A 144,179-nucleotide genomic window follows, 5' to 3' on the forward strand; every position below is an offset into this window, starting at 1 on the left:
AGCTGATGCCACACATATTTGTTTCTGATTAGCAAGTTCATAACATAGAGCTGTGGTTTCCAAAGTATTTGCAGTGCAAACCAGCTTTCTCCTGCTGAAATACAAACTCCTAATACTCAACTCACCTTGCATGGACGCTCTTTGCTTAGAGAGAAAGGGCTTTAACCTCTACTAGCCAGGTGAGAGTAGGGATGCTTGAGCATTTCAAAGGGAGACACTTTTTTTATGTGGATACTGGATAGGGAGACATTTTTCTTCCTCTCTCAAAATACTAGAATCCAATGGGGTCATCTCATGAAACTGATTGGTGGGAGACTCAGGACAGATAAAAGGAAGTCCTTTTTCACATAGCACGTAATTAAACTATTGAATTCACTACCACAGGATGTAGTGATGATGGTCACCAATTTGGATGGCTTTAAAAGGGGGTTGGATGAATTCCTGGAGGAAAAGGCTATCAATGGCTACTAGTCCTGATGGCTAGGTGCTACCTCCACTACCAGAGGCAGTGAGTCTATGTACACCAGTTGCTGGGAACATGGGTGGGATGGTGCTGTTGCACTCGTGTCCTGCTTATGGGTTCCTGGATGACAACTGGTTGGCCACTGTGTAAACAGAACGTTGGACTAGATGGACCCTTGGTCTGATCCAGCAGGGCTCTTCTTTTGTTCTTATGTTCTTAAAGTAAACAAAACTGATCTGCACTTCCCAGACTAAGGTCTGAATTGGAACAGAATTATCCTTCAGAATCAGTTTTTGCAGTTCTCTGAACATTGAGACAGTTCTTGGCTCAAACAAATATATCAAACCATATATTAAAATGCCTATTTTAGGATAAAAATATGTTTAGAAATGCACATTTTAAGATACAATGTTTAGACATGCATATTTCATGAGAAGATAATTCAAACATATGATTTTGTTTCTGCTGATATGATTTGTAAAACATTGCGGATTGATGCAGAAACAGGATGGATCAGACTTGTGAATGAACACATGTGAAACTGACATGGACTGGAAATGGATTGATCCATCCATCCCTGGGTTGAATGACTAATATTCCAGATCATCGGTGGATTGCTCATTACACTGCCAGTACTCAACCACCACCACTTTGTTGATGTTGCTAAGACTACAGAATTGAAATGAATTTATGAACATTGATTTGAACCTGTTTTGAACAGATTGTTTAGCTGTGGAACTTGCATAGGAATAATAAAGAACAAAATGATAATGAGTGTTGTTTTCTCATCAATGGGTAGGCAAATATAAATGAATACATGAAGCTCCATCTAGTCCAGTAGTGTCTACCCTGACTGCCTCTCCAGGGTGTCTTTTCCAGTTTAGGCACCTGAGAGCCTTTTCGCCTGGAGATGCTACCTTCTGCATGCAGAACATGTTCTGTTCCATTGGGCTACAGAACCAATCACAAATAGGTATCATGTTGGGATTAAGACTGAGGATACCGAAAGCAAAGGAGAGCCCAAGTCACCTAAACAGTCAACCAGAGACCCCTGAAGGTTGGTCCCACTAATTGCCTCAGAAGTTGATGTCACTCAACCCCACTCACCAGAGACACCAGAGAGCCTTCTTAGGGATGTGAAAATCAGCAAAACTTGAGCTTGTGGAAGTTCTCCAAATTCCATCTCAAAGCTTGTTCTCACTCAAGTCCATATCAGAGTGTGAGCTTTGTTTTTTGTTCTGTTTTATTTTCTGCATGGAAATCCATGTGTATATTTGTGTATATTTTTCCAAATCTATGCACCAGTTGCATGCATCTTTGACATGTATGCATTGTTACCCCATTGATTAAAGCATATTTCTGTGCATTTTTCAAAAGTGTGGATTTTTTCATGCACATTTTCAAATGTACGCATGCTATTGAATGCATTTTGGGGGGTCTGTCTGTGATCACACTGCAAGCTCAGAAACGTGTGGACTGCAACCACAGATGGTGTTCAAGACAAGTCTGTGCTCAGTCTGGAAGATGTGAATTGGATAAAACCTAGTACAAATGAACTAAAATTAATTTCCCATACATTCCAACTGCCAAATGCCGGACTAGATGTACCCTTGGTTTGATCCAGCATGGCTCTTATGTTCTTATCTCGTAGGGAGACCAAGGCCATTTAAGGAGCCATATGGCTCCTGTCCCCCCATTTTATCTTCACAATAATCCTATGAGGTTAGTCAGGATGAGAGTTAATGACAGGCCTAAGGTCCCCCTCTGAGCTTCATAGCTGAGTAGGGAATTTGACATGAGTCTCCTCATGTTAAATGTTCTATCGACTATAGCATCACTGGCTCTCAATTGTTTCACTTAAGCTTGCAGGATGATTCAAGGACTCCTCATTGCTTCCATGCTGAAATGCTCAGAAACTGAAAGCACAGGATAAGTGGTATGTGCTAACTGACTCTGACACTTAGATATCCAAGGCAGCTGTCAAGAAATGATGGTTTCTTCTGTTTACTCTTTTCTGAACCAATTAGCAGACCGGGTTGCCAAGAAGAACTTGGAAGCCATTCTGTACTTCCTTTCTTGCCTCCTGTTCACCAGCATACCTCTAGAGAGGAAACCCCATCTCTTCCTTCCTTCCAGCTGATTAGCAGCTCTTCTTCATAGTTCAAGAAAGGCATCATGTCTAAATAGCAAAAAAAGAGTCCAGATTAGAATGGGCTGGATTCAGTTCCTGTGTATGTAGATACCACTCTCTGATTTCCATGAATAATGGATCCAGTTTGTAGCAAGCCTCAATGAGGCCTACTGTCAGGGGTGTTTCTGAATGCAGGGAGTGGGATAGCAGTTCAGATTCTGAAAGAGAAACATCAGACATGGGGGAGGTGTTTTCCCAGGCCAGTCCAAATGAGTAGGCCTGCTTCTCAGGTTACAAATGTCCAGATGGCTGAGCATGAGGGTCCCTCTTCATTGCCCCCCCCCATGAGAAGCAGCAAACAGGAGGAGGTGGGGTTTGGGGAGGATGACCTAACAGATGCCAGATGCAGGTGCAGAACAAAGAGGGAGAAGGCAGGGGCAGAACTTAGATGGTCTACCCGATTGGCCCTGTGTGAGGATCTGCACTCAGAGGCCTCACAAGAGGAGAAGGACCTCCCCACCTTAAGTTAGGCTAGCCAGACTGCCTCCCTCTTCAAATGGCAGGCAACTCTCATAAATTCCATTTGAATCCCCTGAAGGCATTCCTTGTAGATGGAGAGTCGCTGAGAATTTGCATCTGTATGACCCTATGAAGGGATTAAAAGCTATAGACTGAAGCCTCTTGTCTGTGTATGTTTGGGCATTGAAGTGAAGTGGGGGATAAGGGAATCCTGACATCTACACAAATTCAATTAATTGAAAGAAAACTTGGAAGACTTTGCTGAGATCGGATAAAGGTGTGTTCTCCTACTTTTATGTATGTATGTTGAGGTGGGGGGTACTAGAAGGGAATCATATCTGAGGACAAGTTTTCAATTCAAACACCTAAGGGGAGTTTTCACATGGTATATTGAATGTCCATGAGGCCAGAGGGCATGAACATGCTCTGTCATGTATGTATGTAATCCACTCTATAATCCACTCTATAAGGACATGTATGTATGTATGTATGTATGTAATCCACTCTGTAATCCACTCTATAAGGACATGTATGTATGTACGTATGTATGTGTGGATTACATATCTATACTGCCCAATAGCTGAAGCTTTCTGGGTAGTTCACGACAATTAAAACTACAAAATACAACATAAAATATGATATAAGATTTAAAAGTTTAAAGGTACAGTAGAAATGTAAAACCAGAATAGAACCTAGCAGCAATATAGAAATTTAAAATTCAATAACAGATTTAAAACAAAACTAAAATACTAAAATGCCTGGGATTTTTATTTTAAAGATCTTCGCCTGGCACTGGAAAGAGCACAGTGTAGGTGCCGGGCAAACCTCTCTGGGAAGCCCGTTCCATAACTGGGATGCAACAGCAGAAAAAGGCCCTCTTCCTGGTAGCCACCCACCACACTTCCTTTGGCAGGGGCTCCTGGAGTAGGACCGCTGAAGCTGATCTTAGGGTCTGGGCAGGTACATTTGAGAGGATCCTTCAGCCAGGTAACCTGGCACCAAGCCATTTAGGGCTTTGAATGTTTGAACTGGGCCCACATCCTGGCTGGCAGACAATGCAGATGAAAAAGTACTGACATGATATGAGCACACCGACCAATCCCCATTAACAAACTTGCTGCCGTATTTTGGACAAGCTGAAGTTTCTGGACTGTTGTCAAAAGTATCCCTACTTAGGGATGGGTGGGCGCACCCCCCATCTGGGTTCTCCAGGTGCCCACCCAGGCCCTGCCCCCACTTGCAAGCACCTGGACCCATGCTCGAGCTCCCCACTGCTCACTGAGCTGCCCACACTCACCCCGGTGGCCTCATTTTGCTCCGCAATCGTGATGTGGGATGTGGAGGGGAGGGGATGGTGATAGCAAAAATGTGCATATTTGCGTATATGCGAAATGGGGCCATGAATTGCCCATATGCACAGGATTACAGGCATTTGCTTGCTTGTAATCTTGCATATATGGGCCATTCACGGCCTCACTATGCATATATGCAAATATCCACATTTTCGCAATTTCCATTTTCCCCCCAAAAATGGCTATCACAGAGCTCATCAAGGCCACCGGGGTGAGTGAGGGTGGCTCGGCGAGCATGGGCAGAGGGTGAGTGAGGGCAGGGGCTCAGCAAGGGTGGCTCAGGGGTGCGGGTGGGGGGTTCTGATGGATTATGGATGGAATCAGGCACCCGCACCATCCCTAGCCCCACTGTAATGCGTTGCAGTAATCTAGATGAGAGGTTGTCACAGCATCAATATCTGTAGCTGGGCTCTCTCTGTCCACATAAGGATGTAGTTGGCATCAGCCTAAGCTGATAAAAGGTGGTCTTTGCCAACAAGTCCACCTGAGCCTCAACTGACAGTGTTGAATCCAAGAGCACCCCCAAACTACAAACCTGATCCTTTAGGGGGAATGCAGTGCTTTCCAAAGCAGGTTGAATATCACATAGCCAGGCAGGTGAACCACCCACTAACAATATCTCTGTCTTGTCTGGATTGAGGCTCAGTTTATTGGCCCTCATCCAGTTCATCACTGTGCACAGGCACTGATTCAGAACAGCCACCTGGATTTGATGAAAAGGAGAGGTAGAGCTGGGTGTCATCCACATATTGATGACATCTCAGCCCACACTTCTAGTTTCATGTAGGTGCTGAACAGCATAGCACATAAAATAGAGCCCCGTGGAACCCCATAGCATAGTTGCCAAGGCACAGAGCAATAATCCCTCAGCACCTCATCCTGGAATTGGCCATCCAAATCATGATGGAACTACTGCAGTGCAGTGCCTCCAACTCCCAGCCCAGACAACCTATCCAGAAGGATACCATGGTCTTTGGTATGAAAAGCTGCTGAGAGGTCCAAGAGATTCAATAGGGTCTCAACACTCCCCCTGTCCCTCTTCTAGAAAAGGTCATCCTTGGCTCAACAATGCTACAAGCAAAGAGGATCTTGGAATTGTTGTGGAACAGAAGTTGAATCTGAGCCAACAATGTGATGTGGCTGCAAAAAAGGCAAATGCTATTTGGGGCTGCATTAATAGAAGCATAGCTTCCAAATAACATGAAATGCTAGTTCCCCTCTACTCAGCACTGGTTAGGCCTCATCTTGAGTACTGTGTCCAGTTCTGGGTGCTGCACTTTAAGAACGATGCAGACAAACTGGACGGGGTTCAGAGGAGGGCAACAAAGATGATCAGGGGACTGGAAACAAAACCCTGTGAGGAAAGACAGAAAGAACTGGGTATGTTTACCCTTGAGAGGAGAAGACTGAGGGGAGATAGGATAGTGCTCTTCAAGTACTTGAAAGGTTGTCACAGAGAGGAAGGCCAGGATCTCTTCTCCATCATGCCAGAGTGCAGGGCACAGAATAATGGGCTCAAGTTATAGGAAGCCGGATTCCAGCTGAACATCAGGAAAAAAATCCTAACTGTTAGAGAAATATGACAATGGAATCAATGACCTAGGGAGATAGTGGGTTCTCCCACACTGGAGGCATTTGAGACAAGGCTGGACAGCCACTTGTCAGGGATGCTTTGACTTGGGTTCCTGCATTGAGCAGGGGGTTGGACTCGATGGTCTTATATAGGCCCCTTACAACCTTACTATTCAATGATTCTATGATTCTATGACCCCCCAGGGCAACCAAGGCAGTTTCCATTCCAAAACCAGGCATAAAGTCTAATTGGAATCATTTCAGGAAATGAGTTTCATTCAAGAGTGCCTGGAGTTGACTGGCAATCACCTGCTCAAGCATCTTGTTCAAGATGGGGATATTGGCTACCGGCCTATAGTTATTAACTTCATCTGGGTCCAGGTTATGTTTTTCAGAAGTTTTGTACTTATCCCTGCTTTTAAAGAGGCTGCCACGACTCCCTCTCTCAAGGAGGAATTTACAACCTCCTGGACCTAGCCAGATATCCCCTCCTTATTAGATGTAATACGCTGTAAATAGCTTAGGTCAAACACACAGATGGTCAACTGGATTTGGTCAAACACCTTTTCTGCATCCTCAGGCCTCAACAACTGAAACTCATCTAATAAAACCATACCAGACAGTGCTCTGGATACCTCTACAAATGGAACTGCATTTTGTGGTGCCCAATTCATGATGAATTTGGGCAACTTTATCTTCAAAGTTCCATGCAAACTCGTTCCACTGTTTCTGTCCCTGACCCACATTGTAGCAGGCCATGAACCACTCAGAGATGTTCTGAGAAGATGCAATGGTGGTAGAAAAGAACTTTTTTTGCCATCATCACCACCATAGAGTAGGCTCAAAAATGAACTCGTAACTTGTGTTCAGTCAGACTCGGCACACGTTTTCCTCCAGCTGCCTTTTAGCCCTCTTCATTTTGCTTCATTGCCCTCAGCTCAGGTGTATACCAGGGAGCTGGCTGCTTCTGCTCAAAGGGAGAGAGCACTTGGGCATGATCATGTCAACTGCCTAAGTTATCTCTGCATTCCACAGAGTGACCCGGGTTCAACAGGGGCACAAGCCATACCAGCAGGAGAATCCCCCAGAGGCCTCTGGAATCCTTTGGAATTGATTAGCCTGCAGGGCAGACCATTTTAATAGGTCCCTCACCCTTGCAGAGGGGAAAGGCCATCTAGAGTCTAAACTTCAGTAGGAAGTGATTTGCCCATGACAAGGGGAGAAATATTAATTACCCAAATTTCAGGTTACTATCCTTCTGCCCAGTTAAGAAAACCAGATCAAGCTTGTGTCCTCTTGCATGTGTTAGGCTGATGACATGTTGAGACAGCCCAATGGTTGTCATGGGAGCCATGAAATCCTGAGCCACTCTGGATACAGCAGCCTTGGCATATATGTTGAGATCCTCCATCATCCTGGGGGTCCTCAGCACCAAATCTTGACAGAAACCACCTCTGTCAGCTCAGGCAGGGAGTCTGGTGGGTGGTGATACAGCAGCAGAATCTCTAATCTATCCTTGGTACCCAACACAAAGTATAGACACTCAAGATCAGCACACAAATGAACAGGAAGCATAGAGAGAGAGATAGAATTCCTATAGACCACAGCACACACACACACACCCGACCCTCTGGTCACTGTTGGTGCTTCACGAAGTTCCCAGGAGGAGATAGCTGGGAGAGGGTAACCCCTCCCAGCTCCCCCACCCAGGTCTCAGTAATGCACATCAGATCAGGCCTCTCATCCACTTGTGGATGAGGGTGATTTTATTTTGGGCTGTCCTCCTGGCATTAAGCAGCATGGGAGCTTCCAACACTTTTTGGCTGAAATTTAAGCTAGGTCTGTATATCACCCACTAGAATAATTCAGTTTTGGTTTCAGAAGCTAGTAGCTTTCCCTGTAAAACGAGGCTGCCGGTATGAATTTTGGCATGTTTTCAGTTCATGTCACCAAATAAAATTTATGTTTGTGTGTTTGTTTAGTGTTACATTTATATCCCACTTCCCTGCGCCCTCTTTCAAGGAACCTAAGGTGGCTTCCATAATCCTCCCCCTCTCCATTTTATCCTCACAACAACCCTATGAGGTCGCTTAGGTTGAGAGGCAGTGACTGGCCCAAAGTCACCCAATGAACTTCATGGTCGAGTGGGGGCTTGCAGATCTCCCAAGTCCCAATCCAGCACTTTAATGACTATGCCACACTGGCTGGAGTGGTTAGAATGGTTGGAGGAATGGATACATTCTCCGGATTTTGTGCATGCATGGGTGTTTTGCTTGAAATTACACTGCATCATAGGTTTTGTATTATAAACAGCTTCTGCTGCTCTTTGTGGCCCAAATGCCCCCCCCCCAGGCTCTTGAGGGATCTCTATCTAGTGGTCTCCAGGAATGACAGTCAGATGAGGAAATCTAGAGAATCGGTGTCTGTATTAAATAGGTTGAACATCAGGGTAAGTCATGTATTGATCATCCTGCCCCATGATAAGACACTGGAATAGATGACCTCTTAGATCTTGAGGGGGCATATTCATTCATGCTTGGACATAATTTGATTTCCCTGCACTTGATTGCTGCACATTGGATGACTGGCAGTTGACTTTCTAAACTGCCAATGGGCTCCTTCACATGGAGCTTTTATCCTACAATCAAGATGGCTCGTTCACAGAAGTCTACCAGCTCTTTACATGACGGCGTGAACCTCCAGGGCGTCTCCTGCACTTAAATGCCCTTTGTTCCATTTTTAAATAGATTGCAAAGAATGAGCTATCAAATTATCCCATTGTGTTCTGCTTCAGTTTCCTCTGTGAAAAGAGTAAAAGCGGCAAGAAGATGAGCAAGATCAATGAAAGATAATGGAAGACTCAGATACGGGGAGATGTGGGGGGGGGGCACATGTAAAGGGCATCAGTTGCCTTATGCTGAGTCAGACCATGGGTCCATCTAGCCCAGTATTGTTGACACTGACTGGCAGCAATGGCTCTCCAGTTTTTCAGGCAGGATTTTCTCCAGCCCTACCTGAAGAAGATACCAGAAACTGAACCTGAGACCTTCTGCATGCTAAGCAGGGGCTCTACCACTTAGCTACAGGTTGTCCCCTAATGGCCAGGTTTAACTTTCCTGTTACTCACTGTCCTGAAAGAATAAAAAGACTTCGCTGAATCAGACTAAGGCTTTCTTCAGACGGAGCTTTTATCCTGCGATGGAGATTGCTCCCTCACAGAAGTTTGTGGGCTCTTGACATGATAGCATGACCTTCCAGGGCGTCTCCTGCCCTAAATGCCCTTTGTTCCCTTTTTAAATAGATTGCAGATAATGAGCTATCAAATTACCCCGTTGTGTTCCACTTCAGTTTCCTCCGTCAAATGCGTTAAAGCAGCAAGAAGAGGAGTGAGATCAATGAAAGACAATGGAAGGCTCAGATAGGGGGAGAAGGGGTGGGGGGGAGGAAGCGCATGTAAAGAGATTCAGTGGTGATCATGCATTTAAAATGGAAGCTGAAAGCCCCATTTTAAATGCAAGATTTTAGGCTGGTGTAGAAATGCCCAGAGTGCCTGCTGTGCTGTTCAGTCTCCTGTCCAGGTGCTAAATAGTGATGTCAACTTCAAGGCCCTTCCCTGCCGCTCACCATTCTTAAATTTTCTTTATCTGTCCACTTCACTTGCCAGACAGCCCTTCAAATAGAGGACACTTTCAAAGAGAGGAATATCCTCTGATAGCCCTTGAAATTGAGGACTGTCCTCTGTAAAATGGCCACCTGAGAATTGATCTGGAGCCAATATCATTATATCATTATAATATTAGAATTAGAATATCGTTATAATAAGACTAAGGGCTTCATCACATGGAGCTTCTATCCTGCGATGGAGATTGCTCCCTCACAGACGTTTGTGGGCTCTTTACATGACGCCGTGACCCTGCCCTGACCCTCCAGAGCATCTCCTGCACTAAATGCCCTTTGTTCCATTTTTAATGGATTGCAGAGAATGAGCTATCAAATTACTTCATTGTGTTCCGCTTCAATTTGTGAAAAGAGTTAAAGCAGCAAGAAGAGGAGCAAGAAGAATACAAGATCAATGAAAGATAATGGAAGACTCAGATATGGGGAGAAGGAGGGGGAAAGGGGAGAGGGGAAAGGACGTGCATGCAAAGGGAGTCAGTTGTGATCTTGCATTTAAAACAGAAGCAGAAAGCCCTGTTTTAAATGCAGGATTTTAGGCTGGTGTAGAGATGCCCAATGGAAAGCTCTGAGGTGATCTGATGTAATCAGAAAGTTCTGCCTGTTGTGCTTGATCTATGATGGCTTATTCACACATGCACAACATCACTTCACGTTCACATGTGAAAGAACCAGCTTCAAGTCTGCTAAACAGTCTTGTAGCTTGTAGACACAAACACCCTTGCCATTCCAGTCTTTGGGCTTCAAGGCCAATCTCACTTACATGATAAGTCTCATTGGCATTAATAGAATTACTCCTGAGTAAACATGTATGACCCAGCTGATGGTCTCTGCATTTAAGACTAGAACCTGCTTTGCTCCTGGTAAATGGCTATTAAAAAATACTTATCAGTTTGCACATTTATCTGCTGTATATCTCAGCCTTTATTGGAATAAATCTGTTTGTCTGCACATTTCTGTTGTACATCATTAACGCTGATCACCCAATTTCAAGTCCTTTTAACCTTTACTATTTGCAATGCAAATGGTGACATTTTTGATAGCCTCTTCTGTCCTGATCATTCTTTATGATCCGATTGCAAATTCCAAGCCCGCAGTGAACATATTAAGGAGAGAAACTTGCGAGTTCCAATGGTTTGCTGGACATGGTGCTGTGTGTGTGTGTGTGTTTGTTTAGTCATATGTGCATAATTACCACCTCACCCCTGAAAAATTCCACCAACAGCTGTTCAAAATTCTTTTCAACTTCCTGCGGCTCTTATAATAGGATTTGACAAATTCATGGAAGATAAGGCTATGAATAGCTACTAGTCATATGGCTAAACAAAGGGTCTGGAACCTTTTTCAGCCCCAGGGTTGAATTCAGTTTTTGGAGAAGCTCTTTTTTTCCATTTTGCTTCAGATGAAATGGAGATGACAACTCGACTCCCCTCTCAGTTTGCACAGACGTTTGCCTGAGATGGGCCTGTAAAATTCACCTTGAGCTTGTCTTCCAGAAAAATCAGGTTGCAACTATTTTACTGAGGTGACTGAGCTCTTCCTTCCTTCCCTCAGTGCCTTCTTGGTGCCTTTCTGCTGCGGGCTCCCCGTTAACAGAACAGCATCACGTGCTGAACAAACTTTATCATAAAGGCCTATGTGGAGCGAATGATGTACTTCTCGTATTCCTGCGCCTTGGCCCCAGCATTTCAAATGTAGTCCTCCGTGCAATCGTGTCAGAAAAGGGGAAGCCTACAATCAACAACCCACAGCCCTCAGGATTTGAAAATGTCACAAATGCTGAGTTGCAGCTTTTAACTGCCCTCCTTTCTCTGTCCCGATCCTCCCCCCGCCCATGCATCACCACTCCCCTCCCCTCCCTTCAACGCGTGGGTACTCGGCACTACTTAGCTCCCGATTTTGCCATCCTCAATTTCCATGCCTAATGAGCCCTGAGCTGAGTTAATAATGGATGTAATAAGTAATGACTCATTTTTTGGGGGGTCCGGGTGTCTCGGCGTGAGATGAAGAGGAAGCCTGGGCTCGGATGCTATTTGTTCTGCCGTGTCACTCGCTGCCAAACAGTGCCGCTCATCAATAAAAGGCAAGATGACGGATGAGTTCATTTAATGGAATTCCTCCGAGTAAGCTCAAGCCAGTTCTCATCGAAAGGCTTGGCTTTGTCTGTCTCTGTCACACGCACATTTTCTCTCTCTTTCTCTCTCTCTTTTAAAATCACGACATTTGGAAAGCCTGGCTGGCCTAGTACACTGCGATTGTTGCCAGCAGTTCCGTCTGCTCTAAGCAACTGCTAGGCTAAATCCAATCAGTCCCTCGGTACTGAAAGATTAAAATGACACCACCTGATGGGAGCATCTCCTGCCTTGTGTTGGTGTCAAACTTCCTCCACCCACCCTCCCTCCTCCATCCCCCAATCTCCTCACCTCTCTAGTCCCTTGTTTGTTTGTTTACATCACACTGGCGGCTGGCGGTGAAACCAGGGAGGTTAAAGTGTTGGAGGAGAATCGGGTTTTAACGGACTGCAATATGGCTGTAGGCATGCAGTAGAACTAAAACAAGCCTGCTATTTTGGCCGAGCTTCAGGTTCTGCCTTAGCTTGTCGTCGAGAGCTTCGTTCTCCTCCCAGGCCACACCAGGGGAAACTGAGTTGCTGTATCTTTCGCTGCTTACGTGTGCTCTGGAGATTGGAACACTTCCTTCTCCTGTCCTGGGTACAACGTGCGCATCTGATTTGTCCAAATAAATATATGATAGTTCTGTTTGCATCATGCTTGCTTATTCTAGGAGCTTAGGCAAAGGAAAGAAAAAAGAAATGAAAAAGGTAGCAATGATGCACAGGAAAAGCAGCAACACAGAAATCCATCAGAGGTGAAAACCGGGGGGAAAATAATTTCATGTGGGGTCAAATCTCCCAGTGGCAGCTGTGACTGTTTAAGCCTCTGCCTTCCCCATTCACATGTCAAGTAAGGGCTGGGGAATCTGAAAATGGGTTTGCTGAACCTAGGGATGTTCAGATTGTATTTAATCCATTCTGCCTGGGTTCCGTGAACTAGGTGGAGTTTTGAGTTTGATCACAGACTCATGAATTCAGATTGTTTTCCCTGCTCAGAAAATTACATAAATAAATTTGCAGCAAGTTACAGAACTATTTATGTAACAATTTACAGAATTTCTATTTGTGAACCATGTAACATTCTTAATCTAACTTGCAGTTTTGCTTATGGATATATTTACGTAAATTTCAGATTGTTTTGAAGCCGCATGTCCACGGAATTCGCCTGATTCATTTCAGTCCATTTTGGATTTCTCTGAAATCCCTAGCTGAACCCTTTCCACCTTACTCAGGAGAAAGGGACACCTCAGGACTCAGGAGTAGACTCTGGAAAGAGAGCTCTGATTGCTGCAGCTGAGCTCTGGGTGGGGTCTGGCTGGCTTTGGACTTAAAAGCCTTCACTGGAAACCTAGACAGTGTTAGAACTAGGGATGCACGAAAATCACTTACCTGTTGGCGGATTATGCTGATGGTGGGGGGGAGGCATTCTGTCCCTCCCCCCGGAATCCTGGATGGGGGGGGAGGCGCTCCGTTCCTTCCCCTCCGGAATCCTCCTTGGCCGGCTGTGCTCCACTGCGGCTCTGCAGAGCAGCCGGCCAGGCCCAGCCAGGCCAGAGCCGTCCACAGCCGGATTTCCGGCCATGGAGGGCTCTGGGGGGGAAACTGCATATGCAGATGGCGGTGGCTATGGCCGCCGCCATTGGCGTTCCTTATTTTTGACGTCTTAATCTACAAAAATATTTACGTAGCCTAAGACAGCGAAAATAAGGGGAATGCAAATAGCGTAGTGGACGCTACTTGCATTCCCCTTATTTTCGCTGTCTTAGTCTACGTAATTATTTACGTAGACTAAGATGGCCCAAAATAAGGAACGCAAATGGCAGCGGCCATAGCCGCTGCCATTTGCGTACGCCTTTTTTTTTTTTTTTACCCAGATGTTTTAGGCTGCGTAAAAACTTATGTAGCCTATCACGTGGGTGTAAAAAAAAACAAAAAACCCTGCAAATGGTGGTGGCGGGAGCCGGTCGGAAGACCAGCCACCGCAGCCGCCACAGCCACCGCCGCAGCCGCCGCCACCCGGAAGATCCGCCCCAGGTAAGTCTTGTCCCGGGGGGATCCGCGGGGGGGCGGGGGGGCTGGCCGTTCCGCCACGGAGTTTGGGGGGCCAAATGCACTGGCATTTGGCCTCCCCGAGATCCGTGGCGGAATTCTCTGCCATCCCTAGTTAGAACAATGTGGTCCATCCAGCCTCTGCCATGCACCTTGCCTCCTGAACCATGCCCTGTGACTGATGCTCTGTCCTGACCTTTTGTAGTGCTCAACAACCCTGCTTCTGGACTGCATTGCGTTCCTGACTGATTTACTGTGTTTAGGGATGTCAGAGAATTCCGCCACAGACTCCAGAGCGGCCAGATTCCTGGAGATCCGTGGCAGAAAAGCCTCCCCTCACCCCCACTCTGCGGAATCCCCCCGGGATGGAGCTTACCTGGCGGAGGATGCAGCTCCAGTGGCAGCTGTGGCTCCGGCTGTTCTCCCGGCCGCTGTCAGGTTGCTGCAGCCACAAATGGCGGCCGTTGTAGCGGCCGCCATTTGCGTGGCTTCCTTTTGCAGTGATAGGCTACATAAATACTTACGTAGCCTATCACGGCAAAGAGCAGGGGCACAAATGGTGTAGCAGCTGCCATTTTCATCCCTGCTCTTTGCCATGATAGGCTATGTAAATACTTATGTAGCCTATCATGGCTGACTGCAAGGACGCAAATGGCAGCTGTTACAATGGCTGCCATTTGCAGCTGCAGCAGTCTGGCAGTGGCTGGCTGGGAGACCAGCCGGAGCCCCAACCACATCCGCCACCAGGTAAGCTCCATCCCAGGGGGATTCTGAGGGGTGGCGGGGGGGAGGCCGTTTCGCCATGGATTCCGGGGGGCCGGATTCTAAAGAATCAGGCCTCACTGGAGTCTGTGGCGGAATTCTTTGACATCCCTAGCTGTTGCCTGATCCTTGTTGCCTGCCTGCTTTACTGCTGGTGTTCTGAACTTTGCCTGGATTTTGACCACTCCTGCCTTAGCTTAAACCTTCTTGGACTGAAACCTGTGTGCTTAACCATTTGCTTGCCAACTTGACTACTGTTTTGCATTGCTCCTTGTGCTTGCTTGCAAACAGCCAAGACTGGATCTACAGTAGGGAAGTCTTAGTCTTTTGGTGTTAAGAGCAGACATCTACACACACACGCATCCCATTTTATCCATGAACAGGGCAGAATGTTCATGGATAAAATATGAACGTTCATACAGATGCCACTCTTTCCATAATAAAGTATTATGAGACACTATAGATAGATGCTTTTGAACTGTGGTGCTGGAGGAAAATTCTGAGAGTGCCTTGGACTGCAAGAAGATCAAACCAGTCCATACTCCAGGAAAGAAAGCCAGACTGCTCACTTGAGGGAATGATATTAAAGGCATCACTGAAGTACTTGGCCACATAATGAGAAGACAGGATACCCTGGAGAAGATGCTGATGCTAGGGGAAGTGGAAGGCCAAAGGAAGAGGGGCCGACCAAGGGCAAGGTGGATGGATGATATTCTGGAGGTGATGGACTCCACCTTGGGGGAGCTGGGGGTGGTGACGGCGGACAGGAAGCTCTGGCGTGGGCTGGTCCATGAAGTCACGAAGAGTCGGAAGCGACTGACCGAATAAACAACAAAAATCAATTTTTCTCCAGACCATGCATGATTTTATAAACCACTATCATGCCCTCCCATCTTCTCAACTAGAAACCCCCAAAAGCTGTAACTGTTCCTCACAGGGGAGGTGCCCCTGATCCTTTTGGTTGCCCTTATCTGCATCATTTCCTACTCTGCAATATGCCTTTTGAGAGGTGAAGACCAGAATTGTACACAGTATTCTAAGTCTGTCTACACCATAGATATCTATCTCACTTGGAGTACTCTGTCCAGTTCTGGGTACCACAGTTTAAGAATGTGTCCAGAGGAGAGTAACCAAAGGTGTGCATGCTGGAGAACAAATCCTTAGGGGAAGGTTGAAGGAGAAGAGACGATTAAGAGGCTGTCACATAGATAATGGAGTACCTTTTTTTTGTCACTCCAGAGGGTAGGACCCAAACCAATGTGTCTAAATTACAAGAAAATTACAAGAAAAGGGATTCCCACTAAACATTAGGAAGATGCTGTAGTAGTAGATTTCCTGCATTGAGGTGAGTGTGGGTGGACTATAATAACCTTTGAGGTTCCAACTCTATGATTCTCTTCTGTGAAATACAAGATGAACTGTGTTTCAGAAATTAGCATTTAAACTGACTCCATTGAAAAGCAGTGAGGAGATACATGGTGGCCTATGCAGAAAGCCATTGTTTGAGCTTGCAGTCATTAAATGGTGGGCATCAGTGTGAACTACTCTAGGGATGTGTGGTCTTTCTCTGTCCTGCCCTTTTGTTATTCCACAGGTTTACTCTGACCAGCATTTTCCTCCCCCTTAATTCCAGTTTTCTAAATTTCTAAATCCATTGCATATTGCCCCTAAACAGTCTCTCTCTCTCTCTCTCTCTCACACACACACACACACATGATATACATAGGAACATTGGAAGCTTCCTTATACTATTCGTCCATCTAGCCCAGTATTGTCAACACTGACTGTCAGCAGCTCTCCAGGGTATCAGGAGGGAGTTTTCTCAGACCTACCAGAAAATGCTAGGGATTGAACTAGGGACCTTCTGTGTGCAAAGCAGGGGCTCTGCCACTGAGCCAGGGCCGCTCCCCATGGATAGACAGCATGAATAAATTAATGTGTATACCCAAACTCTTATCCAAACCACGGATGTTTGCATAATCTTTGGTAATGTGAGATGGTGGTCAGACACCAGTGAAGTGCAGGAATGGAAAGCTGTGACAAACCGAACATGCATACTGCTCGGGGGGCGGGGGGGATAAAGAGAGAAAGAGAGAGAGAGAGAGAGAGAGAGAGAGAATTACTAATGTAATCTGTTCCACTTCAGAAACAGTATCAGGTAATTCAGAACTCCAAAAATCTGGGGAGAAATTTAGAACATTAGTGTTTTGGAAGTGTCCCTAAACAAATGCTAGTACTAGGGCTTTTCTAGATGAGGCTTTTATTATGTGCTCAGCATCCCCCATTCATGGTAGTTTATGGGTGCTTTAGACATCATTGGCATCCTCTAGTTTCTTCCCTGAGTTTTCTAATCACTTTTCCAGGGTTTTTTTTTGGGGGGGGGGGTTGAGGAAAATGCAGTCCTTTTTTGGAAATGTGAAACAAAATGCAACTCTCCACCAATGTAGTTGTTGTGCTATTCCACTTTGTTCTATGATATCACAGTGCCACCTAGAGGTTATGTGGTGGAAAGTATGGAAATGCTGGGGGGGGGGAACCACCTTTGTGTACAGATCCAACCGTAATCCTGCAAAGAATCCAGAAGCAGAAGTAGTGGGTTGAAAAGCCTCACCTAGAAAATCCTGGGATCAAATCCTGGGATGTGATTAGGGCGATGCAAGTGCAACGTAAATGGAAGCCACTTCATCTTTTTCATATATATGAACTGCTTTGCTTTGATATTGATTGCATTATAACATTATAACCCTTATAACCCTGCTTGATTTGATGTTGACTGCATGATAAGCAAATCTTGGTCCATCTAGTATCTTTTCCACCTCAGGTCCCCATCTGTAAGATGGGACTAATATTTTCCTGCTTCACAGAGTCTTCACGAGGATGAGAATAAGGAATCTGGAAACTTTAAGTGCTATATGAATGATACTTAGCAGTAATGTGTATGTTTCATCAATGTAGGCCCTCAGGGAGGAACTGAAAGGGAGCGTATTTTGGGAAGACAAGAACGCCACAATCAGCACAATTTAGAACAAAGGATTTTAAAAGCAAACTAAACTAACAGAAAGAATGGATAGGGAAGGTACCCTTTAAAGATTTTAAACAACTTACTGAATGAAAAGTATATTAAATAAGCCATAGTAATATAACCAAAAAGTATATTAAAAAGCTGGTAAAGACAGCCCAAATCAGATTACCAGAGCATTACATTTTATAGTTGAGTACAAATGTTCCATTGCTTTCTCTGAGCTCCTAATCAGCATTTTTCATTATTTCCCTTCCCTTGGATTTGGCTCCCATGCCTCAATGCCCCTAGCAGCACCTCCAGTAACATTAAAAACTCGAAGCTTCAACGGCCTTCCTAGGCAAAGAGCTGTGCCAAGACCCTCAGTTTGATCCAAAGAGGAGCACATGCCTGCTCAAAGCTACAAGGTCATAACAATAATTCTCCCTTCAGGGGCAAACAGGCTTATGCGTGATTCCCCACCATTCCCTCCTGCTGCCATGGCTCATTTTGATCTCTGTTGCTATTAAGCTCATTTTATGCCGTGACTGAAGTTAGCCGCTTGTTTACTTACAGGGATGGATTTGGTGTGGACTTGTGTGTGTGTGTGTGTGTGTGTTTAATACAACTAAGGAAAGAAGCCCTGATGCAAATACAACAGGGCATTGTGACACTGAATTAGAATCCAATACTATGCCGGCAAGTCACGATGATCGTTTATATTCTAAATCAGACACATCCACCCATCTCTATCTAATACTTAGATAGAGATGGGTAGATGTGTCTGGTTTAGAACAGGTCTGCCTCAATCAGCTTACCTTGGAGTTAAAGTTGTGCTCAAAGGGCTTCACAAAATTCTCCGTCCTATTTGTGGGCAGACATATTGGGGGAACAATTTCACCACATTTCTCCAGGGGGAGGAGACATTGTCTAAAAGTTTCTCGTAGGTAAGGCTCATCATTGGCAGGGGTTGTAGCACAGCACCTTTCTTTCTCTTCTTCAGGATTTTGGTTCAACTGGGTTGGCAGGCTGCATCCCCATTTTGCATCCTCCTCAGTGCTGGGCTGTGTGTGTGTGTGTGTGGGGGGGGGAGTTTTGTCCAGCTCCAGGGAAGAGGTGGAGTTAGTGCTGTGCAAAAACTTGTCCTCCAATTTCCTGAAAGTTTTCCCTACTGATCTGCAGCTAGGGATGGCACGAATGCCTGACTGGGTCCAGGAGTCTGTCAGGCTCCCGCCTGCCTGCACCCTCGGAGTGCGGTGCTGAGCTTCTGCCCTTGCTTGCCCCCACTCACACCCTCCTGGATGTTCCTTGCACTCACCAGACCCATCCACAAGCACCCGCCATTTTGTGAAGCTTATTTTTATGGGAAAATTGAGGTCATTAAAAATATGCATATTTAAACATATGCAAATTTGGGCTGAAAAAGCTGGGCTCAGTCTTGGGTCCAGTGCTCTTCGACATTTTTATTAATGACTTGGATGAGAAGGTGCAGGGAATGCTGATCAAATTTGCAAATGACCACAAGCTGAATATGAGCCAACAATGTGATGTGGCTGCAAAAAAGGCAAATGCTTTCTTGGGCTGCATTAATGGGAGTATAGCTTCCAAATCCTGGGAAGTACTAGTTCCCCTCTACTCAGCACTGGTTAGGTCTCATCTGGAGTACTGTGTCCAGTTCTGGGCACCACACTTTAAGAAGGATGCAGACAAACTGGACGGGGTTCAGAGGAGGGCAACAAAAATGATCAGGGAGCAGGAAACAAAACCCTGTGAGGAGAGCCTGAAAGAACTGGGCATGTTTAGCCTTGAGGTGAGAAGACTGAGGGGAGATATGATAGCACTCTTCAAGTACTTGAAAGGTTGTCACAGAGAGGAAGGCCAGGATCTCTTCTCGATCATCCCAGAATGCAGGACTCAGAATACTGGGCTCAAGTTACAGGAAGCCGAATTCTGGCTGAACATCAGGAAAAATGTCCTGACTGTCAGAGCAATATGACAATGGAATCAATGACCTAGAAGGGTAGTGGGTTCTCCCAAACTGGAGGCATTCAAGACAAAGCTAGCTAGACAGCCATCTGTCAAGGATGCTCTGACTTGGACTCCTGCATTGAGCAGGGGGTTGGACTTGATGGTTTTATAGGCCCCTTCCAACCTTACTATTCTACGATTCTATGATTCTATGATATACACAATAGTAGAGGAGTAAATGGGCCATTTATGCCTCTAATATTGCGTATATCAAGCTTTCCCAGCCCAAATTAGTGTATATTTAAACATGCACATTTTTAACGACCTCCTTTTCCCTGTAAAACTAAGCTTGACAAAATGACAGGCGCTCGTGGATGGGATCCAAGGTAAGTGTGGGTGGCTGGGTGAGCTCATGGGGGGCTCGAGTGCGGGTCTGGGTGGCTCAAGCAGGGACAGTTGCCTGCCGATGGTGGATGGGGGTGGGTTTGTCCATTCCTATCTGCAGCCTCCCAGGCTGCCTGTGCTTCCTGATCTGAAAAAGCCCTGTCGGAGGTCTTCACTCATGATGTCTTCTCCTGGGATTTACTTAAGGCTAAGGAGGCTACGGGCTGCTGGAAAAATGATGGTACAATGAAAGACTGGATACTCATGCACACTCCTTAGCCACCTCCTAAATAAAGTAAGCACGAGAACCCCAAACCCAACTCATTCTAATTTATCCAGAATGTTCTTCTCCTTTGAATTTATTTTCAGAAGCAATTTCTTTTCAATCAAATTGAATGAGAATGGTCAAAACATGTGGGAAATTAAATCTGAACACAGCACTATTTGGAGCACATCCACTTCGTGACCCAAATCAAGCTGGTTTTAAATCCGATTCACTCCTAGTCTGTGTGCCCTCCAGGGCCCATCATGCTCCCAATGAAGTCATAGCTCAGATGTTCTGCATGCAGACAGGACCTGTGTTCAACTCCCGGTGTTATTCCAGCGAGGCAGAGGAACTGGGATGATTCTATTTGAGTCCTTGGACAGCTTATATACCAGTCAGAGTAGCTGGTCTCATACTCTGATTCTTAGCGCTTTTCATGCTTTGGATGTGTAAGAAATTCATTCCCTCAAGGTCTGGTGTTGTTGTTTGCTTGTTTGTTTTTGCATTTTTACAGAATTACTAAATTTGCACTTCCTGGACCCAAACACAGACCTGGATGGAATATGTGGTTGCAAATGGATGCACTTCTGGGCTTGTGATGCATTGCACAAAACCAAATGTTCGATACCATGCACACATTTGGAAAGTGTGCAAAAGAAAAACGCGTACATTTCAAAAATGCCCACAAACAGGCTTTAGTCAACGGGTGCTTGCATCCAAAAATGTTTAAAGATGTGTACATTAATGTGCACATTACGGAAAATGCATAGACATTTCTTTACAGATTATATATATATATATATATATATATATATTAATCACAAGCTCATGCATAAATGTGATAGAATTAGCTTGACCTTGAAAAACCGTCAAGCTCTGCATGACAAAGATTGACAGATCAGTCCATGCCTCATTCATGCATTCATCCAACATACCATAGAAAGGGAAGGAGAGCATGATTTTGTGTTCATCAAAGACTGTGAACTGAGTGTGGATGCTGTGGGTAGAACCACATGTAAAAATCCTTCCCCACCCAAGCCATGCAGCTTCAAGTATTTCTAAAAAGGCGTGCTGTGATTGCTTTGATGTCTGTGAATCTAGAACTTCCGGATGGTATTATTATTATCATGATTATTATTGTTGTCATTGTTGTTGTTATTGTTGTTGTTGTTATTGTTGCTGTTGTTATTGTTATTATTATTGCTAGTAGTAGCAGTATACAAATATACATTTGTCATGATTGGGCTCAACCAATTTCAGCACTGTTACATCCCATTGAAATCTATGAGAAAGAACTAATGTTGTTATTTATTAATCTGAATGCCATATTAATTCACACCATTCATGCTTTTTCTGAGTCAATATTCTGGACAGATTCACCCAGAGTGAGAGGGTGTGATCCTTTGTACATGGCATTAGCGATTAGCAAAAAGCAGTGCGAGGTTTTTCTCTCTCTCGTAGACCAAATCATGCCGGCATTCACATTTATGCGGCCAAACATTTGTCAGCCACCATCAGGAAAATAAAGATAAGGCAGTTAGAAGTAAATGCACGGCTTCTCTTACTTTTTTATTTATTTCTTACCAAGCTCAAGATTGGCAAGAAATATGTATTTAATCACAGGCTAAACAAGAGTTTGCCATTTGCCAGGAGTTTTATGCACATGTTTCCTACACACACACACACACACACACCCTCTTTCTGAATTAAAAATAAATAAACTGAGAGATTAAACCTTTTAAATCTTTTGGCAATAAGCAAAGTTCCCACCTTTTCTCCCCTCCTAATTCTGCTTTATGTGATCCACTGTTCATTCCTATTACCTCTTTATAGCTGTTTCGTTAAAGTTCATGCACAAAGACCTGTAAAAGAAATTTACAGCTGTTGGGGTTTCAGCAAATTCTAAATAACCATCATTTGAATATGAAGCCTTAATGAAAGACATGAGATTCTTGCTTGTAGCAGAGACAATGGCATTTAAGCACACACACCCATGCTGTCTCTCTCTCTCTCTCTCTCTCTCTCTCTGTGTGTGTGTGTGTGTGTGTATACACAGTATGACAAAGTGTGCATGATTTCATGATCAGGGCTTTCTAATCAATACTTTTGCATCTTGGTCATGAAAAACCCACTGTCCTTGGTTTAACCTGAGAACGGAGATAAGGGAACTCTATCTAAATATTTTTGCAATAAATCAGAGAAAAGAATTGGGATTTGCTTTGCAGATGTTGGAGCTTAAAGCAAATGAGTAAATAAAATAACACATAGGGATATTGATGTTAGAACAAGGAAGGAATTGCTAGTCTGAAGACAATAGGATTAATATGGGGATCTAAGCAGTCGCCACCCTGTCCCAATGAGGATTGCCATTCTTTTGCTGTGTCCTTAGCATGTTACCTCTTATAGGAAAGCATTGGCACCACCTACTAGCAGTGAACTCCAATACATGTTGGTATTGTTTATTTAACTATAGTGCATGATTTTGAATGGAGTCGCAGAGGCTTCCCTCCGTTTCTCCCGGAAGCACATGTTTTTTCATACATAGGGCACTACAGACACACAATTCTGCCTCGGAGGGAGGGGGGGGAGTATGAACTAATTCCATAATACATTTTGACCTATTATGTAGAAAGTACCCATGATATGATAAGAATGATGAACAGGCTGCAACCCTAGGATCCAATGAGGATCCCTTATTCCTGACTTGCAATACCTGGCTTGTTGGATTTTCTCTCCCTGTCATCTGTTGACTATGCCTTCCCTTCCCTATGCCTTTCCCTTTGATAAGCTCCTTCCCTCCCTACTTACTTCCCTGCTAGTGGAGAGATCTCACTGGAGGCTTCTCTGAGAGGTCACCACCTATGTTGCATCAAATACCACATGTGAACATCTGAGGAGCCTGGGATAATGGGGAAACATGGACTAAGGCACCCTGGGAAATTGTATTTCCCAGGATCCCTGTTGCCTGGGTCACTAATGGTATAGTATTTCAGGTGACAGGGAGGCAGGCCATGCAGTCAGCAAGACCTCCCCACTTCCACTAGGTAAGTATGTGGGGGAACTGAATTTGTTTTGCCAGGGGTGGGTCTGTAACTTCGCTTTTGGGGAGGCATTCAGACCCTGCCTTTTCCTGATGATGTCACTGAAATTGCAACAGGGTCTGAATTCAGAAACAGATGAGCTTTTTTCTGATTTCTGAAAAGAAAAGAAAAGAAAAGAAAAGAAAAGAAAGATGAGTTTGCCAGGCCCTTTGTCATAATTATCCAAAAGAGGCACTGACCATGAGGCAGCTTTCCTTCTTCACTACATGTTTGAAACATTGGGGGGTGGGGTGGGGACTAGGGATGACAACGTCAGTTTGGCTTTATCCTATATTCAATTTTTAAAATAAATAAATCCCAACTTGTTTTCCTCTCCAGAATATGAAGAGATTTACCAATTTTGGTAAAATCTTATAAAAATGAACTGAAACAACATTCTCATCCATCTGCACCAGCCACATTCTATAGGCACAGCTATTCCCAGCATGGATAGATGCAAATGTCAGTTTCAATACCTCTCATATTAGTGTTTTGCTTTTGTTTTTTTTATCTCAAGTTATTTTTGTCCCAAACAGTGATAACTTTGTGTTTTTTTTTAATAAATTCTGATCAAAACCAAACTGGGAAAAAAAATTCCCACCCATTCATCGGGGGGGGGGGGGTATTTATTTATTTATTGCATTTATATCCCACCTTTTTTCCTCTTGCAAGGAACCCAAGGCAGCTTACATTACCCTCCTCCTCTCCATTTTATCCTCATAATAACAACCCTGTGAGGTAGGGTGTGCGGAGAGTCTGTGACTGGCCCAAGTCAGTAGTCACCCAGTGAGCTTCCATGGCCGAGTGGGGATTAGAACCCGGATCTCCCAGCTCCCAGTCCAACACTCTCAGCACTAGACCACACTGGCTCTCGATTGAGTTTTGAGTCCTTTCTCCTTTGAGTTCTTCATCTTTACATTAGATTTGTTTTCGCTGTTTCGTTTTATATACCTTCTCTGCTCTCTGTTGCACTTTAATATCCTGCTGGTTGTGCACTCCCTGCTCCCCAATTGAATGAGACATTCCCTCCAGTGGAAGCCTTGCCTTGACAAATAGCCAAGGAGTAATTATTATTCCTTTCAAGAGGCTGAGCTATAGAATAAAGGGCTGTAATTTCCCAGGCTTGAGTGCTGAGAAATTTATATTGTACTTCCCCCCACCTCCACGTACCCCGGCTGGAGTTTTCATCTGAGATTGTATTTCAGGCCTTTCCCCTTTGATGATATGATTAAGATAATTCCTTTATGAAGCTGGAGTCTCTGCAAAGTACCTCAGAAATCTGTTTCATCCTCCACCCTTCCTGAATGCCCGCTGAAGATGAAAAAGAACAGGAAGAAAGAACATAAATTATTATAGTTTTCTGACCTAGATGGCCTGGTAGAGGTGCATGGTCTATTGTTTGGCACAATGAAACAGATGAGGCTGTACTAGAGATGGTGGAGAATTCCACCACAGACTCCAATGAGGCCGGATTCTAAAGAATCTGCCCCCCCCTGAGTCCATGGCAGAATGGACCACTCACCCCCACCACCCCGTGAAGTTCATACTGGCCGGATCCTACCTGCCGCCGGCCGGGTCCAGGTCCATCCGCTCCTTCCACTGCTGTCCGCTGCCTGTCTGTGGATGCAAATGGCATCCGGCGTAGCAGACGCCATTTGTGTCCCTGCTCTTTGCCATGATAGGCTACATAAATCTTTCCATAACCTACCATGCGAGGGAACAGGGACGCGTTTGTGTAGCCTAAGTAGATTTATGTAGCCTATCATAGGGATGTACAAAAGTCTTACCTGGCTCTGCGCCGGGCAATCCACAGTGCGGGGGAGGTGCTCCGTCCCTCTCCTCCCCCTGGAATCCGTCGTAGCGGCCGCCATTTGCGTCCTTGCAGTCAGCCATGATAGGCTACATAAGTATTTACGTAGCCTATCACAGCAAAGAGCAGGGACGCAAATGGCGGCCACTACGATGGCCATCATTTGCGGTCGCAACAGCCCAGCAGCAGCTGGGAGACGAGCCAGAGCTGCTGCCGGAGTCACTGCCGGAGCCGCTGCCGCCGGAGCCGCCGCTGCTGCTGCATCCACCGACAGATAAGCTCTGTCCCAGGGGGATTCCACGGGGTGGCGGGGGGGGGGAGGCCGTTCTGCCATGGATTCCAGAGGAGCCCATGGGAGAATTCTCTGACATCCCTAGCCTATCATGGCAAAGAGCAGGGATGCAAATGGTGTCTGCTACGCCAGATGCCATTTGCATCCGCAATCCAGCAGTCCGGCAGCGGATGGACCCGGCTGGCAGCTACTCGGACTCGCCGCGGAGTGGAGCTGGCCAGGGAGGATTCTGGGGGGGGGGAATGGATCGCCTCCCCCTCGTGGACCCCTTGTCGGACTCGGGTAGGTGGGGTTCGTACACCCCTAGGCTGTACTGGCAACTGAACCAATAGCTTTGAAAAGAAATGAGAGGAACATGGGGGGTCCAACTAGCTCAACATTGTCTACAATGAATCACCGCAAAAGAGGGCATGCATCTCCAAACAAGAAGACAAAAGAGGAGAATGATTTTCAGACGTTAATTTGTATGTATAGATGAAAATTTAGAAAACAACAACAACAACCCAATATTATGATTTAAATAGAAATACAGAATATCTCACCATACTGCAGAAGACTGGGTCCAGATGATGTGGATGGCTGCCTGTTCATTTTGACTGGCAACAATTATTTTGGTTTGTTATCTTTAAAAATGGATATGGACTGGACAGCCCTTCAAACAGAGGGCACCTTCACATGAAGGATTGTCCTCTGGCAGCCCTTTCAATAGAGGAATGCCCTCTGTAGAAGAGGATACCTGGCCACCCTATATTCTCTACGCTGACTGGTAACAGCTCTCCAGCATTTCAGGTGGTGTCTCTCCCAACTCTATGTGGAGATGCCAGGGATTGACCCTGGGACCTTCTGCTGGCAAATCACATGTTCTGAGCCTCAGCTGTTCTCCTTGACCTTCACTGTCAAATGGACATGCTACATATATTGCAGTCAGGGATGAAATGAATAACGCTGGTTCTTTCCAAAAGCAAAATTGGCATATTTGAAGCTATCTAAAGTTATTTCCAGGCTGCCTTTAAAGATGGAGCTCTCTCAAGGTGGCATGATACATGTGCTACATAAGGCAATGGGTTTCCAACAGTTATGCCATGTTATGGACAATATGACACAATTAAGCCAATTTTGTGGAATGGGGAAATGATGCAGGGAAGGATAGAGCACCTGTTTGGCATGCTAAAGGCCACTGTTTCAGTCCCTAGCATCTCCTGGTAGGATGGGAAAGACTTCTGTCCAAAACTCTTTTGAGCCATTGTATTGAGCTGTGGGCTGCTAAGGTTTGGAGTTGCCTAGATAGTGATAAGCCAGATCCAGGTTTGCTCACAAGTTGACTTTATTGAGTACTTACAGAGCACAGGCATACCCAATGGTTGGATCAGACAGCTTCTCTGAACCAAGAGCCAAGGGGTACAATGGGTTTTATATCATACATATCAGCAGTGAGGCAGCATGACAGCAGCAAGCGTTAATTAGTGTTCATCTGCAACTTTCCCAGCAAAGACTAACAGCTCCCCCATCAGAAGGGAAACAATCAGAACTTTCCCAGCACAGACACCTGTAAACATAGCCTCACTTCTCAGGAGCTTCCCTGGCCCTGATAAGATAAACGGTTCACAGCTTGTTAGTATGGAATTTGCTGAGGCAACAATATCGACCTTTGAGCCATCTTACCAGCCAAGAGGCCCACTAGCAGCCACCGCAGCCGCCACAGCCGCCGCACTGCCGCCAGAGCCGCTGCTGCTCAGTTGATTGCATCATGCTCCCAGTGAGATTACTGGGATCACATCAGAGTCCAATACCTTGCCTACTGTCGATCCCCATAAGCCCCATAAACACTCATCTGACTGCTGTGGAAACAGCCAGGAACTCTCTCTCTCTCTCTCTCTCTCTCTCTCTCACACACACACACACACACACACTCCCCCCCTTCTTTTCTTGTACCAAATATCCTAGGAAATGTACTTTTCCCAGAGTGTCCAAGATACTTAACAGATGGACAGATGAACATAAGAAGAGCCATGCTGGGACAGACCAAGGGTCCATCTAGTCTAGCATTCTGTTCATACAGTGGCCAACCAGCTGTCGACCGGGAACCCAAGTACGACATGAGCTCAACAGCACCCTCCCAACCATGTTCCCCAGTGACTGGTGTACACAGGTTCACTGCCTCTGGTACTGGAGGTAGCACATAGACATCAAGCCCAGTACCCATTGGTAGCTTTCTCCTCCAGGAATTTGTCTAACCCTCTTTTAAAGCCATCCAAGTTGGTGGCCATCACTACACCCTGTGCTAGCAAGTTCCATAGTTTGACTCCGCACTGTGTGAAGAAGGGCTTCCTTTACTCTGTCCTGAATCTCCCACCAATCAGCTTCATGGGATGACCCCTCTGGGTTCTAGTATTTTGAGAGAGGGAGAAAAATGTCTCTGTATCCACATTCTCCGCACCATGCATAATTTTGTAGACCTCTATCATGCCTGCCCTTACCCTCCTTTTTTTCCGAAGCTAAACAATCCTAGCTGTTGTAAATCATAAGAACAGCAGAAGAGCAAAAGAGCCATGCTGGATCTGGCCAAGGGTCCGTGTAGTCCAGCATTCTGTTCCCACATGGCCAACCCGATGCCTATGGGAAGCACACAAGAGGACGTGAGTGCAACAGCACCCTCCCACCCATGTTCAAAGGCATACATACTGCCTCTGATACAAGAGATAACATACAGCCGTCATGATTAGTAACAGTTGATTGCTATGTCCTCCATTAATTTGTCTAAACCCTAGGGATGTACAAAAGTCACTTACCTTTTCGAAGGGTGACATTCATGGTGGGGAGGGTGCTCCGTCCCTCCCCCCAAAATTCTGGCCGGGGGGGAGGCGCTCCGTCCCTCCCCCCCCGAATCCTGGCCGGCTGGCTCCACAAATGGTGGCAGCTGTAGCCGCCGCCGGTTGCGTCCCTGCGGTCAGCCGTGATAGGCTATGTAAATGTTTACGTAGCCTAACATGGCTGATTTAAAAGAAAAAAAATGCGTGTACGCAAATGGCGGCACCCATGGGCGCCGCCATTTGCGTTCCTTATTTTGGCATGTCTTAATCTACGTAAACATTTAGGTAGACTAAGACAGCAAAAATAAGGGGAACGCAAATAGCGTAGATGCTATGCTATTTGCGTTACCCTTATTTTCCCCGTCTTAGTCTACGTAAATGTTTACGTAGACTAAGACAGCGAAAATAAGGGGAACGCAAATAGCGTAGTGTCTACGCTATTTGCATTCCCCTTATTTTCGCTGTCTTAGTCTACATAAATGTTTACGTAGACTAAGACGTGACAAAATAAGGAACGCAAATGGCGGCACCCATGGGCGCCGCCATTTGCGTACGTGCGTTTTTTTATTTTAAATCAGCCGTGATAGGCTACGTAAACATTTACGTAGCCTATCACGGTGTTTTTTAAAAATCTAGCCGTGATATGCTACGTAAAACTTTACGTAGCCTATCACTTTTTTTTTTTTTTAACTGGAAATGGTGGCTGCGGCGGCCGGTCGGAAGACCGGCCGCCACAGCCGCTGTAGCGCCGCAATGCCGCAGCCGCCACAGCTGCCGCAGCCGCCGCAGCCGCCGCAGCCGCTGCAGCACCGCTGCCGCAGCTCCGCAGCGCCGCAGCCGCCGCAGCCGCCGCAGCCACCGCAGCCGCCACAGCCGCCGCACTGCCGCCAGAGCCGCTGCTGCCAGGAAGATTCGCCGAAGGTAAGTCCCATCCCAGGGGGTGGCGGGGGGCTGGCAGACCGTTCCGCCACTGATTTCGGGGGGCCGAATGCACTGGCATTCGGCCTCCCTGAGATTCGTGGTGAAATTCTCTGACATCCCTACTAATCCCTTTCTAAGCCACCCAGGTTGATGGCCATCACATCAGTCCCATCTTGAGGTAGCAAACTGCATAGTTTAACTATGTGCTGTGTAAAATACTTCTTTGAATCTCCCATCACTCAGAACATCCAAGTTCTTCTAAATCATGGGGAGAGGGTCCACAGATACAAGAGGTTCTCCTCTGCAGAAAGGCACTTTCTACATGTGGAGGGCTATGAAAGCAGCACTGGAGGGGTGGATTTAGTGTGCTCATCCCCGCTCCCCCTCCTCGCGTGTCTGCCTTACATGATTTAGAAAATCTAAGCAGGCCTTTAGGGAAGGTTTAGTTCAGATATTTGTTGTCATCCTTGCATAAGCTTGCATCATTAGGCATTTGCAGTGTTGTCCAGATTGAGTGAGTCAAGCTCAGTGCATCTGGCTCAGCGTTATCTAGGCCAACCATCCCCCACCTGATGCCCTGCAGGTATGTTAGACTGCAGGTCCTATCAATTCCAGACAGCATAGTCTACACTGACCAGAAATGGCTGTAATGGCCCCAGGCCTGTAACCAAGTTGCCTGTAGTTTTAGAGGGGCCTAGAGATCCATTCATGGATCACTGCCTTGTTGTGGCGAAGGGGCTTGCGTAACTCAGTGAAGCCATAAGCTATGCCGTGCAGGGCCACCCAAGACAGACCGGTCATGGCAGAGAGTTCTGACAAAATGTGGTCCACTGGAGAAGGAAATGGCAACCCACTCCAGTATTCTTGCCAAGAAAACCCCATGGAACATATCACAAGGCTAAAAGATATGACGCCGGAAGATGAGCCCCTCAGGTCGGAAGGTGTCCAATATGCTACTGGGGAAGAGCAGAGGGTATTTCCAAGTAGCACCAGAAAGAGTGAAGCGGCTGGGCCAAACCCGAAAGGACACTCAGCTGTGGATGTGTCTGGCGGTGAAAAGAAAATCCGATGCTGTAAAGAACAATATTGTTTAGGAACCTGGAATGTCAGATCAATGAATCAAGGTAAGCTGGAGGTGGTCAAACAGGAGATGGCAAGATTGAACATCGACATTTTGGGAATCAGCTAACTAAAATGGACAGGCATGGGCGAATTTAATTCAGGTGACCATCATATCTACTATTGTGGGCAAGAATCCCTTAGAAGAAATGGAGTAGCACCCATAGTCAACAAAAGGGTGGGAAAAGCAGTACTGGGGTACAATCTTAAAAATGATAGAATGATCTCAGTACGAATCCAAGGCAAACCATTCAACATCACAGTAATTCAAGTCTATGCCCCAACCACTGAGGCCGAAGAAGCTGAGGTTGTTCGGTTCTATGAAGACCTACAACACCTTCTAGAACTAACACCAAAAAAAGATGTCCTCTTCATCATAGGGGATTGGAATGCTAAAGGAGGAAGTCAAGAAATCACCGGGATAACAGGCAGGCATGGCCTTGGTGTACAAAATGAAGCAGGACAAAAGCTAATAGAGTTTTGCCAAGAGAACATGCTGATCATAGCAAACACTCTTTTCCAACAGCACAAGAGGCGACTCTACACATGGACGTCACCAGATGGTCAATATCGAAATCAGATTGATTATGTCCTTTGCAGCCAAAGATGGAGAAGCTCCATACAGTCAGTAAAAACAAGACCTGGAGCTGACTGTGGCTCAGATCATGAGCTGCTTCTTGCAAAATTTCGGCTTAAATTGAAGAACGTAGGGAAAACCACTAAACCGTTCAGGTATGACCTAAATCATATCCCTGATGAATATACAGTGGAGGTGAGGAATAGATTTCAGGGATTAGACCTGATAGACAGAGTGCCTGAGGAACTATGGACGGAGGTCCGTAACATTGTTCAGGAGGCAGCAACGAAATCCGTCCCAAAGAAAAAGAAATGCAAGAAAGCCAAGTGGCTGTCTGATGAGGCTTTACAAGCAGCTGAGGAAAGAAGGGAAGCGAAACGCAAAGGAGAAAGGGGAAGATATATCCAACTGAATGCAGAGTTTCAGAGAATAGCAAGGAGAGACAAGAAGGCCTTCTTAAATGAACAATGCAAAGAAATCGAGGAAAACAACAGAATGGGAAAGACTAGAGATCTCTTCAAGAAAATTGGAGATCTCAAGGGAACGTTTTGTGCAAAGACGGGCATGATCAAGGACAAAGAAGGCAGGGACCTAACAGAAGCAGATGAGATTAAGAAGAGGAGGCAAGAATACACAGAAGAACTATACAGGAAAGATCTGAATGTCCCTGATAGCCATGATAGTGCGGTCACTGAACTTGAGCCAGACATCCTAGAGAGTGAAGTCCAGTGGGCCTTAGGAAGCATTAGTAACAACAAAGCTAGCGGAGATGACAGTATTCCAGCCGAGCTATTTAAAATCCTAAAAGATGATGCTGTTAAAGTGCTGCATTCAATATGCCAACAAATCTGGAACACTCAACAGTGGCCACAAGACTGGAAAAGGTCAGTTTACATTCCAATTCCAAAGAAGGGCAACGCCAAAGAGTGTTCAAACTACCGCACAATTGCGCTCATTTCACATGCCAGCAAGGTGATGCTCAAAATCCTACAAGCTAGGCTTCAGCAGTATGCGAACCGAGAACTACCGGAAGTACAAGCTGGGTTTCGAAGAGGCAGAGGAACTAGAGATCAAATCGCCAACATTCGCTGCATCATGGAGAAAGCAAGAGAATTCCAGAAAAACGTCTATTTCTGCTTCATTGACTACGCTAAAGCCTTTGATTGTGTGGATCACAACAAACTGTGGCAAATTCTTAAAGTGATGGGAGTACCAGACCACCTTACCTGTCTCCTGAGAAACCTGTATGAGGGTCAAGAAGCAACAGTAAGAACCAGAGATGGAACAACCGATTGGTTCAAAATTGGGAAAGGAGTACAACAAGGCTGCATATTGTCACCCTGCTTATTTAACTTATATGCAGAGTACATCATGAGAAATGCCGGGTTGGATGAATCAGAGGTCGGAATTAAGATTGCCGGGAGAATTATCAACAACCTCCGATATGCAGACGATACCACCCTAATGGCAGAAAGCGAAGAGGATCTCAAGAGCCTCTTGTTGAGGGTGAAAGAGGAGAGTGCAAAAGCTGGTTTGAAACTCAACATTAAAAAAACTAAGATCATGGCATCTGGCCCTATCACTTCCTGGCATATAGAAGGGGAAGAAATGGAAGCAGTGACAGATTTTACTTTCTTGGGCTCCAAGATCACTGCAGACGGTGACTGTAGCCATGAAATTAAAAGACGCTTGCTCCTTGGGAGGAAAGCTATGGCAAACCTAGACAGCATAGTAAGAAGTAGAGACATCACCTTGCCGACAGAGGTCCGTCTAATCAAAGCTATGGTTTTCCCAGTAGTAATGTATGGCTGTGAGAGCTGGACTATAAGGAAGGCTGAGCGCCGAAGAATTGATGCTTTCGAACTGTGGTGCTGGAGAAGACTCTTACGAATCCCCTGGACTGCAAGGAGGTCAAATCAGTCCATCCTAAAGGAAATCAACCCTGACTGCTCATTGGAAGGACAGATAATGAAGCTGAAGCTCCAATATTTTGGCCACCTAATGCGAAGAGAAAACTCCCTGGAAAAGACCCTGATGCTGGGAAAGACTGAAGGCAAAAGGAGAAGGGGACGGCAGAGGATGAGATGGCTAGATAGCATCACGGATGCAATGAATATGAACTTGAGCATGCTCCGGGAGAGAGCGCAGGACAGGAAGGCCTGGCGTGCTATGGTCCATGGGGTCACGAAGAGTCGGACACGACTGAACGACTGAACAACAACAGAGATCCATAATGCTTTCTGCTTTGGTGTAATTCTCTTGCTAGTGGGTCTCTTGGCTGGTAAGATGGCTCAAAGGTCGATATTGTTGCCTCAGCAAATTCCATACTAACAAGCTGTGAACCGTTTATCTTATCAGGGCCAGGGAAGCTCCTGAGAAGTGAGGCTATGTTTACAGGTGTCTGTGCTGGGAAAGTTCTGATTGTTTCCCTTCTGATGGGGGAGCTGTTAGTCTTTGCTGGGAAAGTTGCAGATGAACACTAATTAACGCTTGCTGCTGTCATGCTGCCTCACTGCTGATATGTATGATATAAAACCCATTGTACCCCTTGGCTCTTGGTTCAGAGAAGCTGTCTGATCCAACCATTGGGTATGCCTGTGCTCTGTAAGTACTCAATAAAGTCAACTTGTGAGCAAACCTGGATCTGGCTTATCACTATCTAGGCAACTCCAAACCTTAGCAGCCCACAGCTCAATACAATGGCTCAAAAGAGTTTTGGACAGAAGTCTTTCCCATCCTACCAGGAGATGCTAGGGACTGAAACAGTGGCCTTTAGCATGCCAAACAGGTGCTCTATCCTTCCCTGCATCATTTCCCCATTCCACAAAATTGGCTTAATTGTGTCATATTGTCCATAACATGGCATAACTGTTGGAAACCCATTGCCTTATGTAGCACATGTATCATGCCACCTTGAGAGAGCTCCATCTTTAAAGGCAGCCTGGAAATAACTTTAGATAGCTTCAAATATGCCAATTTTGCTTTTGGAAAGAACCAGCATTATTCATTTCATCCCTGACTGCAATATATGTAGCATGTCCATTTGACAGTGAAGGTCAAGGAGAACAGCTGAGGCTCAGAACATGTGATTTGCCAGCAGAAGGTCCCAGGGTCAATCCCTGGCATCTCCACATAGAGTTGGGAGAGACACCACCTGAAATGCTGGAGAGCTGTTACCAGTCAGCGTAGAGAATATAGGGTGGTGGCTGGTCTTCTTCTTCTTCTTCTTCTTCTTCTTCTTCTTCTTCTTCTTCTTCTTCTTCTTCTTCTTCTTCTTCTTCCCCCTTTCTTCCTTTTTTTGGGGAAAAATAGCCTCATTTTTTTTCTAACTCACTTCCAGGGGAGGGGTCCACCACATCCCTACTGATTTTCACAGGCACTCAGGATGATTTTCTTTGTAAATTTCACTTTCTCTTGCTATTTTCTTTCCATTTTTAAAACATCTCAAGTTCTTTTTCTCCCAGATATGGAGACTTTTATGAATGTGGGGTAAATTCTTTTCAGAAATCTTCTGAAGCGAATTCTCACCCATCTACAACAGCAAAATTCAATAGGTGCAGCTATGGAGAGAACTGTGATGTACTTGAAAGCTGCATAGCTATTAAAGATGGAAAAGCTGTCAGAAAGCACAGGTGGAAATCCTAATTCAGTACTAAGACAGCATATATATATATATATATATATATATATATATATATATATATCACTTCTCCCCCCCCCCCTTGCAAAGAACCCACGGCAGCTTACACAGTCTTTAAACAGCAAAGCACCCAAGGCCCTGAGTCAGGATGGATCAATCTAACAGTTTTGGTTTCTCCCACATTCTGTTGTTTTGTGTGAATTTTGTTAATTCTTATCAAGACCAAACTGAAACAAAATTCTCACCCTTCCACAAATGGCACTGAACTCCCTGTAGCAGTCCTGGAGGGAAGCAGTATTTTGCGGGGCTCTCTCCTAGATGAAAAATGGCAGGTTCCCCCATATAGTATGTTCCGTACCCCACCCCCAGTTTCCCAGTGATCTTCCACCCATGATAACAAAGTGATAGAGGAGGAAGTGGCAGACAGATGGATAGACAGACTAGCAGACATGTGAGATGTGATTAAGATCATCTTTTCTGCACTTGCCCTACATGTAGAGAGACGTATGAATCTTGCATACTCTATGGATTGCTTATCTATAGACTCTGTTTCTGAAATATGATGACTGGTTTTCATGTCTATAACTTTTATTGTTTTTTTAAAAAACCTTTGACAAACTCTGAAATAGTACACGGGTAACATTTTTTCTTTCTTTTTCATGTGCGTAAAAAATAAAATAAAAAAATTAGCCTCCTGCATTTACAGACCACTCATCATATTCATCTATCATTGTTTCTGAAATGTCACATTGATTTTATCCCTTTTGCAATAAATGGTTGCATCCAAAAAAAGGAAAGAAAAAGAAAACAGAAAGAAAAAAGAAAAAAAGAGAAAGAAATAATGGCCTGACACTTCAAAATCGGCTGCCACTCTCTGCTAGAGCAAAAATAAATAAAAAGGACAATTTTCTTGAAGGACAGGGGAAGAGAGGGGAAAATAGAACCAGGGTGAAAAATAAAGCTTTATCTCTTTTCTGGCAACACTGATGACAGTTCAGAGTGATCAGAAATTATAACTTTTTGTCTTTTTTGCAATAATAGGTGTGGTATAAATTATAATGGCAGCAAAATAATTTAGTACACCACAGCCATGGACAGTTGGGCTTTGCTGGCACAGATGCAAGGAGTCAGAAGGCTATCAGAGATGAGGCATACCTTGGCACACCAGCAGGCTATCAGAGATGAGGCATACCTTGGCACACCAGTAGGCTATCAGAGATGAGGCATACCTTGGCACACCAGTAGGCTATCAGAGATGAGGCATACCTTGGCACACCAGTAGGCTATCAGAGATGAGGCATACCTTGGAACACCAGTAGTTATTCACTGTAGCAAAGTGAGTTTATATTCATGCTGAACTGAAAATTATCCACTGACAAATTTTAAATCTAACATTTAGGCTGGATGGGGGCAGTGCTGGCTCCAGGCTTGGGAGGACCGCTGGGCAAGACACCTTCAGTGGGCCCCCTCCCTCAGTGAATCTACCTTCTCAGCACCATTGTTGCCAGCTGCTCCTGCTCCTAACCCCCTTTCTCATCATTGCTACAACTTGCTTGCTTGACAGCCAGCCAGTGAGCAAGTAGGCAGCGACCTTTGTTGCTCCTTCTTCTCACCACCACCATTAAATGGGCTACAGTGAGAGGCAGGTGAACAAGCAGGTTGCGCTGGTGAAGACTGCGACTTAGTAGCCCTGTTTTTTCCTTGTCTTTGTGCACCATTATCCATTCGCAAGGCTTTGCTTCCTCCCCCATTTCCCACTTTTCTTGGTGTGCAAAAAGATCTCAGATGAAGATGAGGATTGCTGATGTCACAGAGACACCGATGGTTCCCACAAGAAAGGGAGAGCTGTGCTAAAGTAGTTCCAGCTGGGAGAATTTGCAAGGGATTTTCCCAGGTGAAAATAGAAATATGTCTGATTGGGGGGTGGGGGTAATTTTTGTTTGTATGTTTTATTACATTCATTTTCTTTATTAAAAGCATCATTGATTTATTCTTCATCCATGTAAACTATGAATACATCATGTATAATTCAATATGTGAACGTTTACTAGCTGCAGAGATCCTCTTGTGGATGGCAAGCTCCTTGAAGCCACCATTTTATTTCCCTTTAATACAGTGTGCACTGGTCCAGGGCACTGTGAGGGAAATGGTGGGTCCCACTGTGTGACATTTCCAGAATGTCTGCTGCATAATGTCTTTTGTTTGAAATGAAAATTGGACTGACCAGGACACTTTCTGCCCAAACTCCCCCTTTTGTTGATATGCAAATAGATCTGAGATAGAGATGAAGACTGGAATAATGGCTGTCACTGTTTGCCATTTATTATGTGATGAATACACACTCCTAGTTCTCTCAGCAAAAGCCTTCCCCTTCCCCTTAGCTTTCTGACAATGCCTCCGACACTGAAATCACAATTCATCAGGAGACGGCACAATGATAAAGTCATGGAGGAGAAGTGTAGGATAGTATTAAGGAAGGTTTGCATTCCTGACATCATTGGAGGATCCCTTTTTCTCAAGCCCCATCTTTCCATATTTTAGACAGCATCTCTCAGTACTTCATCAACTCCCCTCCTCTTTGAGCTGTTAAGGCCCTTTGCTGATTCTCTCCGCCCTACTAAACCTTGGTTCCCTTCCTAATCTGTAGCAGAACGGCTCTTATCCAAGTGTCACCCAACAGCACGCTACAAATGATTGAGAGTCCAAGCCGCAGCCAATGTTCTGCTCCTGACGATGTGGGCAAAATGTTAACTTGATAGATAATAGTTTCATTTTGGACCATCTTAATCACCCTGCACCTGGTTGGTGCTTGGTATGAAGAGATAAGTAGTGTCAAGAGACAGATAGAACTTGATAGGTACTCTTTTTTTGTTTTTTCATTTGTTGGTTTATAATATTGAGGGTGTGCTTCCCGCCTCCTATTTATTGCTTTCCAGTTCATCTGCTGTCAGAGATGGGAAACAAAAAACTTTGAGTTCATGAGCAGACACAAATTTGGGTTAATTTTATGGTATTTCAGAAGGTGGTTTTTTAAAAGCCATTTCCTAAGGAGAACCCAGAGTTTGCCCTTAAGGATGTGTCCTCTTCGTGGGGAGAAAAAGGTAAATTACATTTTCAAGGCGCAAATATCCTTGTAAATGATGCATAATTGCCCTGTGATTATATGGCTAGTGCTGCACATTGTCAACAAAACAATTATTCTGCAGCCCAATCACTTCTGACTTACAGGGCATGATGATTAGCAAAGGAAGCCCCCCGGAGCCAAGAGACTCACAGGGAGCTCCTTCAACACATCCAAAGGGCAATTAGTTCATGTAATGGCAACACAGTGGTGACAAAGTGAATGACAATGTTGAGAAAGGAGTTGGGAAAGGTGCTTAATTGCATGCATCGGTTAAATGGACAAAAGTTAAATAATTGGCAGAGCATTCCTATGAACATTCACCAAGAAAGAAGTCCCACTGTGTTCAGTAGGGCTCATTCTAAAGTAAGTGTAAGCCCAAGGTGACAATGCCAAGCATACAGTCCTGTGCACATTTACCTGGAAGTAAGCCCCATTGAATACAGTGTGTTAAATGCACAGCACATAGTAAATACTTGCTTTTTAAACTTAAGTGTAATTGTGCATGGTCCCAATCCAGATCTGGACCATTGCACACAGGTAGGGGGTTAAACCTTCCCATCTAACTGCTTCCCCCCACTAAATTTGTTCTCCACTACACACACACACACATATATGCAGGGGCTGAATTAAAACAAGAGCAAAAGCAAAACAAACAAAAAACGCAAAAGAAACACCCTCTAATGACATCAATGGAGGTGTTTTTTGTTTGTTTCCATTTGTTTTTGTTTTGTTTTTTGTCCTTGCTTGTGTGTGTCAGGGTCAAAGTTAAGGAGAGGAAGTGGCTGGGTGGAAAGCTTTAACACCTACCCATGGATTATGGTGCCAATCTAGATCAGGGCCCCGCATGGGTACACTAAAGGTAAAAAAGAAAAGAAAAAGAAAAAGGAAAGGTTAGGATCAGCTGCCCACTAGGTATTTAAAGTAGCATGCAATTTAGCCCTCAATAAACAAACAACCAAACAAAAAAGTTAGTTCTGTAAAGCTGTACACTATGTATATTTACCTGGGAGTCGGCCCCATGGAGCTCTGTAGATCTTACTTAAGAATAAACATAGAATCATAGAACAATAGGGTTGGAAGGGGCCTTTAAGACCATTGAGTCCAGCCCCCTGCTCAATGCAGGAATCCCAGTCAGAGCATCCCTGACAGATGGCTGTCCAGCTTCATCTTGAATGCCTCCAGCGTGGGAGAGCCCACCACCTCCCTAGGGAATGGGTTCCACTGTCGTATGGCTCTAACAGTCAGGAAGTTTTTCCTGATGTTCAGCAGGAATGTGGCTTCCTGTAACTTGAGCCCATTATTCCGTGTCCTGCACTCTGGGATGATTGAGAAGAGATGCTGGCCTTCCTCTCTGTGACAACCTTTCAAGTACTTGAACAGCGCTATCATATCTCCCCTCAGTCTTCTCTTCTCATGGCTAAACATACGTAAGTTTGGATTATAATCTCTCAACTGTCTCCCCTGACTAGAACTTTCAGGGTTCTAATTAGAATTTCCACTTAAAAAGTGATCAAAATCAAAATCAGAAGTTGATTTGGTGTGCTCTCCTCCAGTAAAATAACCATGTGAGACAAGATTTCAATATTGCTGTGGGGGAGTGGGAGTCTCTCATGGGGATTCTCATTTTCAGATGGGGTTAGGGATGTCAGAGAAATCCGCTGCAGATTCAAATGAGGCTGGATTCTTTGGAATCCACTTCCCTCTGCTCCAGGAGGACTGGAGGTGGAAAAGCACTCGGCTGCTTCTTGCCAGCCAGAGCCGTTTGCCTCCTCCCTGTCCCTGCCAATTACCATGTCTTAAAAAAAAAAAAAAGTCAATCAGCAGGATGTGCCCATAGACTTATACGCAAAATAGAGCCATGAATCTTGTGTATAAGCCTATGGACACATAGACCTAGATGCGAGATTCATGACTCTATTTGCGTCTAAGTCTATGGGCACATCCTCCTGATCGCCATTAAAAAAAAAAAAAAAGACATGGCAATTGGCAGGGACAGGGAGGAGGCAAACGGTTCTGGCTGGCAGGAGGGAAGTGAAGCGGCCCCCAAGCCAGTTCTCCCCCCCCCCAGAATCTGAGCAGAGCTGCTCTGGAGGATTCCGGGGTGGGGAGGAACAGATCACCTCCCCACGGATTCCCCACTGGAACAGATGGTGCGGACTCCGTACATCCCTAAATTGGGTGAGCTCGAAATGTGAACTCTGACTGCTCAAAAGGCCTGATTTGATTTTGAGACAGGCCCAGCTTGTCTCTCCTGCTCCCCAGCTCTTTAAGCAAAGGAAGCTATATCTTAGCGAAAGGGTTAACAGACAGTGGGAAAAATGCATTGCCAGAAAAAAAGATGCTTCAAAAGGAGAGCCAGAGGTCATGGGACTTCTGTTAGAAACTGGTCTGAGTGGTGAGACTAGGGAAGTATGAGAATTCTGTTCCTGTTTACAAATCATGTGAACACATCCCATTCACAACCCTGACTGAATGCGAATTTGAGTGGGAGCGTACTTCTCAGGATTTTTTTGTGATTTCCCAAGCTTGCATTCACTTTTGGAAGTGCATACTTGTGTGAGTACATCTGTGAAGGTTTGAGACCTACAGAGGCAAAGGAGAAAAATAGGCTTGGGGTTTTTTGTTGGGAGGGGGTATCCCTGAGGGGAGTAGTTTCATTTCCCCAGTTAAGTTTCAGTTTCATTTCCTCAGTTAAGTTTTGTTTCTTCAGGTTTGAAGCAGTACTTTCGATTTTGAGGGAGGAGGGTCTATAAAGAGAGTGAGAGAGCCAGTAAGAGCAGAGTCAGAGACCAGAGCCTGAACAGGGAGCAGGAAGAAGCAGCCTAGAAGAGTCTAAGTACAGCTAGGGTAAAGGAATTTGTGTTTTGCAAGTTTTATTTTCTCTTAATGCCTTTTGTATCACTCAGCTCTATTGTGTAAATACCTTTGGTTGTGGCTTGCTTGCTTTAATTTACCAGTAAATTGTTGTGGTTAAACCCTGTGTCTAGAGTGTCAATCACCCTAAACCACTGACTCCAGCCTAAATCCCATGTTATTGGGAAGGGGACATTTAAAAGAAGGAAGGTGGGGCTCTTAAGGAGGCAAGCGATCCTTAAGGAGTTGCTCAGGGGGTCCAGGTCACAGGGGAAATGTTGACAGAGCGATTCAGAAAGTGCCCATTTCCCACCCCAAACTGCATTTTTGTGTTTTTGCCTATGGGAGGAAGTATACATTTGGGGTGCATGCTTGGAAAAGTGTGCATTTTATGTGTCTGAAAATGTGCCATTTTCATGTTTGTAAAAAATAGAAAGAAAAATGCTCTTGCTTGGGAGTGAGAATGAGGCAAGACAAACATCGAAATGGAAAACAGAGAACCTCAGTAAGCTTGAACACTGCTTGTTCTCCCATCCCTAGGTGAGACCAAGGTGTCAAGGGCTCCTTGGAGGCCTCTCTCAGTCTAATCCAGTAGCCAAGTCCAGACACAGACAAATGGATTCTTTTCAAAGCTTTATTCCTCTTCTACAACTTAACAACTCTACTGTTAGCAACTAGATATGAGCAGCAGAGTACGTATGCCCTACGTTGGAACAGTTGGTCCCCATTTGAAAGGGAATTACTGGCAGACCCCTGAACTTAAGGACTAGGGAGAGTCCCTCCCCTTTTCCCTTGGATCCTCTGGGCGCAGCTGTTGTTTGTGCGCCAACTGGGCACTCCACCTCCTTTCTGCGCCCTCCATTTGGCGCCGCTCTCAGCGTCAGCGTCGCGCGTCCATCAAGTCTGCTTCCCGCGCTCTGTCACTCCCAGGACTGCTATCTAAGCTAGGAATGCTGGTGGGAGGAATCTCCGTCAGCTGTTGGCCCTGGGAAAGAGGAGCACACTCCTCTCCCAGGAGCAACTCCTCTTCCTCAGAATCAGAACTACTCTGGGATTCTATGGGCTCAGTGTCCACCCTGACACAAGGTTGCTCACATATCACTAGATTCTGCATATCCTAAGATTGCCACTGGATTTCACTCAAGGCAAAACTGAAAGCAAATATGGACATTCTGCCTCAGATGAACTATCTCTGAAGGAGGCCAAATGAGTTTCAAAAGGACTACCATCATTTTCTCAGAGGGGCTTAGCACACCAGGATACTGAAGGCAATGGGAACCAAAGCAGAGGTACTGAATGAAAAGGATGGCAAAAATAATGGGAAACTTTCATTAATAGCAGACTTTGAGTATGTTTCCCTTAGATTCCCAGCACACTGAACATTGAACCCCTTCTGAAAGGGTTTCAGTGTCAGATATGGCCTGATACATTTTCAGGATGAACACCCTTTCCCTACTATATATAAACATTGGAGCAAAAACACCTCCCATGCACCCAGCGTAAATCTCCCCCCTTGCCTTCTCTATGCACTCCTATTATCATTCACAGTCTTATTTCCTGGTATCTCCCTTTGTCTCTCCCTCTCTGTGGGCAAACAAGTCCATTTACCAGGTGGTAACTTACCAACAGGTACATATAACTAGTCATCTGGGTGAGCTGCTAATAGGTGAACTGGCGTGTCAGTGTCATGCATCTTTTCTTCTCTGGATCTCTCGTTCTCCTTTTTGCATGTTTTAGAACAGGGCTGGGCAGAAAGTAGATCTCGAGATGTTTTGGACTTCATCTTCCAGCATTCCTGACCATTGGCCAAGCTGGCAAAGGCTTTTGGGAATTGAAGTCCAAAACATCTGGAGATCTACCTTCTGCCCACCCCTGCTTTAGAAGTTCAATTGAATTAGTACACAAAGACTCCCAGGAAGTGGGTTCCTCCATCCAACTCTGAGTAGGTCTTTTCAAATGACCAGGGCTGCTGAAGCCTTTTCTAAATAATTTGGGATGTGCCACAGCATTTCCTCTCCCCAGCAATCTTTCCCTTATTGATCAAATGTATGTAGACGTTCCCCCTCCCCCCCACACACACACACAAACCGCTGCCCCTTGTCAGACTGTATGAAAGCAATTTCTAAAGTATGAAGGCTGTTTCTTAAGGCACTTCTTTTGTTTTATTGGAAGGATAGTGCAAACCGTAAAAACATAATCGAAATGGTAATTCGCATATCAAAGCCTTCTGAAATATAGGCTGTTGGGATTTCACTCTTTAATACAAGGCGAACTGAGTATTAACTGCTATATCTTCTGGTCATCAGCTGAAGAGTGAACTGCAAGGTCTTTTCAGAAGATGACATTTTAAAAATGTCAGAGATTTTGACCTATATGCTGAAAATATAATAATATAGAATAGGAGTAAGCATGCAACTGGCAACCCAGGGACTCAATCCAATCCCCCACCCCACAAGACAACACCCTTCCCTGAGATATTGTAAATGACTTTTCCCCCTTATTATGCAGCACAACATCTCATTTAGATACACCATCAAAGGTCTCTTTAACTTTCTCTCTCTTTCCTCCCTTTGAACAGCTGCGGACTTCAGCTGAGTCTTCCCTTTATTAGGGACTTATACAAATAGTTACTTGCTTGGAGAAACAGAGAAAGGACTCTAACTTTCTCCCTCATTACAGAATTCAAGGAATACTTTGGCAGGACCAGCCCTTATTCTGCATCTTGGGTGCTGAGTCAGAGACAGAGTCATCATTTCTGCTGCACCCACCCAAGTTACTTCACTGTGTCGCTGCATGAAGTGACTGAACAGTATGGCTTGCATCCAGAGATGTCTTGCATGAACAGGGAGTAGAGCTGAGCCAAAATTTCTCAAACATTTCTCTTAGAAAAGTTCTGAGATTTTTCTTTCTCTCACCCTGGCCCCCACCCCCAAAGAAGAAGGCCACTTTGCTTAATTATCTCCAGATACTTCCCACCATATGAGCCTCGTGTGGCGCAGAGTGATAAGCGGCAGTATTGCAACCGAAACTCTCCCCATGACCTGAGTTCGATCCCAGCAGAAGCTGGGTCCCAGGTAGCCGGCTCAGGTTGACTCAGCCTTCCATCCTTCTGAGGTCGGTAAAATGAGTACCCAGCTTGCTGGGGGAAAGGTAGTCACGACTGGGGAGGGCAATGGCAAACCACCCCGCTATAGTCTGCCATGAAAACGCCAGCGAAAGTGGCGTCCCTCTAGGAGTCAGCAATGACTCAGTGCTTGCACAGGAGGAACCTTTCCTACTTCCCATCATGTTTTGGTGATAGCCATGTATCCCCCTTCCCAACAGTGCCCTGAATGACAATAGGTTCAGGGCCTTGGGGAGGATGCAAAACAGTGGCAAGGTCATCAAGAGACTAGAGCTGGTGCTTCTGCTGGCACTTGCAGCGCCATCAAAAGCAACAACAACAACAAAACCTTAGGAAAAAAGAAATGGTGCTACTGCCTCTGCTAATGCTCAGCCCCACCCCTGAATTTCTCATTCATTTGGACACATGCAGTGAAATCCCCCCCCCCACACACACACACACAGTTGCTCTGCCCACCAACAGGATGGGTAATTTTCAGAGGCCATCTGCCACACCTCTATCAGGGCGGTGTTTCTGCTTGTGCAAACAGTTCCCACTGAATTCTCCTGATTTTCCTGTTCCACTGAGGCTTTCTTTTCTGTGTCTCCCCCTGCCATTGCAAAAGGTCCATGAACTCTCTCAAGCACTTTTGGGGAAGCACAGGAGGCTATAGCGGGGAAAGGAACCAGGAAAGCCTCATTGCATGGATGGAGTTGTCTGGATCCAACCCTCTGCATGCCAACCCTAGGACTGGCCTACAATTTTTGATGATAAATCAGTATGATCTATTTGCACAAAGCTATCAGAAAGGTAGTCTCTTCTTTATTATTTATTTGTTGTATTTATTTTGAAAGAAATTTATACTGCCTTTTAATTAAAATAATTCTAGAGTGGTGTACAACAATAGCATGACAACATCATCATTGTCATCATTACAAAAACAACAACAACAACAAAAATTTTTTTTGGGGGGAGCCAGAAATACAAATAGTTAAAGCAACAGATTAAAAGGCCACATAAAACAACCCAAGCAGAGGGTAAAACATCAGATGCTAATACATATATTGTTTTCCCTTTTCTTCTCTCTGTTTCTGTCAAGCCTTCATCGTCTGTGTTCTCTGCTGAGCTGAATATATTGTGAATCAATTCTACCCAATGATTCAGACCGATTACTGAGCTATTGGATTTCAGTTTGTATTTATTGTTTTGTTGTTCCTATTTATTTTAGTTAGCTTTCTGCTGAAAACGTCAATACACACATAAGCGCGCACACGCACACGCACACACGTTCCGGGGAAATGCTTTTTAAAGGGTCTTTGCCTAGAATGTGTGTATATCGGTGTAGGCAGCAAGTGATAGGCCAGAATTCCCTAAGAGGAATAAGTGGGGGTGGGGGGATCTTGAGGGCACAAATACCTTCCTGAAGATGGAGGGCAAATGTTTCAGGGGACACTAAATTTGGATGGGTTCTTAGTATTAGATGAAGTGGCTGGGGGACTTTATTTTTCTTACTTCCTAATTCTTTCTTTGAAGAACCCTGTTTTCCCATATGTGACTACCTGTAGTTTCAGTTCTGCTTTGGGGGCCCTTCTGTGAGTGGTCCCACTACCAAGAGAGGCTAGGTAGGTAACATAACCTTTCTGCATGGCTTCTGAGTAATTTAGGGTGCAATCCAATTGGGATAGGTGGCTGCCTCCAAACTCGGAGGTGACCGCCTATCCAATGAAGGGCAGGAGCAGCATGGAAGGGATCATCGCCTCTGTGTTTCAGCCCCTCTGCATTCATGGCTAGCTAGACAGCCAATTTCAGCTGTCTAGCCATGGGAAGTCAGAGCGGGGGGGGGGGGGCAGACACCAGACGATGCATAGGAGGTGTTGGAATGGAACTTCTGCCCTCCCCACCCAGGCCCACCCCCAGGATTGCCCCGTTTTCTCTGTTCTGCACTCCTCTTATGAGCACAGAGCCGATCTGTGCTGCCTGCAAGGCAGCATGGGAGGGGGTGGTGGTCAGTTCTCAGGGAATCAACGTATCCTATGGCCGTCTAGCCGCTGACTAGCGGCCATAGGATCGCGCCCTTAGAAAGTTCTGCTCTCTGTTTTTAAAAGATTTCCCCCCGCCTCTTTCTGTTCTTTTTGCTGTGCAATGTTTTAAAATTTCTAAATTGTTTTAAAGTTTTAAATTGAAGGTTTGGGGCCAAAAGGACACTCAGAAATAACTGTATATGTAAAAAAATAAAGGCAAGTTACAGCTTGGCTTGCCATGCACATTGGAGCCACAACTGATCCTGACTGTGGGAGCAGCCATCTTTTTTTTTCCCCTCTGGGCACTACACCTTCACATAGGGCTCTTGTCAGGGGCATTTGGGACTCTACTTTCAAAGCAGAGCTGTGCACGAATGGCTTCTCAAAATTTTCCAGCCTATTTGTGGGCAGAGAAATGGGGGGGGGGATTTCACCGAATTTCTCCAAGGGGAGGAGAAATTCTCCAACAGTTTCTCACAGACAGGGCTCACCATTGTCAGGGGCTGTAGCACAGGTTCTTTCCTTTTTCCTCAGGGCTTTTGATTTATTGTACCACTTGTTTAAGTGGCTGCAGCATCAACTATGGTGAGGCTTCCACTTTTTTGAGGCAGAATTTTGCATTTCTTTTGGTGGTCTTTTTGCCTTGTTGTGGCGAAGGGGCTTGCGTAACTCAGTGAAGCCATAAGCTATGCCGTGCAGGGCCACCCAAGACGGACAGGTCATGGCAGAGAGTGCTGACAAAATGTGGTCCACTGGAGAAGGAAATGGCAACCCACTCCAGTATTCTTGCCAAGAAAACCCCATGGAACGTATCACAAGGCTAAAAGATATGACGCCGGAAGATGAGCCCCTCAGGTCGGAAGGTGTCCAATATGCTACTGGGGAAGAGCAGAGGGTATTTCCAAGTAGCACCAGAAAGAGTGAAACGGCTGGGCCAAACCCGAAAGGACACTCAGCTGTGGATGTGTCTGGTGGTGAAAAGAAAATCCAATGCTGTAAAGAACAATATTGTTTAGGAACCTGGAATGTCAGATCAATGAATCAAGGTAAGCTGGAGGTGGTCAAACATGAGATGGCAAAATTGAACATCAACATCTTGGGAATCAGCGAACTCAAATGGACAGGCATGGGCGAATTTAATTCAGGTGACCATCATATCTACTATTGTGGGCAAGAATCCCCTAGAAGAAATGGAGTAGCACTCGTAGTCAACAAAAGGGTGGGAAAAGCAGTACTGGGGTACAATCTTAAAAATGATAGAATGATCTCAGTACGAATCCAAGGCAAACCATTCAACATCACAGTAATTCAAGTCTATGCCCCAACCACTGAGGCCGAAGAAGCTGAGGTTGATCGGTTCTATGAAGACCTACAACACCTTCTAGAACTAACACCAAAAAAAAGATGTCCTCTTCATCATAGGGGATTGGAATGCTAAAGTAGGAAATCAAGAAATCACCGGGATAACAGGCAGGCATGGCCTTGGTGTACAAAATGAAGCAGGACAAAGGCTAATAGAGTTTTGCCAAGAGAACATGCTGATCATAGCAAACACTCTTTTCCAACAGCACAAGAGGCGACTCTACACATGGACGTCACCAGATGGTCAATATCGAAATCAGATTGATTATGTCCTTTGCAGCCAAAGATGGAGAAGCTCCATACAGTCAGTAAAAACAAGACCTGGAGCTGACTGTGGCTCAGATCATGAGCTGCTTCTTGCAAAATTTCGTCTTAAATTGAAGAACGTCGGCAAAACCACTAAACCGTTCAGGTATGACCTAAATCATATCCCTGATGAATATACAGTGGAGGTGAGGAATAGATTTCAGGGATTAGACCTGATAGACAGAGTGCCTGAGGAACTATGGACGGAGGTCCGTAACATTGTTCAGGAGGCAGCAACGAAATCCATCCCAAAGAAAAAGAAATGCAAGAAAGCAAAGTGGCTGTCTGATGAGGCTTTACAAGTAGCTCACGAAAGAAGGGAAGCAAAAAGCAAGGGAGAAAGGGGAAGATATACCCAACTGAACGCAGAGTTCCAGAGAATAGCAAGGAGAGACAAGAAGGCCTTCTTAAATGAACAATGCAAAGAAATTGAGGAAAACAACAGAATGGGAAAGACTAGAGATCTCTTCAAGAAAATTGGAGATCTCAAGGGAACGTTTTGTGCAAAGACGGGCATGATAAAGGACAAAGAAGGCAGGGACCTAACAGAAGCAGATGAGATTAAGAAGAGGTGGCAAGAATACACAGAAGAACTATACAGGAAAGATCTGAATGTCCCTGATAGCCATGATAGTGCGGTCACTGAACTTGAGCCGGACATCCTCGAGAGTGAAGTCCAGTGGGCCTTAGGAAGCATTAGTAACAACAAAGCTAGCGGAGATGACAGTATTCCAGCCGAGCTATTTAAAATCCTAAAAGATGATGCTGTTAAAGTGCTGCATTCAATATGTCAACAAATCTGGAACACTCAACAGTGGCCACAAGACTGGAAAAGGTCAGTTTACATTCCAATTCCAAAGAAGGGCAACGCCAAAGATTGTTCAAACTACCGCACCATTGCGCTTATTTCACATGCCAGCAAGGTGATGCTCAAAATCCTACAAGCTAGGCTTCAGCAGTATGTGAACCGAGAACTACCGGAAGTACAAGCTGGGTTTAGAAGAGGCAGAGGAACTAGAGATCAAATCGCCAACATTCGCTGCATCATGGAGAAAGCAAGAGAATTCCAGAAAAACGTCTATTTCTGCTTCATTGACTACGCTAAAGCCTTTGATTGTGTGGATCACAACAAACTGTGGCAAATTCTGAAAGTGATGGGAGTACCAGACCACCTTACCTGTCTGCTGAGAAACCTGTACGAGGGTCAAGAAGCAACAGTAAGAACCAGACATGGAACAACCGATTGGTTCAAAATTGGGAAAGGAGTACGACAAGGCTGCATATTGTCACCCTGCTTATTTAACTTATATACAGAGTACATCATGAGAAATGCCGGGTTGGATGAATCAGAGGTCGGAATTAAGATTGCTGGGAGAATTATCAAAAACCTCCGATATGCAGACGATACCACCCTAATGGCAGAAAGCGAAGAGGATCTCAAGAGCCTCTTGTTGAGGGTGAAAGAGGAGAGTGCAAAAGCTGGTTTGAAACTCAACATTAAAAAAACTAAGATCATGGCATCTGGCCCCATCACTTCCTGGCATATAGAAGGGGAAGAAATGGAAGCAGTGACAGATTTTACTTTCTTGGGCTCCAAGATCACCGCAGACGGTGACTGTAGCCATGAAATTAAAAGACGCTTGCTCCTGGGGAGGAAAGCTATGGCCAACCTAGACAGCATAGTAAGAAGCAGAGACATCACCTTGCCGACAAAGGTGCGTCTAATCAAAGCTATGGTTTTCCCAGTAGTAATGTATGGCTGTGAGAGCTGGACTATAAGGAAGGCTGAGCGCCGAAGAATTGATGCTTTCGAACTGTGGTGCTGGAGAAGACTCTTACGAGTGCCCTGGACTGCAAGGAGGTCAAATCAGTCAATCCTAAAGGAAATCAACCCTGAGTGCTCATTGGAAGGACAGATAATGAAGCTGAAGCTCCAATATTTTGGCCATGTAATGCGAAGAGAAAACTCTCTGGAAAAGACCCTGATGCTGGGAAAGACTGAAGGCAAAAGGAGAAGGGGACGGCAGAGGATGAGATGGCTAGATAGCATCACGGATGCAATGAATATGAACTTGAGCATGCTCCGGGAGAGAGTGCAGGACAGGAAGGCCTGGCGTGCTATGGTCCATGGGGTCACGAAGAGTCGGACACGACTGAATGACTGAACAACAACAACAACCATCACTGAGAGGTGGCCAAGGGCGCTGTGTGTTTTCTTTCTCTCTATTACACATCTTTCCATTGCTCTGCAGCCTCCCAGGCCACCTGCCTTTCCTGAACTGAAAAGCCCCATGGGAGGAATTGCCTCATGACATCTTCCTCACATTAGCTTTAACTGAAGTGTGGGAAGCCGAGGAGGCTACGGGCTGCCACAGAGATGACTGTACAATGGAAGACAGGACACTCATGCACACTCCTCAGCCACCTCATAAGTAAGGTCATCACAACAACCCCAACCCATGAGAATTTCTCCAAACTTTTTCCTCCTTTGAATTACTTTTTGAAAGCAATTTCTTTTCTACAAAAATTGAATGAGAATGGTAGAAAAAAAGTTGGAGAAATTTTTGGCACAGCACTAGTTTCAAAGTACTTGTCTGCATGGATACTAAGCATCACCTTGTTTTGTAAGTTATATTTTTTTAAAAAAGAGTAAGGAATAAAGACCCCCCCCCAGATGAAAGTGCCACGACCTTTGTGCCCCTTATACATCTCATAAATTAACCCACACAGACCTTCACTGGGGCGTTTTTAAAAATGTGCAAACATTTTAACCACTGTGGCACAACAGCCCAGGATTTGGGGTGCGTGTCAGTGTTGTCACAGCCAGTGGGCAATCAGAAAGCCAGAAAACCACTGACTTTCCTCCATTTCAAAATGACCCATGTTGTAGACATGTAGTTTTCTTTGGCAGAGAGAAATGATACATTTATAGAAAATACGGTTAGGAAAAGCCATAGCTCAGCAGTAGAGCACTTTCTTTTCATGCAGAAAGTCCCAGGTAGTGACGTATGAGAATTTTGTAGGGATGTTGGAGAATTCCGCCACTGACTCTAGGGAGGCCGGATTCTAGAGAATCCGGCCCTGCGGAATCCATAGTGGAACGGCCTCCCGCAGCCAGCAATCCCCCCCCCCCGGAACAGACCTACCTGGCGGCGGATGCGGCGGATGCGGTGGATGCGGCGGATGCGGCGGATGCGGCGGATGCGGCGGATGCGGCGGATGAGGCGGTGGCTCCAGTGGCATCTCCGGGTCATTTTCTGGGCTGCTGCGGCTGCAAATGGCAGCCGTCATGGCGGCCGCCATTTGCGTCCTTGTCTTTAGCCATGATAGGCTACGTAAATATTTACGTAGCCTATCATGGCTAAAGCGGGGATGCAAATGGCAGCCGCTACGCCATTTGCATCCCTGCTTTTGCCATGATAGGCTACGTAAGTATCTATGTAGCCTAACATGGCCTAGCGTAGGGACACACATGGCATCCCCTATGCAGGATGCCATTTGCATCTGTAGCAGCCCGGCAGCGGATAGGGGCCTTGCTGCAGATCGGCACGGCCAGTGGCTCTGCAGACTGGCCACGGAGTGGAGCCAGCCGGGCAGGATTCCGGGGGGGAGGAACAGATCACCTCCCCCTCCGTGGATCCCAGCAGAGCCAGGTAAGTGGGGTTTCGTACACCCCTAGAATTTTGTTTCAGTTTGCAAATCACTTGAAAATGCCAAGTTCGCAGTCCCAAACATGAACGCAAACAGGAGTACATTTTCTCCAAAAATGTTTGCAAATTCTCAAACTTGCCTTCATGTTCACGAAGTGTGTACTTGAAAAACGTGCAGCATTCTCAAGATACACAACCTTCTTAAAATGCACAACTTTCTCAAACTCCATAATGTTCTTAAAATGCACAACTTTCTCAAACTCCATAATGTTCTTAAAATGCACAACTTTCTTGAAATGTGCACATTTTAAATCACCCATGGTTTAGTCTAGGGGGGAATGTCCTCAATGTGTGAATTTGCACAAATTTGAGAATTATTTACACAACTTCCAATTTTGATAGCTGTTCTTTTTGTGCAATTATTCTATCCACGCAAAATGAACAATGATCACAAATGTGAGCGAAAATCAAGGAGAGATAAGTAGGGATGGAAGGACTCACCTCTTTCTGTGCCATCGTCCATCTGCTGAGACCCCTGCCAGCTGCCTGCCTCTGCTCACTACACTGCATGAGCCAGCCTCAGTGAGCCGCCATTTTTTCGCCAAATGGTGGCTCATGGTTTTCTGTAAATGTAATGTTGCATGAATGGCAGCTGTAAAGGAGCCATTTACACAACATTACAGCCTTAAATAGCCTGCAATGTTGCATAAATGGACCCCTTACGGCCACCATTTATGCAACATTACATTTTTATTTTATTTTTATTTTTGCAAAATGGTGGCTCACTGAGGGAATGGGGAGCTTCTGGGCACATGCAGAGTACAGAGTGGCTTGGCCAGAGGGTCTGGTAAGAATAGCAGCTCAACAAGTGGGGTCTTGGAGGCTGAGCGAGGGAGGGGGAGTCCACCAGACGCCACCCCCCTCTTGGACTCCCATGACATCCCTAGAAATCAGCAGTGAACTCATGCTTGGAGAATCTTGGGGAGTTGGAACATCATTTGTTCACCCATCCCTATTCCCAGGTTCAATCCCTGGCACCTCTAGATAGTGCCGAGAGAAACTGCTGTGTGAAACCCTGGAGAGCTCCTACTAGTAGGGATGTCACAGGTACCTGATATGGGTGTGGAGTCTGAGGGACTCCCCCTGCTCAGCCCCCCAGAGCCCTGTTCTGAGAGTGCATGGCACCTACTAGACCCATTCGCTGATTGCTGCATGGTCCATGAATGGGGGTTGGCCACTTGCTCCTTCCCTAAGTCAACATTGTTACACAAAATGGCATCTCGGGTCTTTCCGAAAAGCTAGTGTTGCATAGATTGTGAAATTATTTCATTTGTATATGACCCAATAGCCAAAGCTCTCTGGGTGGTTCACAAAAATTAAAACCACAAAGCGCAGCATAAAACAATAGGGATGTCAGAGAATTCCGCCACGGATTTCAGTGAAGCCGAATGCCAGTGCATTCGGCCCCCTGAAATCCATGGCAGAACGAAGCCCCATGACCCACCACCCCGCAAAAGGTGTGCAAAACAGAGCACTTACCTGGTGCCGTTCACGCTGCTTTGTGAATGGCGGCCACGTTTGCAGCTGCCATTTGCTTCCCCATTTAGGCCGTGATAGGCTACGTAAATACTTACGTAGCCTATCACGGCTAACACAGGGATGCCATTTGTGTCCTTGCAGAAGCCGTGATAGGCTACGTAAGTATTTACATAGCCTATCACGGCAAAAAAGGGGAACGCAAATGGCGGCCTCTGTGGCTGCTGCCATTTGCATCCACAGGCTCCAGACGCCTGAGAATGCAACCAGCTGGCCGCTCCGCGGAGTTGCTGTGGAGTGGAGCCAGCCAGGTTAGGATTTCGGGGGGAAGTGCGGAGTACCTCCCCCCCACCGCGAATCACCCCTGCGAATGTGTGATGTTTGTGACTTTCATACATCCCTATAAAACAATATAAAGTATGAAAGCTTAAAACCACAATATAACAGTACACCCAGAATAAAACCTAGCAGCAATGCAGAGATTTAAATACAGATTTAAAACGCCAGAGCTAAAATAATTAGGAACCTAAAATGCTAAAACACTGGGAGAATAAATAGGCCTTCACCTGACGATGGAAGGAGTACAATGTAGGCACTATGTGAACCTCTCTAGGGAGCTCATTCCACAGCCGGGATGCCACAGCAGAAAAGGCCCTCTTCCTGCTAGCCATCCACCTCACTTCCTTTGGTGGGGGCTCCTGGAGAAGGACAACTGAGGATGATCTTAAGGTCCAGGCAGACACATATGGATAAAAGTATTGGTAGTGAAATGGCCTTCCTGTGGTTGGCTTTGTTGTTTTTGTTTTTTTGCTTCAGTGCTTATTCCTCTCATTTCTAAAATCCCCCTAGAAATTAAAACAGAAGCAAAACAAAACGAACATCAGCCCATATATCCTTGAATTTCCCTGCACTTCCATTTCATTATGAATTCTGTAATGGGTGATACTTTGTTCTGGGATGCAACCTGGGCAGCAGCTGCTTGTAAGAAAAATGCTTGAGCAAATAAAGCTGCATTGTGTTGTAATATGAGGGATGCAAGCAATAGATTTACAAGGAGCAATTTGGGAAAAGGAGATGGGGAGAGAAAGTGTGTGGGGGTTCTAGTTCTACACAGAGGGGGGAGGGAAACAATCACTTGGTTTAACAGCTTCCTGGAATGGATTTTTATTTAAACTTTTCCTCATAGGCGGACAAAAGGATCATTAACATGAAGTGCTAAAAGGACGAGGCCTCGTGCAAACTAGATTCCTGCTTCGCCAAAGCCGTCGCTCCCGCGTGAGGGGCCAGTGATGCCGTTAATCAGAGGCCCAGCTTTAAGAAGGGAAATGCAGAGGCATAAACAGACCCATGGAGTTTTTATTGTTGTGACCCTGACGCCAGATGCAAATTGTGCAACATTTTGTGCCAGAAACCTCTGTGATTTGCATATCTTTCCCCCACTTCAGAACACAGTGGACAGCTGGTGAATCCTCGTGCCTATTAATCTTTTAGTGTGCAATCATTTTCTGGTACGTAACAACTATTTTTCAGTCTTTGGAGCATCAAGTGAGGTAATGAATAATTCCATTATATCCTTACTGGACAAATGGGTATTGCTGAATGACACATTAGGTTAGGAGTGGAGGAAAGAAGGGGTGGCAGAGAAGCTGTTTATTACCGTTTCATTGTGGGGAATGGCAAGGAATCTCTCTAAGCCTCTCCTGAGGGGGATCGCTATAAAATGAAGAGTTGGGTATTGTGTGTTTTCACACACTCATGACTATGAGTTCAACTTTGGACTGTCAATATTTTGCTCTCTGCTATTCCAGACCTCTCTGAAGCAAAAGTTGGGATCTAACATGGGCTGGATTGGACATGATGTAGGAAGACGGGCTTATGACCCACTAGGCTGCGGGTCTCCCTGTCCTTACAAATGCCAGGTTTTTGTCCATTTGTTTTTTTAGCAGTGATGGGGAGAACCCCACCAGTCATGCCCAGAATTGGTTTCAGAAAAACAGACTTTGGGAAATGGATCAGTTTAATCCAAGCCCAGTTTCTGAATTCCAATATGAACTGACCTGATCCTCACCTTCTGCGCTAATGTGAGGAGCAGACATTATCCATCAGCTTTCATACTACCTAAATGCTTCAATGATTCAGCTCTCAACTCAAAGCTGCATAAAAAATGTTTCATAATAGTATTTTGGGCGAAAACACATCTTTAAGCATGTATATTTAAATGTATTTTTTAAAAAAAACACCCGATCAATGCAGAAATAGGATCCAATTGACTTACAGTTGACTACATGCAAAAGTGACATGGTATGGAAATAGCCTAGTTCACCCATACCTAGTCTGATACTCTTATGATGGCAGCAGTTGAAATAAAGGGACATTTCTGTGTGATGCTCATGTACATCCTAGACCCCCACATTTGATCCAGGATCCCCAGATACACAACTGGGTTTTACCTGTCCGTTGCTATCTGGAAAGGTGGAGCTGCAATTTCACCTCTGTGCAATGGATACAGACACATCCCTTAAATCACGGATGCACCCACATGCAGACCCCAAGGTGTTTTTTCCTAGCTCCCCATGACCACCACAGCTTGAATTACCACCTAATTTGTGGCTGCCTCTGTCAAAAACACTGCAGGAATCAGCATTCAGAGGGCCAGCTTCCTACAGGATCCTCTAGGAATCAACACTCAGTGGACCTACTTCCAGGAGAACCAACTGGGAACTGGTGTTCAGAGGGCTGGCTTCCCAGAGGATACTCCCAAAACTAGCACTCAGAGGGTCTGCTTCCACATTTTGTGGGAGAGCGTGTGTGTGTGTGTTTCTATGTGTGTGTGTGTGTAATAGGGATGTACGAAACCCTCTTACCTTTTCGCGGAATCTTTCGTGGTGGGGGGGGATGGGGGGGAGGTGATCTGGTCCTCCCCCCCCAGAATCCTCGACGGACAGCTCAGCTCTGCGGCCAGGCTGCGGAGCAGCTGGCCAGGGCCATCCGCAGCCGGATTTCTGGCTGTGGATGGGCTGCTGTGGACGCCAATGGCGACCGCTGTAGTGGCCGCCATTTGCATCCAGCCTGGCAGCCATGATAGGCTATGTAAGAATTTACATAGTCTATCATGGCTAACCCCCCCCCCAAAAAAAAACCCAGCATACGCAAATGGTGGTGGCTATGGAATGCCATTTGCATTCCCTATTTTTCGCCTATTTATCTTACGTAAATATTTACGCAGGCTAGAACGGCGAAAAATAAAAGAATGCAAATAGAGCCCACTATGCTATTCCCCTTTTTTTCGCCGTTTTATCTTACATAAATATTTACATAAGATAAATCAGCGAAAAATAGGGAACGCAAATGGCGGCCGCCGTAGCCGCTGCCATTTGCGTACGCTGGGGGTTTTATAGGGGGGTGGAGTTAGCCATGATAGGCTACGTAAATTCTTATGTAGCCTATCACGGCTTCAAGGATGGCAATGGCGGCAGCAGCAGCCCGGTCGCGGCCGGCCAGGAGACCAGCCATCTCCGCCAGAGCTGCCGAATCCGCTGCATCCGCTCCAGGTAAGTGCCATCCTGGGGGGATTCCATGGGGGAGCGGGGGTCAGGAGGCCGTTCTGCCATGCATTTCAGGGGGCTGAATGCACTGGCATTTGGCCTCACTGAAATCCGTGGCGGAATTCTCTGCCATCCCTAGTGTGTAAGAATGTAGGTGTGGGTGGAGTATGCATGGCTGTGCATATGTGCTTGCAAGCATACACTCATGTGCACATGCAGCCCCAAGCCCTCCAACCAATACCCCATGTAGTCCTTGGGTTCAAAAAGGTTGTGCACCCCTGCCTTAAATTAGGGGTGGTTAATCAACTAATTATTATGAGGGGCTGTAGCTAGGACAGGGATGTTGCGAGAGCAGTTTGGGATTCGGGAATTTGTCAAGCAGCCCCTGCCCGCAATTCCTGAACTCCGCCCACTGGGATGCTGTCCTTGTTCTCCCCCCACTCATGCCCGCTTGCGCTCCAAGGTACTCACCATGAACCTGTTCAGTGAGCACCGCCACTTTCGCGCCTTTGCTTTCTAGGAAAAACAGGAAGTTAAAAAAATGGGCATATTTAAATATGCGCAGTTTGGAGCTGGGAAAGCTAAATAATTGTAATATTAGAGGTATAATCCCTCTAATATTGCACTTATTTAGCTTTCTCAGCCCCAAACTGTGCATATTTCAATATGTGCATTCTTTTTACTTCCTATTTTTCCTAGAAAGCAAAGGCACGAAAAAGGCGGTGCTCACCGAACAGATTTGCAGTGAGTGCTGGAGAATTCAACAAACTCATGAGTGGCTTGAGCACAGGTTTGGGGGGGAAGCAAGCAGAGACACTGCTTCGGTGAGTGCACGGAGAACCAAACTAGGGTGAGTTCTTACTAAGGATAGCAGAGAATTCCTCCACGGATCCCCCCTGGGACGAGACTTACCTGGGGCGGATCTTCCAGGCGGCTCTGGCAGTGGCTTCGGCGGCGGCGGCTGTGGCAGCTGGTCTTCCGACCGGCTGCCGCCGCCGCCATTTCCAGTGTTGAAAAAAAAAATGTGATAGGCTACGTAAAGATTTACATAGCCTATCATGGCTAGGTTTAAAAAGAAAAAAACAACAACGACGTGATAGGCTACGTAAATCTTTACGTAGCCTATCACATCTGCTACAGCCGCCACCATTTGCGTTCCTTATTTTGGGCCGTCTTAGTCTACGTAAATATTTACGTAGACTAAGACGGCGAAAATAAGGGGGAACGCAAATAGCGTCTGCTACACTATTTGCGTTCCCCTTATTTTCGCAATCTTAGTGTACGTAAATGTTTACGTAGACTAAGACGTGCCAAAATAAGGAACGCAAATGGCGGCGGCTGTGGCCGCGGCCATTTGCGTACGAGCGTTTTTGTTTTTTGTTTTAAGTCAGCGGCTCCGCAGAATCGCTGCGAAGCACAGCCAGCCGGCCAGGATTCCGGGGGGGGGGGAGGAATTAGGGCTTCCCCCCCAACCATAAACATATTTTGCGAAAGGTAAGTACCTTTCATACATCCCTACTAGGAATATACTTTTTTTGTAAACTCCCTTCCGTCTGCATTTCGTGGATTGTCAGGTACCTTTTGTTCTGTTGTCACCTCATTGATGGAACTAGATTTGTTTTTTGTGAATTTGTGCAAATTCGCATTTGTGAAAATGCACACATGCGAAAATATGCAAATTCCCCACAAAATGTGTAAATATGCCAAAATGTGTGTTTTCATGCTTTCGCTTATGGGGGAAAGCACATTTTTGACCAGTTACTTTTTTAATGTATTTTTTTAGGGATGTGCGAAAGTGACTTACCTTTCGCGGATTATGTTGATGGTGGGGGGGGAGGCATTCCGTCCCTCCCCCTGGAATCCTTGATGGGGGGGGAGGCTATCCGTTCCTCCCCCCCGGAATCCTCGATGGCCGGCTGTGCTCTGTGGCACCTCTGCAGAGCAGCCAGTCAGCCAGGCCCAGCCCAGCCCAGAGCCCTCCGCAGCCGGATTTCCATCCGCGGAGGGCTCTGGGGAAAAAACCTAAAAACCGCGTACGCAAATGGCGGCGGCTATGGCCGCCGCCATTTGCATTCCTTATTTTTGGCCATCTGAATCTACGTAAATATTTACGTAGACTATGATGGCGAAAATAAAGGGGAATGCAAATAGCGTAGCGGGCACTATTTGCATCCCTTTTTGATTCACCATTTTAGCCTGTGTAAATCTTTCTGTAGGCTAAAACGGCGAATCAAAAAGGGACGCAAATAGCGCCCGCTACGCTATTTGCATTCCCCTTTATTTTTGCCGTCATAGTCTATGTAAATATTTATGTAGTCTAAGATGGCCAAAAATAAGGAACACAAATGGCGGCGGCCATAGCCGCCGCCATTTGCGTACGCGGTGTTGTTGTTTTTTAAACCCACCCAGCCATGATAGGCTACGTAAAGATTTACGTAGCCTATCACGTCATGTTTTTTTTTTTAAACCTAGCCATGATAGGCTATGTAAATCTTTACGTAGCCTATCATGTCTTTTTTTTTTTTTACAAGACTGGAAATGGCGGCGGTGGCAGACAGTCGGAAGACCAGCCGCTGCAGCCGCTGCAGCCGCCGCCGGAGCCTCTGCCTCCCGGAAGATCCGCCCTAGGTAAGTCTCATCCCGGGGGGGATCCACGGGAGGGCGGGGGCAGGCCGTTCCACCACGGAGTTCGGGGGGCCAAATGCACTGGCATTCGGCCTCACCGAGATCCATGGCGGAATTCTCTGCCACCCCTAATTTTTTTATAACTAAAAATTTGTACACAATTCCAGAAGCTTTAAGAAAAGAAGAAGAAGCAAAAGTCCATCAGTCTGCAGAATCCATGCAACTCAGGAAAAGCTGATCCACTGTGGAATCTGTGGGTTGGATTCATAAAATTTGAAATCATTTGATTCCATTGCAGATTTATATGACAGCCCTACAGGAAGGGCCACAGAAGGTCTCAGCTGCAATCCCCAGCCTCTCCAGGTAGAGCTGGAAAAACTCCTGCCAGATAGGGTCATAGGGATGGACAAATGAGCAATGTTTGAGCTCACCAAAATTCTCTGAACATCAGCTCTCTGCTCATCTCTTCTTGATTTGTGCTCGCAGTTGCAATGCCTGTTCATTTTGTGTGAAAGGGAAACTAACAGCTATCTAATATGAAAGTTGCACACTAAAAATATCCCCACCCTCCATATGTTTTGGACTTCAACTCCCATCAGCCCCAGCCAGCATGTGGTCAGGAATGCTGGGAGTTATAGACAAAAATATCTGGAGGGCATGAGGTTGGAATGGCTGGTTTAAGCAATGGAAATCCATGGATATCCAATTTAGGGATGTACGAAACACTTACTTGGTTTCGTTCAGGGACATCCACGGTGGGGGGGAGGCGCCCTGTCCCTCCCCCCAAAATTCTCCCCTGGCAGCTCCGCTCCACGGCGACTCTGCAGAGTTGCTGTCTGGGGCCACCCGCAGCTGTACATCCGGCTGCTGGGCTGTGCAGGGATGCAAATGGTGGCCGCCATAGCCGCCGCCATTTCCGTCCCTGTCTTTCGCTGTGATAGGCTATGTATATATTTATGTAGCCTATCATGGCAAAAAAAAAAAAATGGAACGCAAATGGTGGCAGCTACAGAGGCCGCCATTTGTGTTCCTGTTTTGTTTTGTTTTTGTTGTGATAGGCTACGTAAATATTTATGTAGCCTATCACGGAAAAAACAAAACAAAACAGGAACGCAATCGGTGGTGGCTATAGCAGCCGCCATTTGCATTTCTTTTTTTGCTGTGATAGGCTACATAAATATTTACGTAGCCTATCACGGCCTCCACAGGGATGCAAATGGCGTCCCTGCATTAGCCATGATGGGCTACATAAGTATTTACATAGCCTATCATGGCAATAATGAAGAAGCGAATGGCAGCCGCAGACGCGGCTGCCATTCGCAAAGCAGTGCGAACAGCACCAGGTAGGTGCTCCATTTCATGTGCCTTTCACGGAGTGGTGGGGTTTGGGGCTTCGTTCCACCATGGATTTCGGGGGGGCAAATGCACTGGCATTCGGCCTCACTGAGATCCGTGGCGGAAATCTCCAACATCCCTAATATCCATGATTTCCCTACTATAGAACCTGGTTGCTTCATATGCCTTGTAGTGTGCTTGTGTTTGGCCTGTGATACTGGTTCATCTAATAAAGCCGGTCCATCTGTGGAGATTGTTGAGTTGGATACAATAGTTTTGATCCATTTTTGAAAAATTCTCATGGGTTCTGTGCACTGAATGGACCATCAGTAAACTACCATGAAGTCATTGGTCCCAGAGTAGAAAACACAGCAATTCAAAAGCATTTGGTGTCTGTTCTCCCCCTCCCCTTGCCTGTTTTCCCAACCCCAGCTGCAGCTACGTTATCTCCCCTCTCTCTAGGAGCTGATGTGATACTTGTCAATCAGAACAATGGAAAAGGCGGTGAATAGACTAAGTCTCTGTTTATCTGAGGTGTGCAGGACTGCATTTCTGCTCAACTCCTTTCCCTTTCCCCCAGATGCTATTACATTTTCTGTTGGTACTTGACAAAGAGCCTTACGATTCACAGCAGTACATACCAATGTGGCCCATGTTTAATGTGGAAAAGAACCATTGACCAGGAGGGACTATGGCTGAAAAAACTTTTTATTAGCAGCGATCAAAAAGGATTGCCATCTTAGCACTAGGTCTGTGCAGGGGACCAGCTATAAATTTATCTCCCATGTTTTGTATAAAAAAAAGAGGTGGCAACTCTGACTAAGCACTAACAGGAATTCAAAACCCAAACTTTTAAGAGCGAAATGCTCAAAGCTCTCTGACTAGATGAATGAATTGGTCTCGTGTGTGTGCGTGTGTGTGTGTGTGTGTTATTTCAAGTTATTTCTGTCCCATATAGGGATGCTGGAGAAATTTGAGATGGACTAAAATGAGCTCGGATTTCTAAGACTCCGACCTGCAGATTCTGCTGCAGAGCGACCCACTCAGGCCGTGCGGAATCCGTGGTCTTTCGGATGATTTTTTTACTTTCCTGAAATTTACTCACATACATTTGTAGGAAAATGGCTAGTTTCTGCTGAGGAAATGTTGAATGGAATGGGGGACAATATGCTAAATGTTATGTACTAAGGTAAATTCTGTAAATACATACGTAAATACTTATGTAATTATTTATCTTTTTTTCTGCATGATGGGGAAAAAAATGCATCTGTCTGTGAGCAGATGATGGCGCAAAAAGGCACCTGACAATATGTGAAACACAGACAGAGTGGATTTTACACAGTCTGTACATCCCTAGTCCCAAATATAGAGAACCTTGTGAATTTTGATAAATTCGTATCTATACTGAACTGAAACAAAATTATCACCCATCCAGCAACATTTTGGGTATTGCTTGGGGGAATCACATTTTGGATGTTGCTTGTGGGGTAGTTGGTGGGATATTGTCTAGGCCCCATCACATTCCTGATGTCCATCAAGAGCATGCTGGGGCCTAGAACTGGATTGGGTGTGAAAATGAATTAAAATGTCTTTCATTTTGATCATCTCACAAATGCACAGCAAATTCCATCTTTATGCCCATGCCCATTTGGAATCCAGCTGGAGGGAGTTGTCACGCCACTCCCCTTCATGAGCCACTGAATGTACATGGCTAGTGATATTACATACATCACATGTAGGCCTGTGGGGATGAAAAGTTTCAGTTCCACGTTGCGTGGCTTGTGGGGATGAAACATCTCAGTTCCACATTGCGTGAAGAATGACCCCCTCCCGTCTGTTCTGTTCTTATTGCCAATCTGTTTCGCCCCTATACACAGTCCTACCACCTCCAGTCTTAAAGATCATGTCTGGCATGTTTTTCCTCAGCCCCGAAGGCTTGTTAGAGTATTTGATATATTTGGGACATTACATTAGTACAGCTCACACCTCCATCCAAGGCAGGCTGCAAATGGGGATTGGCACTGAGCGAGTGATTGGCAGTGGTGATGAATTCTTATTGTGTCGAGAATTTTCCAGCATGACATTTATTGGTAAACCTATCCAAAATAATCCCCATTCAGACCTGCCAGATTTGCTGCGAAGTGATGTACTCCAGCCGCACATTGCCAGAAAAATAATGATTGATGCCCACTGCCAATCAGTATGAAGAATCAGTCAACTCCTTCCTGTCATTTTAAACTATGGCTGGATGGCCAGTTTTTACAAAATTTATTGGGGTGCGGGGGAGATTTGATGCATATGGGCTACCTGCACTGGGTCATTTATGGGAGTATTATTAGCACTCCTAGCTAAAGTTTCATCAAGTTTGAGGAAGGAGGGAAGAAGGAGGAATGGCAACTTCCATTCCTTTTCCTATGCACCACTATTCCATGGGGAAAATCTGACTTGGATCTTCCTTTTTACTCCTGCACTTCAACAGCAGGTATTTCTTCTTCCCCTCTTCGATGTTACCTTCATAACAAACCTGTGAAGTAAGTTTGATGAGAGATGGCGACTGTTCAGAAGTCATCTAATGAGCATCATGATTATGTAGGGATCTGACCACTTCAGGCCTAGACTCCACAAGCAGCAGAACAAGGTAATAATGAGAGTGCTGAGTTGTCAGAGATGTCCCCCACTACTTTGGCTGGTGGGCAAATTTGGAACCTTCAGGGAGTGTCATGGGCACTCTCACAAACTGGTTACCATCATGGGTGTGGCCAGGCCAGTCACAAAGCATCCATTTCTTGGAAGACAAATTTGTGAGGCTAAAAGAAATGTAACTTTCCCAAGAAACTCAATAAAAGGCAGAGGTGGGGTCTGAGCTCTAAAACATGCAACCACTATTTTGAAAACACAGTTTTCTGCTCCAACACCCATTTCTTTATTTATTTTGAGTATTGTTTTTTATCCCACTCCCCAGCCAAAAACATCCCTACAGCCTCTTCCATATAATCAGTAAAAAAGGGCAGTCCCCTCCCACAGGCTTACAATCTAAAAACACATGGAACACACAAGGGGAAAGGAATGGGGAGAAAGAGGGAGGCCTTTCAGCAGGGCTGGTGGGAAGGCCTCGCATCCCCTCTCTTCAGAAGACTGTTGAGGCTCAGAGACAGGCAACTTGGACCAAAAATAAATACACAAACAAACAAATAAAATGAGCATAAGGCAGGGGTTGGATCCAGTGGAGGCTGGTGGCTCTGATTTTGGCCAGGCTAGGAAAGAATTCCAGGTTTTAGTCAGAACCAGCCGGAAGTCTAAAGGAGGTATCCAAGGTGCTGAACTGATATTCCAAAATCAGAGCCACCAACCTCCACTGGTTGGATCTGAGCCACAAATACCAATGCATATATTTGTCCCCACAGAGTGCAAGTCAATGTCCATTCCAAAGGAGGCAAAACCAGTGATGCTCAGAGAAAGAAGCACAGGCAAAATACCTACCTACACTTCACACCCGCACTGAACAAAAACAGAACAAAACAAAGCACAGACAACACACACAGAGACAGACAGACAGAGGACCTGAGGCTAGCACACGCCACACCACACCAGACAAGCCAAAACCAAAACACTCGGGCAAAATACACACACGGCACAGGCAAAACATCCCTTCACCCACTACCACCCCTACCCTCAGCCCTCCAAGATGTTCCCGCCTGCTTACCTCTTTCCTTTTTTCAGGATGCTGGGAGTGCCTTACATTGAAGTGCTAGTCTGGAGTGACCTCATATTTTCTATTTTCCAAGAATTCCTTGGTGGCCTACGTTCCAGCCTCTCAGTGGTCGCTTGCTCTATTTGATTATTTGCTTATTTAAAAATCAGTATTTTTTTATTATTAAATCAGGAAAGCGAGGGAGCCTGGCAGTAGGAATGGGTGAGACATTCATTTGGGATGTGTGTGTTCTTTTGCCCAATTCATACCCCCAAAGCCTATATGCATGAGCAGAGACAGAGTTATGTACTGAAATCCACGTCTTTATGAGCTTTGTGATACAGTTCATCTCATGGAAAAGGTGCATAAAAATGTGCATGCTAGGACAAACTCCACACAAAATGCCCAGAGAGGTTTTATTTGTTTGTTTATTTTTATGTAGGGATGGCACATTATCAATAGCATACTCTGCTTGCAATGCGAAGTGATACAGTTTACTCCATCAGTTCAGGATTCTACTGCTTCATTCTGCTGGATGTGTCAACCAAGTTTCAGTGACGGCTTTCATGGTTTAGAGATGGGGAATGACCCACACTGCATACACACAACTAGGGATTGATGGATGGATCTGTTACTTGAAGTTTCTATCTGTTTCTCATTTCTCCAGTCTTTAGCTTGGTTCACCCTGTACTTTCAGAATTCCTTTTAAAATTTGGCATAAAAATCCATATGTATTGTGTCTGCATGTATCCTAATACATACATTCTGTATGCAGTTCTGCCTAACAGAATGCATTTTCATCATTATTTCCCTTAATATACACATTTCTGTATGCTTTGTTTGAATGGAGAACTCCACTGCAAAATTCAAAGAACAGTGAATTTCAAAGGATAACTGAGTTTCGGTTTGTGTATTGGTTCAAAAATGCAAAATTCAATAATTTTGCATTAAAATTCAAACCAAACAAATTTCTCCCCCATCCCTACACACAACAATTTACTGATAACTAAACGCATTGTGCACAGTTACCCATTTGTCTTACAAAGGGGTAATGACTTGTGTCAAATGTGTAGTTTGAAAAATGCGTACATGCAGGCTTCAATCAATGGGAGAAAAAAATGTGTACATTTCAAAACCATGCAAAATCAATACATGCATTTGGAAAAATATGCATGTAAATACACACAAATTTCCATGCAGAGAGAGAGAGAGAGAGAGAGAGAGAGAGAGAGAAGCTTGCAATATAATAGATAGCAGTCGGAAGTTTGAGATGGATTCAGAAAATCTTATTGAACTCAGGTATTGATCATTTGCAGGACCCTAGATTGTGATATGTTTCCTCTTAGCAAATAGCCATCTTTATTCAACCCCCACTGCTTTCCATGGGTTTTTTGTCATTGGCTCTCCCACTATCTTTGCAACCATGGTGGAGGTCAGCTTTCCCCCAGCCTGGTGCTCTGCAGATACTTTGGACTCAAGCTCCCTTTTTCCCCGGCCAGCATGGCCAGCCTGGAAAAGGCTAGAAATCCTTCTGTGGATCAGTCTACATTTTCTACAAGGCTAATTATAATTCATCAATCTCTGTGTGCCATTCATTTGCTGTAAAGGTCAACCGTGTGTGTTCTTTTCCTTACTTTGCCAAAAAAATAATTGTCAGTAAACCTTGTTGTTGCTGTCCAGTTATATTTTTTTCATATACATACATACATATGTATATGTATATTTACAAAACAAAGAACATCCTGTTCATTGTTGTTCAGTCGTTAAGTCGTGTCCGACTCTTCATGACACCATGGATCATAGCACGCCAGGCCTTCCTGTCCTCTGCTCTCTCCCGGACTGTGCTCAAGTTAGGGATGGCAGAGAATTTCTCCCCGAAAGTTCGGGGGGCCGAGCGCCAACGTGTTCGGCCCCCCGAACAAGTTTCGGGGAGAAATCCTCCGCACCCCCCCCTGCCCACCGCACCCCCCCCGGGACAGGACTTACCTTCCCTGAATGTCCCTCCCGGCGGCGGGTCCGGCTGGCGGTTCGTCCGGTGTTCGAGCGGGGCGGGAGCGGCAGCTGGTCTTTCGACCGGCTGCCGCCCCCGCCATTGCAATCAAAGAAAAAAAAAAGTCCCCTCATAGGCTACGTGACGATTCACGTAGCCTATCACGGCTAGATTTGCAAAGTCAGCCGTGATAGGCTACGTCAATCGTCACGTAGCCTATCACGGGTGACTTAAAAAAAAAAAAAAAGTGTGTACGGATAATGGCGGCCCCCATGGGGAGCCGCCATTCCCGTTCCTTATTTGGTCGCTGTAGTCTACGTAAATGTTTACATAGACTACGGCGAAAATAAGGGCAACGCTATTTGCATTGCCCTTATTTTCGCCATAGTCTACGTAAACATTTACATAGACTACAGCAACTAAATAAGGAATGCGAATGGCGGCTCCCTATGGGGGCCGCCATTCACGTACGCGCTTTTTTTTTTTAAAGTCACCTGTGATAGGCTACGTGACGATTCACGTACCCTATCACGGCTGACTTTCCAGATCTAGCCATGATAGGGTACGTGAATCGTCACGTAGCCTATCAGGGGACTTTTTTTTTTTTACTTTCGTGTTCGCAGCCGGGCGAGGCGGGAAGCCTCCTCCCCGGCCTGAATTTCGGCCGGGCGAGGCGGGAAGCTTCCCCCCCGGCCTGAATTTCGGCCGGGCGAGGCGGGAAGCCTCCCCCCCGGCCTGAACTTCGCGGGGGGAGCAGCTCCCCCCCACCGCGAACAAGCTGCGAGAAAAGGTAAGTGACTTTCGTCCACCCCTAGCTCAAGTTCATATTCATTGCATCGGTGATGTTATCTAGCCATCTCATCCTCTGCCGTCCCCTTCTCCTTTTGCCTTCAATCTTTCCCAGCATCAGGGTCTTTTCCAGGGAGTTTTCTCTTCGCATTAGGTGGCCAAAATATTTGAGCTTCAGCTTCAGTATCTGTCCTTCCAATGAGCAGTCAGGGTTTATTTCCTTTAGGATTGACTGATTTGACCTCCTTGCAGTCAAGGGCACTCGTAAGAGTCTTCTCCAGCACCACAGTTCGAAAGCATCAATTCTTCAGCGCTCAGCCTTCCTTATAGTCCAGCTCTCACAGTCATACATTGCTACTGGGAAAACTAGGGGTGGACGAAAGTCCCTTACCTGTTCTCGAAGGACGTTCGCGGTGGGGGGGAGGCGCTTCGCTGCTCCCCCCGCGAAGTTCCGGCTGGGGGGGGAGGCTTCCCGCCTCGTCCCGGCCGAAATTCAGGCCGGGGGGGAGGCTTCCCGCCTCGCCCCAGCCGAAATTCAGGCCGGGAGGAGGCTTCCCTCCTCGCCTGGCCGCGAACGCGAAAGTTTTTTTTTTTTTTAAAAAACGCCCCTTGATAGGCTACGTGACGATTCACGTAGCCTATCACGGCTAGATCTGCAAAGTCAGCCATGATAGGCTACTTCAATCGTCACGTAGCCTATCACGGGTGACTTTAAAAAAAAAAAGCGCGTATGCTAATGGTGGCCCCCATAGGGAGATGCCATTCGCGTTCCTTATTTAGTCGCTGTAGTCTACGTAAATGTTTACGTAAACTACGGCGAAAATAAGGGCAACGCAAATAGCATTGCCCTTATTTTCGCCGTAGTCTATGTAAATCTTTACGTAGACTACAGCGACCAAATAAGGAACGGGAATGGCGGCTCCCTATGGGGGCCGCCATTATCCATACACACTTTTTTTTTTTTTAAGTCACCCGTGATAGGCTACGTGACGATTGACATAGCCTATCACGGCTGACTTTGCAAATCTAGCCGTGATAGGCTACGTGAATCGTCACGTAGCCTATCAGGGGGCGTTTTTTTTTTCTTTTATTGCAATGGCGGCTGCGGCAGCCAGTCGAAAGACCGGCTGCCGCTTCCGCCCCGCTTGAACACCCGCCGAACCGCCGGCCGGACCCGCCGCCGGGAGGGACATTCGGCGAAGGTAAGTCCTGTCCCGGGGGGGGTGCGGGGGGAGGGGGGGTTCGGAGGATTTCTCCCCGAAACTTGTTCGGGGGGCCGAACACGTTGGCGCTCGGCCCCCCGAAGTTTCGGGGAGAAATTCTCCGCCAACCCTAGGGAAAACCATAGCTTTGATTAGACGATCCTTTGTCGGCAAGGTGATGTCTCTGCTTCTTACTATGCTGTCTAGGTTTGCCATAGCTTTCCTCCCAAGCAGCAAGCGTCTTTTAATTTCATGGCTACAGTCACCGTCTGTGGTGATCTTGGAGCCCAAGAAAATAAAAACTGTCACTGCTTCCATTTCTTCCCCTTCTATATGCCAGGAAGTGATGGGGCCATATGCCATGATCTTATTTTTTTTAATGTTGACTTTCAAACCAGTTTTTGCACTCTCCACTTTCACCTTAACTTTTTCATTACAACTGTGGGCTATTTTGTTGCCACACCATTTCCCAGTTAAGATATCAGAAGGTCCCAGCCATCATGTTTGTGGAGGTGTATGGAGAAAATGCTTCATTGATTTATTATCAATGTCATGGCAATTGTTATCATTCTGCTTCTTGTCATTCCCTTCCAGACTCTTCCATCATTGTTGCTGTTGGGTAGGGGTGCACGAAAGTCACTTACCTGGTCTCGCAGCTTTTCGCGGTGGGGGGGAGGTGCTTCGCTGCTCTCCCCGCGAAGTTCAGGCCAGGGGGGGAGGCTTCCCGCCTTGCCCGGCCGAAATTCAGGCCGGGGAGGAGGCGCCTCGCCTCGCCCGGCCGCGAAATTAAAAGTTAAAAAAAAAAACGCCCCCGTGATAGGCGACGTGACGATTAACGTAGCCTATCACAGCTAGATCTGCAAAGTCAGCTGTGATAGGCTACGTAAATCGTCACATAGCCTATCACGGGTAACTTTTAAAAAAAAGAAAAGCGCGTACGCAAATGGCGGCCCCCATAGGGAGCCGCCATTTGCGTTCCTTATTTGGTCGCTGTAGTCTACGTAAATTTTTCTACCCCCAAATGCTTGCTGAACATAGTTATATACCCCAGTCTTCCCAAACCTGGAGCCCTCCAAATATTTTGGACCACAACTAGGGATGCCCGTACCCACCCCTGTCTGGGTTCTTCAGGTGCCCACCCTGCCTCTGCCCTCATTTACCGGTCTCTGGACCATGCTTGAGCCCCTTCTACACTCAGTGAGCAGCCCGCACTCACCTCGGCAGGCTCGTTGAGCTCCGCCGTTGCCATTTTTTGAAAAAATAAAATGGTGACAGCAAAAATGTGCATATTTATGTATGCATGGAAATGCACATTTTCTCAAAAATGTGCATTTTCACACATATGTAAATATGTGCATTCACAAAATGTATATTTTCGCATATGCAAATATGCACATTTTTGCGATCACCATTTTATTTTTCAAAAAAATGGCAACTGCAGAGCTTGATGAGGCCACCAGGATGAGTGAATGAGGCTCAAGCGTGTGGGCAGGGACGGTTCCACCAGATTCCTGGACAGAATCGGGCACCCGTGCCATCCCTTACTACAACTCTCATCATCCCTGGCCACTGGCTATTGAGCATGCTGCTTGGGACTGATGGGATTTGTAGTGAAATATATGATCTGGAGGATACCAGGTTCCTCAATGGAGGAATTTGCATGTACGGAGTTGTCCCTTCCATTGAAGTGAACGTATAGGGCATCTCTTGTATGCCAGGCTGGTTGACTGCATTAGTTTGTTGCAAAGTGGATTGTTTTTCATTGGCAAACTAATAACATACAAACAGATCCCCAAATTATCAAGTTTCACTCTATGAGTTTTCAATAGCAGCCAATCTTGAGAACTGCATATATCTGCCCCTAGACAGCTGCATTATGGAGCTAAAGAAACTGCATCTAAATTCATGAGCCGATAAAATGTAATCTGGCTGAAGGCTTACACACACACGCGCACACACACAATCACACCCCCTTGATTTACAAATGTTCCATAGCCTCTCAAACTGCTTCTGAGTTACTGGCATGATTTGAAATAATGACACAATAAAACACACTTTAAAAGACAAACCCATCACTTACTTACTTCTTGTTCAAAAAATGTCTCAGATTTTTTTTAGGAATGTAATTGATGGGAGACAAGATTTCATAGACCATCAAAAAACTGGATAGGTTTTAGTAAACTGGGAAAATTAAAGTTACTCTTCCTTACCAGTAGGACTATATCTTTCTTTCTTTCTTTCTTTCTTTCTTTCTTTCTTTCTTTCTTTCTTTCTTTGAAATGGAACTTCATAACTACAGGCAGTGCATTAGCAAATACCACTTTAAGGTGATGCAATAACCAGAGGTCTTAGAAGCTTTGGAGGCAGTGCCTGGTATACATTGCACAGATCATGTAAAAAAGCTGTCTCTTCCACTGACATTGATAGTACAGCTCCTTCAGAAGTTCAGGCTGTGAAGTTCCATGTTGCAATGGAGCCAGGAGCTTCCATACATAGCAAATATTTCTCAGGTGAAGGCACATGGACCTACCTGGATCAATCTACATGGATTTGGCTTTGCTAAGCTTCCCAGTCATAAACTCGCTTTGGCTTCACTGACACTAGTCTCCTACCCATTCTATAGCAGTGTAAGCTTAGGGGGTGAAGCATGGAATAGTGTGGCTTGTATCAAATATTAGTCTGACTTAAGTCCCATTTGTGTCAGTGTGTATTGACACGGTCCCAAGTATTTTTATTTTTTATTTATTACATTTCTATACCACCCAGTAGCCGAAACTCTCTGGGTGGTTCACAAAAAAGACTAACGTTTGATAAAACCCTGTGAACTGAACCACAAAAAGGACATTGTAGAGATGGAAAAGGTGCAGAAAAGGACAACCAAAGTGATCAAACATCTGGAGCAATTCCCTTATGAAGAAAGGTTACAGTGTTTGAGTCTTTTTAGCTTAGGAAAAGAAAAGAAAAAGTGAGGACAGCAAATGGGACAGAAGTGTATGAAATGATTCATGCTATGGATGAAGTGGAGAGGGCAACATTTTTCTCCCTGGGCAATAATACTAAAACTCAGGATCACATCCAATGAAGCTGAATGGTGGGAGACTCAGGACAGATGAGATTAGAGGAAGTACTTCATCACACAGCACATAGTTTAACAATGGAATTCTCTAACACAAAATGTTGTGATGCCCAGTGCCAAACATCACTTGGGTGGTTTTAAAAGGGGATTAGACAAATTCATAGAGGACAAGACTATCAACAGCTATTGATCATGATGGCCCTGTGTTGCTTCTAGTATCAGAGGCAGTATATATCTCAATACCAGTTTCTGGGGATCAGGACTGGGAGGGTGCCATTCCACTCATATCCTGCTTGTGAGCTTCCCATTGACAGTTGGGAGGCCACTGTGGGAGTGGAATACCGGACTAGATAGACTTTTGGTCTGATCCAGCCTGTCTAATGAGAGTTCTGCAGAACTAAAAAATAAATCTTGCATAAATTATTTATTTGAAATTATTTTTAGGCCGCCTTTCAGGATGGAACCATCTCAAGGTGGTGTACAAGAGCAAAACCATAAGTGGATACAATAAAAAGTCAGTAGGGATTGATTTGATAAAAAACCATACAAAACAGAGATTGCCATTAAAAATCAATGAAAACAGAACATAACAATAAAGTCAGTAGCCCAGGCATTGTTATTGTTGTTGTTGTTCAGTCGTTAAGTCGTGTCCAACTCTTCGTGACCCCATGGACCATAGCACGCCAGGCCTTCCTGTCCTGCGCTCACTCCCGGAGTGTGCTCAAGTCCATATTCATTGCATCATTGATGCTATCTAGCCATCTCATCCTCTGCTGTCCCCTTCTCCTTTTGCCTTCAGTCTTTCCCAGCATCAGGGTCTTTTCCAGAGAGTTTTCTCTTCGCATTAGGTGGCCAAAATATTTGAGCTTCAGCTCCAGTATCTGTCCTTCCAATGAGCAGTCAGGGTTGATTTCCTTTAGGATGGACTGATTTGACCTCCTTGCAGTCCAGGGGACTCGTAAGAGTCTTCTCCAGCACCACAGTTTGAAAGCATCAATTCTTTGGCGCTCAGCCTTCCTTATAGTCCAGCTCTCACAGCCATACATTACTACTGGGAAACCATAGCTTTGATTATACAAACCTTTGTCAGCAAAGTGATGTCTTTGCTTCTTACTATGCTGTCTAGGTGTGTGTCAGGGTAGACACTGAGCCCATAGAATCCCAGAGTAGTTCTGATTCTGAAGAAGAGCAGTCACTCCTGAGAGGGGAGCGCGCGCCTCTTTCCCAGGGCCAACAGCTGACGGAGATTCCTCCCACCAACATTCCTAGCTTAGATAACAGTCCAGGGAGTAACAGAGCAGATAGCAAACTTAGTGGACGCGCGACGCCAACACAGAGAGCGGCGCCAAATAGAGGGCGCAGAAAGGAGGCGGAGTGCCCAGTTGGCGCGCAAACAATGGCTGCGCCCAGAGGATCCAAGATAAAAGGGGAGGGACTCTCCCTAGTCCTTAAGTTCAGGGGTCTGCCAGTAATTCCCTTTCAAACGGGGACCCACTGTTCCAACTTAGGGCATAGGTTCGGTGCTGCTCACATATAGTTGCAAACGGTATAGTTATTAAGTTATAAAAGAAGAATAAAGCTTTGAAAAGAATCCCTTCGTCTGTGTCTGGACTTGGCTACTGGATTAGATTGAGGGAGGCCTCCAAGGAGCCCTTGACAGTGTGCCTAGGGATGGCAGAGAATTCCGCCACGGATGTTGGTGAGGCTGAATGCCAGTGCATTCGGCCCCCCGAACTCCGTGGTGGAACGGCCTGCCTCCCCTGCCCCCCTGTGGATCCCCCCCAGGACAAGAATTACCTGGGGTGGATCTTCCGGGCGGCTGCGACTCTGGCGGTGGCTCCGGCGGTGGCAGTGGCGGCCGATCTTCTGACCGTCTGCCGGCACCGCCATTTCCAGTGATAAAAAAAAGACGTGATAGGCTACGTAAATCTTTATGTAGCCTATCACGTCTGACTTTTAAAAAAAAACAAAAACGCACGTATGCAAATAAATATTTATGCAGACTAAGACGGCGAAAATAAGGGGGAATGCAAATAGCATAAAAATATTTATGTAGACTAAGACAGGACAAAATAAGGAATGCAAATGGCGGCGGCCGTAGCCGCCACCATTTTCATACGCGCTTTTTTTTTTTTTTTAAGTCAGAAGTGATAGGCTACGTAAACATTTATGTAGCCTATCATGGCTGACTACAGGGATGCAAACGGCGGTGGCTATGGCCGCCGCCATTTGCGTCCCTGCTAGCCAGTGACCGGATGTCCGGCTGCTGGCAGAGCCGGCCGGGGGCTAAGCAGAATCCCTGTGGAGTGCAGCCAGCTGGCCAGGATTCTGAGGGGAGGGACGGAGTGCCTCCCCCCCCCAGCAGAAACCGGCGGAGCAAGGTAAGGCCAATTTCGTACATCCCTAGGTGTGCCATAGCTTTCCTCCCAAGGAGCAAGCGTCTTTTAATTTCATGGCTACAGTCACCGTCTGCAGTGATCTTGGAGCCCAAGAAAATAAAATCTGTCACTGCTTCCATTTCTTCCCCTTCTATATGCCAGGAAGAGATGGGGCCAGATGCCATGATCTTCGTTTTTTTAATGTTGAGTTTCAAACCAGCTTTTGCACTCTCCTCTTTCACCCTCAACAAGAGGCTCTTGAGATCCTCTTCACTTTCTGACGGTGGGATCATCTGCGTATCTGAGGTTGTTGATAATTCTCCCAGCAATCTTAATTCTGACCTGTGATTCATCCAACTTGGCATTTCTCATGATGTACTCTGCATATAAATTAAATAAGCAGGGCGACAATATGCAGCCTTGTCGTACTCCTTTCCCAATTTTGAACCAATCGGTTTTTCCATGTCCGGTTCTTACTGTTGCTTCTTGACCCACGTAGAGGTTTCTCAGGAGACAGGTAAGGTGGTCTGGTACTCCCATCTCTTTAAGAATTTGCCACAGTTTGTTGTGATCCACACAATCAAAGGCTTTAGCGTAGTCAATGAAGCAGAAATAGACATTTTTCTGGAATTCTCTTGCTTACTCCATGATCCAGCGAATGTTGGTGATTTGATCTCTAGTTCCTCTGCCTCTTTGAAACCCCGCTTGTACTTCCAGTAGTTCTTGGTTCACATGCTGCTGAAGCCTAGCTTGTAGGATTTTGAGCATCACCTTGCTGGCATGTGAAATGAGCGCAATTGTGAGGTAGTTTGAACACTCTTTGGCATTGCCCTTCTTTGGAATTGGAATGTAAACTGACCTTTTCCAGTCTTGTGGCCACTGTTGAGTGTTCCACATTTGCTGGCATATTGAGTGCAGCACTTTAACAGCATCAGCTTTTAGGATTTTAAATAGCTCAGCTGGAATACTGTCATCTCCGCTAGCTTTGTTGCTAGTAATGCTTCCTAAGGCCCACTTGATTTCACTCTCAAGGATGTCCAGCTCAAGTTCAGTGACCGCACTATCATGGCTATCAGGGCCATTAAGATCTTTCCTGTATAGTTCTTCTGTGTATTCTTTCCACCTCTTCTTAATCTCATCTGCTTCTGTTAGGTCCCTGCCGTCTTTGTACTTTATCATGCCCATCTTTGCACAAAATGTTCCCTTGATATCTCCGATTTTCTTGAAAAGATCTCTAGTCTTTCCCATTCCATTGTTTTCCTCGATTTCTTTGCATTGTTCATTTAAGAAGGCCTTCTTGTCTCTCCTTGCTCTTCTCTGGAACTCTGCATTCAGCTGGATATATCTTCCCCTTTCTCACTTCCTTTTTGCTTCCCTTCTTTCCTCAGCTACTTGTAAAGCCTCATCAGACAGCCACTTTGCTTTCTTGCATTTCTTTTTCTTTGGGATGGATTGAGTTGCTGCCTCCTGAACAATGTTACAGACCTCCGTCCACAGTTCCTCAGGCACTCTATCAGGTCTAATCCCTTAAATCTATTCCTTACCTCCACTGTATATTCATAAGGGATATGATTTCAGTCATGCCTGAATGGTTTAGTGGTTTTCCCGACGTTCTTCCATTTAAGCTGAAATGTTGCAACAAGAAGCTCATCATCTGAGCCACAGTCAGCTCCAGGTCTTGTTTTACTGACTGTATAGAGCTTCTCCATCTTTGGCTGCAAATGACATAATCAATCTGATTTCGATATTGACCATCTGGTGATGTCCATGTGTAGAGTCGTCTCTTGTGCTGTTGGAAAAGAGTGTTTGCTATGATCAGTGTGTTCTCTTGACAAAACTGTATTAGCCTTTGTCCTGCTTCATTTTGTACACCAAGGCCATGCTTGCCTGTTATCCCGGTGATTTCTTGACTTCCTACTTTAACATTCCAATCCCCTATGATGAAGAGGACATCTTTTTTGGTGTTAGTTCTAGAAGGTGTTGTAGGTCTTCATAGAACCGATCAACCTCAGCTTCTTCGGCCTCAGTGGTTGGGGCATAGACTTGAATTACTGTGATGTTGAATGGTTTGCCTTGGATTCGTACTGAGATCATTCTATTGTTTTTGAGATTGTACCCCAGTACTGCTTTTCCCACCCTTTTGTTGAATATGAGTGGTACTCCATTTCTTCTACGGGATTCTTGCCCACAGTAGTAGATATGATGGTCACCTGAATTAAATTCGCCCATGCCTGTCCATTTTAGTTCGCTGATTCCCAAGATGTCGATGTTCAATCTTGCCATCTCATGTTTGACCACCTCCAGCTTACCTTGATTCATTGATCTTACATTCCAGGTTCCTAAATAATATTGTTCCTTACAGCATCGGACTTTCTTTTCACCACCAGACACATCCACAGCTGAGTGTCCTTTCGGCTTTGGCCCAGCCGCTTCACTCTTTCTGGCGCTACTTGGAAATTCCCTCTGCTCTTCCCCAGTAGTATATTGGACACCTTTCAACCTGAGGGGCTCATCTTCCAGCGTCATCTCTTTTAGCCTTGTGATATGTCCCATGGGGTTTTCTTGGCAAGAATACTGGAGTGGGTTGCCATTTCCTTCTCCAGTGGACCACATTTTGTCAGAACTGTCCACCAGGACCTGTCCATCTTGGGTGGTCCTGCACGGCATAGCTTATGGCTTTACTGAGTTACGCAAGCCCCTTCACCACAACAAGGCAGTGAGCATGCTCTTCAATAATTCAGATCATTTTTCTAACTTTCCCAAATTTGGGGCAAATTTTGTTGTAGAAAAATCAGCAAAATAAATAAATAATAAAAAACCCCAGCCCCAAATGCACATTTTCTCCATAGGCTAAAATATGGAAATGCACATGGGGGGGGATTTCCATATGTGTGTTTTTGCAGAAATGTGCATTTGTGCAAATGTGATTAATTATGATTATAATTAATCACATTTTATTATTATTCATAATAAAAATTATTCATAATAATTCATAATTATAATTCATCAGTGGGTGGACGACAGAAAGAAAGGTGCCTGACAATCTGTGAAACATAGATGGAATGGGTTTTACACAATCCTTATATCCTTATGGGAAACTCAAAAGCAGAATGTGAGTGCAAAAGCACCCTCCCTTGTATTCACTGGTGGGCAACTGAGAAGGGCCTCTACTGATGACCTCAGAGTGTGTGAAAACTGGTACAGGAGAAGATAGTCCTCCCAGTAGCTTGGGCCCAATCCATTTAATGCTTTATAAGTTAAAACAAGGGGTGCACGAAAGTCACTTACCTGGTCTCGCAGCTTGCTTCGCGGTGGGGGGGAGGCGCTGCGCTGCTCCCCCCAAAGTTCAGGCCGGGGGGGAGGCTTCCTTCCTCGCCCGGCTGAAATTCAGGCTGGGGGGGAGGCTTCCCGCCTCGCCCAGCCGAAATTCAGGCCGGGGAGGAGGCGCCTCGCCTCGCCCGGCCGCGAAATAAAAAGTTTTTAAAAAAAACGCCCCCGTGATAGGCTACATGACGATTTTTTTTTCATGGGGGCGTTTTTTTTTTTTTTACTTTTCTTGGAATGGCGGTGGCGGCAGCCGGTCGAAAGACCGGCTGCCGCCCCCGCCCCTGACAAAGACCTGCCAAACCGCCGCCGGGACCTGCCGCCAGGAGGGACATTTGTGAAAGGTAAGTCCCATCCCTGGGGGGGGCGGGGGGGCAGAGAATTTCTCCCCGAAACTACTTCGGGGGGCTGAATACGTTGGCACTCGGCCCCCTGAAGTTTCGGGGAGAAATTCTCCCCCATCCCTAGTTAAAACCAGCACTTTAAATGGATTTTGGCAACGGATCTTAGATACTATTTCACTCATGTACCACCACTGCATCTGTACCAATGTGGATATTTGGCAATCCTAGTAGAAACATAATTTTCTTGTAGCATCTTTCAAACACCTCCTGAAAATGCACTTGTTCTCGCAGGCTTTCCCCAGGTTGTAATTAATTAAATCACGGTGCTCCATCTTACTGCTCCTCAGATTGCTTTTATGGTAATTGGAAATATTTTTAATGTTGTGTGTGTGTCTGTGTGTGTGTTTAACATTGTATTTTACATGTGATTTTAATATTTGTATGAGAACTACTGAGAGTGGAATCCTATGGCCTCTAGTCAGCGGCTAGATGCCCATAGGATAAGTCGGTTAACTGGGAACCGATCTCCACCTCCCCTCCCTTGCTGCCTTGTAGGCAGCGCAGAACAGCTCTGTGCTCAGAAAAGGAGTGTGGATTGGCAAAAATAGGGCATTCCTGGGGGCATGTCTGGTCAGGGAAATCGGAAATGCTGGCAGGACACATCCAACATGTCATCCAGCTGCCACTTCCTGCTCTCCAAGATCCCAAGGCTAGACAGCTGAAATCGGCTATCTAGCCATAAAGGCAGGGTGGCTTAAGTGCAGAGGGGATGATCCCCTCTGAGTGTCTCCTGCCCTGCATTGGATAGGCAGTCACCTCTGAGTTTGGAGGCAGCCACCTATCCCGATAGGATTGCTCCCTTAGGGGCTTAGGGTTCTGGGGCATAGTCTGAAGGCACATGAGGCTGCCACTGTGCTGTAGTTAAGCAGGTCTGTGTCTGGTCAGTGCTTGGAGGGGAGAACCCCTGGGAACCACAGGTAACCATCTTGAGTTTCACAATGGAAGACAGGTGGGACATAAATGTGATAAATAAATAAATACATCTTTATTATTATATTTAGTGGTATATAAATATCAGAAATAAAATAAATAAACAAACATAATTTTCATCTTTAAAATCCACCCACACTACTGATAATGCACTGGAATGGCATAGCTTCTCATAATGTTATGATGGAGTCCAGCAGCACAGATGGGGAGTGGAGAGTCTAAAGACTCAAGGGAATGAAAGCCTTTTCTCTTAATTGCAGTAATGCAAAGACTTTGAACAAAACATGCTATCATTGCCACTTGAGCTAACTTAATAATAATAACAATAATAGAAGTAGTAAGTAGGCATAGTACGAAACTGAAGACAACAGTGCACAGCTGTGTGGTACCTACATAATCGAGGCTTTGAAACATCAAAGAGCCAATGACTTCAAACACTTGAGTAGCTTTATTTGAAAGAATCATTTGCACAGCAAAAGACTAACTCTGTCATTGAGATCAATGGATTTCTCAGAAACACAGAGTCCCCACTTCAAGCTGAAACACTTGGGATGTTTACATGATATTGAATAGTTCGCTTCCAGACTACAAAGCGGGATTGTATGAAACGTGTGATCCCATCACACTCTACAGAATTAAGCAACAAAAAATGAACAAAACACAAAGATGACGTTATTGTCGTGATTAGAAATATTCCTAAGGTTGCAATGAGGGCTGATTTGGTTCGGTTTCCATTACTGCTGTTCCAAAACACTGCCTGCCCTTTTGCAAACTCTTTCTTTGCCTGCAAAAGAGGCTGTTGTTTTTCCGCCTCTTCTGAAGAGTTTTTCAGAATTTTGGAGAACTTCAGTGTTTACCTTACTGGCTGCGGGGTGCATGCTTTTTATTTTACAACCTTTGTCCCTTTCTGTGCCTCCCTGGCTGCTTGTACTTCCTGAAAAGCCTCCAAGACTTAACGAGGACTTCTTCCTTTGGGGCTTTCCTGTCCTGCTGGCCTGCCGCCTGCTGAGCGCCTAGAACAAAAAAAGCAAATGCTCCTTTGGGCTGCATTAATAGAAGCATAGCTTCCAAATCCTGGGAAGTACTAGTTCCCCTCTACTCAGCACTGGTTAGGCCTCATCTGGAATACTGTGTCGAGTTCTGGGCACTGCACTTGAAGAAGGATGCAGACAAGCTGGAGAGGGTTCAGTCACAGGAGGGCAACAGAGATGATCAGGGGACTGGAAACAAAGCCCTATGAGGAGAGACTGAAAGAACTGGGCCTGTTTAGCATGGAGAAGGGAAGACTGAGGGGAGACAGGACACCACTCTTCAAGTCCTTGAAAGGTTGTCACAGAGAGGAAGGCCAGGCTCTCTTCTCGATCATCCCAGAGTTCAGGACACGGAAGAATGGGCCCAAGTTACAGGAAGCCAGATTCCAGCTGCACATCAGGAAAAACGTCTTGACTGTTCAAGCAATATGACAATGGAACCAATTCCCTAGGGAGCTGGTGGGCTCTCCCACCCTGGAGGCATTCAAGACGAGGCTGGACAGCCATCAGTCAGGGATGCTTTGACTTGGATTCCTGCATTGAGCAGGGGGTTGGACTCGATAGTCTTGTAGGACCCTTCCAACCCTACTATTCTATGATTCTATGAATGAGGCATTTATGGTTTGGGGTTGTTGTTGTTCTTTGAAGTCATTTCAAGAAGAAGAAAAAGCCCTCATTCAGCTTTCAGGCACTGAGCAGGCAGCAGCATTGGGATGACCCAAAGGAGGAAACCCAGGCTAAGTGCTCTGAGGGGTAAAAGAGCAACATTGTGGAAAGAGCAGCAGGCACATAATATTAGAGGCCAGCAGATGAACCTGAGTGTCAGTAAGCACAGATAATGGAGAAGGATGGCTTTTGAGTAGGGAGGGAGAAGAAATCCATTTCAGTTTGTTTTTGACCAGCATTTATCTAGTTGTATCCAGCTACAAAGCAATAAAGAGGCCAAAATTAGCTTTTGAACAAGCTAAATTTGACCCTTTTAGCACTCCGTAGTGCTAAAACTGCTTCTTCTTTTTTTAAAAAAGGCCCTTTCCTTTCTTCTGCTTCTACTGCCATCACCAAATTCAGCAGCAGGGTGGGAGCCTCATGCAGCCCATCGGCCACAGATTACACACCCCTGGTCTATAGGATTGCAGCCTAAAGTGTATAGTGTTGTGCCTTTTCTTTAGTCATACAATCTTTAACTGACTGAGCTGCTCTGGAGAAGAGCAAACAGGATGGTGTGGGGTTGAACAACCCATTCAAATACTAGAGCTGTGTGCAAATGGCCTCTCAAAATTTTCCACCCAATCTGTGGGCAGAAAAACTGGGGAAACAATTTCACCAAATTTATGCGGTAAGAGGAGGAATTCTCCAACAGTTTCTCACAGTTAGGACTCACCATTGGCAGGGGCTCTAACACAGCCTGCCTGCCTTTCTTTCTTTCTTTCTTTCTTTCTTTCTTTCTTTCTTTCTTTCTTTCTTTCTCTCTCTCTCTCAAGGTTTTTTTGTTTTGTGTTGCCACTGCAAGTGGCAACAGCATCAAGCGTGTGGGCAGGTAGATTTCCCATCCTCCATGATACGGGTGTGAGGGGGCAGTGTTGTGTCCAGCTCCAGGTAACAGGTGGAGCTTGTTGTTGTTGTTCAGTCGTTCGTGTCCGACTCTTCGTGACCTTATGGACCACAGCACGCCAGGCCTTCCTGTCCTCTGCTCTCTCCCGGAGTGTGCTCAAGTTCATATTCATTGCATCGGTGGTGTTATCTAGCCATCTCATCCTCTGCCGTCCCCTTCTCCTTTTGCCTTCCGTCTTTCCCAGGATCAGGGTCTTTTCCAGGGAGTTTTCTCTTCGCATTACTGAACTGTTAAATCTGTCCTCTGATTTCCTGAACATTTTCTTCTCCCATCAAAGAGACTTCTGTTGTTCTGCTTCATTCTCAGGGCGTTTTATAATGTATTTATTTTTGTGCTGTTTTTGAGCTTCCCTAATCCCTGTGAGGCAGCCAAGGGTGCTGTGTGTCTTTTTTCTTTCTATTGCCTATCTTTCCACTGCTCTGCAGCTGCCCAGGCTGCCTGCACATTCTGATCTGAAAAAGTCCTATGGGAGGAATTACCTCGCGATATCTCCCCTGGGCTTTAATTGAGGCATGGGAAGCCTTGGATGCTACAGGCTGCTGGGCTGAATCTACACATAGCAGTGATACCATTATCATACTGTTATCATAGCTATTGCTATTGGTACACATGACACCAATAGGTCCTCGGTCACCTCCTAAATAAGGTAGGCACAAGAAAACCAAACAGAGCCCATGAAAATTTCCCTGAAATTTTCTTCACCATTGAATTCCTCTTCAAAAGCAATTTTGTTTCTATCAAACTGAATGAGAATGGTTGAAAAATATGTTGGATAAATTTTTGGCACAGCACTATAAAATACAGCAAACCAAAACTTGAATCCCTGTGCAATTCACACACCATGTATCTACCCAAAGCATGTGGAGTTTTGGACAATCCTGAAGTCTACAAAAATCTCCTCTGTGACTATCCCTGACATTTTATGGTCATGGGAGCTTGCCGCTTGGATTGTCTACTTGTGTCTTTATTTGGAACAAATGGGAGATGGTTGAAAAATGGTCTCATAAGCTTCGGCCCAAAGTAGCATAACTACCCATCTGTACTTCTGCTCCACCAGTGTCCCAGGCACTGGAGAAAATATGACCTCAATATTTCCATTTCACCACTGCTCATCCCAGAATTGATACCTTTGTGCTATAGTTGCCCTAAACTGTGGTGGCATGCCATTAAAATCCAACTCCAATGCCATTATGTTACTGTTAAAAAAGACTGCCGAACAGCTCAATTTTTCAAATGAATATAAATTATGAAGGGTTGAAGTGTGAAGTGCCTCAGGTGAGCTTTAGCAGTAGATTCAGGCATCCACTTAGAATGTTCAAGTTCCTCACTCTCCATCAATTCCCTTTCTGTTGGTGCACGTGTCCCTTCTTATATAAGTTCTTAAATAACTTACTTTGAGATCCTGCATGGCTGAAGGAGCCATAGAACATGTCATAGGGTGCTGCACCAAAATACAGTCACACTGGGAGAAGGTTGCCTTCAGGTGTTAATGAAGTAATATCTTAGAACCAGTGGGGCTGGTGGCTCCGATTTCGGCAGGGCTGTGAATCCATTCTGGGTTTCAGTCAGAACCAGCCAGAACTCTAAAGGAGCTATCCAGGGTGCTGAACCCTATGCCCAAAATGGGTTCAGCACCTTGGATAGCTACTTTAGAGTTCTGACTGAGTCCCAGAATGGATTCACAGCCCCACCAACATTGAAGCCAACAGCCGCCACTGCTTAGACCTTCAAAATGACTACATTATTTGCCCTGAACATAGAGCTTGCAGGCACAGCAAGCCATGATCCTTCACAGTTGCAACAGTTGTGAGTTGTAATTATGCCTTTTCAAGTATATTTGGATGTACTTGAAGCTGAGCTCCCCAACCTTGCTTTGGTGAGACCATAAGAAGAGCCCTGCTGGATCAGAATATACAGGTTCCTCATTCATCCCCATTTTTTTCATGTTTTTAGATAGGAAGTGAGCTTATAACAACCTAGATCATCATTGTATCTCTATCAGCATTGTTTACACCGGAGCTGGGGGATATGTGGTCCCCCAGATGTTGGTGGCATGCAACTCCCATCAGCCCTAAGCAGCATAGCCAACAGGGAGGGATGATGGGAGTTGCAGTCCAAGAAGATATGTAGGGCCACATCATCTCCATCCATTGTTTACACTGACTGAAAGCAGCTCTCTGAGGTTTGAAATAGGAATCTTTCCCATCCTGAACTGGAGATGCCAAGGATTGAACCTGGGACTTGCTGCATTCGAAACATGTCCTCCCTCCCCGCTCAGCTATGGCCCTTCTCATATTGACCATCTTCCAATCCTGGTGATTTTACTGATGTTGCATTCTGTGGGGTTAGAAGATCACACGAATTTCACATTTGAGAAGCCTCTTGTGTATGCCACTCAAACCTGGTAGATCTATCATTTCTGACTTAGCCTAGAACTTTGTCTCTTGTCACCTCTATTCAGGCTTAAATCCAACATCACATGAGCAGATTTCCTCTTGCTCTCCTCCCCACCTGCAGTCCCCCATATGCCTTCCAAATCTGCTCCAGACGGTGCCCTAACCCTCCAGAGTACATCTGGGGGCTACAACAGGGGAGGAGAAAACCACTCATCCAGCAGTAACTTTCCATTCAGTTCCATTCTGTGGGCACCTGTACAACAGACCCTCGCTGGGCCCTCCTTAACCTGTGCAAGGCAGAAGGGCTCACTTGTAAAAATACGTGTTGGACAGGAGACCTCACTTCAAATGGGGTATCCAGAATGTGGGACACAGAAGGAGAGAGGCGGATCCGGCTTCTAACCTAGGCAAAGTGAGAATGTAGTACACCCTACTCTAGCCAGTGAGATCCCTACTGGTGTCTGGACCTTGGCAAATGCCATGATCTGAAATTTCAGACTTTGTTTTCTCCTGCTGGGCCATGGGGTTTGTTACCATGCCAAGACCACTCGGGGTGGCTACAGAACTGTTGGCTTTGGATTGGTAACAAAGCTGCAGGCTTTTGAGATCACAAGTTTCCAAGACAGAGCAGTGATTATATTTATAATTATATATATATATATATATATATATACACACTCACACACACACACACACACACACACACACACACACACACACAGAAACTGGCAAGAAAAGTATAAGGCATATGCAACCTCCTCCTTTGTTTTGAGTTTAAATTAAAATAAAAATTAAATCCAAATAGCATGTAATTGATTTTAATGTAGCTTTAAAAAAAATGGAGGGGGTGAAACATAGTTCTCTTTCAGAAAATATATTATTGATTAACTGATATTTGGACTCTGGGGGCATCTGTTTCCGTTGTGCACCATAAGCATTTAAAAGTACTACAAGGAATTAATTGCATGCACCCCCTCCCTCTTATTCTGACCCTGTGCTCTGAGATGGCTTATTGGGTGTATATATGTGTGTGTGTGTATATATATATATATATATATATATATATATATATATATATATATATATATAAATATTAATGAGCAGAATTAGCACCAAAGATCAGGGATCCGTGATAGCTCGGAGAACCTGCAAGGACCCTGTGGCCTCCCATGGTTTATTATTTTTTAATCAAAATAGCTGACTTGAAGGCAGGAAAATGAAAGAGCCATGCCTTTTATGATTCTACAACGATTCAAATTAAAATGATCTATACTTGCATAATTCCAACAAACCATTTTGTGCTAGTTAAAAACAGTTAAAATGACATAAAGGAGTGATTTAAGGCCTGCCATTCCTGCTTCTTAATGAATGGTTTATTTTATATAGTGTGCTCAGCCCTCACATACAGACATCCTGCAGCACAAACCATAGATTGTGGCAGTCCTCCTGACCCAGGGTTTGTTCTTGTGCGTCCGTTTAGCTGTTTAAAAAGGTTTAAGCCGAATTACCTGACTATGAACTAAATAAAGATTTAATTAAATTTAAATAGATTTTGTGATTCCCAAAGCATCAAATGTGGGTTATTATGTAGATAATTAAGCGACATTCACACATGCACACACACACCACACACAGTATGAGTTTGAACCCAGATCAGTGAGGGTTGGACAACACTACACTTAAGTGGATCCCCAGCTAGTTGAGCAACCATATTCAATGAATGCTAATTAATGACTTGGCATGATCCTGGAAGTAGGTCCCAAATAGAGTGCCGCCAGGCTCTGTCCTAGGCCCTGTGTTGTGCAACATTTTTATAACTTGTTATTTGAAGGAGCACCTCTCCCTGTATATGCCTGCCAGAGATCTGAGATCTGTTGGAGGGGCTCTCCTCTGTGTCCCACTACTACAAGACATACCCTATGTGGGATGTGGGAGAGGCCCTTCTCTGTTGTGGCACCCCGGTTGTGGAATGCCCTCCCCTTGGAGGCCCTATTGGTGCAGACACTGGTCTCGTTTCGTCACCAAGTAAAACATGGTTTTTTACCAAAGCCTTTGATTGTTAAATGCATTCCCTAGCACATTGTTTTAACTGTTGCATTGTATTAGATTTTAACTGGTATTATCTTGTTTAATAGTTTAATATGTTTTAGGTGTTTACATTATTTATTGTTTTATACTGTTTAAATTTAATTTTATCTGTATGCCTCCCTGAGATCTTAGTGATATAGGGTGGGAAAGAAATGTTTTATATAAATAAAATAATAATAAATAAATAAATAAATAAATAAATACACTGACTGAGGTGAGGGGGTAGAGGGGTTGTTGCTTATCAAATTTGCAGATGGCACAATGCTAGGAGGGGTAGCCAACACCATAGAAGATAGGATCAAGAGATCTTGATAGGCTGGAGTGCTGAGCAGAAAACAACAGAATGAAATTTAATAGGGATAAATGCCAAGTTCTGCACCTAGGAAAAAGAAACCAAATGCGCATACAAGATGGGTGATACTTGGCTCAACAATACTACAAGCGGGAAGGATCTTGGAATTGTTGTAGATCACAAGCCGAATATGAGCCAACAATGTGATGTGGCTGCAAAAAAGGCATATTTGGGGCTGCATTAATAGAAACATAGCTTCCAAATCCCAGGAAGTACTAGTTCCCCTTTACTCAGCACTGGTTAGGCCTCATCTGGAGTACTGTGTCCAGTTCTGGGCACCACACTTTAAGAAGGATGCAGACAAGCTGGAAAGGGTTCAGAGGAGGGCAACAAAGATCATCAGGGACTGGAAACAAGGCCCTATGAGGAGAGACGGAAAGAACTGGGCATGTTTTGCTTTGAGAAGAGAAGACTGAGGGGAGATATGATAGCACTCTTCAAGTACTTGAAAGGTTGTCACAGAGAGGAAGGCCAGCATCTCTTCTCAATCATCCCAGAAGGACACGGAATCATGGGCTCAAGTGACAGGAAGCCAGATTCCGGCTGAACATCAGGAAAAACGTCCTGACTGTTAGAGCAATACAACAATGGAACCAATGACCTAGGGAGGTGATGGGCTGTCCCACACTGGAGGCATTCAAGATGAAGCTGGACAGCCACTTGTCAGGGATGCTTTGATTTGGATTCCTGTATTGAGAAGGGGGTTGGACTCAATGGTCTTGTAGGCCCCTTCCAATCCTACTCTTCAATGATTCTATGATTCTAAGATTCAAAGGAATCTAGCCAGGCTGGAATGCTGGGACAAAACCAATAGGATGACATTCAGCAGAGACAAATGTCAAGTCCTGCATTTAGGTACAAGAAGAAAAACAAAGACACAGATATAGGATGGGGGACCTGGCTTGGCAGCAGTGCATGTGAACAGGACCTAGGTGTCTTAGTGGATCACAAGTTGAATATGACCCAGCAATGTGATGTGGCAGCTAAGAAAAGGATGTTGTGTGCTTGAGGGGAGTATGGAGTCGAACGGACTCCCTCCACTTGGACACCCGGACTGCGCCTGCTGAACCAACCCCCCACCCACTCACTGAGCTGTGTGAGCCCCCAGCACTCACTGTACCCATCCACAAGTGACTGGGCACCATCTGCTCCCTCAGTGAATTGCCATTTTACAAAAAAACGGCAACTTGTTCTTTTCCACGAATCTAATATTATGCAAATGGATCATTTATGCCAGTATACCGCCATTTGTGTAACATTAGATTTATGGAGAAGAACGAGTTGCCCTTTTTTTTTGTAAAATGATGACTCGCTGAGGGAGCAGACAGCTGCCAGACTCATTTGCTGGGTAAGCAGCTGCTCGGCCAGTGGGTCCAGGTGAGTGCAGGGGCTTGGGAGTGGGCATGGGGGCTCACAAGTGGGTCAGGGGGCAGCAGGGGCAGTGACTTGGCAAGTGCTCAGAGAACACGGACAGAGATAAGCCCATCCATTCGTAGCTAAGAAAGCTAGTGCAGTTGTGGGCTGCATTAAAAGAAGCATAGTGTCCAGATAACAGGAAGTAATCATTCTTCTCTGTTCAGCATTAGTCAGGCTGCATTTTATAATACTGCATCCAGTTGTTGTTCCCCCAGTTTAAGAAGGATGTGGACAAACTGGAGCACATCCAGGGAAAAGCAAACAGGGTGGTGTGGGGTCCTATGAAGAATGGTTGAAAGAGATGGGTATGTTTAGCCTGGAGAAAAGAAGGTTAAGAGGAGTGATAACAACAGCCTTCAAATAAGATGGGGCTGTGCAGGGACCCCCAATCTGACTCGGAAGCCGCTTTGTGGCTTCGGAGGTGGGCCTGATTCGGCTCAGGCTGATTCGGGGGGGGCGACCTGACTCGGCCCTGAACCCGAAGCGGGATTTGGCCATGTGAATCCCGCTTCAGCCCCCCGAAAGGTGCCCCTGTACAAACCCCCAGCTCCTTATCTGGGCTGCTGCCTCTGCCTCTGTCCCCTCCAACGTCCCCTCCAATGCTATTGCTGCCTCCAACGCCTCCACTGCCCCACTCCTGTCGCTCCTGTGGCCGCCACTGCCAGCTTCTGAGCCCTGGACACATGCTGGCTCTTGTTGCAGGGAGCTGCCATTTTAAAATGCACGTCTGGGACACAGAAGATGGCGACGGTGGGTGGCAGTGGTAGTGGCGATGGAGATGGTGGTGGAGGTGGCAGTGGCAACTCCTCTGGGTCACCTCAGGTAAGGAGGTGGAGGTGCCGGTGCAGCTGTGTTGTGATGCTAAAGCTCCAACATGCACCAAGCGCTTTGGAGAGCCCCGCCCCTCTCCAGGGTGCTTCGTGGCTCCTCCACTTCATCTCGGAAGGGGCCTGAAATGGCCGGAAGTGCCTGCTTCAACTTGGGCTTCGAGCCTCAGGCCGAAGCGGTGCACAGCCCTAATATCTGACAGGATGGAGCAAACTTGTACTCTGTTGCTCCTGAGGGCAGGACTAGAGCCAACAGGTGGAAACTGCAGGGGAACTGATTTTGGCTAAGCATTAGGATAAATTTCCTAACACGGAGACTGAGAGCTGTTCAGCAGTGGGTTCTCCTTTGCTGGAGGTATTTAAAGAGAGGCTGGATGGACATCTGTCAGGAAGGCTGCAGCTGCAGAGCCTGCACCGAGTAAACAGTTGGACTAGATGACCTCTGAGGTCCCTTCCAGCTCAAAGGTTCTGTGACTCTAAACTTGCATTTTAAACCTTCTGCAACTCTCCCCTCTCCCTCTCCCCTCCACCTCAATATTCAAATTCTCATGAGTGCTAGTACAAGATGGGATAACAAAGAGTAGTGAAGAAAACACTTCTTGTCCCTATATTTATCAACCTGGTCAGATGTCAGTAGACATGCTAGATCAGCCTTCCCCAACCTGGTGTCCTCCATAGAATCATAGAATAGTAGGGTTGGAAGGGGCCTACAAGGCTATCAAGTCCAACCCCCTGCTCAGTGCAGGAATCCAGGTCAAAGCATCCCTGACAGATGGCTGTCCTCCAGCTTCATCTTGAAAGGCATCCAGATGTTGAAATAGTCCAGATGGTTTGGACTCTAACTCCCAGGTTTCCTGACTGTTGGGCATGCTAGCTGAAATCCTAAACATCTGGAGGACACCAGGTTGGGGGAGGCTGTAGCAGCTTATTCAATGATGCCTAACATGGGGAGAAAGTGGCTAGAGAGAAATGTGGGGCCATCCATGAAATTGATGGGTTGTTGATTTAGAGCAGACAAGTGAAAGAACTTCTTGACACTGTGTTTAATCAATCAGTTGAATTTTCTGACACATGGTATGGTCTTTGTTACTATCTTTAAAAGAGGATTAAATGTATTCATGGAGAATAGGATTAGCAATAGCTATTCATCTTGGTGGCCATGTGGAAACTTCATGTTCAGCAATATGCCACTGAATATCAGTTACTGGGGGGAAAATAGGAGGTAAGGACTATCACCTTCAAACGTATGTACTTTCTGGAGGCTGGCCAATGTGGAAAACAGGATTCTGGACTATGTAAGAACATAAGAAGATACAATACATACAGCATCAGACCAGAGTCCATATAGTCCAGCATTCTGTTCACACAGTGGCCAGCCAGCTGCTTATGGGACTAAATGGATCTTTGGTCTGGTCAAGCAGGGGTTATATTCTTAAGAACAATTATTTTGCTTTGCATATGCAAAATTGGAAGTGTAACTCAAATCCTAGGTCCAAATGGTTTAAGAACATAAGACTGTAAGATGACGAGCCATGCTGAAACAGACCAAGGATCCCTTTTGTCCAGTATTTTGTTCACATGGTGGACAACCAGATTTGCCTGTGGAAAACCCATGAGTAGGACATGAGTGCAATAGCACCTTCCCAGTCATGCTCCACAACAACTGTTGTATATAGGAGCACCACCTCTGATACTGGAAGTAGCATATAACCATCGGGACTAGTGGCCATTGATAGCCTTATCCTCCATGAATTTGTCTAACCCCTTTTAAAGCCATCCAAACTGGTGGCCTACATCCTGTGACACTGAATTCTTGATAGAAAAATGTCTCCCTATCCACTTTATCCACACCATGCATAATTTTGTATACTGTTATCATAGGGATGGTGTGGGCGCCCATTTTGGTCTGCAAATCTTTTGGACCGCTGGTGCCCGCACCCCCTGAGCTGTGCCTGCTGAGCTCTCCCCCGCTTGCTGGCCCTCTGGGCTGCATTCGAGCCTCCCACACACACACACTCGGTAAGCTGCCCACAACTTACCCAGGCCTGTTCATCATTATCTCGATCACCATGTTTTTAATAACGCAGCGCAGCGCTTGCCCATCGACTTATACGCAAAATAGCGCCATGAAACTAGGCGGTTCACAGTGCTTTTTGCCTATAAGTAAGTCTATGTGGGCACACAGATATGCAAAAAGTGCTGTGGATCACCCATATACCCTAGTTTCACAGTGCTATTTTGCGTATAAGTCGATGGGCAAGCACTGCCGATCGCCATGTTTTTTAAAAACATGGCGATCAAGATAATGATGAACAGGCCTGGGTAAGTTGCTGGCTGCTCACTGAGCGGGGTGTGTGTGTGCTCAACTGCAGCCCAGAGGACCAGCGAGCAGGGGGAGAGCTTGGAGGGTGCCCGGAGAACCCGAGCTGGGATGTGTTCTCACATCCCTACATTATCATGTCACCCCTTACCTCTTTTCTAAGCTAAATAGTCCCAGTTGTAACTAGGGATGCTGGAGAAATCTGAGACAGACTAAAATGAGTTTGCATTTCTAAAAATCCAACCTGCAGAATCCACTGAGGACCAACCAACCTCTGGCCACACGGAGTCCGTGGACTTTTGGATATCTCCCCCCTCCCCTCTACACACGTTTATTCCTGGGAAATACCCAATTTTCTGCTGAGACTGGTAAATATACATGGGGAAAAGTTGAATGGAATGGGGGGCAAATACACTAAATGTTAAGTAGTAATGTAAATTATCTAAACTGTCGCAAACCCTCTTATGGAATTATTTGCATATTTTTCCTCATAATGGGGGGGGGGGAATTGAATCGGTCTGTGAACGGATGCTGGAACAAATGACACTGCACAATCCATGAAACACACATGGGATAGAGTTCTCAAAATCCAGACATCCCTAACTGTAACCTTTCTCCTTCTCTCATTCTCTCTCTCTCTCTCTCTCTCAGATGTGTTAGAGTCTAAAACATCTTTGATTTTATTTTCCACCCGTTCGGATAGACTTTTCTGATATGCTGATTCTTAGCTTCCCTTTTGAGTTCTGTCGAAGTAACTTGATCTTTATCTCTTTTCAACAAATCCTCAAAGAACACCTCCAGAGATTGTAATGTGTGGCTCAAACACATACAACAACCCAATAATCCCCACAACATTGATATAGTAAAATTGGCCCTTAAAATACACTGCGATTGTGCTTTCAGAAACTCTAAATCAATGGATCATCTATAAAATAGATGGCACCATTCCGTCAAAGAGTTTGCAATCTATTTCAAGGAACAATGGATTTTTTCCCCCACCCATTGCAGTTGTATACTAAATACCCTGAACATAAAAGAGCAGGTGATATGATTAGGGTGGAGTGTACCAAACCTTCACAATATTCAATTTTGTGTGAAGAGATATTATTGTTGTTGTTGTAGGGTGAAATTTCAGTTCCGTATCATAAAAGCAATTTTCATGTTGAAAATGATTGATCCTGATTTAAATCACTGGAGCTCTTTAGTTCCTTTAGTGGAAGGAAATATTCCCTACAGCGGAAGGAAAGACCATGCTGGATCAGACCAACGGCCTATTTCTTGCTCTTTCCTGGATTAGTCACGTGAGTGATCCCACCCAGTCAGAGAGCACAGTGTAAACACCACAATGCTACATAGCCAATTAGATTTGGCTACTAGTGAACATCACAGGACTATATTTGAGGGCAGTTTAAATGAACATTCAAACATTTTTGCAAAACATACTTAAAAAAAAAATGTTGGGGGGGGGAATTTGGGGAATACAGTTCGTAGTTTTCCCTAACCCCATCACATCTTATATGTTCACAGCAAGCCCACAGACATCTGGGAGTAGTGGACAGAGTGCACTGTTTTCTCTCTTTTCAGAAATTAGCCAGTGCCTCAGCTATTTCAGATGATCCGGCTGCCTTTAAACTTTCTAAACTGAAATAACGTAGTAACAGCAGCATGCATCCAGGAGCTGGGAGTATTATTTTAATTCTCAAAGGCATTACAACTTCCCATTATGGACTGTAATGGCAAGCAATTTTGTGTGTGTTATGTCAGATTGCTAGGCAGAGCAATTTGGGTAGTTTCATAGACTGATGGATTCGAAAGCCAAAAGGGACCATTATCAGCATCTCGGGTGACCTCCCTTGTAACACAGGTCATAAAAATTCACCTAGTAATTTCTGGGTCAAGCCCAGCCTGACCTCAAGGTTAAACTTTAGTAAAGCTGGGTTTTTTTGGTTCCCTTTTCAAATTACAATAAAGGATTGCTCCACTGCGGCTGTGTAGCTGTTGTGTTTGCCTTTGTGAAATGGCCTCAGTGAACTGTCCTTTTTTTTAATCTGCAAAAGAAATTTGCTGTGGGACAGAGAGCATGATTTGAAAGCCTAGAGATTGTTTTTTTTTAGTCTCAGCTGGCAGTTTTTTGGCTGACCTACAATAGACACCCCCACCCCCTTGCAATGTATGAGTTTATAATGGAAATGCTGACATCTCCAGAAATGGCCCCAGTGGCCAATCCTCTAATACAATCACATTATGCCAAGCTTGCAAAAATACGTATTATTTAAAGGCCGGATTTACTGTTCGGCAGCCCACGAGCCTGGTAATACCTTGCATAAATGATTGTCTTTGGGTAATATTTGCATGCCTGTGTAACAATATGTAAATGTGACACTTTCCCTCTTGGAAAACTCTGAACTCCCTAATGAGCCAAAGGGCCAAATTGAGTCCATGATTCACTTCGCTGCCTCTTGCTTAATTTCTCCAAATGCATTTGCATTTTGAACATGCTCCCCCCCCTGCCCCAATGCAGCATGGAGGGCCAGAGTGGAGAGAAAAAAAATATAAGCATGTGTGCAACAGATTTCTCATATTAAAGAGTGTGATTTACTTTCATCATTTAGGAGTAGGGATGGTGGAGAATATTTGCGTAGCCTATCACGTCAAAAAACAAGGATGTAAATGGCATAGTGGACACCATTTGCGGCCGTGAAGCTGGTAGAATAATCTAAATGCAGCCATAAATGGCTGCATTTAAGCTAATCTACCAGCTTTATGGCCACAAATGGTGCCCACTATGCCATTTGCATCCGGAGACTTACTTAGCACAGCGATACAGCACGGCAATGGCTGCCAGACGTATCGGCATTCGCCATCAATGCAGGCCTGGTGGCTGTAGGGATGTAAAAAACTCACTTACCTTTTCGTGGAATCTTTCGCGGTGGGGGGGAGGCGCTCTGTCCCTCCTCCCGGAATCCTCGACGACTGGCTCCGGGCCGTCTGCAGCCGGATTTCCGGCCACAGACAGGCTGCTGCGGATGCAAATGGCAGCTGCCGTAGCAGCCGCTATTTGCGTCCAGCCAGGCCGCTGTAATAGGCTACGTAAGAATTTCCGTAGCCTATCACGGCTAACCCCTCCAAAAAAAACACAAAACCCGCCCAGTGTATGCAAATGGTGGCGGCTACAGCGGCCGCCATTTGCGTTCCCTATTTTTCGCCAATCTATCTTACATAAATATTTACGTAAGATAAAATGGCAAAAAAAAGGGGAATGCAAATAGTGTAGTGGGCGCTATTTGCATTCCTTTATTTTTCGCCGTTCTAGCCTACGTAAATATTTACGTAAGATAAATTGGCATAAAACAGGGAATGCAAATGGCGCCCACTACGCTATTTTCGTTCCCCTATTTTTCGCCATTTTATCTTACGTAAATATTTGCGTAAGATAAATCGGCGAAAAATAGGGAACGCAAATGGCGGCCACCGTAGCCACCACCATTTGCGTATGCTGGGGTTTTTTTGGGGGGGAGGGGTTAGCCGTGATAGGCTATGTAAATTCTTACGTAGCCTATCATGGCTGCAAAGACAGCAATGGCGGCGGCAGCAGCCCGGCTACAGCCGGCCAGGAGACCAGTCGCTGCACTGCCACCGCCACTGCCAGAGCCGCCGCCGCATCCGCTGCATCCGCCGCATCCGCCGCATCCGCCGCATCCGCCGCATCCGCCGCATCCGCCCCAGGTAAGTGCCATCCCGCTGGGATTCCACGGGGGGGCGGGGGGCAGGAGGCCGTTCCGCCATGGATTCCAGGGGGCCAGATTCTAAAGAATCCGGCCTCACTGGAATCTGTGGAGGAATTCTCTGCCATCCCTAGGTGGCCGGCTCCGCAGGATCAACGTGGAGCGGTGCTGGCCTGGACAGATTCTGGGGGGAGGGATGGATCAGCTCCCTCCACGGGCGGATTTCACCATGGAATGACAGGTAGGGCCACCCCTATGAGTGACAAACGCCAGTTTCGAATGTCTCCCTGGCATGTGAAAACCGTTTGTAAAATAGTCTGCTTACAATAATGCCAATGCCTATGCCTAAAAAGTTGTCTCTTTTTGTGCACTCCCATTTACTACATTCTTATATCAGTTACAGGGCCCTTCCTTGGTCAATGAATCGCACTAAATGGGACCCTATCTCATCTTCAGAGGTGCCATTACAGAAGTATCATAGCTGGAGAGACTGGCAGTCCTTCCCCAAGAACACATGATCATTCCCCGGGGTTACGCTTATTTTAAACTAACTCACTTATTGTATACAATTGTTATGGTTAAAATCAATCTTATGAAGATAGATAGATAGATAGATAGATAGATAGATAGATAGATAGAGATATCATAAGATATATATGGGTAGTATTGTGCCCATTCACTTGTGGGAGTGACCACTGATACAGCAAGGCTTTCACACTTCAAACTAGAACCCCAAACAAGTGGATAACTACTAATATTGTATGAAGGTGATTGTGTGTACACATGCACCAGTGTGTTGTCAAAATGCCCTTCCACCATTTGAAGGTGGCAAAGTTCAGAGGGTAATTTTTGACCATTTGGGGGTCTGGGAGTTCGCTGAACTTCCCCACCCCCACCCCCACCCCCACCCCCACCCCCACCCCACAAATCCCCATTGAATTATGCTGCATCACCACATGGTAGTATTGTATCATTCAGAGGAGACTTCTGGGGGGGGGGGGAGAAATAGTGGCCACCAATTTCCAGGAAGAGATCCGCTGTGAAAAATCATGAGTAAGGGGACATTTGAGGGCACCTCCCCTGACCCGTCCAATTTTGAGCAGAAAGTTGCCGTCATGTCCTGCCATAGGCATCTGATTGGTCACTCTGGGATTCAGGATGCAGGACTAAATAGGCCATTCTTAAGTTTCTGGATGAAACATTTGTATCAGGATATTTAGGACAGACAGACAGACAGACAGACAGACAGACAGAAGATAGATAGAGATAGTAAATAACCAAGGAGTTATACATTTAAAATTATTTAGTTAAATGTCTTGGCTTCCACCCATTACGTTTGCCTCTGTTCTTATGTGAATAAGGGCCAAAACAGTCATTACTTTAAACCTGTATCTTGCAGTTACATACATCTGTTTCCCCCCACTTGTTACTCCAGAATAGGTGTTGGGGCCCCAATCCAGATCAGGAACCTAGCATGGGGAGAGAGGGACTTTTAAAATCCAGATTGCCCCTCTGCACCTACTCTAGAGTAAAGATGGAGGAGAGAATGCTAAATGCAGATTTAAAGTAATATCTGTTTGGGCCCTAATTTGAGTCTTTCCCTCACACCTAATCACAGGAAGGCATGTTGCCTGCATCTTTACATTCTAAAGCAGCCATTCCTTTTCAGGTGATAGTGTCATCATGGAATTCATTTACATTATTCCTTTCATCTGGTGATTTCTAGTGCAGTTGCCCCCAAGTAGAGACAGCTGGTATTTATCATATCAAGGGAAAAGACTTGGAAACTCGCCAGCTCCCAGAGTTGGTAAATGCCAATTATTACCACATGGGGGATGTCACCATATGAAATTGATTAGGTACAGTAGTTCTGTGAGGACGATGTTATTGTGAGTAAAAGTCATATGTAAACTAGCGCTTACTCTAGCCACCATTGATTCAAGGAACAGCAACATGCCTCTTCTGGGGCAAAGACCTGCAAGAAGGAGTTAGACTGTTAGGATCACATTGGGAATTACTACAGCTTCACAGGAAGCACATATTATTATTATGTTAATAATTGTTCAAATTTCATTCTCCTTGGATGCTACAGCACCTTTTGCACAGATCAGTTTGACAGTTTCCTTCGAACGAGATAGAGCTGGCGGCTTAGGAAGTCATTGAGAAACATAGGCATTGATTTAGGCTGTTCAAGAGGAATTATAGTGTTGTTGTTGGCAAACACAGGCATTAGTGATATAGCTGAAGTTTGTAATTCCCTGGCTTGGGATACAAACCTTAATGAACTGGTTGCCTCCAATCTGAGGTGCTCCCATGCACCCCAACTCATTTGTTTATTTTCATCCCATCCCTGCCCACCCATCTACTTACCCCTTCTGTATCTTCTCTACTTACCTGGTTGTGGTGGGCATAGGAGAAACAGGGATCTGTGTCCTTGGACTTATGCATCATTTGACTCCCTGGCCCTCAGCTACCTGTCTCCCCAGACCACTCTCTTTCCAGCTCCACTATTTACTAGTTCCCCTCTACTCAGCACTGGTTAGGCCTCATCTGGAGAACTGTGTCCAGTTCTGGGCAACATACTTTAAGAAGGCTGCAAACAAACAGGAGAAGGTTCAGAGAAGGGCAACAAAGATGATCAGGGGACTGGAAACAAAGCCCTATGAGGAGAGACTGAAAGAACTGGGCCTGCTTAGCCTTGAGAAGAGAAGACTGAGGGGAGATAGAATAGCACTCTTCAAGTCCTTGAAAGGTTGTCAAAGAGAGGAAGGCCAGGATCTCTTCTTCATCATCCCAGAGTGCAGGACACGGAATAATGGGCTCAAGTGACAGGAAGCCAGATTCCAGCTGAACATCAGGAAAAATGTCCTGACTGTTAGAGCATTACAACAATGGAACCAATTGCCTAGGGAGGTAGTGGCTGGACGAGGCTGGACAGCCACCTGTCAGGGATGCTTTGACTTGGATTCCTGCATTGAGCAGGGGGTTGGACTCAATGGTCTTATAGGCCCCTTCCAACCCTACTATTCTATGATTCTATGATTTAGTGAGAAACAAAAAACAATGAACAACAAAAAAGAGCTATTTTAGAGTAGAAACATGAGCTTCCCCTCCACAGGATACTCTTCCATTATTTACCTTCCCCTTCTACTTTGTGGTCCTCTCTGAGACCCAGAGCTATAATTGTCTCACACATTGCAGCACACACCCCTGAGTATCTGTGTGAGGTTGACCCTGGTAACTCGACTTTCCATGTCACTCTCCCAAGCAGTACTGATTTTTTCAACATTTCATGGTTGTTCCTTCCACCTCATTTGGAGGGTGGGGGTGAGAATGCTGTGCTATCATGGCAGCTCAACAAATGAAGAGAGACCAGGGTTAGAGATAGGTGATTAGCAATAGACTGATCTTAGCTTACTTTAGATGTAGGATTGTGGCAGAATCAAGCAGAAAATCATCAAAAGATGAGACACTAAACTGCTTCTCATCTGAGCTATCATGAGCCCTGTGCAAAGTGAGGAAGTGCCTTGGGGATGCTATTATAGCTTCTTTGTGTGAAAAGCGGGCAGGTTTCTACTAATACTTACCATCAAAATACTACCTCTTTGGTTTTTCATTTTCTCATAGGCTTGAAAAATATTACCAATATTTGCATACACATAGGAAGGTGGGGATTTTTTTCAGTGGGGGCTCAGGGTGGAGGAAAAGAATTTAATTGACAGATAAAAAGGATGTAGAAAGGGAAATTTCATTTTCCATCAGAAGAAGTGAGGTTTTATGTTAGGAATTAAATTAACAGCACATGAAATTGGCTTTTTCCTAAGTTCATTTTTTTAAAAACTTTTCCCCCTTTTCAATAAAAATAGGGGGGGAAAGGGGGGACCCCAAACTAAGGTAGAGATATAAAACGGTGACGAAAATGAACAAAGACTATAAAACTTCAACAGCACCCTGTACCTTTGCTGGTTTCCATTTGCTTTATACTTTCTACTAGCAAAATAGTAAAAAAGTGATGCTTACAAATGTTCCATGATTTTGCGGTCTGATGTTCAGTCTTTCACTTCCAACTGGTTGGGGGGGGGGGGTTCTGATCCACATTCCCTCTTCCTAGTTGGTTTATAACTTGTTGTCTGCAAGTTGTAATTATACACACACGTATTTCACTTGTTCTGTATGTGTTTGTGTATGTGTAATGGAAAATCAATATATGAGTATTTCTCTCATCAGCACCAAAAATAGCACCTTCAGGTAAAGCCCCCCCCCCCCGCTTTTTCCTCTAACATGATAAATCTGCTACTGTACCTTCGTTGGCTTTATGTATTCAAACAATACAACCACAAAGTGAGATATGTGGGACATCTGATTTAGTCAAAGCAGTTGGAACTCTATTAGCTCATTACAAATTGGAAAAATCTCCTACTTGTCAGTTGTTCAGTTTAACATATGCATGATAATATAAATGTTTGTGTTCGAATTGTAAAATGTGACCTAGATAGGTTAGAGTTAATAGAATGTTGGTGTATGAGTGAAAGGTGGGAAGGGGTGTAAGTGAGAGAATTATGGTGTAATTGAGAGAACAGACAGTTTAAGTGTTAGATAGGGTTTAGGGTTTCTGGTTTGAAACTCAACATTAAGAAAACGAAGATCATGGCATCTGGCCCTATCACTTCCTGGCATATAGAAGGGGAAAAAAATGGAAGCAGTGACAGATTTTACTTTCTTGGGCTCCAAGATCACCACAGACAGTGACTGTAGCCATGAAATTAAAAATTGCTCCTTGGGAGGAAAGCTATGGCCAACCTAGACAGCATAGTAAGAAGCAGAGACATCACCTTGCCGACAAAGGTCCGTCTAATCAAAGCTATGGTTTTCCCAGTAGCAACGTATGGCTGTGAGAGCTGGACTATAAGGAAGGCTGAGCACTGAAGAATTGATGCTTTCCAACTGTGGTGCTGGAGAAGGCTCTTACGAGTCCCCTGGACTGCAAGGAGGTCAAATCAGTCCATCCTAAAGGAAATCAACCCTGAGTGCTCATTGGAAGGACAGATACTGAAGCTGAAGCTCAAATATTTTGGCCACCTAATGCGAAGAGAAAACGCTCTGGAAAAGACCCTGATGCTGGGAGAGACTGAAGGCAAAAGGAGAAGGGGACGGCAGAGGATGAGGTGGCTAGATAGCATCACCGATGCAATGAATATGAACTTGAGCATGCTCCGGGAGAGAGCGCAGGACAGGAAGGCCTGGCGTGCTATGGTCCATGGGGTCACAAAGAGTCGGACATGGCTGAACGACTGAACAACAACAAGGGTTTAGGGATTCAGTGAATGGACATCAAGTGAGTGGGATTTGGGGTGAAGGGTTTAGAAGGGGTAGGTAGGTTAGGACTAAGTATAGGATGATTAAATAATAATATAACTCTGTGTGTGTGTGTGTGTGTGTGTATACTGTTGGTTAAAGAAAATGTTATTTGTGTGTGTGTGTGTGTGTGTGTGTGTGTATGTGTGTGTGTGTATATACATATACATATACATACATACATACATATTCCTATGTGTCAATTTAATTTATTAACATTACCAAATAGAAAAAGTTTATTTTTCCTGTTACTATTCTGTATTGGTTAAAAGAAAGCAGTTAACCTATTGGGTGTCTTCTTGCCACAAAATAAAAAAGGGCTGAAGCTTTTGGATTCAGTGGCCAAAGTGGAGGCAGAAATCCTGGGTGGTTTTGTGTGTGTGTGTTTCAGTTTCAACAGGTGGAAATTGGAGGGAAAATAACCTGGAGCAGGAATGTCACATGTCCAACATATCAAACCAGGCATCCACATAAATGCCAAAAGTAAGAGGGCAGCCTTGGGTGCTGCCAAGATGTCCAGCTCCATGTGTTTGGGCATGACTGCATGGGGTAATCTTGTTTCCAGTGTGGCAGAATTCAAAGCTAAACAGAGTTCAGAGTGCTGTACACTAATGTGTCGTCTGAACAAGGATAGCTAAGAGTGTCATTTCAGTGCAGTTTTGATTATACATACATACATACTCCCCATATTTCGGACAAAAGAACTTGAGATTTAAATACAATCCGAATGGAGGAGAAACTGAAACTGGCACATTCATCCATTCCATCCAGGTCCATGGCTTTGAGCACTTAGCTCTTAATGGCGCAATCCTATGGCCACTAGTCAGTGGCTAGACAGCCACAGGATAGGTTGGTTCCCAGGAACTGACCTCGGAGCCCGCACTGCAAGGTCGGTTGCCTGAGAGCCGACCTCGACTCCCCCTACACTGCCTCGTAGGCAGTGCAGCATGGCCCCGTGCTCCACACTCAGAAGAGGAGCGCCGAGCAACAAAAACGGGGCATTCCTGGGGGCGTGTCGGGGTGGGGAAGTCAGAAATGCCGGTATGACACAGCCTACATGTCATCTGGCTGCTGCTTCCCACACTCTGAGGTCCCACAGCTAGACAGCTGAAATTGGTTGTCTAGCTGTAAATGCAGGGTGGCTGAAGTGCAGAGGGGGTTATTTATTTATTTATTTATTTATTTATTTATTTCTATACCGCCCAATAGCCGAAGCTCTCTGGGCGATCCCCTCCTTGCTTCTCCTCCTGCCCTGCATTGGATATGCGGTAGCCTCTGAGTTCGGAGGCGGCCGCCTATCCCAATAGGATTGCACCCTAGAAGTCTGGGTTTGAATTCCTGTGTTTTCAACCATAATAGTGCTGAATTGGGGTTGTCGCCTCTTTTTCCTGACAGGCTCATTAACAGCTGTGTGGCAGGCAGGTATATCATGTTCATGCTGGGAATATTTGCATGATCCAGGATTGCCATACTTTCTATATCAGCAACTATAAATGACAACTTGCTTGTCCTGGGTGATCCTATGCCCTTGCTTAGCCAGCCTTCTGGGACAAAATGCAGATTGTAGAGCCAAGATTGTGTGGCATGCCTCAACAGTGCCATGAAGAATAACAGATTCATGAAAGAAAGGTTGAAATAAGTAGACAAACACAACAAGAATCTGATAATATTATTAATATTATCAAATGCTTGTGGTTTTTATCCACTTATTGCACTGATGTCTCATCCATAATCATGTGACAGAACTATGCCAAGATCTATCACCTGTTCCTCCTTTTTCAGTGTCCTGGCTCCTATACTGGAGGAAATATAAAGAAGTCATCAGCTCAACTGTGGTATGCTTTAAATTCTAATGCATGGAGATCTAATTCATGGACATTTGCTTGAGAAAATGCAGGATTTCTGAGTTAGTGTCCCAAAATGGAACTACTGTGGATATACAATTCTCAAGTTGCAAATGGACACTTCACACAATATTCCTTCCATTTCCAAAGCGGAGAGTAGTCGAGTTGCTTTCAATATATGTGCACTCTGTCTTTCAACTTTCTTCCAGAACAATGACTAGGATCTGAGAAGATGGTGTTATCTCCTTTTGCTGACCTAAATGGGTTTTTTTCCCCCCTCCCTTCAATACCAAACAAATGCTGTCACTAGATACTTCCTTGTCTTACCTTTCTGCTGATAAGAGCATTTCAGGATAAGAAAAGATACTGCTTTGTGCAAAGATAGAAGCAAGAGGTAAAAACCATGTGTTTGGGTGGAAAAGAAGGGAATGCAAGCTTCCTTTTGCAATGGCTAGCAATACACAGTGTTGCTAAAGGCAAAAAGAAATGAGAATGTATGTTCTTTGGAATATGATGGTTCTTTAAAATGTTGATCCTTAAAATGGAATGTACATTTGCCTCAACAGTCATTTAATTTGCTGTAATCATCTCAGATGGAATAGCTGATGTGTGCGCAGTTTACCCCAGGTACTCTTTAAATGGTGACTGAATTATTCGTAGATGGCTGTTAAATGATACACAAATAGACCATTTTGAGATGCATCGGCATTTCTGCTCTGAGCTTGCTATAAGATAACATCCTCTTTAGAATCCCTTTCACTGCATCTAGAAGAATTCATGATATGTAAAGGAGGCTTACAGTGTGTATCATGTGGAAGGAACATCCAAAGCATTTCAGTGAAGAATAGGAATATACAGAATTTGTTAAACCCATTCTGTTTTTACCGATTGTCAGGCATCATTTATTCTGTCATCCACTCATTGACAGATTTGGATTTTTTATCCCTTCAGAAAAGTCTGCAAAAAAGTCCGCTACGATTTACATAACTTTTTCTGGCACATAACATTTTGCATATTTTTTGTAGCTCAGTGTACAGTCAATGAGCACACACACACACACACACAGACAAGTTTGATACATGGAAGGGGCTGAAGAGAGATCAGAGATGTATAAAATGCTGTTTTTGTTGTTGTTTTAAATGCTGTATATATTAGCATATTTCCAAGAAACTTTTATATTTCATATGGCTAAATTTGCATACAATTCTGGAAAGTTTTTTTTTTTTTTTAACAGTCTTCAAGCCCATGGGATCTGTTTGACTTGAAAGATGATATTCCAATGCAGAATTTTCAGGTCTGATTCATAGAAATCCAATGTTGTTTGAATCCATTTGGGATTTCTCCAACATCCAAACTGAGCAAGGCAGAAGCTAGTACATTCAGAATTTTGCTTAGTTCATTTTTTGATAACAATGTACCAGAATTCACAAATGTCTTTGTATCTGGGATAGATCAAACTTGAGATTTAAAAAAGAATGTAGGGAAAAACCCAAGCTTACAGATCCAGCCAGCCAGCCAGCCAGCCCCAGAGATCTGAGTGCTTAATTCTTAAAACTCTGGGATTGAATTCCTGTGTGTATTCAACCACGTTAGTGCTGAGTTAAGGTTGCCACCTCTTTTTTTTTCTGACTAACTTCTCAGCTATAACAGGTACATGGCAGACAGGTAGATCAGCTCCTCTCCATGCTGAGAATAACTGTACCTATTGAATTTGGCTAGTGCAGATGGCTGAGGATTTAGTTTCAGTTCATTTTTTTCTAAGTATTTACTAACATTTGCAAATGTCTTCATATTAAGTACAGGAAGAGCTTGAGATTAAAATAAAATGTGAGAAAGTGAGACAGATTCATCTATCCCTAATGATCACTATCAGAAAGAAAGACATTTTTAAAAACTTCTGTTAAAAAATGACAAAAGGCAAGACTTTGAGGAATTTCCAAGTTATCTTTTCCACTCCAGTGACTTTCGGCTTTGCCACCAAATTGAAACACCATTTTCTGAACAATAATGTACTTTTGGGGAGCATCACAAAAGAACACTTTAAAAGCATGAAAAATGAATTTCCCTTATGTAATCATAAAAAACCCACCATAAATTATAATGCAATGTACAGTCCAATTCATCCATTCAGAGACCTTAAATGGTATTTGCTGATTAAGCTCTTAGTCACTGATGTTAAATGTCTAATGAAAAGAGCTTTGAATGTGGTTTAACCCATATTAAATACCCTACTGGTGCCCCTGGAATTAAAAGAGAAGAAAATTAATGCCATTCTTTGTTCCTTTAATGCATTTTAATAAATTATGCTGCATCTTCCTAATGTATTTCAGTCATAGAGGAAAATGCTAAATGATTAAAATTAAAATTTAGAATGATTCAAGTATACAGTACACAGTGTTTCTTCTGAAGGAGCTGATGTGTTTTCTGCATTTCTTGAAAAATATCTGTGATTATTCTTGTTTTGAATGGAAGTGGGGACCCTTGAAAGTTATTCCTCCCTGACTCCTAGGGTGATCCTCAGGACAAGCGGGGACAAACGATGCCTCTCAACACCAGGCAAAGGAATGGGAGGATGCTATCTAACTAGAGGATCGGCTATCCTCGACATGATCCTAACCAACAGAGATGACTTAGTGGATAAAGTAGCAGTTACAGGAACTCTGGGGGAAAGCGACCATGTTGTACTTGAGTTCTTGGTTCTCAGGGAAGCAAAAGCCAAGTGTAGTCAAACACGTACCCTGGATTTTAGGAAAGCTGATTTTAATAAACTCAGAACAATGATCAGTAAGGTCCCATGGCAAGCGATGCTAGTGAGAAAAGGAGTCCAAGATGGGTGGGAGCTTTTAAAAAAGGAAATTCTCAAGGCACAATCACAAACCATTCCAACAAGAAGAAAAGGTGGAAGACTACAGAAGAAGCCAATATGGCTTCACAAAAAGCGTAGGGATGACCTGAAAACAAAAAAAGGACACATATAGGAAGTGGAAAGAAGGCCAAGTAACAAAGGAAGAGTACAGGGAGGTAGCCCGGAATTGCAGGGATGGTGTCAGGAAGGCTAAAGCTGAGAACGAGCTGAGGTTAGCCAGGGATGCTAAAAACAACAAAAAGGCTTTCTTCAGCTATGTGCATAGTAAAAGACAGAGGAAAGAAATGGTTTTTCATCTATTAAATAAGGATGGCAAAACGATAACAGATGACAAAGAAAAGGCAGAGGTGCTCAATTCCTACTTTGACTCAGTCTTCTCCCAAAAGAGGGTCTATGATGCCCCTGGCAAAGGCGAAGTACAGGCTGAAGGGGCAGGATGGCAGCTTGAGATCGATAGGCATATGCTCAAGGAACACCTAATTCCTTTGAATGAGTTCAAATCTCCAGGGCCAGATGAACTGCATCCTAGAGTCATAAAGGAACTGGCAGAAGAACTCTCAGAACCGCTGTCTATTCTCTTTGAGAAATCATGGAGGACGGGGGAAGTGCCAGATGACTGGAGGGGGACTAATGTGGTTCCTATCTTCAAAAAGGGTAAAAAGGAAGAACCTGGGAACTACAGACCAGTCAGTCTGACATCAATCCCTGGGAAAATTCTGGAGCAGATGATAAAGCAATCTGTCTGGAAGCACCTTGAAAACAATGCCGTGATTACTCGAAGCCAACATGGATTTGTCAAAAACAAGTCCTGCCAGACAAATCTGATCTCATTTTTTGATCAAGTAACCTCCCTTGTAGACCGTGGGAATGCTGTAGACATCATATACTTCGACTTCAGCAAAGCTTTTGACAAAGTGCCCCATGATCTCCTGATGAGCAAACTAGCTCAAAGTGGGCTAGATGAAACAACGATCCGGTGGATCCACAGTTGGCTACAGAATCGGACTCAAAGAGTGCTTATCAATGGGACCTTCTCAAACTGGGGAGAGGTAACAAGTGGGGTACTGCAGGGCTCAGTCCTGGGCCCAGTGCTCTTCAATGTTTTTTATTAATGACTTGGAGGAGGAAGTTCAAGGAATGCTGATCACATTTGCAGATGACACAAAATTGGGTGGGATAGCTAATACTTTGGAAGACAGAAACAAAATTCAAAGTGATCTGGATAGACGGGAGCGCTGGGCAGAAAACAACAGAATGACATTGAATAGGGATAAATGCCAAGTTCTGCACCTAGGAAAAAGAAACCAAATGCACAGTTACAAGATGGGGGATACGTGGCTCAACCACACTACAAGCGAGAAGGATCTTGGAATTGTTGTCAATCACAAGCTGAATATGAGCCAACAATGTGATGTGGCTGCAAAAAAGGCCAATGCTATTTTGGGCTGCATTAATAGAAGCATAGCTTCCAAATCCCGGGAAGTACTAGTTCCCCTTTACTCAGCACTGATTAGGCCTCATCTGGAGTACTGTGTCCAGTTCTGGGCACCACACTTGAAGAAGGATGCAGACAAACTGGAGAGGGTTCAGAGGAGGGCAACAAAGATGATCAGGTGACTGGAAACAAAGCCCTATGAAGAGAGACTGAAAGAACTGGGCATGTTTAGTAGGGGTACACAAAAGCCACTTACCTGGTCTCGCAGCTTGCTTCGCGGTGGGGGGGAGGCGCTTCACTGCTCCCCCCGAAGTTCAGGCCGGGGGGGAGGCTTCCCTCCTCGCCCGGCCGAAATTCAGGCCAGGGGGGGAGGCTTCCCGCCTCGCTCGGCCGAAATTCAGGCCGGGGAGGAGGCACCTCGCCTCGCCTGGCCGCGAAATAAAAAGTTAAAAAAAAAGAACGCCCCCGTGATAGGCTACGTGATGATTAACGTAGCCTATCACGGCTAGATCTGCAAAGTCAGCCGTGATAGGCTACGTTAATCATCACGTAGCCTATCATGGGAGCGTGTTGTTTTTTTTTACTTTTCTTGGAATGGCGGCGGCGGCAGCCGGTCGAAAGACCGGCTGCCACCCCTGCCCCTGTTGAAGCCCTGCTGAACCGCCGCTGTGACCCGCCACCGGGAGCGACATTCGGGAAAGGTAAGTCCCATCCCGGGGGGGGCAGAGAATTTCTCCCCGAAACTACTTCGGGGCGCCGAATACATTGGCACTCGGCCCCCCGAAGTTTCGGGGAAAAATTCTCCTCCATCCCTAGGTCTGTCATCCCTAAACCAGGCCACATTCTAGATATTATCATGAATGGAGAATGCCCCTGGAATTCTCCTCTTTTTTTCTGCTCCAAGAATTATGAGGATAAGTCCGTACTGACTGCCGTAATTCTGCATAACCTCCGTAAGAAAGGATATTTTTCATAGATATTTACGTATTTTTTCCCCTGCCCTGAGACATGCAGTAATTACTTTCAGCCAAAACACTTCCTCCTCCTCGGGGCTTCCCAAAACAAGGCTGCCCTAGGTGTGCCTGAGCAATGCACTCTTTGCTTAAAGCAACACTGTTTGAAAGAAAGAAAAAACCTTTTAAAATGACCATGCCAGTCTGGAGCCCTGCACGAGCATTATTCACCCTGCTAGGCTTTCTATTTCCACATCCAGCCTTGTTGGTGACGTTGTGAGGCTAAAATGGAGAGGAGAACCAACTCTGTGCATGTCTACTCAGACGTAAGTCTTACTGAGTTCAATGCGACTTACTCCTACACATGTTAGCACCCCACTTGCCCCCAGCTCAGGGCGCAAGTGGGGTGCTGACATGTGTAGGAGTAAGTTGCATTGAACTCAGTAACACCTACTTCTGAGTAGACATGCATAGAGTTGGTTCTCCTCTCAATTTTAGCCTCACCATGTCACCAACAAGGTCGGATGTGTAAATAGAAAGCCTAGCAGGTAGAATAATACTCGGGTAGGGCTCCAGACCGGCATGGTCATTTTAATAGGGATGTCAGAGAATTTCACCACGAATCTCGGGGAGGCTGAATGCCAGCGCATTCGCCCCCCCGAAATCAGTGGCGAAACGGTCTGCCACCCCCCTGCCACCTCCGGGATGGGACTTACCTTGGGCGAATCTTCCTGGCGGTGGCGGCTGCGGCGGCGGTTCAGTGGCGGTTCGGCGGCAGTTCGGCAGCGGTTCAGCAGCGGTTCGGCGGTAGCCTATCACAGCTGAGTAAAAACAAAAACAAAAAAAAGCGCGTACGCTGCGTTCCTTCTTTTTGGCCGTCTTAATCTACGTAAATATTTACATAGACTATGACTGCGAAAATAAAGGGGAACGCAAATAGCGTAGCGGGCGGTATTTGTGTCCCTTTTTCATTCACCGTTTTAGCCTACGTAAATCTTTACGTAGGCTAAAACGGCGAATCAAAAAGGGACGCAAATAGCGCCCGCTACGCTATTTGCGTTCCCCTTTATTTTTGCCGTCATAGTCTACATAAATATTTACGTAGATTAAGACGGCAAAAATAAGGAACGCAAATGGTGGCGGCCATAGCCGCCACCATTTGCGTACGCGGTTTTTGTTTTTTTTTAAACCCACCCAACCATGATAGGCTACGTAAAGATTTACGTAGCCTATCACGTCGTGTTTTTTTTTTAAACCTAGCCATGATAGGCTACGTAAATCTTTACGTAGCCTGTCACGTCTTCTTCTTCTTTTTTTTTTTACACAAGTCTGGAAATGTCGGCGGCAGCAGCCAGTCGGAAGACCAGCCGCCACCGCCGCTGAAGCCGCCGCAGGAGCCTCCGCCACCCGGAAGATCCGCCACAGGTAAGTCTCGTCCCGGGCAGGATCCGCGGGGGGGGCGGGGGGTTGGCAGGCCATTCCGCCACGGAGTTCGGAGGGCTGAATGCACTGGCATTCGGCCTCACCAAGATCCGTAGCAGAATTCTCTGACAACTCTAGTTGTTTTCTGCCCAGCGCTCCAGTCTATCAAGATCACTTTGAATTTTGTTTCTGTTTTCCAGGGTATTAGCTATCCCGCCCAATTTTGTGTCATCTGCAATTTGATCAGCATTCCCTGCACCTCCTCCTCCAAGTCATTCATCAACATGTTGAAGAGCACTGGGCTTAGGAATGGGCCCTGCGGTGCCCTGCTCGTTACCTCTCCCCAGTTTGAGAAGACTGAGAAGCACTCTTTGAGTCCGATTCTGTAGCCAACTGTAGCCAACTGTAGCCACAGTCGACAAGGGAGGTGACCTGATCCAAAAGTGAGATTAGATTGTCTGGCAGGACTTTTCCTTGACAATTCCATGTTGGCTTCAAGTAATCACTGCATTGTTTTCAAGGTGCTTACAGATGGATTGCTTTATCATCTGCTCCAGAATTTTCCCAGGGATTGATGTCAGACTGACTGGTTTGTAGTTCCCAGGTTCTACCTTTTTGCCCTTTTTGAAGATAGAGACCACATTAGCCCTCCTCCAGTCATCTGGCACTTCCTCCATCCTCCATGATTTCTCAAAGAGAATAGACAGTGGTTCTGAGAGTTCTTCTGCCAGTTCCTTTATTACTCTAGGATGCAGTTCATCTGGCACTGGAGATTTTTTTTTTTTCCAAAGTCAGCCGTAATAGGCTATGTAAACATTTACGTAGCCCATCATGGCTGACTGCAGGCCAGTGAGGCAAACGGTGGCGGCTATGGCCACCGCCATTTGCTTCCTGGCAGAAGGACTTTCGCGGCTGGAGAGGCGGGGTGCTCCCCCCCGGCCAGAATTTCGGCGGGGAGGGATGGGGCGCCTCCCCCGCAGCCAGAATTTCGGCGGGGAGGGACAGGGCGCCTCCCGCCCACCCAGAATTTTGGGGGGAGGGACAGAGCGCCTCCCCCCCCACCCCGAAGCATGCTGCAGGATCAAGTAAGTGACTTTCGTCCATCCCTACATCTGTTATCATTTTGCCATCTTTGTTTAATAACTGGAAGAGTCAAAAGGTGATTTTAAAATATTAGAAATGAATATATAAATAATTTTAACATCATATCGACTTTTGCTGGGTATGTCTGGAACAAATGCATGGTAGTCAACCCTGGCCCCTGACTTCAAATCCACAGTGTTCTTTTCCTTGTCACCATAGGAATTAGTGGCTCCATTCATTCTTGGGGGGGTGGGGGTAGGGGGGCAGGAAATGAATACTGAAGTGTGTATGCATGTGTATGTGTGTATGAAATCATGGGTAGGCTCCAAAAGCTACTTCCCATGGATCATTAACAGGTGACTGGATTATTTTTGCCACCCCAGCTTTCACCTTCACATTGTCCCTACCCTTATAAGAATTAATTGCTCTAATAGTTCCTGTGGGGCACAGAATAGACTCTGGAGGTGAAATTGGGAGTGAGGGCTGAAATCTATCCCCCCTGAGGATTCTTCCATAGGTGGTGGCTTTTGGCTGCCACCCAGATATTTCCCCAGTCCCTAAGAACGAATGGCCCATTAGTTCCTATGAGACTCAAAAACAGACATTGGGGTAGAATTGGGAGGTGGGATTCAAAAGCTATCCCATAGAGATGGCTTTTGGCCCCACGCCCAATATCACCCTGGCAGCACTTTTGCCCCACACCTTTCGAACTAATGGTTCCATGAGTTCCTTCGGGAGTAGGGATGTCAGAGAAATCCACTGTGGATTCAAATGAGACCGGATTCTTTGGAATATGGCCTCAGGAATAGGGATGTACGAAAGTTGCGGATTATGTTGATGGTGGTGGGGGAGGCGCTCCGTCCCTCCCCCCGGAATCCTGGCTGGCTGGCTGTGCTCCGCAGGGATTCTGTGGAGCTGCCGGCCAGCTCCGCCAGCAGCCGGACATCCGGCTGCTGGCTAGCAGGGATGCAAATGGCAGCGGCTATGGCCGCCGCCGTTTGCGTCCCTGGAGTCAGCCGTGATAGGCTACGTAAACCTTTACATAGCCTATCACATCTGACTTTAAAAACAAAACAAAACATGCACATACGCAAATGGCGGTGGCTACAGCCGCCGCCATTTGCATTCTTTATTTTGGCCCTTCTTAGTCTACATAGATATTTACATAGACTAAGACGGCGAAAAAAAGGGGAACGCAAATAGCGTAGCGAACGCTATTTGCGTTCCCCTTATTTTCGCCGTCTTAGAATACATAAATATTTACACAGCCTAAGACAGGCCAAAATAAAGAACACAAATGGCGGCGGCCATAGCCGCCGCCATTTGCATACACACATTGTTGTTTTTTTAAAGTCGGACATGATAAGCTACATAAAGATTTACGTAGCCTATCACGTTTTTTTTTAACCTAGCTGTAATTGGCTACGTAAATCTTTTTTACGTCTTTTTTTTGTTTTACATGGGAAATGGCGATGGTGGCAGCTGGTCGGAAGACCGGCCGTCGCAACCACCACTGCCAAACTGCCACTGGAGCCGCCGCCACCCAGAAGATCCGCCCCAGGTAAGTCTCGTCCCGGGGGGATCCGCAGGGGGGGCAGGCTGTTCCACCACAGATTTCGGGGGGCCGAATGCGCTGGCATTCGGCCTCCCCGAGATCCATGGTGGAATTCTCTGACATCCCTACTCAGGCATCCGCATCAGATCGGGACCACTTACCTCAGCTCCAAGAGGACTGGAGGCAGAACGGCACTCGGCTGTTCTTCCATCCAGAGCCGTTTGCCTCCTCTCTGTCCCTGCCTTTAAAAAAAAGTCTTTTTTTTTTTTTTTAAAGGCGATCGGGAGGATGTGCCCATAGACTTATATGCAAATAGAGTCATGAATCTTGCATATACATCTATGTGTCCATAGGCTTATATGCAAGATTCACCGCTTTATTTTTTGTATAAGTCTATGGGCACATGAGATAGGGATGTACGAATCTAGGGATGTATGACTGTCATTTACCTTTTCGCAGGTTGTATTCGCGGTGGGGGGGAGGCACTCTGTCCCTCCCCCCGGAATCCTTGATGGGGGGAGGCGATCCGGTCCTCCCCCCTGGAATCTTGCCCGGCCGGCTCCGCTCCACAGCTGGCCAGGCCCGTCAGCAGCTGGAGTTCTGGCCGCGGACGGGCTGCTGCGGGCACAAATGGTGGCCGCCATAGTGGCCGCCATTTGTGTACAGCTAGGCACCCATGGTAGGTTACGGAAGTATTTACGTAGCCTATCACAGCTGAGCAATCCCCCCCAAAAAAACAAACAGCTTATGCAAATAGCACCCACTACGCTATTTGCGTTCCCTATTTTTTGCCATTTCAGCTTACGTAAATATATACGTAGGCTATTACGGCGAAAAAAAAGGGGAACGCAAATAGCGTAGTGGGCGCTATTAGCATTCCTTTTTTTTCTCACCATAATAGGTTACGTAAATATTTATGTAGGCTAAAACAGCAAAAAACAAAGGAACGCAAATAGCGCCCACTACGCTATTTGCGTTCCCCTTTTTTTTGCCATAATAGCCTACGTAAATATTTACGTTGACTAAAACGGCGAAAAATAGGGAATGCAAATGGCGGGAATGCAAATGGCCATAGCCGCCACCATTAGCATACACTGTGTTTTTTGTTTTTTTTCTTGGCTTGCCATGATAGGCTACGTAAATACTTATGTAGCCTATCACAACAAAGACCCAGATGCAAATGGCGGCCGTGGCAACCGGTCGAAAGACCAGCCGCCACCGCTGCTGCCGGATCCGCCGCCAGACCTACCACCATCCAGAACATCCACCCCAGGTAAGCCTTGTCCAGGGGGAATCCGTGGGGGGGCGAGGGGGGCAGGCCGTTCCGGCACAGATTTCGGGAGGCCGAATGCCAGTGCATTCGGCTTCACTGAAATCCATGGCAGAATTCTCCGCTATCCCTATCGAATCCCTTACCTGGTTCCAGCCGGGGCATCTGCTGGGGGGGGGGAGGCAATCTCTCCCTCCCCCCTAGAATCCTCCCTGACCAGCTCCGCTCCACAGCAAAGCCGCGAAGCGGCCAGCCACTGCCGGCTGCAGCCAGACTTCCGGACGCTGCTGCCACGCCACTTGCATTAGGCCGTGATAGACTATGTAAATACTAATATAGCCAATCATGGCCTCGGGCAGGGATGCAAATGGTGGCCGCTACGATGGCTGCCATTTCATTCTGCAGGCCGGCTGCGGAAGGATGACGACCTGACCCAGCGCATCCGCCGCCAGGTACAGTCCATCCTGGGGGGATTCGGGGGGTGGAGGGGTTGTAGCCTGTTCCTCCACGGACTCCAGTGGGCCAGATTCCAAAGAATTCAGCCTCAGTGGAGTCCGTGGCGGATTTCTCCAGCATCCCTAACATGTGATCAGCAGGATGTGCCCATAGACGTATACACAAAATAGAGCATTGAATCTTGCATATAAGCCTATGGACACGTAGACTTATACGCAAGTTTCATGACTCTATTTGCATATAAGTCTATGGGCACATCCTCCCGATCGCCATTTTTTTTTTGCATTCCAGAGATCAAATCGCCAACGTTCGCTGGATCATGGAAAAGCAAGAGAATTCCAGAAAAACATCTATTTCTGCTTCATTGACTACACTAAAGCCTTTGATTGTGTGGATTACAACGAACTATGGCAAATTCTTAAAGAGATGGGGGTACCAGACCACCTTACCTGTCTCCTGAGAAACCTGTACGAGGGTCAAGAAGAACCAGACATGGAACAACCAATTGGTTCAAAATTGGGAAAGGATTACGACAAGGCTGCATATTGTCACCCTGCTTATTTAACTTATATGCAGAGTACATCATGAGAAACGCCGGGTTGGATGAATCTCAGGTCAGAATTAAGATTGCTGGGAGAATTATCAACAACTTCAGATATGCAGATGATACCACCCTAATGGCAGAAAGCGAAGAGGATCTAAAGAGCCTCTTGTTGAGGGTAAAAGAGGAGAGTGCAAAAGCTGGTTTGAAACTCAACATTAAAAAAAAACTAAGATCATGGCATATGGCCCTATCACTTCCTGGCATATGGAAGGGGAAGAAGTGGAAGCAGTGACAGATTTTATTTTCCTGGGCTCCAAGATCACCGGAGATGGTGACTGTAGCCATGAAATTAAAACACTCTTGCTCCTTGGGAGGAAAGCTATGGCAAACCTAGACAGCATAGTAAGAAGCAGAGACATCACCTTGCCGACAAAGGTCCGTCTAATCAAAGCTATGGTTTTCCCAGTAGTAATGTATGGCTGTGAGAGCTAGGGATGTACGAAAGTCACTTACCTTTTTGCAGGGGTGCTTCACGGTGGGGGGGAGGCGCTTCGCTTCTCCCCCCGAAGTTCAGGCTGGGGGGGGGCTTCCTGCCTCGCCCGGCCGAAATTCAGGCCGGGGAGAAGCGCCCCGTCTCCCCGGCCGCGAAAAAAAGTGTAAAACAAAAAAAACCAACCCCGTGATAGGCTACGTAACGATTAACGTAGCCTATCATGGCTAGATTTCCAAAGTCTACCAGGACTACCTGGTAGACTACCAGGAACGAATAAGGAACACAAATGGCGGCACCCGTAGGGTGCCGCCATTTGCGTACGCACTTTTTTTTCCCCCCCAAAGTCACCCGTGATAGGCTACGTGACGATTAACGTAACCTATCATGGCTGACTTTGGAAATCTAGCCGTGATAGGCTACATTAATCGTTACGTAGCCTATCACGGGGTTGTTGGGTTTTTTTACACTTTGTAATGGCGGTGGCGGCAGCTGGTCAGAAGACCGACTGCCACCCCCGCCCCCGACGAAAGGCCGACGAACCGCCACCGGGACCCGCTGCCGGGAGGGACATTCGCCAAAGGTAAGTCCCATCCCGGGCGGGGGCAGGGGGGGCGGAGAATTTCACCGCCGATTTCGGGGGCAAATGCGTTGGCGCTCGGCCCCCCGAAGATTCGGGGAGAAATTCTCCGCCATCCCTAGTGAGAGCTAGACTATAAGGAAGGCTGAGCGTGGAAGAATTGACGCTGTCAAACTGAGGTGCTGGAAAAGACTCTTGAGAGTCCCCTGGACTGCAAGGAGGTCAAATCAGTCCATCCTAAAGGAAATCAACCCTGAGTGATCATTGGAAGGACAGATACTGAAGCTGAAGCTCAAATATTTTGGCCACCTAATGCAGAGAAAACTCTCTGGAAAAGACCCTGATGCTGGGAAAGATTGAAGGCAACAGGAGAAGGGGACAGCAGAGCATGAGCTGGCTAGATAGCATCACTGATGCAATGAATATGGACTTAAGCACGCTCCGGGAGAGAGCACAGGACAGGAAGGACATGGGGTCATGAAGAGTCAGACATGACTGAACGACTGAACAACAACCACTGCAGAGGGGGAAGATGCGGATGGGCAATTAATCTGTGCCAGCACTAGCTAGGTGCTATACCAGGTGAAACATTCAAAGCCTGCTGTGTGGGGTCCAAGAGATCACCACCCCCAGGACTACCCCTTTGGGGGAGGTAGGCCTTCCCCATCACCCCCTCTCAAGCAGCAAAACACCGGGCAGGTGAGGTGAGTTGGCCTCACATGTAACCCTTATCCCCCTGATGGGCTGCAAAACCTAGAGCAGGAGGCCTATGATATCAGTTTATCAGCTTTTGATATCAGTTTATATTTGATCTCAGATATTTTATTTTAAATCTCTTTCTCTGTCCATCTGATATTTAGCTGATATATGGCTCTGCTCCAGAAATGAATTATAATCAACAAGTCTATCATATGGTCCCAAATGAAGCCATTCAGTACAGGGGGATGCTCTAGTTGCTACTGTACTTTAGATGGACATGGATTGGGGCTCTTGCTTTGGATGATGATGATGGAGTGAAGTTTCTGAGAACTATGCTTCCTATGTTTTCAAAGAGGGGCATCTGTTTTGCTTTTATACAAAAAGTGCCCAAACTCACTTTTATTGGTAACCTGCTTGAATCCTGGTGGAAGGATGTGACAGATACATACAGTATTGTTATGGAGAGCAAAGCCAATGTCTTGATCATGTATGGAGAAACATATGCCATGATTTTTTTGAGATGGTTACTACATTCACCAAAAATGGCTGATTTGACCCCCAAGCCAAAAGGTAAAGTATGGATTATGACAGCTCAGGTGGGTCTTACAGCGATGGTCTATCAAAAGACTTGGGATATACAGATTCTGGATGGTGCTATATCTTTCACAGTTCACCTAAATGAAATACTTGGATTCCAAGAATTTCTGCAGAGCAAAAACCCATCCAGTGCAAAAGAAGACGGTTTTATCAAAGATTTCTGGATGCAAGCTTTTGTTTGTTCATTCCTCAATCCCACCATGGATAACAATTCTGAGAAAATCTGCAATGGACAGGAGAAGCTGGAGAGCCTTCCAGGAACTGTCTTTGAAATGGCTATGACTGGCTTCAGCTACAACATCTACAATGCTGTCTATGCTGTGGCTCATGCTTTACATTCCATGTTTTCATCTATACCTAAACACAGAGCAAGTGAAGGAAGGGGAACTTAAGCTTCATAAAATACAACTAGGGCAGGTAATCTGCACTAACATAGAAGAGTATTGTATGTGTGAACTCACTCAGCAAGAGGGCCAATTATTTGCAAAGATTTTGTATACTGAAATTTTGCTCATTTTGGTAGCATCCTCTCTTTCTGGGTCCAACCTAGAGAACTACTGCATGCCATTAGTGCAGCAACCATGCAGGATCTGTTTTAAAAACCCAGCAGAACCACTGAGTTCTGCTTCTGCATGCTCCTCTAGTTCATTCCTTATGGCAGATGAGTTACACAACTTTCTGCCATTATATTTAAATTAACTGAAATATTAATGTTACATTAACCACCCAATGCCAGCAGTGTTGAAGATGGTGGCCAAACGATGCAGGTGATAAGCTGTAATACTGAAGGCTTTGGGTCTGAGCATTTTTCATATATTTCACCTGTATCAGTTCCTGGCCACCCAGAGGATTCACTACTCCTGTCTGCATGAGAGGGTGCAGCTGCATTGCCATCCATTTTCCATCACTGTTTTTACTTGATTTCCTAGCATTATGTTATTTACAGCAGGGCTATGTCCTGCATACAATTAAAACACATCCAGGAAGGTCAAATGTTTGTATATTTTTATTCATTGTATTTTATCGTGCCCTTCAGGATAGAGGACAGTGTATGTAGATCCACTCACCACATCCATTTTGTTCTTCAACAACCCTGTAATGTAGTTAGTCTGAGAGTGAGTGACTGGCCCAAAGGGAGCTTAATGGCTGAATGGGCATTTGAACTTTGCTGTCTCTGGTTCTTTCTCAATATCCTAACCATTACATCATGGTATATTTTGGTGCACAGACCTGGAGCAATGGTGGAACCAGTGGGCCCACTGCACTATTGGAACAATTATTTTGAGAGAGCCAGTGTAGTGTAGTGGTGAGAGTGACGGACTGGGAGCCGGGAGATCCGGGTTCTAGTCCCCACTTGGCCATGGAAGCTCACTGGGTGACTTTGGGCCAGTCACAGACTCTCAGCCCAACCCACCTCACAGGGTTGTTGTTGTGAGGATACAATGGTGAGGAGGAGGATAATGTAAGCCGCCTTGAGTTCCTTGCGAGAGGGTGAAAGGCGGGGTATAAATGCAATAAATAAATAAATAAAACAATTATTTTCTCCACCCATTTTTTTAAAGAATGAAACAGCCTTTCCAATATATGTATCGATATCTATATCAGTATAGATATATACTCTCTGATATAGATCAGAGAGGCCTTCTCTCTGTCCCATCAGCCAGGACAGCTAGACTGGTGGGGACGAGGGAGAGGGCCTTCTCTGTGGTGGCCCCCACTCTGTGGAACTCCCTCCCTAGGGAACTCCGTCATGCCCCCTCTTTAATGAGCTTCCGTCGTGCATTAAAAACGTGGTTGTTCAGGCAGGCATTTGGGGTGGGTTAGGGTATATTTTAAAAAAAATTTATGGTAAAATTTTATTGTTTTAAATTGTTTATGGTGGGTTGTACATCGCCCAGAGTGGCTGGGTGACCAGTCAGATGGGCGATTAATAAATTTAATAAATAAATAAATAAATAAATAAATAAATAGATACTGGTATGGATAGAGATAGATAGAGATAGAGATAGAGATAGAAATAGAAATAGAAATAGAAATAGAGATGGAGGGCAGGGGATCCAGTGGCAACTGTTTCCACTCTCCATACAAGTAGTAGTGCTCCATAATTCACCCAGTTGCCTTGTTCAGTTCTGTACACCTAAATTGATTCCCCTTGTCTCATGATGGGTTTTGAAAGATCATCACCCTCATCTGGGAATGGGCAAACTCACCTCAACCCATCTCTCATGCCGGACCCTCACTGGCCACCTGACCCTGTTTGCTGCATTTTGTGGGAAATGGTGGCTCAGCCTTTTCCAAAAAGGCTGATTTTACATAAACGGTGGCCATAAATTGGTCCATTTATGCAACACTGCAGGTGTAATTGGACTATTCAGAGCATTTTTGTAAATGACCCAGAGAGTTTCAGTTATGGGGCAGTATAGAAATATAATGGATTGATGGATGGATGGATGGATGGATTTATGCCTGTAATGTTGCATAAATGGGCCTCTTTACAGCCACCATTTACATAAAATCAACCTTTACGGAAAAGGCCGAGCAGCCATTTTGTGCAGAATGGCAGCTCAGCAGACCAGTGGACCACCACACTAGCCCAACTCAGTGTGCGTGGAGTCAGGCAAGTGTGGGGGGTGCAGACTGATGACTGGGAGGCTGAGCTGGTGAGAAATTGCAGAGCCTCAAGACCCAACTGGATGCCCACAACATTCCTAGCCTCATCATGATAGAATTACTGAGGGGAAAAAATCCTCCTTTTAGTTACCATCATGCTGAGCATGGCATGGTGCTTAAGGGGATTGGGGGTGAGTTGGTGGACAGCTCATTTTCAGTACAATCCTATGTGTGCATACTCAGAAGTAAACTGTTTTTTATCAAAAACCCTATGATCCCTGTCCACCTCCCATTGCCCGTCCCTGGCAGCCAACCTGAAAATGTGACCGGATAACCTGACCATTGAAAAAGGCCAAAACCACCTAGTATGACATACCCTCCCCACTTACAGTACGCAAAAAGCCCCACAGCCCCAGCCAGTCAGGCTGTGAGCCAAAAATTCCTCCTTGGCCCCCAAAAGGGCAGCCAGCAGAACCCACACTGCAGAGAGGGAGGGAGCTGTGCTTCAAAGAGGTGTTGAGGAGGGGCACTGGAGAGCTAAAAGTGCCTTACGGTCCCCTCCCATCCAAGGTGGCACCACCAGAATCCACCAATCTCCTCACTCCCACATCTCCTCACCCCACTGTCACCTGCAGCAGCTCCCTGCCCCTCCGGCCAGGCAAGCCGGAAGCTGGGTAGGGCATTTGTGGGCATAAACGTGGAAATGAAGAGACAAGACACAAGTGATTGGTATCAAATTGGGCCATATTTATTGATCGATCTGCAGAGGGGGAAGACCTGGATGGGCAACTAATCTGTGTCAGCACTAGCCAAGCACCAGATTGGGTGAAACGTTCAAAACCTACTGCGTGGTGTCAAAGAGATTGCCACCCCCAGGACTACCCCTTTGGAGGGAGGGAGGCCTTCCCCTGTCACCCCCTCCTGGGCTGTGAAACACTGGGTGGGTGAGGTGAGTTGGCCTCACAGGTAACTCATATCCCCCTGATAGGCTGCCAAACCCAGAGTGGGAGGCCTCGGGCATCACCTGTCACAATAACAGTGCCCCTGAATGCTCACCCTCCCTGTTCTCCTCCCAGTGCCCGTCCCTGACAGCCACAGATGGTTGACAAGCCTAATGCTTATTCGACCCCCACCCCATGCTGATTTAATTCCCGCAGCCCCCCTTGCAGATTGAACAAGAACAAGTCAGTACCCATGTTGGACAGGTGAACCCCATGCTGTTTATAAAGCTCCCTCCTTGTCGGTAAAATCTCAAGATGAGGGATACTCACATCCCCATGCAGAGATAGCTCCATTGCTATTTCCTGGTTGACCTTCCTGTGGGACCCACTCCAAGTCCTGCTTGGAAATTCTGGCTGGGGGGGGAGGCTCTCCATCCCTCCACCCCCAAATCCTGGCCGGCCGGGCCCGCAAATGGCGGCGGCCATAGCCACCGCCATTTGTGTCCCTGCAGTCAGCCGTGATAGGCTACGTAAATGTTTACGTAGCCTATCACAGCTGAATTAAGAAAAAAAAACGCATGTATGCAAATGGCGGTGCCCAACCACTGCCGGAGCCGCCGCCGAACCACCGCCGGAGCTGCCACTGCCAGGAGGATTCGCCCAAGGTAAGTCCCATCCCGGGGGGGTGGGGGTGGCAGACCATTTTGCCACCGATTTAGGGGGGCCGAATGCGCTGCCATTTGGCCTCCCCGACATTCGTGACAAAATTCTCTGACATCCCTAGCAAAAATAAGGAACGCAAATTTGTGTATGTGGTTTTGTGTATGCGGGGGGTGGCAGGCCGTTCCGCCACGGAGTTCAGGGGGCTGAATGCACTGGCATTCGGCCTAGGGGTGGACGAAAGTCACTTACCTGTCGTCGAAGCTTGTTCGCGGCGGGGGGGAGGCGCTTCGCTGCTCCCCCCGCGAAGTTCAGGCTGGGGGGGGAGGCTTCCCGCCTCGCCCGGCTGAAATTCAGGCCGGGGGGGAGGCTTCCCGCCTCGCCCGGCCAAAATTCAGGCCGGGGAGGAGGCTTCCCGCCTCTCCCGGCCGTGAACTCCAAAGTTAAAAACAAAAACAAAAAATGCCCCCATGATAGGCTATGTGATGATTAACGTAGCCTATCACGGCTAGATCTGCAAAGTCAGCCGTGATAGGCTACGTTAATCGTCACGTAGCCTATCACGGGTGACTTAAAAAAAAAAAAAAGCGCATACGGATAATGGCGGCCCCCATAGGGAGCCGCCATTCGCGTTCCTTATTTGGTCGCTGTAGTCTACGTAAACATTTACATAGACTAAGACGGCGAAAATGAGGGGAATGCAAATAGCGTAGTGTCTACGCTATTTGCGTTCCCCTTATTTTCACCGTCTTAGTCTACGTAAATGTTTACGTAGACTAAGATGTGCCAAAATAAGGAACGCAAATGGCAGCGGCTGGCGTTGTCCCGGTCAGTTATATGCCTCATGAGAAACAACATATTTCATGGGAGTCAGTGCAAATTTAATGCTACAATCAGAGTCATAACTTTCGGATTGCAGGAGGACTGTGTTTTAATGACATGAATGGAGGGCTTCTCTTCACACGCAAAATAATTTAAGGATTAGACGTTAGGCATTAAATTGGCCCATGTAAGTGCTGCCACATATAGGAAAAGTTCTAATAACTGGGATTCTGAAAGATCAAAAGGCCAACCCTTGGGCCTGCCACTCCACACACAACAATCTTGCAAACTGACCGTAAAACCCAGCGCCCTATTGGCATCAGAGTATGCGAGAGTATGTTCACAGCTCTAGCTCAATGAGGAAGTCGTGTTTCTGGAAAGGAAACACTGGTAAGCTCTGGAGAAATTGAGGCGCAAACCAAAATCCTCTCCCACGGTGGGAGAAAAACAAACAAACCCTAACTCGTTGGTGTGGGAGCTGAAGCCCTTGTGTGGCAAAGCACAGCCTCCACCGAGACGAGAGGTCGGACCGGGACAACAGTTCTGCTGGAGAAATAAGGAGCCCAACACTTCCTAAAGGGCATGAAGTGAGACATTACAAGAGCGCCTGATCGACAATATCTTCTCTCTAAATGCTTGGACCTTATCCCTTAGGATTTTATGGCACTGCTTAATAGAGTCCAGAACAATCACACAGAGACATCAAGATGGATGGTCATCTGCCCAGGAAGGGTATTCCCAGTTCCTTGGTCACTGTTCAGAAGATTTAGATCAAATGAGAGGACTGGGCAGCAACCCCCATGGCTGATAACAGAAAATAAATAAATAAATAAATAAATAAATAAATAAATAAATCTGATTTATAGACTGTACTCTGCAAGCCCATCCTGTCTCTCACCCCATTCCAAAATGGTGCCTGTTGCTGAGTCTAAAGGATCTGCTGTGGATAAATTTCTGCTTCAGACTAGGGATGGGCAGATCATTTACCCTGTTCTGGGTGGGAGGGTCCGCAAGGCGGAGAGGCAATCCATCCCTCCCCTTGGAATCCATCCAGGCTGGCTCCACTCCGTGGTGATCTTATAAATATAATTTGCATAGCCTATCATGTGAAAACAGGGATGCAAATGGTGTAGTGGATGCCATTTGTGTCTGGACTTAGCACAGCAATACAGCATGGCAATGGCAGCCGGCGATATCACTAGCACTGCGGAGCTGGCGGCCGGTTCCGCAGCATCAACACGTGGAGGAGTCCGCATGGATGGATTCTGGAGGGGCATGGAGGTGAGTGCTCCATTCCTCCATGGACCCCAATGGTGCTGGATTCTTGGAACCCAGCCTCATTGGGGACCATGGTGGAATTCTCTGACATCCCTAATTCAGACAGAGAAAAGTGGGCCTAACACTGGCCCTGGAATGGATCCCAAAACCCTCCTAAAATGCCCCTGTCTATGCACACTTCATCCTCCTGCCACAGGACCACCACAAAAAATCATATGCCAGCCTTCCTGCCCCCATTTATCCAGACAAAGGCCCTGCAACCCTTAAATCTTGGGGGCAGCTGGGGCAAGGGTATAATCCACTTCCTACTAAGCCTTCTTAGTATAATAAGCAGGTCCGGGCACAGAAAACTTGTAAACAAAGTCCCCAGCTGAGACGGGATGCCATTGAATGAAGGGGTCAAAGGCCAATCCTACCACTTTAAAGAAAGTTCTGCTTGAGAACACCAAGTAGCCCATGTGTGAAACTGTCTAGCATCTCACCCGGTCTAGTTTACTATCCCCCGGCCTGTGTTATCCTTTAATTCCTATTCACAGAATGGGGAGAGGAGTACATCTAACAACTAACCCCACTGTAACTGTTCTGGTAGCTGGAAGTACATAGTATCACATAGGTGGTAGTACTGCCAGTTGAAATAGCATCTTTATCAACCTTGGCATACAGGTCATCCCTCCCTAAGGTTGAGTGGGATTATGCCATTGGGCCAGGAAATATCTGCCTAGGGATGGACGAAAGGGACTTACCTTGTCCCACAGCTTGCTTCGCGGTGGGGGGGAGGCGCTTCGGTTCTCCCCCCAAAGTTCAGGCAAGGGGGGGAGGCGCCCCGCCTCGCCCGGCCGAAATTCAGGCCGGGGGGGAGGCGCCCCATCCCTCGCCCGCGAAATTCAGGCCGGGGAGGAGCGCCCCGTCTCCCCGGCTGCGAAAAAAAAAGTACAATAAAAACACACACACACGTGATAGGCTACGTGACGATTTACGTAGCCTATCACGGCTAGATTTCCAAAGTCAGCCGTGATAGGCTACGTAAATCGTCACGTAGCCTATCACAGGTGACTTTGGGGGAAAAAAAAAAGCGCGTACGCAAATGGCGGCGCCCCATGGGCGCCGCCATTTGCGTTCCTTATTTGGACAGGGGTAGTCTACGTAAAGATTCACGTAGACTACAGCGAAAATAAGGGCAACGCAACACCTACCCCTGTCCAAATAAGGAACGCAAATGGCGGCGCCCATGGGGCGCTGCCATTTGCGTACATGCTTTTTTTTTTTTCAAAGTCACCCGTGATAGGCTACGTGACGATTTACATAGCCTATCACAGCTGACTTTGGAAATCTAGCCGTGATAGGCTATGTAAATCGTCACGTAGCCTATCACGGGTTTTGTTTTTTGTTTTTTTTACTGTACTTTTTTTTTTGTAATGGCGGCGGTGGCAGCCGGCTGGCCGCCACCCCCGCCCCCACAGAAATGCCACCGAAACACCGCCGGGACCCGCCGCTGAGAGGGACATTCGCCGAAGGTAAGTCCCATCCCGGGGGGGGGGGGCGAGGGGCCGGCGGAGAATTTCCCCACCAATTTCAGGGGGCTGAATGCATTGGCACTCGGCCTCCCGAAGATTCATCGAGAAATTCTCCGCCATCCCTGCGTCCCTGTGTCCCAGTAGAGCACAGGCTGCCTCAGTGCATGCACATAACCCTGGGGATGTTGGAGAATTCCACCATGGATTCCAGTGAGGCCAGATTCTTTAGAATCCAGCCCACCCAAATCCATGGCAGAACAGCCTCTCCCCCCCTCCACCCCCCACAATTGCCCCCCGAAATGGACCTACCCCTGACAGATGGCTGTCCAGCCTCATCTTGAACGCCTCCAGTGTGGGAGAGCCCACCACCTCCCCAGGTCATTGGTTCCATTGTCATATGGCTCTAACAGTCAGGAAGTTTTTCCTGATGTTCAGCCGGAATCTGGCTTCCTGTCACTTGAGCCCATTGTTCCATGTCCTGCACTCTGGGATGATCGAGAAGAGATCTGGCATATCAATATCTGGGCTTTCTCCATCCAGTTGCATTGCGGGATTAGATCAGGCTGCTCTACACGGTTGTTTCAATCTCATTATATTCCATTCCTTACCATTTCACAAGGTGGTTACTTTTCCAGGAAAAGCCATTACTAGGGGCATCACAGCATTTCCTCCCTAGTTCCTGCCCCTTCCCCTCCCCTTTCAGATTACTGATGGTTCAGTTGTGACTGACACACTCCATGGTCCTCCTGTTGTGCAGGCTGAAAAAAAAATACTGCATTTTTTCCCCATTTGGGGGCAATGCAGGATAGGCAGGGTGAAATGGCAGGAAAATCACTGGAAGGTTGTGACATCACGTAATGGACCCACAAACTTCCCTGAGTGGCCAATCAGGAATGTGCAATAAATCGCAGGCATTGAGATGCCCTTCATTAAGAATGTCCATCTCACCATGTCTGAGACCAGTGGCAGTGATACGTCTGTGGGCTTTTCAGAGCTAAGCAAAGACAATCTTCTTCAATATACAAAATTCAATGTGTTCATATACTGCAGTGTCCAAATCATCCCTCAATTAGAGCACTCTGGATGCGTCCAATTTTAAACTGGGCCATGTCTGACTGCCATCTTGTGCCATCTAAATTTTTGAAAAGGGAAAAGGCCAGCCAACCTTAATTACAGAATGACAATCGATGGGTTCTGTAGGACTAATTGAGATATGCACTCTCTTGTTAACTGGGTCAGGCCTGGGTCATGAGAACAGGTGGTTGAGCACACTGTCATAACTGCTGGCTTAATATTTGACTCTGAAATGTCCCCGAAGTTGTAGGGGGGAGGGCTAGGATCATTATCCAAAGATTGCTTAGAGAGGTAGAATGGAGACTGATGGGGAAACAGCTAATTATCCCCTAATCTTCCCATTTTGGAAAGAAATAAAATTCAAACAGGACTTGCAAATGATTGAATATTTGATGAAGAAGCTGCCCCCTCTGCCACTCCAGTCAGCTGCTTGTTTCTGGTCTCAATGCATCTCATGTTGAAGAAATATGGACTCTGTATGGTGCAGATCTATCACTGGGGGTAGCAGACAAAGCTCTCAGTTCTTCTTTGCTATGTTACAGGCTCCCTGCCATGATGATGGGAATTCTTTGGCTATGCATTTAGCTGGAGTATTCTTGCAGCAATTTTGTACCCTGATCCTACACATCTTTGCTCAGAGGTAAGCAACAGTGTGTTCCATGGGACTTATTATCAGCTAAGAGTGTTCAGGATTACAGTCTAACCACCTGCCCCCTGCCAAAACAAACACACAAACAAAACAGAAAACACCCCAATCATATAAACATAAGAACATGAGAAGAGCCATGCTGGAACAGACCAAGAATCCCTCTAGTCCAGCATCCTGTTCACACAGTGGCCAACCAGCTGTCAACCAGGAACCCACAGGCAGGGCATGAGTGCAAAAGCACCCTCCCACCCATGTTCCCCAGCAACTGGTGTACATAGGCTCACTGCCTCTAGTACTGGAGGGAGCACATAGCCATCAAGACTAGTAGCCATTGATAGCCTTCTCCTCCAGGAATTTCTCCAACCCCCTTTTAACACCATCCAAATTGGTGGCCATCACTACATCCCGTGGTAGCGAATTCCATACTTTAACTACACATTGCATGAAGACATCCTTCCTTTTATCTGTCCCAAACCTCCCACCAGTCAGCTTCATAGGATGACCCCAGGTTCCAGTATTTTGAGAGAGGGAGAAAAATGTCTCCCTATCCACATTCTCTACACCATGCATAATTTTGTAGACCTCTGTCATGTCTCCCCTTACCCTCCTTCTTTCCAAGCTAAACAATCCCAGTTGTTATAACGTTCTCTCATAGGGGAGATGCTTCAGCCTCTTGATCATGTTAGTTTCCCTTTTCTGCACCTTTTCCAGCTCTACAATATCTTTTTTTTTTAGGTGTGGTGACCAGAATTGTAGACAGTATTCCGAGTGTGTTCGCACCATAGATTTGTATATTGCCTAGGGATGTACGAAAATCACTTACATTTCAGGGATTATGCTGATGGTGGCGGGGGGAGGCGTTCCGTCCCTCCCCCGGAATCCTCACCGGTGGGGGAGGTGCTCCGTTTCTCCCCCCCCCCGGAATCCTGGCCAGCTGGCTGTGCTCCACAGCAATTCTGCGGAGCCGCAGGCCGGCTCCGCCAGCAGCCGGACATCTGGCTGCTGGCTAGCAGGGATACAAATGGCAGCGGCCATAGCCACCGCCGTTTGCGTCCCTGCAGTCAGCCGTGATAGGCTATGTAAATATTTACGTAGCCTATCACAGCTGATTAAAAAAAACACACACACACGCGCGTACGCAAATGGCGGCGCCAATGGCCGCCGCCATTTGCTTTCCTTATTTTGGCACATCTTAGTCTACGTAAACATTTACGTAGCCTAAGATGGTGAAAATAAGGGGAACGCAAATAGCGTAGCGTCTACGCTATTTGCGTTCCCCTTATTTTCGCCATCTTAGTCTATGTAAATGTTTATGTAGACTAAGATGTGCCAAAATAAGGAACACAAATGGCGGCAGCCATGGCCGCTGCCATTTGCATACGCACGTTTTTGTTTTTTTAAAGTCAGCCATGATAGGCTACGTAAACATTTACGTAGCCTATCACAGTGTTTTTTTAGAATCTAGCCGTGATAGGCTACGTAAATCTTTATGTAGCCTATCACGGGGTTTTTTTTGGTTTTTTAAACTGGAAATGGTGGCAGCGGCAGCCGGTCAGAAGACCGGCCGCCGCAGCCACCGCCACCAAACCGCCGCCGCCGCCACCAGGAAGATCCACCCAAGGTAAGTCCCATCCCGGGGGGGGCGGGGGGCAGGCCGTTCCGCCACCGATTTCAGGGGGCCAATTGCGCTGGCATTCGGCCTCCCCGAGATCTCTGGCGGAACTTTCGTACATCCCTAATAGTGGCAGAGTGATGTTGGCAGGTTTATTCTCAATCCCTTTTCTAATTATACATAACATGGAGTTCGCCTTTTTTATAGTTGCTGCACACTGGGTTGACATCTTCACTGAGCTGTCCACCACAACCCCAAGATCTCTTTCCTAGGGATGGTGGAGAATTTCTCCCCGAAACTTCGGGGGGCCGAGCGCCAACGTGTTCGGCCCCCCGAACAAGTTTCGGGGAGAAATCCTCCGAACCCCCCCCACCCCCGCACCCCCCCCCTGGGACAGGACTTACCTTCACCGAATGTCCCTCCCGGTGGCTGGTCCGGCCGGTGGTTCGGCAGGTGTTCGAGCGGGGTGGGAGCGGCAGCCGGTCTTTCGACTGGCTGCCGCCGCCGCCATTGCAATGAAAGGGAAAAAAAAAATGCCCCCTGATAGGCTACGTGACAATTCACGTAGCCTATCACGGCTAGATTTGCAAAGTCAGCCGTGATAGGCTACGTCAATCGTCACGTAGCCTATCACAGGTGACTTAAAAAAAAAAAAAAGCGCATACAGATAATGGCGGCCCCCATAGGGAGCCGCCATTCCCGTTCCTTATTTGGTCGCTGTAGTCTACGTAAAGATTTACGTAGACTACAGCGACTAAATAAGGAACGCGAATGGCGGCTCCCTATGGGGGCCGCCATTAGCGTACGCGCCTTTTTTTTTTTTTTTAAAGTCACCCGTGATAGGCTACGTGACGATTGACGTAGCCTATCACAGCTGACTTTGCAGATCTAGCCGTGATAGGCTACGTGAATCGGCACGTAGCCTATCAGGGGGCGTTTTTTTTAAAAAAAAAAAAACTTTCGCGTTCGCGGCCAGGCGAGGCGGGAAGCCTCCTCCCCGGCCTGAATTTCGGCCGGGGCGAGGCGGGAAGCCTCCCCCCCCCGGCCTGAACTTCGCGGGGGGAGCAGCGAAGCGCCTCCCCCCCACCGCGAATGGCCTTCGACGACAGGTAAGGGACTTTCGTCCACCCCTACTCTTTCCATGAGCTCAGATCCCATCATAGAATCATAGAATCATAGAATCATAGGGTTGGAAGGGGTCAGCAAGACCATCAAGTCCAGGCTATACTTGAAGTTGGGACTTTTTGCCCCAACTTGCATGAAGCATCACTTTACACTTGCTTACATTGAACCTCATTTGCCATTTAGATGCCCATTCTCCCAGTTTAGAGAGATCCTTTTGGAGCTCTTCACAATCCCTTTTTGTTTTAACCACCCTAAATAATCTGGTGTCATCCACAAACTTGGCCACTTCACTGCTCACTCCTAATTCCAGATCATTTATGAACAGGTTGAAAAGCATTGGTCCTAATACAGATCCCTGTGGGACCCCACTAGGGATGGCGGAGAATTTCTCCCCGAAACTTCGGGGGGCCGAGCGCCAACGTGTTCGGCCCCCCGAACAAGTTTCGGGGAGAAATCCTCCGAACCCCCGCCCCCCGCCCCCCCCCGGACGGGACTTACCTTCCCTGAATGTCCCTCCCGGCGGCGGGTCCGGCTGGCGGTTCGTCCGGTGTTCGAGCGGGGCGGGAGTGGCAGCCGGTCTTTCGACCGGCTGCCGTCCCCGCCATTGCAATGAAAGAAAAAAAAAAAAACACGTCCCCTGATAGGCTACGTGACGATTCACGTAGCCTATCATGGCAAGATTTGCAAAGTCAGCCGTGATAGGCTACGTGAATCATCACGTAGCCTATCACGGGTGACTTTAAAAAAAAAGAAAAAAAAGCGCGTACGCGAATGGCGGCCCCCATAGGGAGCCTCCATTCGCGTTCCTTATTTAGTTGCTGTAGTCTACGTCAATGTTTACATAGACTACGGCGAAAATAAGGGCAACGCTAGTAAAAAAAGCAAAAGGAATTTCTTGTACATCCCTAAATGCCTTACCCATGTCTGGCTTGCCTGGCTGTTGGGGATGGGTGGGCATCGCGGGCAATGGTGGGGTGAGGAGAGGTAGGAAGCCAGCACTGGTGGAGTCCACTGGTGCCACCTGGGGGAGGGGACCATGAGACACTTTTAGCTCTCTGGTGCCCCTCCTCAACATCTCTTTGAAGCATGGCTGCATGGAGAGCGGCACATGATCCTGCTGCTGAGACAGTGATGGCATAGGCCCGTTGGTTGGCTGAGAGTGGCTTGGCTTCAACACCTGGGAGCAGCTCTGGTGCCCAACCAGGAGGAGGCATCAGCCTGTTCATTGGCCTCCGAGTTGTGGAGGTTTTTTTGCCAGCTCCCTGCTTTTCGGCAGGTTTTTGGTATGGATCTTGCCACAGCGGAGGTGGGAGTGGTGGCTCCCAGCATTGCTCCCATGCAGCACTGCAGTTGGGCGCTCACCAGTGATCTGGCTGCCCACCCTCCTGCTGAGTTGGACAGGGGCACATGGGATAGGGGCTGCGACTGCCTTTGCAGCTGTCTCGGCTCCTCTGGCATTCAGAGCAGCCCCCCTTTACTCTATATAGGGGGGGGGCAAGCCCCAGCTGGGGCTTACTGCTGTGGCTTGGTGGCCTGAGGGTGGACTACTGTGGCCCCCTGATGCCTTTCCCCTGTCTGGGTTGGGTGGAGACTGGTAGCCTAAGTGGGAGGGGGTGCTTAGTGTGGCATACCTCTGGATCGTTCCTCTCCTCACTGGGGTGTCTGGGTACTGCAGCATTATTAATAGTCCCATAGCCCAGTGGAGAAGGTGCCTGGCTGCTTGGCCAGAGTCTGTGTGTACTTCAAGGGCATGGACTGAAGTAGGGATGTATGGATTCCCCACCATCCGTTCTGCTGGGGAATCCACCTGGGGCGGGAGACGATCTGTCCTCCCCCCTGGAATCCTCCAGAGCAGCTCTACTCTGCGAGGATTCCATGGAGCTGCCTGGCTTGAGGGCTGCTTACCTGACCCGTTCACTTCTGCGCCGATCACCATGTTGATTTAAAAAATGGCGATCGGCATGATGTGCCCATGATCCCATAGCTTCCATCATCTTTCCTAAGACACCCACCTGCATGCCATCAAATAGTATTTTCTTTTGCCTTGCACTCCCACACAATCTTCTCTGTGTCAAGTACAAAACAAGGTGGCATAAATCAATTGCAGACCTGAAGCATTTGAAGGAAATTTCTGAATCACTCCAGTTAATTATGGAAGTAGGGTAACCAGACCAAAGCAAGTCAGCTGCGTTTAGCAAGATTCTGAATGGAGGCAATTATATAGTATCATAGAGTTAGAAATGGACGCAGAGGTCATCTAGTCCAACCCTCTGCTGATGCACAAAATCTTCAGCTACAGTGTCCCTGATAGGTGGCCATCCAGCCTCTTACCCCCCCTACACACACACACACACACACACACACAAACACACACAAAACCACCTGTTATGGAGGAGAGACCATTACCTTCCAAGCCAATCTGTTCCACTGTTGAACAGGTTGTACCATCAAGAAGTTCTTCCTAATGTTTAGCAAAAAATTCAGCTGAACCAAAATTTCTCGGAAGACTTTTTTTCTGTGAAAATCCTGAGATGGTCCTTTCTCTTCCTCCTAGAACAGGGTGGGGAGCTGTTCAGCTGCTGGGGGCATGGCACCACAACTGGCCCTCTCCCTAGTTGCCACCTTTTGAGCCTCCCTTAGAGGTGGGAGGACTCAGATGTTGACCATAGTGTCCAGGTATGTTCAGGGCAGGAGAGACACTCCATCAAGTTGTAAGGATTTTCTTAGGCCTTGCAATTTACATTTGGGTATAATATGGGGTATGGGGAGTTTAGAGTTTAAGGGGTAAGAGATGGTGCTTGGGGGAGTCATGCTAATGGAGTAACGGGGCAAGTAAGGGAGCAAAATCTACTGTATTAGAAGCTTGCTAGATGCCATATATAAACTGATAAGAGATGCCTTGATAACCTTCCAACTGTCTGTATCCTTAAAAGGGAACTAGCTAATGGGTAAGGGGTCATAGAAAAGAACACTTTGTGGTTTGAGATTCCCCTGTCTGGAAATAAAGGGAAGAAAAAGGAGCTGTTGACCACATACAAGAAGAACTTAGAGCCATTTTGGAGTTAACACCTTACATCAAAAAGGGAGGTGATTTTGGAGAGAAATGGTTGGACTTTCTAGGAAGAATATGACCTAAAATGTGTCGTGAAACAATAGATGTAAAGATTTTAGGATATGTAATAAGAAGGAAGTCACCAAGTTTGGATTATAATTTCAGTCCATGCATAATGGGACCAGGGGTGTCTTTGTACTGTTTACAGGGCCTCTAAGGAGGTCCTACATTGACATTGTAAGAAAGTTCCAAACATTTGCCAGATAATGGAGGATCCCTTTGCTGGTAAAGTACCAGCATGAATGGTAGGCATAGAGCTGCAGGATGTGTGAGTATGCCTTATCTTTGCTTTGCTTGAATGGAAGGTTTGCATCATATGTGTTCAACATTCTTTAGCTTTGTTGTAATACTTATTTGTAGAATTTAAGTAAATCTGAGGGAATGTGGACACCCTATCTCAAATTCTCGAAGAAAACTCACCTACAAGATTGGGGCCAAGCTGAGGCTATTTAAAGTAAGTGTGCCTAGATAGCCAAAACCAAGAACCCTGAAATTGTATCCTCTAGTTTTTCCCTTACAATATGGCATGCCTTGTTTTGTCAAGCTCTGTTTGCAGTAGGAAACTCTGCAATGTTAATTCAGCCCTGTCAGGCTCAAAGAACCGCCGAATTCAGCAAACCCCAGAACAGTCATGAAAGATGAACCAAACTGGATGTCAGCTGGAGCCTTTCTCTACAGATAAGCTGCTTGTGGATCAGAGTGAGTTTACTTTTGATGAGGCAAAGTAACTGTGTGGATGAGAGACCCTACTGTAGGGATGTCAGAGAATTCCACGACGGATCTCGGTGAGGCCGAATGCCAGTGCATTCAGCCCCCCGAAATCCATTGCAGAATGAAGCCCTCACCCCCCAACCCACGAAAGGCACGTGGGATGAAGTCCCTGCCACACCCAGCCTACAAAAGGTGAGCGAAACGGAGCACTTACCTGCTCCCATCTGCGCTGCTTTGCGAATGGCACCCATCCTGCGGCCACCATTCGCTTCCTCCTCTTCATAGCCGTGATAGGCTACGTAAGTATTTAAGTATCACAGCTAATGCAGGGATGCCATTTGCGTCCTTGCAGAGGCCGTGATAGGCTACGTATGTATGTAGCCTATCATGGCGGGGGGGGGGGAACCGAGCATACGCAAATGGCGGCGGCTACCGCCATTTGCGTACACTGGGTTCCCCCCCCTGCCGTGGTAGGTTATGCAAGTATTTACGTAGCCTATCACGGCATGGGGGAAAAAACCCAGCGTACGCAAATGGCAGCAGCTACTGCCATTTACGTACACTGGGGGTTTTCCCCCTGCCACGATAGGCTACATAAATATTTACGTAGCCTATCACGGCTCAATACAGGGACGCAAATGCTTGTTCATAAGCATCCATCTGCTCAAATGGGGGCTGTAAAGGGGCCATTTACACAAGATTACAGACCATTTACAGCAATGAACAGGGCAGGCACAGCGAATGGGGCAGGCGGCTGTTAGGGGTCTGGTGAGTGGTGTGCAACCTGGACCCAAGAGAGTTTGCCCATCCCTAGTCTGGAGGAGGTTTTAGATGATATAATATAACAATATAATATAACAAAAGGAAGAGGGGCCGACCAAGGGCAAGATGGATGGATGATATTCTGGAGGTGATGGACTCGACCTTGGGGGAGCTGGGGGTGGTGACGGCCCACAGGAAGCTCTGGCGTGGGTTGGTCCATGAAGTCTTGAAGAGTCGGAAGTGACTGAACGAATAAACAGCAACAATAACATCATGGGTTGAATCCAGCACTAACATAACTAGGAGACTTTATAAAATTAATTCAGAAGCTGGACTTGCCCACCGCCTAAGAACTGGTAGTAACAAGGGCTTTCTCCATGTCTCACCTATGGTGGAAGCATGACTGGTGGTGACTGAGCCTTCTCTGTGGCTGCACTCATGTTGTGGAACACCTTGCACTATGAGGTTTGCATGGTTCTCTTTCTTATAGTGTTCTGCCATTTACTAAGAGGAGGTCCTGCTGTTTGTCAGGCTTTTGCTTTGCCAAGTAGGTAATGTTCTGATTTGAAGTATAACAGGTCTCTGTAGCAACAAAACATGTTCGCAGTCCTCCCTTCTAGTTTGCCATCTGATATTAATTGTTCTTCAGTCCTGACTTGGAAAAATACCACAGAAAAAAGAATCCTGATAAAATGGTATGTACAACCACACTGAGATTGCAGTATTATACATTTGCAAGTTTGATCCCCTCCAACTCTCTCACACACCACTAAGATAATGTTGGAGGACCAAATTACAATTTTCTTGAACTTTCTCTAACCTGGATGGAATTTCTTATAACTGAAGAAGCATAATATTTATATTTATTGTCATTGCTGTTGTATGTTGTACATCGGGAATAATATACTTGAGAAGTGAAATATAAATTAAAATAATAATGAAGAACAATAACAGGGCTGCTGATTAAGTTGAACCTGAAACACAGAACAGTGTAATGAACATTAACTTTTATTCTGATATTTCATTCTTCAATACAGATGTTGCATTATAATATATTTGCATCTCTCCTTCGAACATGGTTAAATGAGCTTAACCAAACTTGATGTTGGGTTAAGCTCATATAAGAACTTAGAAATGTGTCCTTGAATATATCTACCTGAACTTCATTACACTATTTCAAGCTCAAGAGAGAAACTGTGTTGCAAATACACAAACAAACAATACTGAACTGTTGAGTGAAAACAAAGACATCACAATCTGAGGAGAGAGCATGTCAATGCAGGTTATTTTCACATCCCATATCAGTATAAGAAATGATCAAAACTATGTTCATATTTCTATTTGGCTGTCTTTTAATTGGTACAAAATTCACTGCATTGTTCATCCCACTTCTTCCAATTATCCTTCCATGTGGTGGAAGACCAGTCATACAGTTCAGCCACTCCAGCACCAAAATGTAGCAGCAAAAAGAAAAGAAAAAGAAAAGTTGTTTGCTGCAACAGAGGCCGAAAAAGGACAAATTTAGCTGGAAAACAAGCTAAATTTGTCCCTTTTAAGCCTCCATCACAGTTTGTTGCCAAAATTATGAAGGGCTAAGCTACAACGATCTTGTGAGATCTTAAAGATAGAGTTTAAAAAGGCTCCAGATCAATTGATAGAAAATGCTCAAACTGATCTTTCACACTGAGCTACTCAACATTTTCCTTTTTTCCCCTCTCCTGCTCAAGCAATGCCTTCTTTTGCCCCCAAAGCTTTGTTCTAATCAATGACATTCTCTGAGCTTTACTCTTCTGGCAATTACTTCTACTCAAGGTGTTGCAGTCTGGAAAATTAGAACAATGGCCTTGTGCCCTGAACTGAAGAGGCTTCTGTCCAAAATGTTTGGCAGACCATCAAGCTTCAGCCACCTGCTTGGAAGAAATCTCTTTCCCCACAAAATATAACCCACACAGTCCTATTTTACAGCCCTTCTTCTTTCTTAATCCATCATGGATGGCATGAAAGACACACTGGAAAATGTGGTGAGGTCCCCAAAAATGGCTTTGAAAAGTATAGCCAATTTTCTCCAGGGAGTTTCTAATTTCTATGGAAAATAGGTTGTTGGTCAAGCAGTACTATCAGTGTCATTCTCTGGTACTCAGTTCTCACTGGTATTGGAGGTGGAGTCCACATCTGTTGAAAAAACCCGACACTCCATAGACAAAACCAACAAGATCTGGGAAACCAAAATTTCCTTCAAGCTACATTCAAAGTCAAGGGGTGGTGGTGGTGGTGGTTGTCCTCTTGGCAAAACATCTGAATAGTTTTGAACAATGGATTTCAGTGACTCTTAGGTCCCACTGAGTTCCCTTAAGTAACTCACAGTGGATTAAAACAAACTGTACACAGGCAATTGTCAGGAGCAGAAACAAAGGAGAACTTTAGTATGGATTCTTATGTCAATGTAGTATCCAGGTCAGATAAGTGAGAGTATTGTTTCAATGGACTGCTTTTCATAGTGTTACTGGATGGGAAGGTGACATGTTCTGGAGTATAGGATGTTGAGGTAAGTGGGAGGGGATGTTGTCTCGAGGATAGAACATTCATGTGAAAAGAAGGAAGGTGTGTTAAAAGGTGGGATGTGGGGGAAATAATAGTTGGGGGATCAGTTACAGAAAAACAGTTGGCAGGGTTTGAGACTGGAGTGGAGGAGAGATGGTGGGTCTGGGACATGGTGGAGATGAGATTTTGGTGGTAGGATAGGAGTACATTTAGGAATACGACATTTTGTGTTGAAGTTTTCTGTGCTGAAATAAGTTCTCTAATTTGGTATTGAGTGTCCCAGCTTTTGTGTCTGACACACAAAATCCACCTTTCCTGACCTTGGGTATTCAGAAGACTTTGTTGGACTACAAGCCCCATCATTTACAGAAACAAAAAGCCAATGGTCAGGGAAGATGCAAGCTGTGGTCCTACAGCATCTGGGGACTCAGGGTTAGGAGAAGCTGCTTTAAGTGTTTGAACAACCCTTTGAAGGAAGGTTTCCTCTAGGAGACTGTTGACGGTGACTTTTGCTGCAGAGTGTCAGGCAAACCAGTCACAGTGGGCTGCAAGTGATTCTGCTGGTCCCTCGGAAGGGAAGGCCACTGTGTTTTGTGTACGTCACTCACCTTGCAGATGTCAATGAGAAAGATTACTTTTATATGTAAAAAAGTATGAATTAGGGTAAATACATTGCTCAGGACCAGGGGGATGGGCTCCACACATCCCTAGATGGGGCACTAAATGGCTGTGGTGGCTGGGGATGGTGGTAATGGCAGTCCAATGTATCTGGGGGGCACCAAGTTGGGGAAGACTGACCTAGGATGAGACACACTCATAAAGGAGGACAGGTGCGAGTATGGTGGATCAAACCACTTATTATTGGGCTATACACTCCCTAACCTAGTTTCAAGGTCCTAGTCTAGTGAAGTTCTCTACTCTCAGGCTTAAAGGAGCAGTGCAGAGCATAAGCGAGTGCGCATGCTTACGCTTGCACGCATGCATGCACGCGCATGCGCACGCATATATATATATATATATATATATATATAATTTAGAGGCTTGTGCTAGGGCAACATAGCAGACAATTATTGAATGAAATGTGCTGTGCAACCCTAGGCAATTCTATTCAGAGTAAACCCAGGTGACTTCAACAGAATGTGCTCCCAGGTAAGTGTGTATAGGATTGCAGCTGGTTGGCCACCGTGTGAGCAGAATGCTGAACTAGATAGACCCTTGGTCTGATCCAGCAGGGCTCTTCTTATGTTCTTATGAAGTAGGATATCCTTCAAAATTCTGCTTCCCTCTTTGTTGCCTTTTCCCTGCTGTACAATCCAATCCTATGCATGTTTACCTAGAGACAATCTCTAAGCATTAAATGGGAATTACACCTCGGCAACATTGCAGCTTGTCACCCTCACAAAGTTCAATGGTGCCTATTCTCAAACAAGTGTGGGCTTGCAGCTTTACAGCACAATTGTATCCCTGTCTACTCAGAAGTAAGTCCCATTCAGTTCATTTTGGCTTATCCCCAGGTAAATGGGCAAAAAACTGCACCCTTTAGCAGATTAGGTCCTCACAACCTCTCAGGAGCCTAGCAGAGAAAAATGGCCCATGCAGGAGCTCATACAATGTACTCTGTCTGATACCTCATACATCCAGAGTTGCCACCTTTGAACCTGGCAAATTGGGGATTGTCTGGCCATTAATGGCTTGAGTGGTCTAAAATGAGTTGGACATAATGGGTCCTATTAAAAACACAGTTTAATCAAGGGAATGCAATAAAATAATTAAAATTATATTAACTATTAAATACAGGCTTGGAAAAGGAGTCGCTAAGGCCTAATGACCCTTATTATTCCAAATAGCCATTTCAATTTTCAGACAAACAAAAGATGCAATGCTCTTTATTTCTGCAAAACAAATTAGTTTTTAAAGAGTACTTTCTTTTGTGTCTTGCTGCCTCTACAAGTTTTTTTTTTAATTGTCAGCCACATTTTTGTATTTGTCCATTTGTGGACAGGAAAAATTGGACAGGAAAAATATGGAGAAACTGCCCATCATAGTTTTTCCACTTATGCTGGACAGTACTTCCCAAAACTAAACAATCCATTACAAATGAGGGATGCATGAGGAATTTGATGGTTGTGGACTCCTTTGCAAAAGCAAAACACCCTGATCCTGGTTTGATCTATAAGACCTTACACAGCTCAGGACCTCACCTCAATACCTGATGGAGTGCCCCTCCAGCATGAACCAACCCATACACTATTTTCAGCATCTAAGGCCCTCCTCCAGATGCATCCTCTGAGGGAGACTCAGAGGGTGGCAACAAGGGAGAGGGTCTTCTCTGTGGTGACCCCCCCAATTATGGAATGATCTCCCTGCCGAGGCCTGCCTGGTGCCAATGTTGTTATCTTTTCGGTGCCAGGTTAAAACAGCTCTCTTCTCTCAGGCATTTAGCAGCATATCATGAGTTTTTAATCAGGTCCCAGATTGTCTTTGGCTAACTGTTTAAAATCCTAAAAGATTATGCTGTTAAGGTGCTGCACTCAATATGCCAACACATTTGGAATGCTCAACAGTGGCCACAAGACTGGAAAAGGTCAGTTTACATTCCAATTCCAAAGAAGGGCAATGCCAAAGAGTGTTCAAACTACTGCACAATTGTGCTGATTTCACATGCCAGCAAGGTTATGCTCAAAATCCTACAAGCTAGGCTTCAGCAGTATGTGAACCGAGAACTACCGGAAGTACAAGCTGGGTTTCGATAGGGATGTCAGAGAATTCCGTGAAATCCATCACGGAACGGCCTGCCACCCCCCTGCCCCCCGCGGATCCCCCCCAGGACAAGACTTACCTGGAGCAGATGTTCCGGACGGCAGCAGCTCCAGCGGTGGCTTCGGCGGTGGCGGTGGCTGGTCTTCCGACCGGCTGGATCCCCTCCCCCCCCTTCGAGGATTCTGGGGGGAAGGATGGAACGCCTCCCCCCCCCCATGAACAGGTGACAGCGGAGGACAGGAAGGCCTGGCATGCTATGGTTCATGGGGTCACGAAGAGTCAGACATGACTTAACAACTGAACAACAAAATTGTTTAACCATTGTTTTGAGATATATGTTGTCTGTATGCATGCTATCTGTTTCTATGTTTTTATGTAAATGGTTTTTGTACTTTGACTAATGTATTTTAATGTTTATTACTTTTTGTGAACCACCCAAAGACCTTCAGCTATGGGGCAGTATAGAAATATAATAAATGAAATGAAAATGAAATCCACACTTCTTGGAATAGTGTACAGATTGGAATTCAGTTATCCAACAGATTTTGCACATTTCTGAATGATGTGACACAATTCTTGGCAGGTTAATTGTACAACAAATACACATTTAAGTACATATTTTGAGAGAGCATAATATATATTTAATATATATATTTAAATATATATCTTGAGAGGATACTTAAAAATAATAGAATCATAGAATAGTAGGTAAAAGTAAAAAAAACCAAGATTATGGCAACCGGCTTGATTGATAACTGGCAAATAGAAGGAGAAAATGTGGAGGCAGTGACAGACTTTGTCTTTCTAGGCACAAAGATTACTGCAGACGCTGACTGCAGCCAGGAAATCAGAAGATGTTTACTCCTTGGGAGGACAGCAATGACAAATCTTGATAAAATAGTGAAGAGCAGAGACATCACACTGACAACAAAGGTCGACATGGTGAAAGCAATGGTATTCCCCGTAGTAACCTATGGCTGCAAGAGCTGGACCATAAGGAAGGCTGAGCGAAGGAAGATAGATGCTTTTGAACTGTGGTGCTGGAGGAAAATTCTGAGAGTGCCTTGGACTGCAAGAAGATCAAAGCAGTCCATACTCCAGGAAAGAAAGCCAGACTGCTCACTTGAGGGAAGGATATGAAAGGCAAAACTGAAGTACTTTGGCCACATCATGAGAAGACAGGATACCCTGGAGAAGATGCTGATGCTAGGGAAAGTGGAAGGCAAAAGGAAGAGGGGCTGCCCAAGGGCAAGGGCAAGATATTCTAGAGGTGACGGACTCGACCTTGGGGGAGCTGGGGGTGGCAACGGCTGACAGGAAGCTCTGACATGGGCTCGCTCGTCTATGAAGTCACGAAGAGTCAGAAGTGACTGAATGAATAAACAACAACAACAAGAATAGTAGGGTTGGAAGGGACCTACAAGACTATCGAGTCCATCACCCTGCTCAGTGCAGGAATCCAAGTCAGAGCATCCCTGTCAGATGGCTGTCCAGCGGCCTCATCTCGAATGCCTCCAGAGTGGGAGAGCCCACCACCTCCCTAGGTCATTGGTTCCATTGTTGTATTGCTCTAACAGTCAGGAACTTTTTCCTGATGTTCAGCCATAATTTGGCTCCTGTAACTTGAGCCCATTATTCCCTGCATTTTGGGATGATCGAGAAGAGATCCTGGCTTTCATCTCTGTGACAGCCTTTCACAGATTAATATGCATGGGATGGACAAGAAGTGGACAGATTGGTCCAACTGTAATAAAAACTATCATGGGTTGCATCCAGATTTAGAGTTGGGAATGAATGAATGAATGAATGAATGAATGAATCTGATAATTCTGGTTTCTCATTTTTCCAATTTTAAGTTCAGTTCATCTCAAACTTTGAGAATTTCTCCAGTCTTAGGTCTGGTTCATCCTGAACTTAGAGATTTTTTTTTTAAGTTTGCATGACAATTCAGAAGCATTTTTAGCACATTTTACTAAATAGGGATGTTGCGGGCATCTGGCTGGGGCTTGAGGCCTGGCAAGAAATCACAGGCTTGGATCCTCAGGCACCAGTCCATGAATCCCCACACTTGCCTATTTGCTGCTAGCTAAGTCACTGAAATGCAGGGATCCCCTACCCCTCACTAAGCCACAAAATGGTGGGTCAGCCTTTTTCATAAAGGCTGAGTTTACACAAATCATAGAATCATAGAATTATAGAATGGTAGGGTTGGAAGGGGCCTACAAGGCCATTGAGTCCAGCCCCCTGCTCAATGCAGGAATCCAGGTCAGAGCATCCCTGACAGATGGCTGTCCAGCCTCATCTTGAATACCTCCAGTGTGGGAGAGCCCACCACCTCCCTACGTAATAGATTCCATTGTTGTATGGACATTTGCACCTGTAATCTTGCATAAATGGCCACTTTACAGCCTCCATTTGCATAAGAGCATCCTTCATGAAAAATGCCAAACTGCCCTTTTTACACAAAATGTAAATTACATGTAATTACTCAGCAAGGGATTGAGGGGGGGGCATGCACCATGCACTTGAGGACTACCTGGCAACTTGCCAAGTGCAGTGAGCAGGGGCGACCAGCCAGTGGGGGTCCAGCGAGTGGCGCTTGCCCTGAACCATGGTGAATTCACCCATTCCTACTCCTACAACATGCATTCTTGTGTGCATTTTGCCTAATAGATACATTTTTGCAAGCAATTTGCCAATATAATACATCTTTCAACATTACTTTATTATAGTTCTATCCTATAGAGGTCTACCCATTGAGTTCAATGGGACTTGCTCCTAGGTAAATGTGTATAGGATTTCAGCCTTAAACATCTTATTCTGAAGTTTATTCCTCTGTTCCTCTGCACTCTTCCTTGAGCTGTGTAGTGTTCATGGGGGAGGAGGAGGAGGAGACTGTAGGAGATGCTGGGTATGCCATGATGTGAAAAAAAGACATCAATTCTGGTCCTCTTGTTGCCTTCAAAAACCCACAGTGACTACAGTGGAATAGTGCATCCTACCTTCAAAATGTGTTTTTGAGCCCAAAACCAATGTAACAAAATAGGTGAGCATCTAAAGTGAGTAGGAGCTTCTTCTCATCTGGGTACGGTGTATCAGTTAGAGCTGAGGACAGACGGCCTCTTGAAATTCTACACCCTATTTCTGGGCAGAGAAGCTGAGGAAACTATTTCACAGAATTTCTCCAAGGAAAGGAGAAATTCTCAAAATCTTTCTCGCGTGCGGAGCTCACCATTAGCAGTGGTTGTAACACAGTTTCTTCTTTATTTCCTCAGGGTTTTTGGTTTGGCGTTGTGTTGCCACTGCAGCCATGACACTGTGTGGGGGTGAGAAGGATGCCACCACAAAAATGGTGGAGCAAATGTGGTGGTGGCCAAGAGGGGCAGTGTCTGATTTTTCTTTCTATTCTACATCACTCCATTGCTTTGTAGCCTCCCAGGCTGCCTGCACTTCTGGATCTGAAAAAGACTTACGAGAGAAATTACCTCATGATGTCTTCCCCTGGGCTTTCATTGAAGTGTGGGAAGCCAGGGAGGCTGCAGGCTGCTAGACAAATTATTGTACAATGAAAGACAGGACACTCACACACACTCCTCAGCCATATCATAAGTAAGGTCAGCACAAGAAGACTGAACCCAACGCATGAACATTTCTCTGAAATTTCCTGCTGTTTTGAATTTCTTTTCAAAAATAATTTCTCTTCTGTAAAACTAAATGAGAATGGTAAAATAAAAATAAAAATGTGGAAACAATTTTCACCACAGCACTGTTATCAATGTTCCCAGATTCTCAGAATTATCATTGGTGAAGGAATTTGGAGCAGGGCTGACTCCAGACTTGACTTGAGAGGGCCCTTGGCATAATGCCTTCTGATGGGCCCCTCCTGCATCACTGCCCCTCCAACAGGCTTACTCAGCAGTGCTGCTTCTCTGATCAATACCAAGCACCAATCATTTTACACTACCCACAATGCCCTGGGCCAACACTAGATTGACCACTCTGGGAAATTTAGAGTGGTAGCTCATATCTGCCCAGCAAAGGGAACACAGGGCAAGCATCCCCACTGGTGTGCCCCATTAAGACCTTGATACCTGCCCAAGTATATCCGATGCTGGTGCTGCTAACCAATTGTTTAATGATGGAATGGAAAATAGTGTGGGTGGATTGCAAGCTTTGGGGTATTTTTCTGCATGCAAATGTGTGCGTATTTTCATTTTTCCAAATGTACACATCAGCTCAGTGCATTATAAAATATGCATAAATTTTGTCTATTCACTAAAGCATGTTTGTGTGCATTTTTCAAATGTACACATTTTTTGACCATATTTTCACTGTGGTCATCAGAAGGCATGCTCCTGGTGGTTCCACATGGACCAATGCCCTACTGGAGTCTACCTGGAGAAGAGCCTTCAGTGTGGTAGCTCCCATTCTGTGGAACTCCCTGCTTCTGGAAGTCAGGCAGTCACCAGCACTGGGTTGTTTTCAGCGCCTCCTGAAAACAGTTCTTTCCCAGGAACCCTTTCTTGATTAACCAGCCTCGGCTTTATTGGCACTCTGTTTTTCCATGAATAATTTTAATGTCATGTTTCATTCTTTTTATCTTTTGTTCATGTTATCTTTTGTTGTTTGCCATTGCAGAATCTGTTTTAGATGTGGAGCAGTTGTTGTAAATTAATAATAATAATAATAATAACAATAATAATAATAATTTTTGTTACACGAATCACCTTTCAAGTTTGGAACTATATAGGCCTCAGACTGCAGATTGCATTTGGGTCTGCATTCAGTTCTAGTGCATGCAAATTGGATAAATTCTGGTCAAAAATTAACTGAATCAAATTCTGCACCCATCCTTCTTTACCACTAACATTTCTTTCCTTGTTAGCCTTTAAAAGGACTTTAAAGAAACTTTTGATAAATTGATTTATTTGTGTTCGTTCCTTCTGAACTCTGATTTCCTTGAAAACCTGATATATATATATATATATATATATATATATATATATATGCATGATTTGATCTGAAATTTCCCCTCCTATCTGTATGATTTCCTTGTCTCTTTCTCACCCACGAAAACTCTAATGAAGAGAATCAATGAAAATGTCAACATTTGCAATTCCGGAGCTCCATTTAAGCAATAAAAATAATAATTAAAAGGGTAAAACCTTAGAGAGATTTCTTCATTTTATATGGTTTGCCAGATATGATACTCATTCAAGAAAGCCAGTAAAAGAATTAATTAGAAACAGCTAAAGCCCAACAAGCTATGCAAGTTAATGAAGCAGGGAAGAAAATGTCATTTTAGGGACCCAGAGCTACAGTTTACTTGGATAATATACACTCCTGCCTTACTCTTCTAACTAAACCTCTTTTAATCTCTCCTCTTAAAAAAAAAGAAAAATCAGTGTTAATAACACCGATCTACTGAGAAATGACAGCCAAATAATACTAGAGAATTTGAGCTTGCTTTATGGTGACATTTTGTTTTATTTGTTTTCTTTCTTTTTTCTGAACAGCAAATCAGCAATGCCAAGTCGGCATTTTGACCCAGATGATGAATTTGGCAATATGCTTAATTTGTGTTTTCCCTTTAACCTCAACTCAAAGGGCCAGTTCATATAATTGTCTGAATGAAATGGGAAAGCTTCAGCTTTTCCTGAATTGTTCCACTTCAGTATGTATGTAGGGCTGGAGTCAACACCTGGCATTTTCAGCACCCTGGAACAGCCCAACACTGAAATCAGGAAAAAAGAACAAAGAAAGGAGGAGGAGGAGGAGGAGAAGGAGAAGGAGAAGGAGAAGAAGATCCAGTCTAATACTCTGAGTAGCACTATTCAGGTATGTCAAGCTGCCATTTTAATTTCCCACAATGTTCCTGATGTCATTCTGAAGCATTATAGGAAATTAAAATGGTGGTCCTCATCCACCCAACCTTGTTGTTGGTCATCACCTTTGCAAGGGGATTGGGTTCACCAACAGAGGGTGGCCCATAAGAGTGCGCCCATGAAACCTGGATCCAGCCCAAACTGGAGTGGCATGGGCAGTTGCACATTTCAGTGCTTCCCCCTGTGGAAGAACAAAAACAAACACACCAGGCATGGATATTTCTTTTATCCCCAAGGGCTGCATACAATGAATGCACACACACACAATACACGCACACCATTCCCCTCACCCATGTAGCTCTCATTGTCCGAGGATGGACAATGCTGAGAACGTGGGATGGGAGTGCTGGGGGGAAGAGTTTAAAGCACACAAATGATCCTGATCCAGACCAGATCACTGGGTGGGGCCAAGGTTAAAGCCCCCCCCCGTAATACTAATCCAGTTTTCTGTTTCCCTACCACTATTAGCAAGGGGAAACAGGGATCTATTGAAGGACTGCCTTCACCCATATCAGCCTGCTCACACTTTAAGATCAGAAACAGAGGCCCTTCTCATTTTCCCACCTGTAAGAGCAGTTAGGTGGGTGCCTTTTCTGCACTGGCCCTACACCTTTGGGACAAGTTGCCATCAGAGGTCTGCCATGGTCCATCATTGCAGGCTTTTAAGAAGGCCTTGAAAATGTATTATTTTACCATGGCCTTCTCTTGATACAATTACTGATGTTGCTGTTTTTGCTGTTGTTGTTGGTTTTATTGTTGGCTTTTATTGTTGCTTTTATTGCTATTTTATTGTGTTTATGTTTTTATTGCTTTTAAAATATTTTAACTGTTTTTATGTATTTTATTGCAGTGCACTGCCTTGGGAGGGCTTCTGCCCTGAAAGGCGACCAATAATTTTTTAAAATATATATATATAAATAAACTAATTTTAAAAAATCCATGAAAAGATCCTTGGGGTTAGGGTGCAAAGTGGCCCTTATTTGTGTAGATACGTTGTCCATTATAAACAATTCCCATTCTTTGTCAAACTTCCCCACAACAGGTGGTACCTTGGTTTAAAGATTCTCTGATAGTATTAGTTACATCATTGTGAGAAAGCCATCAAACACCACAATGCAACACAAGTATGTAGTATTTAAAGCCCAATTTAAAGTGCTGGTTTTGACCTTTAAAGCCTTAAATGACTTGGGATCAAGTTACTTAAAGGACCGCCTCCACCCATATCAGCCTTCCCACACTTTAAGATCAGAAAGAGAGGCCCTTCTCATTTGCCCACTTGTGAGAGCAGTTAGGTGGGTGAACACATGTGAGAGGCCTTCTGTTCAGTGGCCCCACACCTTTGGAACAAGTTGCCATTGGAGGTCATAGAATCATAAAATAGTAGGATTGGAAGGGGCCTATAAGACCATCGAGTCCAACCCCCTGCTCAGTGCAGGAATCCAAGGTCAGCCATGCTCCTTCAT

This window comes from Heloderma suspectum, chromosome 2 (assembly GCF_057233095.1).
Source record: "Heloderma suspectum isolate Gila_16-S chromosome 2, 16-S_ref, whole genome shotgun sequence".
Taxonomy (NCBI): Eukaryota; Metazoa; Chordata; class Lepidosauria; order Squamata; family Helodermatidae; genus Heloderma; species Heloderma suspectum.